General features: G+C 39.2%; 1 protein-coding gene across 1 annotated transcript; it reads left to right on the top strand.

Moving 5' to 3' along the window:
- The first annotated feature begins 67,723 nt into the window (after positions 1–67,723).
- On the top strand, positions 67,724–119,521 carry LOC108706208 (G-protein coupled receptor 54). Its single transcript, XM_018242812.2, has 5 exons — positions 67,724–68,657; positions 97,062–97,186; positions 111,834–111,969; positions 118,097–118,335; positions 118,596–119,521. Exons 1-5 carry the CDS (start codon positions 68,366–68,368, stop codon positions 118,950–118,952), a joined length of 1,149 nt encoding a protein of 382 aa, XP_018098301.2. The 5' UTR covers positions 67,724–68,365; the 3' UTR covers positions 118,953–119,521.
- The last annotated feature ends 24,658 nt before the right edge of the window (positions 119,522–144,179 follow it).

The following is a 144,179-nucleotide window of genomic DNA, read 5'->3' as shown; positions in this document are numbered from 1 at the left end:
GGGGGTCAGAGGCAGACCATAAAAGGGTCCTCTTAGTATAAGAAATCATGGATGTCTGTGTAAAACACAATATATTTATTTATTTCTGGCAACTAATTTGTTTGCCAACTAATGCTTATGCACCTATTTTACATAAGCCCGGCTCAATCAGTTCATGTCAAAAGGGGAGGGGGTAAATTTTTCCTTTAAGTGCCACCATTTCATATGTAGCTTACAAAGTCTGATAAATATAAAACAGGCCTTTCAAGCCCATTAATGTTTTTCATCATACTCTTATAACACCTGAAATGATAATCCACATGCCACCTGTAAAATCATACATCTCAAAATTGTATTTTCCTGCATTAGAAATATTTTTATTACTTTTTGCAATTTACTTTTTAGGAAAAGTTGATTTCTCACAGAGGTCGTCTTCACAAATGTATGGAACTTGCAGTGGCGATTGGAGATTCTGATAGCAGGTTAACATTCTGCACATGAAACAGACATGCTGCTGATTATTTTCAAGTCCTGAAGCATACAAGCTTCTGTACATCTGTGAAGAAGAGCTCTGTGCAAAATAAACTTTTTCATGGTGCACAATTTTTAATCAAATTAATTAGCAAAATGCAAAAATGCTAATGCCAATTTTTATTTTTTGACATGTCCCCTTTAATTCTGTGCATCCCTCTCTGTGAATGAAAATATTAATAGTAAATCATTTTGGGTTTTGGCTGAATTGGAATTTCTTGCAAAACTGTATAAGAATTTTGCCATGCAGTTTGTTTTGCCCTGTGTCAAAATTGACTCACCAGATGGCCCTGCATCATATTAACTAGTTTTCTTATAGTTTCTTTGTTCAGTCAGTCCTAATTGTGTATAGCACAGTCTGTCATGTGACAACCCCTCTGACTATCCACTGGATACCACATCTTTGTGCCTAACCTGTGCATGACCAAACTTGATTGGTACCTCGCTTGTTTCTGTCCTCCCCTTAGAAGTAACAGCATGAATTCACTGATATATCTTCCATTAAAATAGTCTCCTCTGACATCCTCTTGCATCAAGATTGGCTTCTCTTCTCTGATTGGCATGGCAACATTCCTTGCATCAAGATTTTGCTTTCCCTTCGACTTCAAGGTATTTCGACAACATTTTGTGGTATCACTTATTTTTGAGCAGTTTGACAAAATTTTCAGCATGGCAAAATGTGCCAATTTCACTCATCAATATAAATCAGTATTTTTCCTTGTAACTATAATTTTAATACAAAATACATTATTATACATGTATAAATACAATTTGGAGAATGTCCAGATTACTTAGTCTCCAAGCAACAAGCTCCAAGTTCCTCAAGTAGCTAAATTGTAATATACTGATTAGCCATCGAAAGGTCAATCAAGGGCATAAATGCACACGTGATTATTAAAATATGAATCCTCTTTTTGTTTAAAACTAGATTCATACATCTGGATTCTTTAAATCCAAATGAATCTGGTATTTATTGATGCAGTCATTACATTTTATTAGTAGGATTTACTTTATACTAGTTTCTATAAATATTCAGTAAAACATAATGCTTTCTTTATGCAGAGTACTATTATTATTCCCCTATATATCTTTCATGAATTCATCTAAGCATTTCCATACTATTTGTTCTGCCATCTTAAATTAGGTATGTAGAAGTTAGGTCCAACTGTGCATTTAAAATTGTGGAAGAAAAAGAAGAAGATGCAAGTGATATTTTCTAACAAAGGTATGCCTAAACCATTGGTATGAATAATAATGAATCTACTGTTTAATGATTGTATATTCTCTGAAAGCCTCAGCAAGGTCAAGTGTGGAGAATATGTATGTGACATTGCAGTGTCCTATGCACATATATTAAAGTACAGGATCACCCCTTTAAGCATTCTCAGTGGGGAACTATTATGAAAATGAACATTTAATATGAGCTTAATTTCATGGGAATAAGAAATATTCAATTACAAATTCAGTATGGTTTCTGAAATAATCAAGTGAATCTCCTCATTCTCTCTTTTTGCAGGGTTCCAAATTTGATTGAAATATACTAGGTTTGGGCAAGGGCTAGAGCAGCAGTTTGTAAACCAATGTACTGTTCTATGGGCTCTCTTATTGTTCCTTAATAGTTATAAAAAAATTTGTCCTGTTTAGTTTTTTCCAAAAAATTCACAAAATAACATAAAATTTGAGAAAAGCATCACTGTGAAAGGCCAGGAGTGGAAGTAATTGGGGGAACCCTTCCTCTCTCTCCCCAGCTGCAACCTTGTCTCCAACAGCCTCTCCCCCAATAAATGCAGACAACACCAAATTTCTGTTGAATAATGATGGCCGTAGCTTCTTTATTAAATTAAGCATGTTCAAAACATTCAACCAACAAGAATATGTAATAATTATTAACCTTTTTACAACCCACAATTGACATTGTAACATCAATAACATTGCAGGTTATAAGCCTACCTATTCCTAACCTATCCTGATTCCCTTGGGCAAATGGTCCTAGGATTACCATCCTGTGCATTGTACATCCGTACAGCTGCACCCCTCGTGACTTTGTTTACCCATCAGCCGCAGTACACCATTCTACCACCAGGGGACCCCATTCCTGAGCTGGCCCATTATACACTGTTAATCCATCTCTCCGGAGCCCATCATAGTTACCTTAACGTAAATGCCATTGAAGCATGCAAGTTAGGTAGCACCAGAGGACAGGGACTACAGCAGTAATGCATGGGGCTATAACAAAAGAAGAGCCCTACCATTTCAGTAATCCTAAGCTGGAGGCTGCATATGACATAAACCAAGTAGTTCAGTAAATCTGTTCTCTGAAGACTGAAATTTGCAAATCCTTTTACTAGTACCATAACTCTGAAGTCCTGAAAAACACCACTTTGTTAGGTATGAAGTATCCAGTGCTGCTATATCCAAATCACTTGATATGGAGAGTTCAGGGGTCATTTAATGAGCAAAGTGCAATTGTTGAGTACAAATCGCCATGTTTTTTTCCCCATAATGTAGTGTATTTCCCAGATGTCGAGTGGCTGTTGCACTTGATACATTTGTGTTGCACTTTACATAATTGCAGTATTATGTGCAACTGTGCTTGTGGTCTTAAAGGGAATTCCGTCACCCAAAAAAAAATTATACCAAATCCTATTTTATCATGTCAAGCAAAAAGTCAAGCAAAGTAAACTTTATTTACATTGTATAAATTGCATCCATCAGAATCTTGTTTGTGCACCAGAATGGGGGACCTGATGTCCATCCCCACACACTGGCTACAAAATTAAATAGTTACAAGAACTGGGGGAATGTGGGGAGAGCAGTGACATCTGGGAAGTGCTGAATGGAAAGTGAAAGTAATTGCTTGCCCCGCCTCTATGCCTTAGGCATAGAGGGGGGGCAGGCGATATTTAATTGACAGATGAGATTTTTAAATGAGTTTAACAACAGCTATGAATGCTTTCATATAAAAAGAATTTGGATTTCATGTTTAATTTAAAAAGGACTGATTATACAGCTTTTTATGTCTGGATGACAGGTCCACTTTAAATGACCCTTTCATAGTAATGCAAAAAGTGTATAACTGGCATACAGGTGCAGCAGCACAACAAGACTGGATGTAAACACTGGTTGCTGTCTGGGAAATGAAAACCTGCAGCCTATAGCTGATGTTAATGGATAAATGTAATGATCATTTTTAGTGTAAAGACTGCACCTGGCAAATTCTTTGCTGGTTAATTGAGAGAATATGTGAGATACTTTACCTAATTGTGTTGTTTTCATCTGTTAAGAGGCACGGAGTGTATTTACTCATTGGGTTGACTGCAATTTGTATTGTACATAATTCATTATTAATCCTGCCCTTATATAATTAATGTTACCCCTACTTTGTTAACTGTCATGTTGACTTCTGGGGATCAAATGGATAGTGTTTTGTAGATCATTTGATTTTTCAAGGGCATCTCTGTTTATGATTTGTGTGAATGGATCCATTTGCCACTTAGCTACCTTTATTCTTATTATACAGTATTTTCAAAATAGGACAGCTTTAATTGTGCTTCAAGTAGAAAGCCAGTTTTCATACTGTCAGAAAATACTATAGTATTTTAATCTTTGTTCTTGGAGCTATGTCAGTACATTTTAGAATCAACTAAATGCCAGTCGGTTGTGTTCTGTTTCTTGACTGCTAGATAGTTTGTTGTTAATGACTGGTGCACAGAGACAAAAGCTGTCTATTACAATATAGTTAGACTGGGTAAGGGAGGAATTACCCATTACTTCATTTTAAAGCAGGGGTGCCCAAAAGGTAAATCGGGATCTACTAGTAGACCTTTAGCTGGTGACCAGTAGATCTCAAAACACTGTCAACAAACATTTACTAAGGGCTCCATCTTTGAAACAGCTTGTCTAAATCACCCTCCTGTTTCATGCTTCTCATTCAGTTAATTATTTTGTTATGGTTACATAAGAAATAGTTGTTTATTATTATTATAGTCAATGGAATATAATGCTAGCAATGCTTTTATAGATGTAGATAATAATGGGACAACTTCAGTAAAAGTAGACCATGCATTAGGGAAGTATAGCCACCCCTGTTTTAAAGTATTTATTTTAAAACAGAACAGGACCTGCAAATTTGAGATCAAGGTAGATCTTGTGTTTCACTACTATACAATGGTTATTTTATTGGATATTTTGCACTGTTTTCAATTTATATAATATAATGCAGTTGATTACCTCTGCACCAATGCCATATAATATAAAGAATATAGAGCTCCTGGTGAGAGCAGTTTACCCAGGTCATTTTTGGATATTTTCCCTGTGAATAAAGCTTTTTTGACTGTAGAAGAGGCACTAATGTTCATTTTCCCTAATCTTTGAATTGAAATTTGAATAGAAAGTTTTCAATTTGGTAGAGATAATGATGTTCAGCACAACTGGAATATCAAGGTTCAGTGTTGCAAACTTTTAAACTTAACCTATAGGAAAAAGGTCATGTTGATAAAACTTTTTAGGTTAGATGTGTTCTAATTGCCAGACATTTTTTTATGACATGATATGTTGGATTTTGGAAGCAAGGTGAACCCAATCAAAAGAAAGGGGTTACTTTCCTAAAAAGACTATGGTGTAACCATGTTATATCTAATGACTTTCGGGATTTGGCAGAATTCAGAAGAGTCAGACAGGCAGGGATCAAAACCGGTATACACACAGACAAAATCGCACCTAGGAAACTCAGATTAGACCTAACAATGGGCAACGATTTCTAGCCCGAAGCCCCTTTATATACCTTTGATGACGTCACGTGCACGGCGCGTAAAACCGGAAGGGCGCTTCCGCACGTGCCATAGGAGAACCGGCACCAAGGAGAAGAGGATCACCGCAGCGGGCTTACCTGCCAGCTAGACCATCAGAGTGAGTCCTCACACAAGCTTAAAGGGATTCTGTCTTGATTTTTATGGTGTCATTTTTATTTATAAATTACACTGTTAACTGTTTACATCACAAATAATTATCTCTACAATATTAAATTTTATTCCTGAACCAACAAGTGTATTTTTTTAGCTGTAATATTGATGTGTATGCAGCCATCTCAGGTCATTGTGCCTGATCCTGTTCCTTCAAAAGGAGCCAGAACATCACAAAAGATCAGCAGAGAAGCTATTATTTCTACTACTCCGTGTAACTAGAAGAGCCACAGTGGAACTTGAATTTTTACTACTGAATGCTATTCTCATAACTAATAGGGAGCTGTTATCCTGTGTCAGGAAGGCTACTGGGGGAAAGGGAGGGGTGATATTACTCCAACTTTAAGTGCAGCATTAAAGAGTGACTGAAGTATATCAGAGCACAAGTCACATGACTGAGGGCACTGTCTCATGTCAAATTTCAAAATTATATATAAAATAACTGTTTGCCCTTTTGAAAAATGGATTTCTGTACAGAATTCTGCTAGAGCACCACTATTTACTGATGTAGTTTTAAAAAAAAAACAACATGTTTTACCCTTCTTTAAAAAAATAATTCTCTGTTAAAGTAGTGCCAGGTCATGGGTTTATGGCTGGTTGCAAGGTGTTAGGAAAAAGGAGATCCTAGTGCTGGTGGTCTTCTTCTTATATATCTCCTTCTGGCAATTAATATTTTGAGGTTTGTCTTATATCTTTAATAGTGTTGAAAGACTGTCCAGATATTGTCAGGAGGAACATCTCACATACATTTTAATATTTTGTGGCTTTCTTTCCATGGAAAATTATCTTTGCTTAAATGTTAGTTGCAGAGATTTTCTATGGTGGTAAGTGAACAAGAGACTCAGAAACATTTAAAGCACAATATATATATATATATATATATATATATATATATATATATATATATATATATATATATATATATATATATATAAATAAAACATGCAGGCAGAGAGCACAACATAGAACCTGGGTGCTAGTCCGAATATATAAAGATACCAAGGTGAGCACTCCAAGGAAGTTTTGAGGCAAAGGTTTCAGCAAACAAAATGTAGGTTTATTGGTTCCAACGTTTCAGTTCCACACTGGAACTTTAGTCAGGGAAAGTTCCAGTGACGGAACTGAAACGTTGGAACCAATAAACCTACATAGCAGACTTATCTGTACAGAGTATAATAGCAGTGACGTTTCAGAAATACCACGTCCCCTTCCTCAAGCCAATCTCTGTATCAAAACTCGATCCCCACCTCTCTTCGGTGGTGGGATGTGTTTAGATCATCCGAAGATGTGCAGCATCTATACAATGCCTGCATACAGGTAAAGATTTATTTTTTGTGTTAATGGTTGATTTATGTTGGGAAAACCTATCCCTCACCTTTTGGGTGGTCTCCCCAACATAGATCAAACCACATGGATATACCAGCATGTATACCACAGAATTCGTTTCACATGTATGGTAACCCCGTATTTTGTATGTTCTCTTATTTATTGAATCACTGGAGGTGGGGAACGAGTTTTGATACTCAAGAAAACTGAGGTTCAGTGGATAGACAGATTGAACACATTGTACCCCAAAGGGTTAAACCGTGATTTTGATCTACATTTATTCTTATGAAGAAAAACACAATTGCAGCTGTGACTTAATTTGTATATCTACTGATAGGGTTATTTATTTACAAACGTACCTTTTGTATTCCATTTGATTGCATACATATCGTCTTTGACAGTTGCTAGGTAATACTTGGATAGCTATGATGACGCGGATGTACGTGGCTGCTTCCGTGTTTGTGCGTCTCTTTCGGAGACGTGTAACCACGGTGACCAGTTACGTCATTTCCGTCACTTCCTTACGCTCAAACTTGAGCTGGAAAATGGATGCTTGATTGCGGGCTGCAACAGAGATTGGCTTGAGAAAGGGGACGTGATGTTTCTGAAACTTCGCTGCTATAATACTCTGTACAGATAAGTCTGCTATATTGCATAGAATGCAAGATCGCACCTGAACTGTATATATGCTTTTACTGAGTTTGAAATGCATGCTAAGTTTTAACACAAGAGAGTGCGACCCTGTTGGAAGATTTATATATATATATATATATATATATATATATATATATATATATATATATATATATATATATACTGTATATTTTTTTCCCACTTAAATCACACAATGGGGTACAAAACATTTGTACCATTTATATAAGAAACCTTATTTTATACAGTGAAATTCCCCTTTCATTTTCTTGCTATGACTGTTGTGGATAGGAAACTTTAGATGCTCCCTAGCTCTCTGCAGGGAAACAATTGTACTTTCAAATGGCAGGGAAGCAATGTGCAAGGTTATTTTATGTTTTGTTTGTATAACACTGCATTTCACTGCAGACAATTTGTTTTTTTTATGTTTCTTTTTCATTAAAGAGATACTGACACCAAAAAATGAACCTTCTTACATCTACCATAAAATTGACTTAGCATGCTTCTTATAATTTTGCCATAAAGTATATGCCAAATGCTTTTACATTACCTGTCTGGCTCCCTGTGATTGGATATTGGAGGGTAGCCATATTTGTGCAGCAGGAGTCCATTAGCATTAGAAACTTTAACTGACAGATTGAGATGGGACAGTCAGGTTGACAAAACAGGTTTAGAAACTTCAAGTAACATTTACTTACAAAAACAAACCTCTCAGCAAAAAACGATCAACATGACCTATAAGGTAACTTTTAACGTCCATTCATATTTTAAAAAATAGTTTTTTAGTGTCAGTATCACTTTAAAGTAAGTAGAAATTATATTTTACATCCCCTTTAATACTGAACTTACCCTTTAATAATGAAAGAATGAAAGAGTCCCACTCACATGTTTACATACAATTTTTCCCCGAAATGGATTTTCTGTTTGCACAATAGCCTGTTCCCTTATAGTACTTACTCTGTATTTAAAAGAAAATAGAAAATAAATCCTATGTTATCAAGACTTTACCATCTCCTTCTATGCACATCCCTCATCTTGTAAGGCAAGGGAAAGTCCTCTTCAGCTCTTTACAAATCTTCTGAGCAGCAGTATAGTTATGTGTTTCACTTTACAGGCAGTAATAGGTTCCATTTATATTATTTTTAAATGAAATGGTTGATAAAATGAAGTTGTTTCTTGTATTTCACGCTTTATTTGAAAGTCAAAACTTTAAAAAATAGAAGATATAGAAGATGGTAAACATTCTGCAAGAAAAGCTTTTATCCCAGTTTTGTTGCATATATATATATATATATATATATATATATATATATATATATATATATATATATATATATATATATATTTCATAGAATGGGCGGCACTTCGCTTCTGAACATCACCCAGTTGATGGTTAAGATTTGGTATAGTTTCAGAAAGAACACAGGGTTATTTATAATGGTGAAAAAAATATATTTGGTAAGGCATGAATAGCCAACGTTATGTTTCGGCCCCTGCTGGGACCTTTCTCAAGGCAACCACACCCCACACACAATGTGATATTTATAGCCAATGAAACAACATCAATTAAGGAGTGACATCAATGGTGCTTGAGAAAGGGTCCTGCGAGGCCCGAAACGTTGCCACATGTCTGCTTGTATTTGAGCCAATAAAGCACATCTTTATATTTACACAAATTACAGTGTGCTGCAGTATATTGGATTTCTATAATCAGTTTGGATCCGTGGCAGGCGTGATCGAATACTGCTAGAAGCACCTGATCCGAAAGGAAAAGTGTCTGAGGTGAGCACTCCAATTTTGTGTGGAATCAATGGTGCATCAATTATTGTCTGTGCTCCAGTGTGAGCAGTATAGTTCATTATTTAGACAAAAGTTACTTCTTTAAAGTGACGTGCTAATAATTTACTAAAAATTAAATACATACACAGTGCCATTCGCTTAATAAAATCCAATAAAATTGATGCAATATATGACTTGAAATATTTCCTATGGTTGCTATAGCCCTACTGCAGGCAAAAGCAGAAAACTCTTCTATTGTTCACATAACAACACACTGACTCATTTGTACACAGAAGGGAGAACTCAAAGGTGAGCATCAAGACAAAATCAGGTATAATATATTACAAATTAAACATATTTGGGTATGGGAAATGTATGGGATATATGGGATTTTAATAATCAATAGGGATACTGCCACTTGACTGATGGAAGATCAGGAATTCAGGAATTGCTTCACCAAATGTAATTAGCATGGTTTAAGTTTGGAAACAGCAGTGCAAATCAGTGGTGTGACCAGACTGTGGATGTCAGGACTCAACCTGGTGGTCTAGTGGGCTGGAGGGGACGCCCGTCGTGTTCTCGGTTGGGACGCCGGATACGTTGATCCTTTCCTTATGCTGCCGAGTTCTCTATGGCACACGTGGCACGCATCTCCTGGTTTATGCACAAATCATGCTGATGTGATGATGTCATCGCGCATCGGTGAGATTTAAAAGGTATTTAAAGGGACCTTGTAAATTTTTCTCATTGCCCATTGTTGGTTCATCCTCGTGACTTCCTGGGTGCTATTCCTGTATTCTGTTTCCTGTTTTGACTCCTGCCTGCTTGACTTTCCTGACTTCTGTAATCCTGACCTTGGTCTGATATCCGACTACTCTAAACTCTGTAATCCGACCCATGCCTGTTTGACTCTTCTGATTGATCTTCTGGTTTTGACCCTTGCCTGTCTGACTTCACTTGAATTCTACCCGCACCGACTCGGCCTGTTTGACTACGCTTTACGTCTGTTTCTTGAACTGTGATCTTCTTCCCAAAAGACTTTGTTTAATGACTGTGCCCCTCTGCTCGTCCAGAACCCTTTGCTTGGCTCCTCTCTTATTTAGACCTGGCGGCATCCGATTAGCCGAGGGCTCCACCCAAGGTGAAAGGCGGCTGTTAAAGGCTGAAGCAAGAGCCGAGGACAGGGAGCCTAGCATTGGTTCTGGATTCTGGGTGCTGATCGTGACAGTGGCTCTAAGAGGAACAGACTATGGCTCTAAGAGGAACAGAATGTGCAGAGACACAAGTGAGGAGAAGTAGATAGGTGCAGAGGCTTTTCAAAGTAATGAGAAAGAGTTCTTCTTTGCTTAATGGGTACACATCATCAGTGGACACATCAGTGGACACGTGGAGGAGTCTAGCATGAGAAATGGTGGCAGACTGTAGTGAGGAAAGTTAGTGGAAAGTTGCAATAAGTGCATGCATGAGTGAGGAGAAATTTTTCAATATTACATACAAAGTGGTGACAGGTTTTGTCCACTTTGTTGTCTTAATATGATCAGAGATAGAAAGGGAAGAGTAAAAGACTACCCCTAGATTATGTGCTGAGTTGACAGGGATAATAAGCATGCCCTCAGTAGAAACAGTAAATGGTGGAGAAGGACCAGGTTTAGGTGGCAAGATCAACAATTCTGTTTTTGTTAAAGTCTGCATGAGATTGATTCAACTGCTTGGAGGCAATTATAGATATGAGTCTCAAAAGTACATGACTCATGACACATACACCTCAAAGTAATTGCAATATGGAATTAGTCCCATATGTTTAATGTTGAAAAAAAACTTAAAAGGCAATTTTGTTGTTGCCAGGTCAGAATTTACAGCGCCCTCTTATAAAAAAACATGAATTGACTATCTCTGTTTCAAAACTTCAGACAAAATTGTGATTTTGTTACTTTAGGTAGTAAAGACACATTAAAGTTGTACATCAAATAGACTATATGTGAAATGCATAGTCACCTAAAAAAAAAATAGCAAAACAGATCTAACAACATTTAGGCACCTCCCTGAAATATTGTTTGAAATTTTGTGAAACATTAAATTGATTTGATTGCAGTTGATCTGAGTGCTGGACCTTAATTTTCCACTATTGTTAGCATAAGAGACAGAGAAAGATCAGATGAACATGCACAGCACTGGGTAGTTCCATGCTGTTTGTCCCCATTTAGCACAAATATCAGCCTAGAGCAGTGCAAACATACTGTACAGTACTTGATCAGTGGAGCACAATGTTAGCAATATGGGGAAGAAGAACCATATGGTTATGGGCACACAGGCTGAAGGCTCTGTCTGTTGTCTGCCTGCGTATTTTTGCAGGTTGAGAGAAGCAGATCTGCTCATTCCCCCTGCTCCATTGATTTGAATGTTATCAGCTTCACACATTATCAGCTATCACACAGCGGTGTGAAGCTGATTTCAGATGGGAGATGCCTCCTTTTGCATATTTGGGCTGACCTCAGCTTTAGCTTTGTGTGTGAGCGCACACATGCTGATCAAATTCAAATAAATTGAGCATGGACACTGAGCAGATTTGCTTCTCTCAGTCTATGGGCACCCAGACAGTTTGCTCCGGCTTTTGTCAGCCTATGTATTTCTGCAGGCTGAGAAAAGCAGATGCACCTGCTCCACTGATTTGAATCTGATCAGAGGTCAGTCCAAATACTGAACTCAGCTTCAGCTCTGTTGTGTGTGACTGCACACAGGCTGATCAGATTTAAATCAATGGAGATGGGGCAGAGGCACTGAGCAGATCTGCTTCTCTCAGCCTGCAAAAATATGCAGGCTGACAACAGCTGGAGTTTTCAACCTGTATGCCCATAGCCTAAAACCAACTTACCAAAATGCCTCCCTACTTGCAGACAAAGTCAGATTCAGATAAGTTGATCCAAGATGCTGAATGTGGTGTATATGAATCACTTTCCCGCACACTCGATTACAGAACCTTCACCTGCCGCAGTCTACAAACTCGGCTCCAGGTATAATACTGCTGATGATCTCTTTGTGTGAACAAATCTTATCTGGACAGCTTGCTCAGCTACAAAGCACAATAAAAGAAACTATTATACACAGAATTAATTCTGCTGTGACTGCTGCAATCACTGGCTTACAGAGAGGAATCAATGACTTGGGTAAGCATAGTTACAATCTGGAAACAGATTATATACTGTAGCCCAAAGGCTGAAGAACATAGAGGAAGAAAAAGATGAAGTAACTCATTTACCTGACATGTGTGAGGATCTTGGGAAAATAAAATCTAGAAGACAAAATCTTCCGATAAGGGGAGTAAAGCACCACTACAAAAATCCCACATTATTTAAGGGGCTTATTTACATATATATGCCTGGACCTCCCAGCAGAATCTAGATTGAGTGTATCACCCTCTCACTAAGCCTCCTTGAAATATAATCACATCCTTTCACTATTTTTCAACTAAGGAAAAAGTTTAAGCAAAAGTGCTCTTATCTGCCTTTTCATAAACAGATCTATCTCCAATCACGCTGGATAAATGAAGAGATTTAAAACCAATCATTCAAAAGTTCAGGGAACACAATGTTGCACAAATGAAAATGCACATTTTGACAGCTCAACCCACAGTAACGGGTTTGTACTGGGAAGTCCTGATTTTCTCTCCACTGAACAGCAAAAAAAGATACAATGTTTCTAACTTAATTGGCCATGAGTTTTAGATAAGATACTTTGTAAGAATTCTGAGTACATATATAATAAGTAATTGTAACAATACAAGATAACAGGTCCCTTGGGAGAAGTTAGACTCACAGTTTAAAGGCAATTCACCTTCATTAGCAAAACTGTAATAAGTGGAAAAAAAACACACAGTAAAATGTTCAAACTTTCATAACCTGGCAAATGTTGTAAAATGAACATGGTAATTAGGGGGTGTGGCCAAAAATGGGCGTGGTCAAAAAATTGCCACGCTAGTCACGGCAAATTTTTGTCCCTCTTAATTATTTATGAAATGTTGGGAGGTATGCTTTTTGGGTCTTTTCGGCTTCTACCACTGCGTTCTCTCTACTTCCAGTGCGGTGTGTGGATGGGTGGTGCTTTGGCGCATCTCAGCTCAGACCCAAGAAATCTTCTCGCGCTAGAAGTGAGCTGATCTCTCTCTGGATCTGCCAGCAAATTGTCTCTCTCTGTGAAGCCAGGCATTGTTTCTGCTGCAGTTCTGTTAGGAAGAGCTCAGCACTGAGAATAGTGTCGCTGCTGGCTGCTTTTTTTGGAAGATCAACTTTGGCGTGAGTCAAACTTTGAGCAAAACAGGGGGCTAGATTTGTTTGTGGCTTGTTGTCAGTTAATGTAATTTTGAAAGGTAAAAAAAGGGAAATTACTCAACAAAGTTTTATTTTTATCTTTCAAAATAACATTAACTGTTTGCTGACCTTGTTCAGGCCAAAGAAGGGGTGTGAATTGTTTTCTTTCTTGTTCTCAAATGTTGAGAGGTAGGCCTCTTACACTAATATTCCACATTCCAGTGGTATTTCCCTTCTAATTGGTGGTTGTTCAACATGGTCAGACATATACTGTATATATTCTGCAAACTTCACAGAATGGGAATATATTTCTTATACTTACTTCACAGATGAAGGCAATGATTACTGCTTCACATCTATGTCCCCATTGAAACAAGTCGTCAAGGTTAACACTAAGCCCCTCCCCTCCTCTTAGGTTTAGAAAACCGATCTGAGTCACCTATTGCTATAAATATACAGATGTACTTACAAACATTTCTCTATCTTGTCTTTATTGTTATCTATTGTTTTATATCATAATTTTTCCCCTGTTTGCTTTACTTATTTTATTGCAGAAATATTTTGTGGACAAGGGGAGTGAGTGATGAGCGGGGAAAGTGATCACCTGAGCTTTTGTTGCTTGCCAAAAATCCGGGCCTGATTCCAGCACTGCTTTGGTCACCTGAATGTTATTGCCCTGAGCCTGCTCAATCTGGTAGGGCATTTACCTTTTTACTGGCAGCTTTTCTTTTGGTCAATCAACATGGCTAAAGTGGTCTCGTTAAACGTAAAGGTTTAAATAGCATAGCTAAAACATATTTAACCCTTAAGGAACTTAAAAGTTTAAATGCCCACCGTGAATTTTTTCCAAGAAACAAATAAAGAAACAAATAAATGAAATAAATGAATATATATAAGCTTTTTTTTATATAAGCTGCATTGCAGACTAAAGGTGGCCATACACGGGCCGATAAAAGCTGCCGACAGACCGTGTCGGCAGCTTATTGGCCCGTGTATGGGGGCCCCCGACGGGCTTCCCCGATCGAGATCTGGCCGAAAGTCGGCCAGATCTCGATCGGATGGGATTAAAAATCCCGTCGGATCGCGGCCGCATCTGTTCGTTGATGCGGTCCCGCGATCCGACCGCCCGTTTGGTGAACGCTAGGATCCGATCGTTGGGCCCTAGGGCCCACGATCGGATCAGCCGATATTGCCCACCTCAAGGTGGGCATATCGGAGGGAGATCAGCTCGTTTGGCGACATCGCCAAACGAGCGGATCTATCCGTGTATGGCCACCTTTACCCTACATCATATTATAGACTTACAGGGGTAGTATTTTTCATAAGAACTGCCCTCTAACTGTTGATAAAGTCTCCAAAGACTCTACAGTACAGGTATGGGACCTATATTATCCAGATTGCCTGGGATCTGGGGGTTTCCGGATAATCTTTCAGTAATTTCATACCTTAAAGGGATACTGTCATGGGAAAACACGTTTTTTTCAAAACGCATCAGATAACAGTGCTGCCTCAGCAGAATTCTGCACTGAAATCTTTTAAAAGAGCAAACAGATTGTTTTTACATTCAATTTTGAAATCTGACATGGGGCTAGACATATTGTCAGTTTCCCAGCTTCCCCCAGTCATGTGACTTGTGCTCTGATGAACTTCAGTCACACTTTACTGCTGTATTGCAAGTTGTAGTGATATCACCCCCTCCCCTTCCCCCCACCCAGCAGCCTAACAACAGAACAATGGAAAAGTAACCAGATAGCATATCGCTAATACCAGATAACAGCTCCCTGGTAGAAATAAGAACAGCACTCAATAGTAAAAATCCAGGTTCCACTGTGACACATTAATTACATTGAGTAGGAGAAACAACAGCCTGCCAGAAAGCAGTTCCATCCTTTAGTGCTGGCTCTTTCTGAAAGCACATGACCAGGCAAAATGACCTGAGATGGCTGCCTACACACCAATATTACAAAAAAAATACACTTGTATGAATGAAATTTGATATTGTAGAGTGAATAAGTAAGAAATAAAAACTGCACCATAATAATCATGACAGAATACTTTTAAGTCTACTAGAAAATCCTTAAATAAAACTGGTATTACTTCCAATAAGGATTAATTATATCTTGAGTTGAATCTAGCACAAGGTACTGTTTTATTATTAAAGAGAAAAAGGAAATAATTTTGTAAAAAAATAAGAGACCAAGTTTTCGTAATTTGGAGCTTTCTGGATAACTGATCCAATACCTGTACTTAAATGTGCCCATAATGCATAATACTTAATGTGTATTTCCCTAACAGACAACAAGTATGTTTTTCAGGAAAATCATTTACAATATTCAACATACTACCTATAGATATATTGTAGTTGGAGATGATTTTAACCTGAGTCGAACATGTTTTTTTGATGCTTGGTATATAAATCACCTTAGTCATAAGTAATGTACTTTATTCTGCAGTAAATAAAATGTACTTTTGCATTAACTACTTTTGTTTTTATTGCCAACTCTTGTCTTAGTCAACATATAAAACAGACATAATACAAACCTGGTCTGACCATGTTGCAGTAACCCTGATATTAAATCCCACTTGGACCCCATTTAAGGAACCTCACATGAACCTGAACCATAAGTGTGAAACAAAAGTCTTAAAAATTATTTTCAACTGAATGATGGCACTGATCAATCTTTGCCAATAATATGGGAGGTTCATAAGGCACAATTAGAGGCCATCTTATATCTTTACCCTCTCACAGAAATAAAAATAAAATGTGAGAAACTAAGCTCCTCAACCTACATAAGCTGTTAGGAAACCTTGAAATGCAATGAAAGCTTTAACAAAGCTGATTTTACGCTTTACAAATTGCCAAGTTGAAAAAAGAATTAGCCTTTCATACAGTACATAACTACAACACAGTTGAAAAAAAGCTATTCTTTTCAGTTAACAATACTATTCTGAAACATTAAGCAAAAAGATCAAAAGCACAGACTAGGGAGGCATATTGATCAAAAGTGGAGAATTAGAGCTTACCTTAAGCTTTTCTATTTATTGTTATGGGATTTTAAGAAGCGTATTTATCAAATGATGAACTCTAAATATTTTTTTGGCGAGCTTTAATTTCACACTTTGATAAATGTGCCCCCTAGGAGTAATTCTGTTCTTGCTCCCTTTGGACAACTTACATAAGACACTGACCAGGCGGACACACAATTTTATAATTATTTCTAAAACTTTACAACTTCCAAAAGCCAAGGGAAATCACAAGGGCAACTCACACCAACCACTGACTTAAAAAAAGACTTTATTGTGATTGCGTTGGCCCCAAAGTAGAGAAAAAAAGATGTACTGGAAGAAGATCATGGCTCTGTAGTGCTCGCTTAGAATAACCCCAGGCCGGGGCAGTATTCTGCTAACAGGAGCACCACGAAGGTATCAGTATCAAGTAAGTGTGTGTGTGTGTGTGTGTGTGGGGGGGGGGGCTTGCTTCCACCTGCTTTATGCTTCATCTTTGGAATAAACTCAGATACAAATATAATCTTCATAACCATAATTTCAAACCTGGCATCAGTCAGCTACTACTGACTTTTATATAATTGGAGAATCAATTGAGCCACAGGCACACTCTCTTTTCTCATTTGCACCTATACACGTGAAAACTCCTGTGTCTTTCTTTGCAATGGTTTGAATATTTCCAACTATGCAATTTCTTATCACCTCACAGCAAAAACAAACCCCCCACAGCATTTAAAGATTTTTAGCTGCAAACTAAAGGCCTGATTTTTACAATCTATAAAGTGCTCATAAGAACCCCCCCCCCCAATTTGCAGTGCAATCTTTGTGCTTGTACCATTCCTAAAGAAACACCATCCTATCCTTCTGGGAAAACTCTTCAAAATATGCATAAACCAAGTTGAAAACCCCTGAGACACCATCTCTAGCTAAAACTAGCTAATTGAAGCCACATGCACATTATTTCTGCAATTTCCCCTATTGTTCTCTTTATTTGCCAAATGATGCTATAATGCCCATAAAACCTACCCATGTACCTTTGCTATTTGTTAGATTTTCTTTCGCTTTTGTGCTTCTGAATTTGTTTTATGAATCTAAAAACCTCTTTAAATAAAAATATAAATTACATAAATAAAGGTAGGAATAAAGTCAGAATGCAGCCGGTTTACAGATACCAAATGAATGCAGAAGTGGCATAAGCAGGGAGAAGTCAACTACATCAAATGCAGATTATAGATCAAGATGGATAAAAATCAATGTGTGACGTTTGGCTTTGGCAACCTCAAGATCGTCAGTCTCAGTAAACTTACAGGTCGAAAGCCAGATTGCAAAGTCTAAAAGATTATAGGCATGAAGAAAGTTAGTAATACGTTAAAAAAAATAATCCAATAAACTCCAGAATTTAAGAGGCAAGTGGTAGAAGGGAGATGAGACAGGTCAAGCGTGGTCTTTTTAGGAATAGGTTTGAAATAGGCCTGATTTAATTGAGGGGAAAGTTCCAGAAGCCAGTCAAGAGTAATGACTTGCAGAGTTTTGCCAAAAATAAAGTATATGAGAAGGCAAAAATAACAATGCAGTTAAAAGCACTATGTAAACAATTCCCTTTCCCTTTTGACCTGATTCCACCCCCATGTCTCAGCCTCCCTCTTTACTTTTTGTGCTGCTACAGGGGACGGGAGGGGCTGCATCTCTTTAAAAAACAACATTTCAGTGACTGCAAATTAATTAAAAAAATTTAATTACAGCTCTTAAAGTTACCAGGAGTGGGTTTTTATGTCATCAGTGCTCAATCTCTTTTTCTTAATGTCAGTGCAGCAGGATAGAAAGTGTCATACTTCGAAATAAAGTATACTATGAATAAATGTAAAGCAATACATCTTGGATGTAGTACCATAATAGCTACAGGTATGGGATTGCTTATCCAGAAACCTGTTATCCAGTAAGCTCTGAATTATAGAAAGGCCGTCTCCTACAGAGTCCATGTTAAGCAAATAACATGGTATAATTAATCCTTATTGGAGGTAATACAAACCTATTTACTTAAATAAACATTTAAATGCTTTTTAGCATATTTAAGGTATGGAGATCTAAATTACAGAAATATCCCTTATCTGGAAAACCCCAGGCCCCAAGGATTCTGGATAATAGACCCCACACCTATAATAATGGTCTGAATGGTATTACTTTAAGAAAACAATAATCACAAACTGCATAAACCATATGTACTGTATACATGATATTAGGTAAGGGATCAAAACAAAGGGCAATCAAACAATACAAAAAGGATTGACATTGTACAAATACAGGACAATATAAAAATGTGTCTAACATTTCTTCCATGAAACTGAGCCTGTGGCAATAAGACTGGAATTGTTCTACATCTACTAACTAAGGAATGTAATATGTTTCCATAGTGCAAAAAATGGTCACAAAAGATGCTTGCGAACATTAGTGACTATGTTTGCGCCTTTTTTTAAATTCCTTCTTGACTTTCTCGCAAAGTTTGCGACCAAATTGCTTCTGTGAACATTCGCAGTGGATGTAATAAATACTATATAAATACTGTATATAAATACTATAATAATACGCAATTGTAAAACCTTTTTTTTGCGACAAAATATGTAAGAAAACTCCAAGCAGGTGTTAAAGGTTTGCACTGCAATAAAAGCCCCACGAAGAATATTACATTGCGACAGGCGGATTTTTATTTGCAAAGTTTTGCTCTTTGCGAATTTTATTACATTCCCCCCTTAATATTTTTATGTAACAATGCAGAGAAAGATCTACTGATTTGCCTAGATCAACAAATTAGCACAATGTTTGTTTGCTCCATTTCTAACCATTGTGGGGTTTGTGCATGCCTCCAGAGATACAGTATGACTGCATTCATGGCCCAATTCTACCCCGCTTGATGGGATTTTACAGGCTTCCTTACTGACATCTAATGAAGCCCTGTTAAAATATTACATCCGATTGGACATTTAAACTAAGAAGCTGTTAACTAAACCAGGCTTTAGTGCAGCAAGAAATTTCTGTTTTTTGCATACATATATGCATCAAGTATGAATCAAGCATCAAGCATGTACACAAGTTTATCTGATTCTTACTTTGCTTCAGTGCTCCTCAGAACAGCTCTTATTTCCTGCAATGTTTTGATTAAACAAACTGCCAACATGACAAAAGGTTAAAAGAAATGTATTTTCAGCTGAATAAACATGCCACATAAAACCTCCATACCCTCCGTTAAGGATGTAGGAAAATCTCAAACCTATGATATTGGAATCATCATAAAAGCTCAGTGTGTTTCAATGAACCATGTACTTACACAGCATGTTATTTTCTCACACCTTTCTTGTCTAAATATGGTATCCTAAATTAATATAATTAAAGCCACAATTACAACAGCCATTTCACTATAATGTGATGAGCCTTAATTGTGCTGACTTACCTTTTTGGTGTTTCACTGAAAAATTAGCTTTTTAATCCAACTGGTATTTTTTTTTTATTTCTTTTGCTATTTGGTTTGCTATTAACATGCTATTTTGAACCCAATATTTAATAATATTGCCAATTATACTGACTACAAACAGAAACTATCTGCAAAAATTGTTGCCATGTCTACAAAGACAGAAAACAATTAAAGAAGCCCTCTGACTACTCAGTATTCTTTTCAATCCCTGTGGCAGCTTATTGACCCAGTCTGTCTGATATATTGCCTGAATTGTCACATATCTCATGATCAAACTCCCATGGTTATCAAATACACACAGTTTCCAACCTTTAACAGCCTTATGTACTTGGGCCCCCATTCTATTCTATTCTTATTTGGGGACACTACACAAACAAAGGAGTAATACATACTAACACATGTGTGCCCCATTCAAGATGGCAGAAGTAGGTATGCTCATAAGAATAGTAACCACAGGAATCTATTATGCGGTAACTGGACCAAACATGCCCCAAATGAATAGGTCATGGCTTCAAGACATTAATCTATACTGTAGATATAAAGTAATATTTATGTCATTACAAATAGCATAGATATAGTAAATACCAATTATTCTACTAAATTACATTATACAGGTATAGCATGTATTATTCAGAATGCTTGGAACCTGGGAGTTTCCAGGTAAGGATCTTTCCCTAATTTTGATACATTATGTCTGCTAAATATAATTTAAATATTTAATAAAAACAATATGATTATTTTGCCACCAATATGGATTCATGCAGCTAAGTTACCATCAAGTACAAGCCACTGTTTTATTATTACAGAGAAAAAGCAAATAATTCTAAAAAAAAATTAAAATGTTTTATTTTAATGCCTATTTAAATAGCCTAGAAAAGTCCTATAAAAAGTTCACAGATCTACAATAATAGTTTTGGTTAAATTAAATGACAAAGGGTGTTGCTTGAGCACCTCAAGGCTAAGTAAAAATATAAGAAAAGAACAATGGAAGTGGTCACATTTACTACAAAACATTTACTACAAAATTATAAAAGGGATGATTTATCAATGCACATTCCCTGGGGTCATTTCTGTTAGTAATTTGGTTTCCTGAAACAGAAGGTTTTTAGTTACAAGGTTATGATCATAACATTTCTAAGCCACCATACCGTGTTAAGCTAAACCCCATTTTACATTACAGAGAAAATTTGCAAAAACATAAAGCCAGGGCTTTTCAAATGTGTTGAGTATCTATCTGCCATCAGTTTACCCAACAATCTCTTGCCTCTCCTTCTGATCAATCCCACTGCACCATGCTATAGTTTTGGGCAACTACACAGCACCACATTGTGGCAAAACATATTTTCTGCACAAATACTAACTTTCAATCCCTTAAGGATAATTCTTTCATCAAGGTTTCTTTGTAATTAGATATTTTACCGCAAATAATGCAACTCTTCTTTAAGCAAGTTCTCCAACTCAGTCACAAGATCTGTTTGATAAGAAATATTTTCACAGTTACTCATGAGTCATTTTCTCTTTAATTTTTCTCTCATTTCTATTCTTTCATTTTCTATTCAGTGGTTTATCAGTATGTGAAAGCATGCACTTCAAAATAGTGCTCAAGTATTTCCTATAGAACAATAACATTATGTTGGGAAGTTGCTCAATACAAACTAGTATAATATTCTAAGAACATTTTGTTTCAGTAATATTTGTTAAAAAAAAGATTGTCCTTTGATATAATGGGCTACTAATAACCAAGGATCACACAGCAATGTGGAGCAGAGCTGGCAACTTTGCATCTTGTTTGTAATAGGGCAATAAGCTTTGTTCTTGGTTCAATAATGTGACTGACAATATTGTTTCACAGAATGGATATTTTAACAGTTTTGTGAAACTGAGTTTTCATTTTGTTGATAGAATGAATCCTCTGCTATATATCTTACTTTCTGTCACATGAATCAATTTTGCTATTAAAATCTAGCTTGACAAAAGCACAACATGGGAAATGGGAGACTATCTTCAAATGCCTTCATTGGGTAGGAATTGGCCCCACTTTCCTACGATATGTGAAAAGTCTATACGCACAACCACAGGCTCGTATACGTATTAATTGGACATTGTCAGAATCCTTTGAAATCAGCAATGGCACGAGACAGGGGTGCCCTTTGTCCCCCCTATTGTTTATTCTCACGCTGGAACCATTCCTGCAAGATTAGACAGAATCCAAGCATCACGGGAGTAAATATCCATGGCCATCTCCACAAAACAGCAGCATATGCAAATGACGTGCTATTCTTTATCACAAATCTGAGAACTACACTTCCAGCTCTCCTGCATGAATTTGACACATATGGGACCCTCAGTAATTTTAAAAATGAATCAACAGAAATCCAGCCTCCTCAATGTCTCTCTATCGCAACAGGAAGTACAGCATATCCGGCATAACTGCACATTTACAATTGAACCAAAACATCTTACATACCTAGGCCTTAAGATATCGGCAAACACGGCAGATGGGGTGCCTCTGAATATCTATCTGCTTCTCAAAAAAGTGAGATCCGATTTGCAACAGTGGGACAAACCATGGTTTGGATGCATCAGCATCATCAAAATGAATATTCTTCCCCATTTCTTATATCTGTTTCAAATGATCCCGTTCCAGATACCTAGATCGTTTTTTAAAGAGTTACACTCTACCATCTCTCAATACATTTGGAAACATCAGAAAGCTAGACAGAAATTTGATAATATTACGCAGCCAAAGGAAACAGGAGGTCTGGGCTTACCAGACTTGTGGGCATACCACAAAGCCACAATCTTACAAAGAATGATTGATTTAAAGAGGCCTCAGACCCTTAAATTATGGACTGGTGTTATACAAGATATTTATGAGATACCACTAGACACGTATATATGGTTGCCCAAAAGCTGCCGCTATGCACCAAAAACCCCAGAACCGATTGTTCAGGAGATTGTTCGCACTTGGGACGCACTCAAACATAAAAAATGCATTTTGAATGAAAATTCTAGAATTACTCCAATTTTGCACAACAAAGATTTCCCTCCAGGAATGAGATCCATTCACTTTAAAAACTAAACCCAAACAGACACACTATGGGCTTACCAATTGCTTAATGGTAGATCTATTCAGCCCATAGCGGATATATTAACACCAGAAGTTACGACGACGCTTGAGAGACTACGCCTATACCAAATACAGAATTTTTTGCATGCTAAAAAAATTGTCGATGAAACAGGACCGGACGATACCTTGTTTGAGCAAATGTTCACTAAATTAGACCGTATTCCCCACGAAATTGCTAAAATCTATAAATTGCTGATATGTTGCACTCCTACACCAATGAGCAACTTTAAACGGAAATGGGAAATAGAATTGAATCATACCTTTACAGATGAAGAATGGGAGTTTATAGTGACAAAGTCATATACTTCCACCAAATGCGCTAGATTACGAGAAAACAATTGTATAATGCTCCCCCATTGGTACAGAGTACCAAGCATGTTATCCAAGATCTTCCCAAACGTCCCAGACGAATGCAGGAGATGTGGCCAAACCAGTGGCACTCTCACTCATATTATGTGGCATTGCCCCAACATACAACCATTTTGGAACCAAATTAAGCAGCTACTACCCCGATATGACCATACAAGATTCAGCACCTTTTTTTCTACTGCATTGCAATGAGTTGTCCTCCATACAATATAAAAATGCACTTATTTCAACTCTAGTAACTGTTGCAAAGTCGCTGATACCCTTATTCTGGAAATCGAATGTCATCCCAAAACTCAAAGACTGGGCACTCAAGGTGAACGAGATTTAACAGTTTGAACGATACAAGTTAGATGTAAGCAAACCAAAACAGCAGGAGAATCTACTCTAAAATGGTTCCACTGGGTACAGTTTGCTGAATCACCAGAATATCTTGCTCTTACAACATGATCAAATTGGAAGTACACTAGCTGAACCGATGAGACCCCTGGCATTCAATTATCACACATTATTTATACCATTTAACGAACTGCACTCACTTTTCTAACCATTGGTACGTTTTTTTTTCATTATATTGATCATTTAAACCTGATACAGGACATGCATTCTCCAGAAAAGATATATTATGTCTGAAGAATGTTATGTGAGAATTAACAAATTGTAACACTTGCTTTAATTCTTTGCTATGGAGCTGTTTTTTCCAATGCATTTCCTGTGCTCCATATAAAACCAAAATAAAGAATTTATAAAATCTAACTTGACATTCACTAGTTACATCATTATATATTCTGTCCAAGCTTTTTTTCAACATTCAACATTTTTTTGCAACTTTAGACATAACTGCATTTGTTACATGGATGTTATACATGTGTGAGACAGATTGCTTGTTAAAATATACAGAAAGGAGTTTGTAATATAATAAATATAAATTTTGTGCACAAACCACATTTTGTTCTCATTCTTTAATAGAGATTGGCATTTTGTATATTTGTTATCTGTGTATATGGTCACAATTACTTATTCACCCTGAGTGACATTCATTCTGTGTACTAAGGATATTTTTGTATACAGAATGTATTTGGGACAAACTGCACACCATACAGCAGTAGTGCTACAAGCAATTTAATCAGCAGCCTTAGAACCAAAGGAGTTGTAATGAAATAACCAGCATTAGCATCTGTACCCCTATAGATTGTAAGCCTGTAGGCAGGCTCCTCATTAATTAATGTATCCATTTATTATGTACAGCACTGTGGAAAATCAAGCTTTATAAATAAATGTAATAATAATAATACCGAATGGCCTAAAACCTAAAATACCAACAATCCCACACCCTGTGCTTCAACCTCTTCTCCTCTTCGATTGTAAGCTCTTTCCTTTTGTAAACCCGTTTATTGTACAGCGCTGCACAATATGCTGGTGCTTTGTAAATACATGTTTCAAATAATAATAATAATAATAATAATAATGACCAGCTGTTGTGGAACACAGTATTAATTAGAGGACATAGGAATACATACAGTGTTAATCCAGAATGACCTAAAATTCTTAGAGGCCTATTTATCATACAGTCTACCAATTGAAAATGCTATATGAAAGTACAGCGTTCAACAATCAACAAACAGGTTTTTTATGCACTTCTTTCCAAAGCAACTTTTTCTGGAACTTACTTGCCTCTTGAATATTCCCAATTGACTTTATTGGATTAAGTTGTGAAGCCATGCAAAATAATGGCGTCAAATGCAGCAATTTTACATTTATTTTACACAGCTTTTTACAGCTCTTATGTGGTGTTAGCTAATAGGCTCCTTAGGGTCAATACCGTCCAGCCACAATTATACACACAACCTTAATACAATAGATGGCCTTAAACATAAGGGGCAAGTAATGCCTTTCTGCACAGAGGTCAGTAATAAACTGTGCGAGAGGGAGAGAGAGAAAGAGAGAGAGAGAGAAAGAGAGAGAGAGAGAGAGAGAGAGAGAGAGAGAGAGAGAGAAGCAATTGTAAATCATAGCAGTAGCAACATGGATCACAACTGCAATACCTGGAACTGGCTAATTAGTTCACTTGAGGCTAAGCAAGATTCCACATTCTTATCACGTTAATGCGAGAATCAGAAGACAGAATTCCAAACTACTCTGTACATAGAATACAGATCAGCCAATTGTCCTCGACAATGTAAGCATGAATTATAAGAATCCTCGTCATTCACTGGCTTTTTTGTTTGGAACTTGATAACCTCAAATTGAAAAAAAATTCACAGGCAATACAGGTATAAGATCTATTATTCAGAATGCTTGGAACCTGGAGATTTCAGGCCAAAGGGATCTTCTCATAGTTTGGATCACCGTACCTTAAAGGTGATGTCACCTGGGGCGTTTTTACATTGGTTTTTTAAAAGCGCAAATATGCCAATGAAACCACATCTCATGATAATGTGCGTTTTTGAGTCTGGAGTTTTCTTTTCCCAAAATTCATTTGTGGTTTTTCTAGTTCCCCACAATTCCGCTCTGAAGATTTTTATTAAACTTTTGTGAAAAAAAGCCAAGCGGAAAAGCAATTTACATGCAAATTGTAGCCAGACTGATTGTCAATACACAATGTAATTATGTCACCAGCAGACAACGCCGCAAATACGTATATGTGCAATCCATCTCGTAAAAGTTTGGCCGCCATAATGAAAATACTCTGCATATTTTAACAAAATGTATTTTCAAACCTGAGGATCCCATAGAGCTTAATAATATGGCATTTCCTTGAAAAACATCAGACTACAGCATGGAAAGATAAAACCAATATCTTGTGCTACAGTTTGCTTTAGTAAAATTTAGAGTCTTTGTTGGTGCAGTTTTTATAGTATTTGCTACTATTACCCCAGGTTCTAGCACTAGCACAATTGTCATTTTTTCTATAATCACAAGATTTGAAAAATCATCATTTGAGTTTGGCTTCTCAACAATCTGTGACGTGGAATCAGTGTCGGACTGGCCCGGCGGGACACCGGGAAAAAACCCGGTGGGCCCCGACCCTCGTGGGCCCCCGCCGGGCCAGACCCCCTCTAATAGTATAAAAAATGTTAAAAAGTTTTCGGCGATGCGCATCGCATCACCGCTTGCGCGCCGAGAAGTGCGCTCGCGCATGGCGGCGTTCGAGCGGCGCAGTAGGGGGGCGGGGGGCCCTGGACCAGCAGTCCCGGTGGGCCCCGGTCCCCCCAGTCCGACCCTGCGTGGAATTGTGATGCAGCAAATTTACAAGCTTACTTCTATTAAATATAATGGAATTACTGTTGCAGTGGTCAATAAATCCAGTATTGCCACATGCCACCTTTTCTATTTGCAACAGAACTTGAACCTTTGCACTTTATTTGTATCAGGGAGTCTGTAACATACTGCTGCAAATAAATTGCCTGTTACTTTAAACCAATGAATTTGTTTATATTGGGTTTTAAATCATGTTTAACATGCAGACCCCCTTTTTTTAGTAACCTTGTGCTTTTGATTCCTGTCCATATTTATTGTCCAGTTATGTGAATCTTTAACCATGTTTCAGAAATACAGATGACATATCTCATCCATTGTCATTAAACCAAGGTATTTGCCAAATTGTGAATATACATATATATATACATATATTTTTTACTAGCGTTAATTCATCAGCACAAGCATTTCTTAGCGAACTGTTGCTTGCGTTCAATTCTACCTAGCGAAACTTCATTTGTACTTTTCACTTAGGTCAATTTGAATAGGGCATATAGGTTGTATAGACATCTTTATTAAAGATGTTGGTTAAAATGCTTGAAGTGGCTACTTATTATTGCACATGTCCAAGGCAGCAAAATAAAAATTAATACCATAGACATGAGCCCACTATAAAAGGAAATGTGGCATGCCCCTCAAATTGGTTAAATAATCCCACTTTAAAAAATGAAAAGACGCCAGCGTTATTTTACAACTTTTATGACCTTCTGGCATACAGAATAGGAAGTCACTAACATAAGATTGAGGAGGATGTACCTTTCATTATCAATTTGCCTGGTCTAAAGTAGCAAAGGAAACTGTGGCGAAAGGGGTAACATTCTGTAAAATTCTCACTTTAGTGAACAATTGTTCTCCTGAGCGAAAAAACGGCTGGCGATATTGCGTGAAACTGCTCTTTCGTTAGCGAATTGTCCTCTACGATTGTCTGTGAATTGACAGTGTCCCTGCGGATGAGATTTCTGCCAAATTGTTACTAGTGACGGCCACTTCACCTTTAATAAATCTGCCCCCGTGAGGGAGAATTCAGAGTTTCTGGACAATGGATTCTGGATAACAGATCCCATACCTATATATGATTTTCTGGAGTCCACTTTAATCATATGTAGGTAAATGAGGTAGTATATTCTTTATGTGTGCCATAAACTATGTACGTATAATGTACATTTTTGGTATCAACACCAAAACTCCAATGTACATGCCAGATAGTTTTTTTTAACAATACTTTATTTATAATTTAAAGGGGTACAAAAGAAAGAGGGAAGCGGGGGGGGGGGGGGTAAATGGGTTTCCAGGTTTTCCTTTCAAAAAAAAGAAAAAAATATCACACATATTTAATGACAAGTAAACAACAAGTTCTTACCTATGTCATTTTTTCAAATATGCAACATCTTCATTAAAACAAATCAAATCTTCATAGAGTTAGATAGCTGAACTATAGCAGTAACTATGAGATTAATTCAATGTAGGTTAGTGACTATTACAAGCTTTGAGGACACTTTTCAGTAGACCCCTGACATTCGGATGTTTTATTTTGGAACCTCATAACATGTGGGAGAAGATGCTTGCTAGTGAAAGATTTGAGGTGAGTTTCAGATATTTCTTCAAATCCATTAAATTTAGGAAAGGAAGATACAGATATCTATGTTAGATTTGCCTGAATGTGTGCTTCCAAAATATATGGTTTTCTGGGGTAAACCTACTGTTACAGGATTGTTTAGCTTTGAAAAATAAAGCATGTTGATTTATTTTGTAGTGCTTTGAAAATTTGGTAATGTACTGCTGGGAGTTTTTTTAATCTATTGAAGTCAGAAATCTTCATAAAACTATACAAATCTGGTACTGGCATGTTCAAGAGACACAGGGCTTAACTATTAACTCTCTGCAACTTTTGAGATTTAGCAAATCACTTGGAAAAAAATTAAATGAAACAAAACCTGGAGAGCCCTAGCAGTCAATGGGAGGTGTATTTTCAACATTTGAGCAAGTGTTTTTTTAATTTGAAATTGCAGTGTGTGCTTGATTAGGTATGATCTGCTCTCGTCATTGTAATGTCTGTCAGCTCTGCTAACTGCCATCATCCAAACTCACTCCTAGGGGTACTGTATATTTATTAAAGTAAAAATATTTATCAAAGTAAAATTCCACCACTCTCCATTCATTTCTATGGAATTTTTAAAAAGAGTATTTATCAATGGGTGAAAGTTCATCCTTTGATATGCCTTTCACCCATTGATAACTACTCTTTTAAAAATTGCCATAGAAATGAATAGAGAGTGGTGGCATTTCACTCTAGAGGATTGTGGTGATCACCAACTACCCCCTCTAGCAAGTGTGGTTTGTAGATAGAGTTCTAAACATCCATGACCAATAAGGAAATACCAGGGAACATTTAACCTCCAAAGGGAAACAGACCCCTAACCTACAACTGGACTGAACCTGAACACAATGCTGGGCTTAACCCTCAAAGGGCACCCATCATAAAAACAGTTTTCCATATCAGAATCTGCACTCCAGATAGGGGCAGTGACAATGTTGCAGCACAAGTTACCTAGCTTGCTCATTATGTACATATGTGTAAAATAGGATCGGTTGATGCAGTGGTCCTATGTCCAAGCTCCCTCTCAATGTAAGAGGCAGAGTACTTACTAGGGGACATTTAGTGAAAAAATACTATTGTTTTCCACCACCCATACTGCAGGCTCTGTTTGCACTTCCAGTGGAAGAAACAATATTGATATGATAGTTGCCCTTTAAGCAAAGGTAACTTAAAGGGATACTGTCATGGGAAAAACATTTTTTTTTTCAAAATAAATCTGCACTGAAATCCATTTCTCAAAAGAGCAAACAGATTTTCTTATATTCAATTTTGAAATCTGACATGGGGCTAGACATATTGTCAAATTCCCAGCTGCCCCAAGTCATGTGACTTGTGCTCAATCACTCTTCACTCTTTACTGCTGTACTGCAAGTTGGCGTTATATCACCCGCCTCCCTTTCCCCCCCTTTTTTCTCTTTTGAGAAATGGATTTCAGTGCAGAATTCTGCTGGAGTAGCACTATTAACTGATGCGTTTTGGGAAAAAAACATGTTTTCCGATGACAGGATCCCTTTAAGCAAAGATAAGAAAAACTTTTACTCTGCCGCACACCTTTCAGTGCAAATCAAGTTTTTTTAATTGATTTTCCTGGTAAGTCACCTATCCATATTTTATATAAATAATTACAGAGCTTTCCTATTTAAGTTTTTGCAGTGTTAGATATAACATTCATATAGTCATAAATAAACCTGTTATCTGTAATATAAGATGATGACAGTAGATGTTAGCATTAAACATCCAATATCATCATCTTAAATTGCAGATAACAGTTTTATTTATTACCATATGAATGTGTGGCTCATTTTTTGGTGCTCACAAATAAGGCACTGTTCACAGACACACAAACAGCATGGTCAATAGCTTGTATTGTTCACATTTTTTACATTTTGTAATCACATTAGAGCATGTAAATGGAATAGCTGAAAAGGCTACTAAATCATCAGCCAATCTTTTGTGTACTTGTATAATTTAAGGTCTCTTTAAGAGGACTAATCTCTAATATAACAAAAAATCTATACACAAGTAAGGACATTTAATAAATCAGATTCACAAATAGTTTTTGTTTTTTTTCCTAATGGAAAAAAGTATTTAAGGTGGCCAATTGCAAGCTGTGCTTCTGTTTGATTCTCCTCTGAAGAGTGGCAGCATGGGATCCTCAAATCAACTCTCAAAAGATCTGAAAACAAAGATTGTTCAGTATCATGGTTTAGGAGAAGGCTACAAAAAGCTATCTCAGATGTTTAAACTGTCAGTTTCAACTGTAAGGAATGTAATCAGGAAATGGAAGGCCACAGGCACAGTTGCTGTTAAACCCAGGTCTGGCAGGCCAAGAAAAATACAGGAGAGGCATATGCGGAGGATTGTGAGCAGGCCCGGACTTAGAATTAAAATAGGCCCTGGCATTTCAGGTACATAGAGGCCCAATCAGCCCACATAGAGGCCCAAACAGCCCCCATCAGCCCACTAAATACTGACTTTCTATGGGACCTTATAGCAGCCCCTCTGGCATTTGCCAGAACCCACAGATTGCCAGTCCGGGCCTGATTGTGAGAATGGTTACAGACAATCCAAAGATCACCTCCAAAGACCTGCAAGAACATCTTGCTGCAGATGGTGTATCTGTACATTGTTCTACAATTCAGCAGAATTTGCACAAAGAACATCTGTATGGCAGGGTGATGAGAAAGAAGCCCTTTCTGCACTCACGCCACAAACAGAGTCGCTTGTTGTATGCAAAAGCTCATTTAGACAAGCCACAGTCATTTTGGAACAAAGTGATTTGGACTGATGAGACAAAAATTTAGTTATTTGGTCATAACAAAAAGCAATTTGTATGGCAGTAGAAGAACACCTGCTACTTACTGTCAAATTTGGTGCAGGTTCCATCATGCTGTGGGGCTGTGCGGCTAGTTCAGGGTCTGGGGCCCTTGTTAAAGTTGAGGGTCGGATGAATTCAACCCAATATTAACAAATTCTTCAGGATAATGTTCAAGCATCAGTCACAAAGTTGAAGTTACGCAGGGGTTGGATATTCCAACAAGACAATGACCCTAAAACACTTTGAAATCTATAAAGGCATTTATGCAGAAGGAGAAGTACAATATTCTGGAATGGTCATCACAGTCCCCCAACTTGAATATTATGGAAAATCGATGGGATGATTTGAAGCTGTCCATGCTCAGCAGCCATCAAATTTAACTGAACTGGAGAGATTTTGTATGGACGAATGGTCAAAAATACTTCCATCCAGAATCCAGACATTCATCAAAGGCTATAGGAGGTGTCTAGAGGCTGTTACATTTGCTCATTAAGTATTGATGTAATATCTCTGTTGGGGTGCCCACATTTATACACCTGTCTAATTTAGTTATGATGCATATTGCATATTTTCTGTTAATCCAATAATTTTTATGTCACTGCTGAAATACTACTGTTTCTATAAAGCATGTTATGTATTAGAAGGATGTTGCTACTTTAAAAGCTCAGCCAATGGTAAACAAAACTCCAAAGAATTAAGAAGGATTCCCAAACTTTTTCATCTGACTGTATAACACCTGCATGCTGCGAGTGCAGCTAAGGTAGCACAAATAAACTATTTATTGCTCAAAAACTAAAAGGAATACATTTATAGAAATTATAAATCATCCATTACAATTCTGGGTGCAAGTTTTAAAATGTATAAAATTTATAAGTTAGAAAATGTATCCTTTACCATTTTCTCAGGGGACCTAAATTAAGTGTGGGAATCAGTTTTGTGACCAAACACACTCCTTGCACTTCCATAGGCTTGCTCTAAGCACCATTACATCTTGCCTTTTGCACTTGCATGTAGAAGTGTAATTCCAGGTACTGATGTTTCCACTTTCCTTCTAGTAATGCAGGTATGATAAATTAAGATCAGAATGGCTTGTTGTCATTTCCAGCATTAATGGCTGAAGTTGCATCAACTGTATGAAACTGTATGAAGGATGCTAAGGTAGAAAACTAAGCCACTGAACCTTTAAAATACACAATATGAAATAAACCTCCAATATCAAATAAAGCTTACTTGCTCTAAATGCATTTTTCAGGATTTCTGGATCACATTGTGTTTTTTCTATCTTCTTTTAGTCAGGGACTTTTAATTAAAGTACATAGTCTTTTGATATTATTTTACTGTATGAGTTGCCCATATAAAATGTGTTTTTGTTCATATTAATATGAGTTGTTTCTGTTGAGACTGCTGCTTCTTTGAAGGCAATGATATTAACACAGTTTCTTTTTTATTCTAACAAATTAAGTTACATCAACCAGCAAATTATCTTTTTCAAACCTATTTTTGTACATTGTTTGAAGGTTTTACTTTTTCTGCAATGTTTATTAAGGATCAAAGAGCCAAGACTGCAAAGGGATAATATGAAAATATTCTAAAGCAATAAATGTGATTTGCTATGGAAAATATCATAATAAAACAGCCCTCCACGAGATTAGAATTTAAAAAAGCATTTTGCAATGCTGAAAAAAGTTTCTTTCTGTTCACATTCTATTTCCACTGTGTCATATTTAGTGCTGTTTCTTACCATTTACAAATTAGAAAAAATAATTTATTGAGTTGCAAAAAATATCCCACAGTGTCATTGGCTGACTTTTTTCCTTGGTTGTCTGGGTTGGAGCATTGACTGCTCAAAGCTAGGGAACAATTTCTGGAAAAAAATAAGAGCCCTCAGATACTATGTTTATTCTGTAACCCTTATGTTTGTTCAATTATAGCAATACCCATTTATTATAAATTACCATTAATTGCTGTGTAACTTGCTAGCACTTTATGAATAAATAATGATAATAACAACCAAAATGAGAGAAGTGGGGAAATGCATTAATAAATAAGGCCAGAGAGTTCATATTTTTTTCCATTCTGGGATAAAGGGGCAAGGGGATAAGGCGCTGTTGGCAAAAGTAGACATAGAGACGGCATTCATGCTTTTACCTTTGCATCCAGACAGTTTTAAGCTATTTAGATGATTTTCTTATCATAGGGCCCAACCAAACAGAAACGTGCCGGGAAACGTTGTTAATATTTTTGCAGATGCTAAGAGAGTTTGGCGTGCCAGTTGCAGGGGAAAAGACATTGCAGCCAACTACATAGTTGACCTTTTTGGCCATTGCGATAGATACAAAAGCCAGGAATTGTAGGCTGCCCATGGATAAAGAAAACCAAGCAAGCAGGGCATAATGTAGTGACAGCTAGGAAAGCATCATTGAGAGGAATGCAAAAAACTTTGGGTTTAGAATAATTCCAATGGGTCGGATAATCAAGAGAAGGTTGGAAAAATCTACAACAGGGATCAAGAAACCATTTCACAATATAAGGATTACTAAGGAATTAAGGGCAGACCTGAACATTTGGGATAGTTTTTTAACATACTTCAATGGCATAAGGTTATGGTTATCCGAAGCAAAGGATAACAGAGAGTTAGAGTTGCTAACAGATGCGTCAGGCAGTATTGGTTATGGAGCTTATTTTGCAGGAAAGTGGTATGCTGGCAGATGGCCACAAAGGTGGCATGAGTTAGGTTTAACAAAGAACTTGAATTTGCTAGAGTTACTCTCCATGGCGGTAGCACTGGAGCTATGGGCAGGAGATTTTTGGAATAAAGCAATTAAGTTCATATCAGACAATATGGGAGTAGCGTGCGTGGATAATAATTTATCTTTATATTGAGCCCCAGTAATTGATCTGTTGAGGCAAATAGTGTTAACTTGCATGAGGTTTAATATCTTGTTTAGAGTGCAGCACATCCCGGGTATAGAAAACACCATGGCAGATGCCTTGTCTAGTGAAAAATTGTATCTTTTCTTTAAATTGGCACCTAATGCAACAAAAACACCTCATACATGCCCTGATAATTTATGGCAGTTGGGTGAGCATCTCTTAGAAGAGCTGTGTGGAAAATCTGTATCAAAGAGAACTCTTGCCATCTACAAAAAGGCATGGAACAGATGGCTGCTATTCTGCGAAAGTGGTAAGAGGAATTGCAGCATTAAGGATTTGTTGTCAGTTTTGGCAGAAGGAAGGAAAATCAAAAGAATGCACTAGCACCACGCTAGTGGCAATTTCACATTTTTCCATAGCAGAAGGCAGATCTGATATAACACACAACCCAGTAATTAGGAAAATAATTAAAGGATGGGCAAGAGTTGAGGGCCCTAGGATAGATAAGTGAGAGCCAATAGTAGAAAGCAGGCTGAGTGCATTAGAGAAGGTCTGTTTTGACCAGTTGGAATGACTACTGTTCAGGGCGGCATTCACACTAGCATTTGGAGGAGCGTTTCGGATAAGCGAATTGGTGTCTCCATAGAAAAAAAAGGTTTAATGTCCAAACATGCTCTCATAAAGGAAGGGAAGGTTTTGGTTTATATTAACAGATAAAAAAACTGATCAGGCAGGTAAGGGTAGATGGGTAGGCATGGAGGCCATGGGTGAAACAACATGCCCTGTCAGGTCACTAGAGGAATATATGTCAGTACGACCAGAGGGGGGACAGCTTTAATTAATACACAAAGACTCATCCCCCCTTTCCGTTTTCCAGTTTTAAGCAGTTATCGCCAATGGATGGGACCCAAAGAAATTCGGGTCTGATTCATTCAGAATAGGTGCAGCAACAGAGGCAGCAATGGCTTGTTGCCATTTGCAGCATTACTGGCTGAGGATGTCTGTGTACACCAACTGTATGAAACTGTATGAAAGATACTAAGGTAGAACACTAAGCCACTGAACTTTTAAAATACACAATATGAAATAAACCTTGATTATCAAATAAAGCTTATAACAATTGTTCTAAATGCATTTTTTCAGGATTTCTGGGGTACATTGTGTTTTTTCTATCTTCTTTTAGTCTTAGGGACTTTTAATTAAAGTACATAGTTTTTTGATATTATTTTACTGTATAAGCTGCCCATATAAAATGTGTTTCTGTTCATATTAATACGAGTTGTTTCTATTGACACTGCTGCTTCTTTGAAGGAAATGATATGTCATTAATACAGTATCTCTTTTATTCTCACAAATTAAGTTACATCAACCAGCAAATTATCTTTTTCAAACTTATTTTTGTACATTGTTTGAAGGTTTTACTTTTTCTGCAATTTTCTAAATGTATCCAATTATTAAGGATCAAAGAGCAAAGACTGCAAAGGGATAATATGAAAATATTCAAAAGCAATAAATGTGATTTGCTATGGACAATATCATTATAAAATAACCCTCTGCAAGATTAGAATTTGAAAAAGCACTGTGGAATGCTGGAAAAGGTTTCTTTCTTTTCACATTCGATTTCCAGTGTGTCATATTTAGTGCTGTTTTTTACCATTTACAGATTTGAAAACAGTATTTACTGAGTTGCAAAAAATATCCCACAGTGTGAAAAACATTGGCTGACTTTTTTCCTTGGTTGTCTGGGTTGGAGCATTGACTGCTCAAAGCAAGGGAACAATTTCTATAAAAAAAAGAAGGGCCCTCAGATACTATTTTTATTCTGTAACCCTTGTTTGTTCAATTATAGCAAGACCCATTTATGATAAATTACTGTTAATTGCTGTGTAACTTGCTAGCACTGTATGAGTAAATAATGATAATAACAACCAAAATGAGAGAAGTGGGGAAATGCATTAATAAATAAGGCCAGAGTGTTCATATTTTTTTCCGTTCTGGAGCAAAGGCTTGAAAATATTGATAAAAGCTTCTGAAAGATATTTATTAGAATTTGCAACTTGTTTTCCTTTCCATTTTGTTTGTTTAAGCTATTTTGTCATTTTCTTTTGCTATGTTTATAATAATTATTACATTAAAAACAACCAGAGCACAACCAAAAGGAATGTAATCCATATTTTTCTACACAGGTATGGGATCCTTTATCTGGAAACCTGTTATAAAGAAGGATCCAAATTACAGGAAGGCCATGTCCCATAGACTCCATTTTAATAAAACATTTTACATTTTTAAATTTTTCTGTAATCATAAAACATACCTTTAGGATTAATGAATGTTTAAATTATGTAGATCCGAATTACAGAAAGACCCTTTATCCAGAAAACCTCAGGTCCTGAGCATTCTCAATAACATGTCCCATACCTGTACACATTTTTGTAGGACGCTCTCACCATAGTCAGGGTTAGTTTCTACTAATTCAACAAGTACTCCAGCACACAAAGGGTTAACTACTAGCAGACACACAGACTAGCATTTCCATTCAGCATGCAGAGGGTTAAGGCTCACAGTTACACACTTTCAGGGTTGGTTTGTTTAGAGCAGTGATCCCCAACCAGTAGCTCGCGAGCAACATGTTGCTCTCCAACCCCTTGAATGTTGCTCTCTGTGTCCTCAGAGCAGATGCTTATTTTTGAATTCCAGGATTGGAAGCAAGTTTTAATTGCATAAAAACTAAGTATAGTACCAAGTAGAGCCTCTTGTAGGCTTCCTGTCCACATAGGGGCAACCAAATGGCCAATCACAGCCCTTATTTGGCACCCCATGGGACTATTTTATGCTTGTGTTGCTCTCCATCTCTTTTTACATTTGAATGTGGCTCACGGGTAAAAAAAGGTTGGGGACCCCTGGTTTAGAGCATCAAAGACAAACTTATTACATTTTATATTTAATATTATAAAAGGTATAAAAGTGCTTTTATACAAACAGATGATACAAAAAAGGACATACAGTAAAATACAATAAACAGTTTATAAAATAAAATGGAGAAAAAAACCGAAAGTCTATGCTTAGCTCCAAATTTAGAATTTCCTGGTCCTAGAGGCAAGGGTAAACAAATGACATAAACCCCCATGGTAATGAGTCCACCTTAGTAAATCCAAGGGTTTCAGAAGAGTTGACTATTTTTCAATGAGTTCAGGGTATCAGGTAACTGGACACTACCCCTTCCCTCAGGAATGCAAGGGGGCATGGCCTAGCAGGACACAGATTGAGTTTTATGACCTCCTGTAAGTAGGAACTGGACCAAACATACAATAACCATAACTCCTGACAGGAACACTGTAGAGAAATTATATAATATGTAGTGGTCATATTTCTTCCCATACATACATAATAAATATCAATACTGTGTGACATGCCCCTGCCCAAATATTCCCATTGGATAAACCAACTGCACGAATGGTTCAGCTCAATCTAGTCAGTGGCTGACTCAGGATATGATTCAAAAAGCTTTAATACAAATTAATGTAAACAAGGCTCCAGGGCCTGATGGCATACACCCCCTGGTTCTAAGAGAGCTTAGTTCAGTTTTAGACCAGCCCTTATTTCTGATTTTCTCAGATTCACTGTCATCTGGTATGGTGCCTATGGATTGGAGCTGATGTTATTCCAATATTTAAAAAGGGATTACGATCTCAGCCTGGCAATTGTAGGCCAGTAAGCTTGACATCTGTGGTAGGCAAATTATTTGAAGGCTTGTTAAGGGATCACATTCAAAATTTTGTCCTAATGAATGGCATTATGAGCAACAATCAGCATGGCTTTATGAAGGATAGGTCATGTCAGACGAATTTGATTGCTTTTTATGATGTGGTAAGTAAGATTCTGGACAGTGGGGGGGCAGTAGATGTGATCTATTTGGATTTTGCCAAAGCGTGCCCCACAAACGACTGCTTTCTAAACTAAGGTCTGTTGGGCTTAATGAAGGCGTTTGCACGTGGATAGGAAACTGGCTACAGGATCGGGTACAGAGGGTGGTTGTTAATGGGACATTCTCTACTTGGAGTAAGGTTCTTAGTGGGGTCCCCCAGGGCTCAGTATTGGGTCCACTTTTATTTAACTTGTTCATTAATGACTTAGGGGAGGGTGTTGTAAGTAATGTATCAGTGTTTGCAGATGACACAAAATTATCCAGCCCAATTAATTCCATCCAGGATGCGGCATCCTTGCAACATGATCTTGACAAACTGGCAATCTGGGCAGCTAAGTGGCAAATGAGATTCAATGTTGATAAATGTAAAGTCATGCACCTGGGATGTAAAAATATCCAAGCCACTTATACCCTTAATGGGACTGCACTAGGCAAATCCATTATGGAAAAGGACCTTGGAGTCCTTGCAGATGATAAACTTGGCTGTAGCAAGCAATGCCAGTCGGCAGCATCAAGGGCAAATAAGGTCTTGAGCTGTATTAAAAGGGGCATAGAGTCAAGGGAGGAGGGGGTCATTCTTCCACTGTATAGAGCACTTGTAAGGCCCCATCTAGAATATGCCGTACAGTTTTGGTCTCCATCACTCAAACAGGACATTATTGTATTAGAGAGGGTACAGAGAAGGGCAACTAAGCTGGTAAAAGGTATTGAAAATCTTAGCTATGAGGAAAGACTGGCCAAATTGGGGATGTTCACGCTGGAGAAGAGGCGCTTAAGGGGTGATATGATGACTATGTATAAATATATAAGGGGATCATATAATAATCTCTCTAATCACAGTCTGTGACCCCTTTACACATGGCTGATTCCAGACCTTAGTGGAGAGAAGTCTGTTACTTATCTGGTTTTGGTGAAGAAATGGTTTTTCATTATACCTTGGCCTGTTCTATTAACTCTTACAGGCCTGTATCATGAAATACTCATTTTACTCAAAAAAATTTGATGCGGGAAAAAACTCGCTAAAATCGGGAGGAAAATCTGAATCGTATTTTTTTTCTGATTTGACTCCCGAAAACCACAAATAATTCGGATTATTGTACGAAACCCAGCTCAGATCATGATATCTTCCAATTGTAAATTGGACATCTGCCTTTGACTTATACATGACCTTGTCAGGTTTGAGATGGAGTATTTTGTTATTTGGACTTTTAACAAACTGTCATACAGCGTGAGCACTGATGTCACGTAACACAATCAGCGGAAGTGACGTCAAAACACCGTGTGCGTGATGTCACTTCCACAGTTTTTCTCGGACCCCCTACCCCTCACCCACTCAGCTCCGTGGGGGAGGTTTTTTTAAAAACATAGGCACCCCAAGGACCGCCCCCAAAACTGTGCTGCCCTAGGCAAGGCCTTCGGGCCTATATATAAATACTGCCCTGGGTAAGCATACATTTTTTCTTTTCCTTAGTCCTACAGGCAGCACAGAAACCAATTGGATTTAGCAAGCTAGAACAAACAGGGTAGGATTAAGAATCTTAAAGCACTGCCTCCCAAATCTGGCTGCCAAAGGCTGCATCATTTAAGACTACTAAATCAAGGCGGTAGAACTTTGTAAAGATAGAAATACTGCTCCATGTGGCACATATTTCTTCCAAACTCATGGCTGACTTTTCTGCCCAAGTGGTTAAAACTGTTCAAGTAGAATGTGCTCAAAGTTGATCAGGAGGATCTTTCCCCAATGAAGTATAGGCATTCTTCACCCAGGCTGAAATCTTAGATTTTGCAGCTTCGACTTTCCCGCAAAGGAAACAAAGAGATATTCTAAATTCCTAAACTCTTTTGTGTTTTCTTCTCACATCTATCTTATTAAGTTCTTCTTCTACACTGGAAGGAACAGGGAAAAAGATGCAAGTATAAATATAAATATGTCTTGGTCTTAAATATGGTAGCGTTCTGAGAACCACTTCTCTGGATAGAATAAAGTATAAGGTGGATTCGATGCTAATGCATGCTAATACTCCTACCCTTCTAGCTGATGTAATTGTCACTGGAATGCCATCTTCCATGCCAACAGCTTCTGGCTAACAGTTTCCAAGGGTTCAAAAGGATTCTTACATAAGGCTGTTAATACCAAATTGAAATCCCATGTCGCAACAGGAGTTTTTACTGAAGGTCTCAACCTCATCATCCCCTAAATAAAGCGTATGATCAAGGGTTCAGAGGTTAAATCTCTGAACGAAACAGCTAAAATTGCCGCTAAAAGCACTTTTCGAGTAGACGACTTCAGACTGTTATCAAATCCATCCTGTAGAAACTGCAGAATTCCTGCCACAGGACAATCTTTAGACTGAAAAATTTTCTTGAACACCATGAATTAAAGATTCTCCAGATCTTATTGTATACGTGGAATGCTTGCAAGAATGTAAGAGAGTCTGGACATGAGAGAGACCTTGATTAGTCAGGAGGTCCTTATCAAATTCCATGTGAACAGTTCCTTAACTTCAATGGTGGAAGAAACACTCATCTGCAAGGTATCTAACTGTAGACCCAAGAATTTTAGGAACGTGGACTGCTGTAGCTTCAATTTTTCAAAGTTGATTATCCAGGCATGAGATTCTAGAAGCCTCAGTGTTTTCTTCAAGTGATGATTCATCTGTTCAAGACTCTTGTTCTTCAACAGACAATCATCTAAGTAAGGTACTATAAAGACACCTCGTTCTATCAGAGCTGCTGCCAGAACTACAAACACTTTGGGAAAACTCGGGGAGCTGATCTTATTCCAAAGGGCAGGGCCCTTTGTACCAAAACACAATGCTAAGATACTTCCTGCTGAGAGGGTGAATGGGTATATGCAGGTAGGCATCTTTGAGATCTGTTGTAATCAGCAGATCCTCTTATTGCCGATCTGATGGTTTTCCTTCGGAATTTCGTTGTCCTTATAAACTGGTTCAGGAACTTTATATCTACCACTAGTGTGAAGGTGCTGCTCGGCTTGGGAACCAAAAATATAGTTGAAAAAATTCCCATTTATTCTTCTCCTTGAAGAACAGGTTTCAGCACTTTCATGATACACTTAACACCCATGCAGTGGAGGAGTGGCTAACTGCAGTGATAGTGGCTCCCTGCTGTAAGCGCTACAGGAACAAGGAGCGCTGGAACAAGCAACTCTGGAACAAGAAACTCTAGAACAAGGTTGGCAGGTCATGCAGGGGGTACAGGAACACAATGATAAAGGGATGTTTATGAGGAATGGGAAGCACATAAGGGAAATGAGGTGGGAGGAGAACAAGGAGGAGAAAACTATAGACAGGGAGAACACCTGAATATATATAGCATAGGGAAGAGGACCAGCCCTAAGAGCCTTCTGTGGCTCATGGAGTAGGTGCAGCACACATGGAGCGCACCTCCTAGAGTTCAAGTCCTTTGCTAGTTCTGACACTCCTTTAAAGAACTACTATTCCAAACTAAGTATAATTAATCATCATTGAAAGCAAAAACAGCCTTTTGGTTTTATTGTTTAAATTGTTTTCTAGTAGACTTAAGGTAAGGAAAAAAACTGCTTTATTTGTTTACATACAATAAAGGGCTTGTCAGCTATGACTCATCTTTTCTCCATACACAAGCATTTTGGAACAAGTAGCTTCCTCTATAGCTCAACATGTTTTAAATTTACATAATGACAACGACAGGTGTATATCCTTTCAAGGCATAGAACATGTCAGATTGGATAAGAGAAAAGGGGATTTGGAAAAACTTATGAATAAAAGAGAGGCATGGTGGACAGGAAAACCTGTAGGTCTAAACAAAGATTGGGAAATAAAAGTCTATATTGAATAAGAGATATATTGAATGTTTAAAGTGGGGAATTTGTAGAAAGAATATGGTTAATACTACCAGATGACCTCCTAAAATATGATGTAAATAATCCCTGAACTAACTGATCATATGTGGATAAAACTTGCTTGTAGCTATTATTGTTTTTAAGATTTTATAGAATAAATGTATGGAAATAAAAATGTAGGTAATATTCTATGGGAATTTTCTGGATGCTGTAAAGTTGTGTATTGTGGAAAGGAATGTTATACCTGAGGAAGTGCCATAGGGCACGAGACGTGTCAAAAGTTTTATTCATCTTGAAAAACGTGTCAGAAGAAGAAGAAGTCTTTGTGATTGGAAAAGGTTCCGCTGCCCGGAAGCCGGACAATGGACACGTGATCGTCTCTAACCTATCGGAGAGCCCCACTCTGCTGAGAATTTTGTTTAAGGTAAGGAAATCCAAATTACAGAACGATCCATATTTTGAGATAAGCAAATAAGTAATTGTAACAATTTAGATAAGGAGGTCCCTTGGGAAAGGTTAGAGTCACAGCTTAAAGGGCAATCCACCTTCATTAGCAAAACTGTAATAACTGACAAAAAAAACACAGAAATATGTTCAAACTTTCATAACCTGCCAAATTTTGTAAAATGAACATGGCAATCAACATGGTCAACAAAATTTGTTTTGTCCCTCTTTTTATTTCCAAAATGTTGAGAGGTATTACTAATGGATATATCATACAAAGCAGCTGCATCACAAACAATGCTAAATATACTGGAAGTATTGAATATTTGTGTGCTCTGGTTTGCTTGTTAATTTCAGCTAATGTTCTTTTCTGCCTACTTGCCTTTTCATTTCACCAATAAACATTCTAAACTTGTCATATTTTTTCCCACTCTCTAATGCTGTACAACATGGCACTACAACATGGCAGAGAATTTTCTAAATACAGATTTATTGTAAAGGTTAGTAGCCTGCCTATGGAAAATCAAATCAGCAGAATACTCGACAAAAGAAACTGACGAGTATAAGAAACTTGCCAAGCTTTGCCAGATAATTAATTCATGATTTTGTCAAAAGTTAATTGCCGATATTAGAACTGTTTTCAAACAGGAATTTAATAAGGTTTAATCAACAAAGGAATCTAATGCATCTCCATAAGACATATAGGTGTCACGTTGTTGTATTTTGATCTTCTACAGTTTACTGTTGATTATGAAATACCAAGAAAATCTCATACCCCAAGACAGAATACTAATTTCAGTCTATGAAGTATACTTTCGATTTCTATATATTTGAAAGCTATTCAACAGGCACCATAGATCAATTAGGTACATTTCCTCCAATTTAATTTTTAGCTTCTGCCTGGTTAAAAAACACACATACATGATGATTTACCCTTATATAGGATGTAAGAATTGTACCACTTTCACAGCAAAACGAAATAAGAAATTCCAGTAAGTATTAAAGTTTTCTTGATACTCTTGATATTATTGGTGCACAGTGTGGTTATTGATGAATCCATCAACCCACTTAGGATCTCAATATTAGGCCATATGACCTTGCTGATTTTCTGTATGGATGCCATGTAGTGCAAGAAAACACTGGATGGAAACACTGCAGAGACAACCAAACAGCTTAAGAATTTGTTAACTAAAAAAGAAAGAGAAACACAGAGAATACCGAAATGGTTACCGACTGTCAGACAACAAACATAATAAAAAACTTAAGCCACACTTCGTATATAAGAATTTAATTTAATTTTAAAAAACCTGAAAAAATAAAAATGCTATACAGTGGCAATATGAATATGAAATCTCATTAGAAAAATATACATTTGGCAGAAATCATACACAGAAATAACCATATTCACCAGTGCTAAAGACCAAGAGTTAATAATGAGAAAACTGGGAGTGTATTCTAGAAATAGGAAACATTATGCACAGTGATGTACTTAAAAGTTTATGGTCTGGAGTACTCAAATTGTCTGAACAGAATAATGAATGAGAGTTTTGCAACGAATTCTATTACATGCAGATAGAATACAAACACCTAAACTTTGGAAATCTTCTAGACCAGGGGTGTCCAACCTGCTGCCCGAGGGCCGCATACGGCCCAGGATGGATATGAATGTGGCCCAGCTTGAAATGCTTAGTTCCCAAGGAAACGTCATAATAATAAGTCTATTTAATATCCAGGGGTCCCATATTCCAGTGTATAGCTCCATCTGGTTATCCAACTGGTACTGTAGTTCTTTTATGTATATTTTCTTGACTTCTACAAATCAAAAGTGTATGTGTATTTCATGTGTGGCCCCAGACAATTTTTCTTTTTCCAATGTGGCCCAGGGAAGCCAAAAGGTGGGACAACCCTGTTCTAGACCCTGATGTTGAGACGACTTTGTTGAAAAAAAAAAAAAAAAAAAAAGATACTTTTTCTTTCTTCTTTTTCTTTTAAGAATGTCTATGCGTCCACTGGCTTAGTTAGTGATAGTTAGTTTTAGTTAGTTTCTATTTTACATATTACTTCATTGTAAGTTATATATTCTGTATAATATGTCATTGTATTAATCTTCTTATTCTGCATACTATTTGTTATCATATTGATTTTTATGGCTTATTGTGAAAACCAAATAAAATATTTAAAAAAAAAAGATAAAAACAGAGAGACTATGTAATAGCAATGAGAAACTAGTAGATCAATATGTTGGCTTCTTCAAAGTCAACATAATTATAAGTCAACAAATATTGGAAACATGAACCCCACGTTATATCAATTCATCTCAAGTACTCCATATAATGGTTAAATTGTAGTTATCAAGGATCTATGCTGTGTGCAACCATAAGATCCATTTCTTCGAGGCCTGTTGCACAAAAGTCTCTGGGACAGTCCATGGTTGTACTTGTTAATATGTATACCGGTGTGTGTATGGTTTTTAGGGTTTTTATCTCTCTGCTTTTTTTTTTGTGGAGTTGGGGTATGATGCTCCAGGTTAAGGAGGGATCCCTTGTCTTGGGCATTCTTGGCATGTTTAAATAATCCAAAATGCCAAGAATCCGACAACCAGTCATTTTAAAGGTAAGGAATCTACAATTATGACATTTGGACTTGAAGAGATTTAAAACTAAATCATTTGAGACACAAAACATAGAGAGATAGACTTTAAAAGACATAAGCAATACCACCCAAAAATATGCCCCTCTACCTATTTACCTATGTACATTGATCGTTCCACCTTTTTTTTGTATGTTTGAAACAAATTTGGACATTTGGAACAGATCAATCACATTTTGATTATATTTTACCTTTACTTCAATTAGCCTTGCAGTGCTCAGTCATCTCCTTTGTATTTCTTCTATTATGATGGTGTGCGCATGTTCATGATTCAAAGGGAATCTCCACCCTTTAACTATTTTTTGTGTAGTAGGCAAAAATAAATTTCTAAGAAACTTCCCAACATGGTCCAGATATATTTCCACATTTTCACTATTTTTAAAGTTCTAGACCCAAGTGCTATTAAAATGAGTAGGTCTGTCATTTCTTGCATTTCTGATACAATGTGCAAGCCAGCTGATAAACGTTCAATAAAAGAACTGGAAGAAACCTGGCGCCTGTTAAATTTTTTAAGCGTTAAACCCTGAGAACTGGATTAACAAACATGGTATTCACTACAACTGCAATTACAAATAGTTTTTAAACCACTGGAAATATTTGTAATGGGTTACATTTTCCTTCATTATGCAAAAATCAATTTTGGGGTGAAGGACCCCATTAAAGAAAACTTTCCCTCTGTATAACACCCTCAGGAATTAATAACAATCACTTGCTTGTTAGTTAACTATGCTCTTTCATTGAGTTTTTTAGTCTTGTATCATTGTTGTTGTCAGATGTCAGTTACTGGGTACCAATATCGATTCTGAGCTCTTTTTTCTGTTCTTTTAGTACACCATAAGGCTACTTTTCTAAAGCCTTAAAAGAAAATCTCATTTTTTGTATTGTCCAGTTATAACAATTTCAGTGAATGTTGATGTTTTTTTTAGCTCCCCTGCCGTTCTCTCTGATGTTGATGTACTTTTATAAACTCACTCCACAGGGGAACAGCTTCTGATTCAACATCAGTTACAAATGCCTAAACAGTCTTTCTCAAAGACAAGCCTGAGGAGCTTTGCTGACCATGAAGAAAATAAATGAAGACAAGTATGACATTTTAGAAAAAGTGATTGTACTCAAGAAAAAGTACAAAATGGTTGTTGGAAGTTTTCGATAAGAAAACATTATCAGTCATCTGAAGTGTGAAGACCTGAAACCTTACTGGAGCAAGTAATAAAACATAAAATGGGTTGACGATTTAAAAAAAAAAAAAAAAAAAAAAAAAAAGAAAACATTATCAGAAACAGTGATAAACTAAATGTTTTGCAATCATTAATGAATGTTTACATTATGTGCAGGGTTATCTATTCAAGGAAAACTATACCCCAGAACAATAAAGGTCTGTAGAAAAATATATTGCATAAAACAGCTCATATGTAAAAATGTAAATAAAGTATTTAAAAATATTTTAAGAAATAAGAGCCACCCCTTGGTTTCCCAAAATTCAAGGTATAAACAAAACACACGTTAGGTCACATGAGACAATTAACACACAGTTCTGTCACAGCAGACACTATTTCCTATTACAGTTAGACCTGCATTATTTCTGGTCAGGTGATCTCTGAGGCAGCACATAGAATATCACAAAATGGTGGCTCAAGGAAAAAGATATAAAAGGGCAATATTTACTTAAATATATATTCCAGTTTGGTAAGATTATATAATATGCTATTTAATATTGTAAGGGAAACAACTCACCGACGCCATTCCTTGATCAAAGATGGCAGCTCCCTGTCCTCCCACATGGTTCTTCCTGGTCGCAGCGCTGTGATGCCAGCACCTTCTCGCCAAGCGATTGGACGCCAGCGTAAACACGCCAGTGTCTACGTCATGACATCATCGCGTCAATTTTGGCGCCAAAAGAGGCCTATTTAAAAGGGGCCTGAAGACTGTAACATTACCCAAATATAGGTTTCACTTTGTGCATTACTGGGTGTGACTCTTGTATTGTTTTATCGATTCCTGTGTACTGACCTTTGCCTGATTTACCGTTTAGACCCTATCCTGCCTGGATTGACCCCTTTGCCTGGACTTTGACCATTCTTTTGCCGAACCCTCTTGTACCTTGAACTTTGCTTGCCTGAACTGCTTCATCTTTGGTCCGCACCAATACTGAACCTTCAGGCCCTTACAGTATATTTGGGCCATGGACCCTTCCGAGGAAGCCCAACCTGATTTTGGCCGGGCCAACCGTCCCACTTCAGACAAGTACTGGAGGCTATACTCGACAAGCTGTCAGCTCTCATGCCAGCAACACCAGCTCCAGTCGCAGTCTCCGTTCCTGTAGTTCCTGCCCATGCTTCGGAACCACGTATTCCGGCACCTCCCCTCTATGGTGGTGATCCCCAGGCATGCAGAGGATCCATCAACCAGTGCCAAATCCAGTTTATGCTGCCTAATCAGTATGTCTCGGAGCACGCCAAGGTGGGCTTTATCATCACCCAAACAGTGTGTGGATTCACACACCCTCCTTTCCAAAGGATATAGATATGCCTGGTGCACGTGGGTGGAGGCTCGGCAACCTCCCAGTACAATAGTGTAGAAAAACCTCACGGCACTCAGGTCTCACGGAGTGCAATGCAACATTTCGGGGTAACCCCCTTTGTCAAGCATGCTTGACAAATGGGGTTACCCAGAAATGATGTATTGCACTCCGCTTCAATAAATGATTGAAATTCTCATGCAGACCTGAGTGCCGTGAGGTTTTTTCTACACTATATCATCACCCACCTGACTGGGAAGGCTCTTGAGTGGGCGCCTCCGCTGTGGGAAAAGGAATCGCCTCTAATAGATGATGCCAAGGCTTTCATACAGGAGTCCAAGACCATCTTTGATGCATCTGGACGGGTTGCTTCCGCCTCTTCTCGTTTATTGCAGATACGCCAAGGGAGTCACAGTGCTTCCGAATACACAATAGAGTTCCGCACGCTCGCTGCTGAAACTGGCTGGAACAATGAAGCCACCTTCTACAACGGGTTCTCCATCCGCCTTAAAGATGACCTGGTCTCCCATGATCTACCCCCACTGCTGGAAGACCTTTTTGCATTGGCCATCAAGGTGGACACTTGGTTGAGAGAGCATCAGGCTGATAAGGAGAGGAGTAGAAAATTTCAACCCTTGCTGGCTCCACGGTTCCAGAAACCCTTTCTCCCCAACCCGCCTGCGTCTTCATCTGCGGCTTCTTCCCCAGCCACCGAAGAACCCGTGCAGATTGGACGAGCCCGGCTATCCGTGCAGGAAAAACTGTGGAGGCAAGCAACAGGACTCTGCCTTTACTCTGGGGGCAAATACCATTTTGCCCATAAGTGTCCAGTGAAGCCGGGAAACTCCAACGCCTAGGTAAGTTTGGGAAAACTTACCTGGGCGGAATTGATCCTCTTCCCCTCTACAACTCATCGATTCCTTCTTCCCATAAATATCCAGCTTGCTTCCAAGACCATTCATGCACAAGCATTCCTTGACTCTGGTGCAGCTGGGAATTTCTTGGATAAAGCCTTTGCGGAACTTCACTCCATACCGCTGCAATCCTTGGCTGTACCTTTCCGAGTCCTAACCATTGATGACCGTCCACTTTCATCTACTGTCATCTCCAAGTCGTCCCTGGAGCTACCCTTCAAAGTGGGCACTTTACACACTCTTGCCTCCTCATAGACTCATTTCAGCACTGAAAGCCATGTAACATGGAACCCTTAAAACCCATATGCATGAGCAACTAGACTTATATCTGACTTTAAGTCAGTCTAATACCTAAATTGGTAACCACCACAGTCAAATTGCCAGCTTAGGTAACTTTGACATTCAGTTAATTCAGGGTTTAATGTATATAACTATATTGTATGTACATTAAATGTATATAATGTATATAAATGCAGATTTACATTTAAATTTACACAAAACATTCAAAACATGAAATGCCTCAGGTCAGATCAACTGCCCATTTGGGTATTGGGTGTAAAAATAAATGCCTCAGAATTGACTGCCCACTGGGGTAATACAGAAAATCCCAATGGACCATGGTCTCGTCCAATGTAGTTATGCTTATATAAAACCTGTCTTTTCTTCTGGCTGTGTGCTTCTCAAAATATAGTTTTGCACTGAAGGCTGGAGTGTCTGCAGAAATTTAGGACAGTCCAATCACACTGCAAAGTTGAAATTATAATTTAGAGAAGCTGTCAGTCAGAAGCAGATGCTCCACAAATTTTTTAATAGCAAAAAGTGCAGGTGAGCAGGAGCATGGCAGCCACAGGGAGGAGGTCAAAAGATGCAGCAGTATGTCGGGCAGTGGTTAGGGGCACCAGAAACAATTTGTAATGGGGGCATAAAGAATGTCAAGGAGGAGCTGAGGCTGGATAGCAGAAGTATAATAACTAGAATTTATTGTGCCCAAGATCTGTTAAGGCTCCAAGTTCCACTAACCTTGGAAACATGATCTGTTTTGCATAGATATAATGACATTTCATTACAATCAGGAATAGGGATGTAGCGAACGTCGGAAAAAAAGTTCGCGAACATATTCGCGAACTTGCGCAAAAATGCGAGCGGTTCGCGAACGGTTCGCGAACCCCATAGACTTCAATGGGAAGGCGAACTTTAACATCTAGAAAAGACATTTCTGGCCAGAAAAATGATTTTAAAGTTGTTTAAAGGGTGCAACGACCTGGACAGTGGCATGCCAGAGGGGGATCAAGGGCAAAAATGTATCTGAAAAATCTGCCTGTGTGTGCTTGGAAGAGATAGTGTAGGGGGAGAGCTGTTAGTGATTTCAGGGACAGATGATAGTAAGTTTGCTGGCTAGTAATCTGCTTGATACTGCTCTGTATTGGAGGGACAGAAGTCTGCAGGGATTTGAGGGACATTTTAGCTTAGGTAGCTTTGCTGGCTAGTAATCTACTGTTCTCTTTAAACAACTGCCATACGTTGACCTTGTAGGCATTGTTTGCCCAGTTTTTTTGGACGCAGCCACTGAAGCACAGTTGCCATAAAAAATATGCCATATAAATGCTGAAAATAGTAATTTTTCGCCATACGTTGACCTTGTAGACATTGTTTGCCCAGTTTTTTTGGTTGCAGCCACTGAAGCACAGTTGCCAGAAAAAATATGCCATATAAATGCTGAAAATAGTCATTTTTTGCCATACGTTGACCTTGTAGGCATTGTTTGCCCAGTTTTTTTGGTCGCAGCCACTGAAGCACAGTTGCCAGAAAAAATATGCCATATAAATGCTGAAAATAGTCATTTTTTGCCATATACGTTGAGTCAACGTATGGCAAAAAATGACTATTTTCAGCATTTATATGGCATATTTTTTCTGGCCTCTGTGCTTCAGTGGCTGCGGCCAAAAAAACTGGGCAAACAATGCCTACAAGGTCAACGTATACACTACTACAGCGGTGGATACGGATTACGTAAAATATATTATGGCTGCTTGAAAAAAGTCACTCCGGTGTTTTTTCTGGAGACGGTAATATTATGGATATTTAGACAGAATGTGAACAAGGTCACACAGCTAGATGGCGGGTTGAAGAAAACAGTGTGCAAATAATGCCTACAGGGCAAATAATGCCTAAAAGGTCAACTTATACACTACTACAGCGGTAGTAAAATAAAAAAAAGTAAAATAAAAAAAAAATGAATATTAAAAAAAAAAATTAAAGTTGGTGCTGCTGAACTACTAGGAGCAGCAGATTAGCACACCAGTCCCACTCCCCAACACTGCTAGACTAATAGCACTGGGCTCTTATAGTAGTAGTAGTAGTAGTAGTAAAACAACAAAAAAATAAATAAAAGCAGTCCTTACAAGGACTACTGTTATTGCAGCAGTCAGCAGATGAGATCAGAAGCAGGACAGCTGCCCACTGCAGCTACATACAGAGCACTGCAGTAGAAGGTAGATTACTAGCCAGCAAAGCTACCTAAGCTTAAATGTCCCTCAAACCCCTGCAGACTTCTGTCCCTCCAATAACAGAGCAGTATCAAAACGATTACTAGCCAGCAAACTTTCAACTGTCCCTGAAATCACTAACAGGCAGCAGCTCTCTCCCTACACTATCTCTTCAGCACACACAGGCAGAGTGAAAAAATGCTGCAGGGCTTCGGTTTTTATAGGGAAGGGGAGTGGTCCAGGGGAGAGCTTCCTGATTGGCTGCCATGTACCTGCTGGTCTGGGGTGAGAGGGCAAAAAAAAGCGCCAACAATGGCGAACCCAAAATGGCGAACGTCGCGCGACGTTCGCTAACTTCCGGCGAGCACGAACACCCGATGTTCGCGCGAACAAGTTCGCCGGCGAACAGTTCGCGACATCTCTAATCAGGAACACCCTACATGAATGTCTATTTTCTTAGGCAGTTTAGCCTCAGATTCAGGGCCAAATCACTTAAGGTGGCCATAGACGCACAGAAAATATCATACGAAACTAATTTTCGTACGATATTCGGTGCATTTATGGTGTTAAAAGAGCCGATCGATATACACAGATGTGTATTGAACCAAACGATCTTTCTTGGAAAGATCTTTTCCAATTAAGATCGTAATTGTTACGTCTATGGCCACCTTAAAGGTCGATAAAGTGAGTGTTATTTATAGCATGGCATAAAAATTCTATCACTTCTTATATTTTTAGAATTAACGATCAATTCACTAAAAGTTTACTTGTCTAACTTAAGAAGTTAAATTTTTACGTTCATTTCAGCTGAATTGTGTTAGCAGAGAGCTGATGTGAACTGCATGTGCAGCTTCTCTGTAAGTGCGGACAGACACACCAACTTCTGTGTGAACAGTAACTTGGTTGCTTTATAGAACTCAGCATAAACACTTCAGCATAACATGTCTGCAACAGGAACTTTTCATAGAGAGCATACACAGGAGATGAACAGTTATTAATTATTGAAAAATTCTTAAAAACCAGGGGATAATTGTGTGAAAATAGCATTTGCAGAGTTTCCTAGTAAGTACAATTGTCAAAAGCATGATTTAAAGTGAACCATTTTAAAGAATGCATTAAAGCTGGTACAATGTTATGTTTTGTTATATATAATAATAATATAAACAAAGAAAGCTAAAAGGTACACATTTACGGACAACATCAAAATAAAAGCAAAGAAAAACATTTGTAACACATTAGTCAACCCTTTCTTTAACTTCCAACAACGTATTACAGAAGCATATTATAAAATGAAAAGCACAGTGATAGACACTGAGGATGCTGATAGTTGTGATCAGGGCCTTCGCTAAGTGGAAGTTTCCCAAAAGGGTGTAGTGGAACTACCACACTCAGGCTACTGTACATAAAAATATGAATGATTGGATGCCAGGAGGTTCTTAGGGTGAAACAAAAAAGGATGATTTATTAGTCCAAGACAATAACCCGAGGTTTACTCACATAGATTTGAGATATTAGCAGATGAATTTCAGTCAAACAGGTAAGAGATGACACAGCTGAGGAATAGACTCCATTAGGCATTGTAGTCAAGCAGTATGACAATCCCCGGCAGATATAACCTGCAGTGGTCCGGATCCCACCCAGCTGAATGGTCAGGGAGAAGAAGTCTAAGCATGATCCATATCCACTGTGGTCCCTTCACTAAAGGCAATCAAGAAGCCTGGGAAGCTACTCCCTGCTCCAGATCCTCGTTGGAGCTGAAGCTGCTCTTTCTATATACACTCTCTGCCTTACTCTCCTAGAGAGTCTATTATAGATCTAATCTTTTCTAGCTAACCTCATTCACAGGGTTTCCCTATGGGTCCCTACATAGGCTTTTGCCATCCAAAGACTAGTTGCTGCCTCGTGTCTACAAAAGAATATTATTATTACTTAAAGATCTAGGATGTAAACATGTTAGCAATGTGATCCATAATCTTCCCGTGAATTCCTGTTTTGTATAGTTGCCACCTCAAACCTGTTGAGATGCCAAAGAAGTCAATAAGAAGTGTATTTTCAGTACACAATCTAGGTTGGGTGTTTTTCCACTATCATGCGTGATAGCAGGGGTTTTCCCCCCATTTCAATTATCACAATTTGAGTTTAAATAAATTGCATAAATATGATTATTGGAAAATGTAAGCTCAGGTGAAGGGATTTTTTTTTGCCTTGCTGAAATTTTTCATAAATTTGCTCTAGAATTTTAACATGTTTTGTTTCAGCAGAACAATAATATCAAATAATTGCATTTAGTGGCTATAATTAGTTTTTTAAACTTCATAACTAGAATTTTAATAATCAAGTCCCTTATTATTTTAAGGACCTTAGATTCCAGCCTATGCACAGCCAACCAAATTATCCACATCCACATATTGTACCTCATGCGCATATATGGATACAGCTACTCACAGAAAGATCATTGGGCACCCTCTGCAACATATACAGGTATGGAATCCGTTATTCAGAAACCTGTTATCCAGAAAACTCTGAATTATGGATAGGTTATCTCCCATAGACTCCATTTTATATCAATATTTAAAAAAAAAAAACCATACAGTTTTTCCTTTTTCTCTTTAATAATAAAACAGTACTTGATCCAATCTAAGATGTCATTAATCCTTACTGGAAGCAACCCATCTATTGGATTTATTTAATGTTAACATGGTTTTCTAACAGACTTAAGGTATGAAGATCCAAATTATGGAAAGATCCATTATCTGAAAAACCCCAGGTCCCAAGCACTATTGATAACAGGTTCCATACATGAAATAAATAAGTGACCTGCTACAATGTTACCTTTTAAACAACACAAGTAAAATGTATATCATATTTCTGTTAAAAATTGTATTAAATTAATTAAAGGATAAAAAATTGCATTTAAATATGAGTACTTCAACTGCATTTAATTCATTTAGCAGACAGGATTCACTCTTTATATAAAGAATGCATACTACAATACTTGAAAACACTACTGTCTTCATTCAGGGCGTAGTTCATGATGAAGCCATTTGTAATATAGTATATCAAGACACATTGCTATTTCACCACAGTTAGCCCATAGGTTAGGTATGTCGTTGCTTAGACACAAACAGAAAATATTTCAAAAATAAAGTCATAACAACCCAGTAATCACATAGTAGTTGCACTCACAGGTTAATGGAATACAATTATTATATCTTTGGCTAAACCCCCAAACACCACACCCATTTTACCAAAACATAACCCAGATGTGCCAATATAATTAATGAAGAAAATGTATAATGAGCATATTAACCAACAGATGTGCCAATATAATCCCCAAGTAATATGGATAACAGGTATATAAACCCTAGCTATGCCAGTATAATCACTGCAGAATAATCAGCATATTAACCCCAAAAATACCAGTATAATTACTACAGAAAATAGATAATCAGTATATTAACCGCAGCTGTGCATAACTTCAAATAAGGAGAGACATAGAAAAACACAACATTTTGGACCCAGAAATGACGTAGGCAGAAGCACAAGCACAACTGAAGCCACTGACAACTCACCACTCATGCCACATAGCTCAAATGACATTATTGAATGATATTGCACATGTGCACATTCAATAGAAAAACTGGGGGACTTACAATTAGTGACAGGAGACCAGGGGAGGTCAAAATCAGGTAATTCCAGGGAAAATATAGCAAATTAAAAGGTATGGCTGTGTCAGTATAATCACTGCAGAAATGGCCAATGAGCACTCCATTAATCCCAGGCATGTCAGTTAGACCACTGAATAATTACCAATAAGCACACAATTAACTCCATACTTACCAGTGAGATTACTGGAAAATTGCAGCAGGAGTGTAGAGTGCAGCAGGAGCATCAGTGGCGATGGTGGTAAGGGCAGTAGGAGGGGAAAAATAAATTGTGGCACAGTGGGCCCCTAAATCGGTAGGCCCTGGGCAGATGCCCTTTTGCCCATTTACAAAAGCAGCCCCGGCCTTATGACTCCCTTGTGAAATAAATGCTGGAAGGTGCTATTACAATTGACAAAACAAATTAGTAGACAAAAACATTTGGCATGTATTCATGCATAAAAGACTTTAATATGCATGGAAGATCTGTTGCAATTTATCATGGTCATTATTACATTATTACATTATAGAACATTTATTGAATGAATATTTCTATATATAGTACTTAATATACAAAAAGCATGTATGCTTTTGGTGGGTTAAAAAATTCAAAATTGTGCTCTCAGGCACACCATATATCTTGTGTCTTGTGTCACTTGTGTCTACCATTGGTAACAGGTAGGGTAAGAATTGGAGAGAATGAGCATTGACTTTCCTAGTTAAAGGTCGTAGAGATTTGGAGTAATTGTATTTTCTATTCTAGATATTCTTGAAGCAATGCATGAATGGCAGAAATATCCATATTTTGCAATACCTGTGTTCATTTCATGAGCTATGGGGGGGGGGGGGGACCTGACCAAGGGCCAAAGGTTTATGAGGTGAATAAATCGAAACCGTTTGAAACTATCTGCTCTAGAGCCTGTGAAATGGAACTCTCAGAACAGACCACAGACTTTTCTCTGTTATGAATAAAATGTTTGTAGCAGGATAGTTGCAGAGGATAAAAGGTCAAAATGAGGTTAATGCACTGAAGAGATGGCACTGTTTATTTTTTTACTGATTTTTTAAAAGACAAACTATGGAGATCCAAATTACAGTGCTCCAAGTGCCATCCCGCCGACGATTTAGAAGGTAGGAAGGCATTGCGGGGAGATTAGTCACCCGAATAAGAGGCGATTGGGCAATTAATCTTCCCCAAATAGCATGGTGTGCCTCTACTCTAAAGCCTGGGTTGCAAACACACAAATACCAGTTACTGTTAGAGAACTGCATACATCCCCTGGGGGTAAACAGTCATCTCATTTAGGGCAAAGCTTCCCATGAATCTCACATATATGAGGCCTCACCAAGGACCTATAAAGAGGCATAATTATGTTTTCATCCCTTGAGTTAATGCCCTTTTTTATGCAAGACAGAACTTTATTTGCTTTAGTAGTCACAGAATGACACTGCCCAGAATTAGACAACGTGTTATCTACAAAGACCACTAGATCCTTTTCATTTAAGGAAACTCCCAACACACTGCCATTTAGTGTATAACTAAACCAAGCACAACTGAAGCCACTGACAACTCACCACTCATGCCACATAGCTCAAATGACATTATTGAATGATATTGCACATGTGCACATTCAATAGAAAAACTGGGGGACTTACAATTAGTGACAGGAGACCAGGGGAGGTCAAAATCAGGTAATTCCAGGGAAAATATAGCAAATTAAAAGGTATGGCTGTGTCAGTATAATCACTGCAGAAATGGCCAATGAGCACTCCATTAATCCCAGGCATGTCAGTTAGACCACTGAATAATTACCAATAAGCACACAATTAACTCCATACTTACCAGTGAGATTACTGGAAAATTGCAGCAGGAGTGTAGAGTGCAGCAGGAGCATCAGTGGCGATGGTGGTAAGGGCAGTAGGAGGGGAAAAATAAATTGTGGCACAGTGGGCCCCTAAATCGGTAGGCCCTGGGCAGATGCCCTTTTGCCCATTTACAAAAGCAGCCCCGGCCTTATGACTCCCTTGTGAAATAAATGCTGGAAGGTGCTATTACAATTGACAAAACAAATTAGTAGACAAAAACATTTGGCATGTATTCATGCATAAAAGACTTTAATATGCATGGAAGATCTGTTGCAATTTATCATGGTCATTATTACATTATTACATTATAGAACATTTATTGAATGAATATTTCTATATATAGTACTTAATATACAAAAAGCATGTATGCTTTTGGTGGGTTAAAAAATTCAAAATTGTGCTCTCAGGCACACCATATATCTTGTGTCTTGTGTCACTTGTGTCTACCATTGGTAACAGGTAGGGTAAGAATTGGAGAGAATGAGCATTGACTTTCCTAGTTAAAGGTCGTAGAGATTTGGAGTAATTGTATTTTCTATTCTAGATATTCTTGAAGCAATGCATGAATGGCAGAAATATCCATATTTTGCAATACCTGTGTTCATTTCATGAGCTATGGGGGGGGGGGGGACCTGACCAAGGGCCAAAGGTTTATGAGGTGAATAAATCGAAACCGTTTGAAACTATCTGCTCTAGAGCCTGTGAAATGGAACTCTCAGAACAGACCACAGACTTTTCTCTGTTATGAATAAAATGTTTGTAGCAGGATAGTTGCAGAGGATAAAAGGTCAAAATGAGGTTAATGCACTGAAGAGATGGCACTGTTTATTTTTTTACTGATTTTTTAAAAGACAAACTATGGAGATCCAAATTACAGTGCTCCAAGTGCCATCCCGCCGACGATTTAGAAGGTAGGAAGGCATTGCGGGGAGATTAGTCACCCGAATAAGAGGCGATTGGGCAATTAATCTTCCCCAAATAGCATGGTGTGCCTCTACTCTAAAGCCTGGGTTGCAAACACACAAATACCAGTTACTGTTAGAGAACTGCATACATCCCCTGGGGGTAAACAGTCATCTCATTTAGGGCAAAGCTTCCCATGAATCTCACATATATAAAAAACGAAACTGACAAGTTCCAAGAAAAATAAATAATGGTTTCCACAGGGAACTTATGACATAAGTAAGAAAGAGTTATTATTTTCAGTACAGCTGAAAATGCAGTAATTATTCCCGTCTTTGGTTCTGGTACTTTAAGCCCAGAAATCAGGTCAAGAAGGAGATGCGTTTGATAAGAACCTAATCATTTACTTTAGTATCTGCTGATCCGTATCATTGCCAGGAAAGCAAACAGCATGCTTATTAGTATTTCAGAGAATACATTTCAGTACTAAGTACTATCCATTGGTGCCTGGCTCCAGGCCAAGGAGAAACACTTCCAGCAATTTGATTCAGGTAATGAGGTAGAAATGATTTCAAAGTTGCATTTTCTGTGAAGAATGAAACATTTAATTTGGGCCATGTTACATAGTTACATAGTTACATAGTTAAATTGGGTTGAAAAAAGACAAAGTCCATCAAGTTCAACCCCTCCAAATGAAAACCCATCATCCATACACACACCCCTCCCTACTTTTAATTAAAATTCTATATACCCATACATATACTAACTATAGAGTTTAGTATCACAATAGCCTTGGATATTATGTCTGTCCAAAAAATCATCCAAGCCATTCTTAAAGGCATTAACTGAATCAGCCATCACAACATCACCCGGCAGTGCATTCCACAACCTCACTGTCCTGACTGTGAAGAACCCTCTACGTTGCTTCAAATGAAAGTTCTTTTCTTCTAGTCTAAAGGGGTGGCCTCTGGTACGGTGATCCACTTTATGGGTAAAAAGGTCCCCTGCCATTTGTCTATAATGTCCTCTAATGTACTTGTAAAGTGTAATCATGTCCCCTCGCAAGCGCCTTTTTTCCAGAGAAAACAACCCCAACCTTGACAGTCTACCCTCATAATTTAAGTCTTCCGTCCATCTAACCAATTTAGTTGCACGTCTCTGCACTCTCTCCAGCTCATTTATATCCCTCTTAAGGACTGGAGTCCAAAACTGAACTGCATACTCCAGATGAGGCCTCACCAAGGACCTATAAAGAGGCATAATTATGTTTTCATCCCTTGAGTTAATGCCCTTTTTTATGCAAGACAGAACTTTATTTGCTTTAGTAGTCACAGAATGACACTGCCCAGAATTAGACAACGTGTTATCTACAAAGACCACTAGATCCTTTTCATTTAAGGAAACTCCCAACACACTGCCATTTAGTGTATAACTTGCATTTATATTATTTTTGCCAAAGTGCATAACCTTGCATTTATCAACGTTGAACCTCATTTTCCAGTTTGCTGCCCAGTTTTCCAGTTTAGACAGATCACTTTGCAAAGTGGCAGCATCCTGCATGGAACCTATAGTTCTGCACAATTTAGTATCATCTGCAAAAATAGAAACAGTACTTTCAATGCCCACCTCCAGGTCATTAATAAACAAGTTGAAAAGCAAGGGACCTAGTACAGAGCCCTGCGGTACTCCACTAACAACACTGGTCCAATTAGAAAATGTTCCATTTACCATCACTCTTTGTAGTCTATCTTTTAGCCAGTTCTCTATCCAGGTACAAATACTATGTTCCAGGCCAACATTCCTTAATTTAACCAGTAACCTTTTGTGTGTATCAAATGCTTTAGCAAAGTCTAAGTAAATCACATCCACTGCCATCCCAGAATCGAGGTCTCTACTTACATTCTCGTAAAAAGAAATTAAGTTAGTCTGGCAAGATCTATTACGCATAAAACCATGCTGGCACAAACTCATAGTATTATGATTTGCTATGAAGTCCAGTATCTTATCCTTTATTAACCCTTCGAAAAGCTTTCCTAATACTGACGTCAGACTAACTGGCCTATAGTTTTGAGGCTGAGAACGGGATCCTTTTTTGAATAGAGGCACCACATTAGCAATTCGCCAGTCTCTCGGCACAATGCCAGATCTCAATGAATCCTGAAAAATTAAGTAAAGAGGTTTGGCAATCACAGAGCTAAGCTCGCTAATTACCCTGGGATGAATACCATCTGGCCCTGGACCTTTGTTAATCTTAACATGTTCAAGTCTCTTTTGAATTTCTTCATGTGTGAACCATGCATCATTAGTTGTATTACTAGAATTGGGAGTGTTAAGAAGGAAACCTTCACTTACTGGTTCTTCATTTGTGTACACAGATGAAAAATACGAGTTCAGAATCTGCGCTTTTATTTTGTTTTCATCAACCAGCTGACCCCCCTCTGATAGTAAGGGTCCCACCCCTTCCTGCTTCATTTTTTTACTATTGACATATTTAAAAAATAATTTTGGATTTTTTTTACTGCTTGCTGCAATATCCTTTTCTATAGCAATTTTAGCTTGCCTTATAGCTTCTTTGCATGATTTATTGGCCTCCTTGTACCTTATAAATGTTTCGGCTGTACCAGCTAACTTGAAAGCCTTAAAAGCACGTCTTTTCTTACCCACCTCAACACCAACGCTTCTATTGAACCAAAAAGGTTTTGCTTTGCAACGACGTTCCTTGCTTACAAGTGGAATATACTGACAAGTATATTTATTAAGCAGCATTTTAAAGACTTCCCATTTTTGTTCTGTGTTTAACCCTGTGAAAAGCATTTCCCACTTAATATGTTGCAGAGATGCCCTTATACTGTCAAAGTTTGCACGTCTGAAATTTAGTGTTTTAGTTACTCCCTTATAGAATTGCTTCTGCAACAGAATCTCAAAGGAGACCATGTTATGATCACTATTCCCTAAATGCTCACCCACACAAATGTTAGAGATGAGTTCAGTATTGTTAGTTATTACAAGGTCCAAAAGAGAGTTATTCCTAGTAGGTTCTTGAACGAGCTGGAATAAAAAGTTGTCATTCAGCATATGTGATATTATCCATTACATCCCTTACAATATATTGTCCATTCCCATTGTTGCATCAAAATTCTATCTCATCAGGTTAGGGTTGTACTTGGTCCATTCATCTCCCCTTCCCCCTTGTCCACATGCTGGTGTGCACACTGAAATCTGTCCTGTGTGTGCCAATAGGATGATCCTGTTCCTGTCAATGCAAAATAGGATGGATGGGAGCAGTACCATATCACACACCAATTTAGCATGTTACAAAGACCTAAGGTTTTTATTCTTAAATTACCTTTAGCTAATCCCTTATTATATAGGAAATAACATAATCTCCATTCTTAATGCACAGATACAAACATAATCTAACCGTGCAGCTATAAGAGTAGCTTTCAGTCTTATAAATATTTAATGTCAGTTTCAATCTGTCTTACTATACAAATATCAGTTGAATTTCCATTTTTACAGAATGACAACATACCTCCCAACCGTCCCGTTTTCTGTGGGACAGTCCTGATTTTGACAGCTCAGCCCGCAGTCCCGGGTTTCTTACTGAAATGTCCCAACTTTCTCTTTGATCTCCTGCACTGAAAAAAGATACGTTTCTGAAAAAATTAAGAGTTTTTTTGGCAGAGAGACCAGGACAGTTAGCAGCTGTACTTGGATACTTTTGTAACAATTTAAGATAAACGAAGAGACAATTGTAACTATTAAAGATAAGCAGGTCTTTTGGAAGAACTAAGACTCAAAGCTTAAAGAGCAATTTACTTTCATAAGCAAAACTGTTATACTAATTAAAACATTGCACTAAAACTCCAATGTGTTCAAACTTTCATAACCTGCCAAATTTGTAAAATGGACATGGTAATTGGGGGTGTGGCCAAAAATTTAGTATGCCCTAAAAAAGTTTTGCTGCAATACGCGCGCCATACATTTTAGTCCCTCTTTTCATTTTTCAAATGTTGGGAGGTATGCAACAATATTGTTGCTTATATCTGAATTACAATACAGATAATAACGTTGATTTCTTGACTCAAAGTACAAATGCCTTCTGCAGCCTCACTGTACATGTATTAATAATGCTTCCTTGACTCAGTGACGTAACTATAAAGGAAGCAGACCATGGACTATGGGGTCTGCTTCCTCTATAACTAATTAAAAAAACCCTCCTCCCCAGCCACTCTCTTACCTGCAGCGAGGAAGTGGGATGCAAGTTGGGCGAGAGTGGGTGGAGTTGGGGCAGAGGCGGGATGCAGGCGGGCGGAGGCAGGAGGATGGTGATCGGAGTGCACCGGCCCCTCTGAAGATTTTTTTGCAGGGGGGCCAGGTGCAATCTAGTTACGCCACTGCCTTGACTCCTTCAGAATCCCTGAAAATCTGCTTAAAGACCTTAAATCTAATGTATGCCTGCAAGTGCAGTTGCAGTCCCTGCACTTTGCTCTCTTTTTCATTAAAAGCTATTTATATAAAATGTGGTCCTTGCACTTTGATATAGTTGTGCTCGCCCTGCTCAGTGCTTCCTGCCCAGGGCCCTGCATAATTCATTGCAGTTTAGTTGTGAAAGAATGCACTTTGATCACTGCAGGGCCGGAACTAGGGGTAGGCAGAAGAGGCACTTGCCTAGGGCGCAAAGGCACAGGGGCGCCAGGCACGTACCTCTTCTGACGCCTTCCCCTAGCTTGGACCACTATGTTTAGAAGCTGTGGCTGAAGTTCTACGTAGTGTACGGTCTTCTGCTCATGCGCACGCTCGCAGTTTCTGCGCATGCGCACTCGCGCTTATTTTCCGCTCACACACTTCTGCGCATGCGCGAGCGGCGCAGTAGTTGGCCGGGTTGCCTAGGGCGCCCGACCGAGTAGGCCCGGCACTGGTTCACTGCACTATTGGATGTACATGTACCCTCTAGACAGGGCCGCTTCTGCCATAGAACCTTGGCTCAGATGGCAGTGAGCGACCAGTTACAAGGGACAACAGACAGCAGCAGCCCCAGGACCGCCCCTGCCTCTAGAGTCTTCTGGGGAGAACAATATCTGTTAACTGGCATCTTTAATATGTAATTTAAATATGCACACTGTACAGAAAACAATTTTCCTGAAGCCTTTTTGTGGGCCCTGATTTAGAAGTGCAGTTCATATATTCATATTAGTCCTGACTCCTTAACCAAAGAAGCTTACAGTCTTAGTTACAGAGAAGCCAACCTGGAGCGAAAGTTATTTGAGTGTGTCTGGCCTGCCCTGTCCTTGATCTGTCCAATCCCACCCCTACTCCACCAATGAAGATTTTGCTTCCTGCTCTGACTGCTTCTGAGGATATCAGGTGCAGCTTTTATGCTTTGTAAGCAAAGGGTTTGGGTGCAAATTGCAAACTGACATAGAATGAATGGGCTGTAGGTGACTGCCTGGGGTGATTGAGATAAAGTCCATGTGACTCCCACACATTCCAGGTGAGTTAAAGGGGTGGTTCATCTTTAAATTAACATTTAGTATGTTATAGAATGGCTAATTGTAAGCAACTTTTCTACTGGCTATTATTATTTATTTTTTATAGTTTTTAAATGATTTGCCTTTTTCTTCTGACTCATTCCAGCTTTCAAATTGGGGACACTGACCCCATCTAAAAACAAATTCTCTGTAAGGCTACACATATATTGTCATTGCTACTTTTTATTACTCATATTTCTATTAAGGGTTCTCCTATTCCTATTTCAGTCTCTTATTCAAATCAATGCATGGCTTCTAGGGTAATTTGGACCCTAGCAACCATATTGCTGAAATTGCAGTCTCTAGCAAATAAAACAAAAAAAAAATAAACAAAAAAAAATATTTTACCGAGTGACAGTTACTCTGGCTGAGCTTATTCAGGATGGGGTTCAGAAAGTATACAATGACAGCTATGTATTATTTGGAGCAAAATTGATGTGTGCGATGGCATTGTTGTGAAATGCAAAAAAATTACTGAACGCTGTTTTTTTTACATAACAGTTTCAAGCATCTGCTTCCTTTTACACTGGATCTTTATACTGAGGTACAGGATCAATATGCAATTTAATCAGTACTTTTTATGCTGTGATGCCTGGTGATATGTGGTGTATTTGGTTGCATTTTTATACAGCATGATACATAGGCCTACAGTGCAAACTTGGGTCTTGCCAAACATTTCTTGCCAAACATTTATTTTATAAACATTTATGCGATTTATGTGATATAATTTTATTTTTTTAAGGGCAATGACAGTAATCACCTTCACAGCATTGAAAGTCAGGTTAGGCTGTTAATCAAAATGTTACAGCTTATAAATAATTAATCTGCCATGATTTGGCTCAATTTAACACATACTGTATGTACCATACAACAATGAAAAAATGTTTGCAATAAACTTGGTAAGGGTAACAGAAGACTTTAAAGGTGGCAAAGGGGTTAATTTTAAGGCTCACTGCATATAAATTACTTCTTTTAAACCATGTACCGATTCTACTGTTTTATCCAGGCTTAATGCAATGCACATTATACATTTTAAGAAAAGATTTTATTGGCATGTATGGGGTTATTGCAATGCTCTGCACCTATTTTGTCCATGACCGTACCCTCTATGGTCAATGCAGTGTTCATTAACCATATGATACAGTGATCGTACTGGAAAGTAAAATCTCCACCCCATGTAAGCAGTGACAGATCAATCACAATGTTTTTAGTGCCACAGAGTCATAATGATAGGGGGTCAAACCAACTATTTCTCTGCTGGTGGCCATCAGAGAAACCACTATATATGACATTGGCCGTAGACTTTCAAATTAAATATTCACCCTCAGCCGATGGATAAGGCATAGGCAGGAAAAGATGGTTTTGCCTTAGGGAGTCAGGGAAAGAGGCTTTGTGGTGTGATATGCTCAGGTAGCTGACAGCAACTCAAGGCATGTGCTGGGAATCCCAACACAAAGGGGCTGTCATAAATCATCAAGCAGAAAATGAGGTTTGTCCGTTATATGAGCTGATGCTACAGGGCTGATTATTAAATTCTAATGCTAATTGTACTGGGTTCTGAGCAAACATGTAATGAATCTGAAGTTATTACTAACTAATTACTAATCATGACTTCTCTATTCTATATTTATTTGCTATTGAGCTATAGTTTAGTCTGGTAATGAATCTGTAATAAAGGTTGTTATATAAGTGCTATTAGAGGTTTATATTGAAAGGGTTCCCTTGTGCTTACTGGAATAATTATTCAGTTATTTGGTTTGGGTCTTTTTGACCAAGTCATTTATTGGTTTTTACCATAACCCAAGTGATTTGACCTATGATAGAAAATGCAAGGATGTACTGCTACTGAATTTGGTGCCTTAAAGGAAAATTAACCCCCAAAATGAATACTTAAGTAACATACACCTTATATCAAATGAAGTGACAAACTGGTATATATGTATTTAAGTAAATATTGCCCTTTTACATCTCTTGCCTTGAACCACCATTTTGTGATAGTCTGTGTGCTGCCTCAGACCAGAAATACTCCAGCTCTAACTGTAACAAGAAGAAGAGTGGAAACAAAAGACAGAACTCTGTCGGTTAATTGGCTCATGTGACCTAACATGTATGGTTTATTTGTGCGCACTGTGAATCCTAGGATCCAAGAGGGCGGCCTTTATTTTTTAAAATGTCAATTTTCTATTTTGGATTGCCCAATGGCACATACTACTAGAAAAGTATATTATTATGAAAATGGTTTATTTACATGAAGCAGGGTTTTACATATGAGCTGTTTGATGCAATATATTTTTATAGAGACCTACATTGTTTGGGGGTTTAGTTTTCCTTTAATGACAGGCGGTACGGGGGCAGTGAAGACAGACAAGGCTTATTAACAAGGCATCAAGTTTCATGACATACATAGTATTTTCTTTCATCCTGTGTGAGAAGCAGCCTGCCTTCTTATTTAGCAGTATGCCTGCCGCCCTGCCTGCCTTCTGATTGGGTGTGCTGCTTGGCCCTGTGTGAGTGGCATGCTGCACACTGGTTCTCTTCAGGCTGAATGAAACTGCATGCTCCCCCTCCCATTTCCATCAGAAAAGGTATGCTTATTTTTATCTTCTGCAGTCACAGTGGAAATATGGAATTCTGTTGGTTGTGTGCACACATTTAGAGGCATTTTGAAACCCCTGGTGCAGAATAGGGAATTCAAATTTTTCGTAACATTACAATTATAAAGTGGCTATATGTTAAAAGTATGTTTTTGAAATGTGCATACTGTATGCGTTGTTTCAATTTTGCTTTAATTCATATGCAGTGAGTCTTTAAAATGAATCCCTTTACCAACTTGGAAGCCTCATGTTTCCCTTTAAGTTTATTGCACGTGTTCAAATCGTCTAATCTTGTGGAAAATCATCAGAAATCAGGGGAATGTTGAATAGAGAGATAGGAGACTGGGAGACGGAGTCCACCATCTGGAGGTTGACAGCTTTGCAAACAGTAGGTGCAAAGGAGCAGATCCGTTCTTTCCCCATATTCACTAACAGGCACAGCTTCTGCCTGAGTGCAGGTACAGGATCAGCCTAACAACACCTGCTTTTGCGGTCTTCGGGCCAATCTTCCCTACTCCACTCAACATAAGACAAAAGCTGCAGAAGAGAGCAGATCCACTTCTCTCTATAAAATGCAAGTAAAGAGAAGCAGAGCCAAAGCTCAGGGTCTAAAGATGAAATAGATCACACATCAATATAACTTTTGCCTTGGCTCCAGTTTAAACTCTGGGGCTATTTATAATGCTGGGTAAAAAAATGTGACCAAATATACGACATACCAGTACTTATCAAAATGTGTATTGTATTGTAAAAATACAGTGTAAGGGATCTTTTCCTGCATTTTTTATCCATTTCACTCGTGTTAAAACACAGGTTTGAGCTCAAAAAAACACATTCACTAATTGATTCCCTTATATTTTGCCAGACTGTCCTCATGAGTTTAGTTTCACTCCATTAGCGTTTGAGAAGGTTGTGCTTCGAATGGAAAAAAACTGCGGCAAAAAAATGTTTAAACTATATGTGCTTTTTTGCGATCAGCTTGTATTTGAAAAATGCAGAAGCGAACGCCCAAAAAGGAAGCAGATTCTTGAAAATGCTATGTGAAAAATACAGTGTTTATTCATCATTTTTTTCTCAGTGTTTTTATTGTGTCTCTTTGCATATTTTTAAAAGAGTGACTTTTGCCAAAACTTACTTGCCATGTCATTTTTTTCCCATTGACTTTAATGGATTATGTGGGGTCTAAAATAATGGCATCAAATCTAAATATCAGGCAGCACCTTGATAAATTCTCCATTTATTTTTTACACATTCTTATACCATTTTTCTGGAGTTAATCAGTGTACATAGCATGATAAATAGACCCCTCTATGTGCAACCATCCTTCCTGTCATTAACCTTCTAACAAAGCTGCTTCTTTGCCCTGTTTTGTCTTTGCTATTTGCCGGCAGCAGAATACAGGAGTGAAATATTTGCAGTGTGTGTTGGGAGAAAGACCCAGCAGAAGATATGAGAAGTACTAATGCTTGCTGATAAAGGAATTTCTAAAATGTTTGAGCTCGATGGCACATAGTAAGTTTTGTTGCCTGCAGTTAAATCTGCGATACTGTGAGCATCAAATGTCCCAAAAAAGACTTTCCACAGTATAACATTACGCTGCAGATAAAACCTACTACTTGCGGCGATCTGGCTTTACCACAGAAAAATGTGATTAAGTCGGATTCCTGTGAGTAAAAGCTTTTACTTGCGCCAATCTTAATGGAAAGTCTTTTTTTGGGAAATTTGATGCTCCCTATTGTGAAGATTTGACTGCAAACCACAAATCTCATTGTGTGCCATGGCCCTAAGGTGGGCACTGCCAGAAGACTGGACAGGCAGCAACAGTATACCTGGAGAAGTGGGCAAGAGGAGTAAGGAGAATTCTGAATGAAGCAAAGTGAGGGAGGCACAGTGAAGTTATAGTGCTCACTGTGCAGTAAGCATCATTACAGCAAACTAGTTATAAAAAAAAAACTGAGCTTGGAGGCATAATGATGACAGCACACGCTTCAGTTTTGCTCCAAATGCACAGCTACTTTTGGACATTTGCAGCCCCCCTCTGCCCCCAAGCAGCTAAGCTATTGCAACTGTCACTCAGTAAAGCTTTTTGTTTTGTTTACATATTTTAATCTTTTTTGGTTAGGCAGGTTTGGAAAGCCTTAGCCTCCCCAAGCCTTAATGAATATGCTGAAGAGCTATATATTAACCCATACACAGCCAGCAGAGTACCAGTGCATAAACCCCTTCAGAGCACACACTATGCCAGAAGACGTCTTTTAACAACAGCCAGCACAAGGGTCTTTATCTTAAGCTGTGACGCCCATTCTTCTGCATGGTGGGTAGAGGTAGTGGGCGGGAGGGAACTTTCCTTATAGGGAACTACAATCTGCATTCTGAGTCACTTTGGTGCGAAAGGACCAAGGTCTTGTTTCTCTGCATCCCATGCATTGAAATGTTGCTCATAGTGCCAGGCTAGAGCATTGCCTCCACCTTGCAGAATCCACATGAGCAATAACTGTACACTCTCTATTCCTTAAGTTCTTCGTTTCCAGATGATGCTTATATGAATGGTGCTCACTGCTGTCGGAAGCAGCAGAAGTTGGCAAGTTCCTGGACGTAAGTAACACTGTAGCACTGGAGGGAGCAGCTCGTCTCTGACTCGTTTTATTTCTGTGGATAGATGTCTCACTAAATCCTATCAGTGTTTTAACTGCCCTTGCAGGAAGAAATGTTGGATACCTGATGATTATTAGTCATTCACTAAGCCAGTCTGAATGGAACCTTATACTAAGCCAGTTTGATTGGACCCTTTTACTAAGCCAGTTTGAATGGACCTTTACCATCACCTTCATCTGAATTCTTCAGTGTAATGCCAGTGTGAATTTCAGTAAGGCGAGCCATAATCTGGCAGCACTGTTAATACTTGGCCAGGTAGTCATATTATATCTCTGTTTTTGCTGGGCTCTGAACCTGCTGCATGATCACTCCCACGTTTCTTCACAAGTAGACCTCTGGAGTTGCAATGACTGCCTTTTTGGGGGTTATGTCTGAATCTTCATCTGGTCCAGAGATGGATAATGAGTCTATATTTGCCTTTAATGATTCCTGTCTTGGGGGAATGCTGTATCCATGTACCAATATGTCAGACCTGGAAGAGTATGAAGACCCCCCACGACCACCTCAGCTGGTGGATGCATGGCTAGTGCCATTATTTTTTGCCATGCTGATGTTAGTAGGACTGTCTGGAAATTCTCTGGTCATTTACGTAATCTCCAAGCACAAGCAAATGAGAACCGTCACCAACTTCTATATAGGTAAGTGAGCAGGAAGCTAACATGCCACCCAGGTAAGGGGAGACAGTTGCAAAGTATCCCCTCAGTGGAAGTTAATGCATAGCAGACCAATTTCACTTGCCAGGAATTCAATCCGACTAGTTGTGGTTTGACTGGTGGGTCCAACATCTGCCAAGATGCAGCTTTCCAACTCTAGCCATAGCAGGACAGGACATTCTAATTTGGTATGTATTGGGTTTCTCTGTGTTTTTTTCCTTTTTATTTTATTTACTTTTTTCCCCCTTTTATTTTAATAATCTTTTTGTAATATATTTTTGTGTATGTGTATATATACAGTATATAAATATAAATATATATGCACTGTTTGTAATAGTAAATATAAAATAAATTTCTAAATCTATTGATATGCTAATTAACTCACCAACAGTTATCAGACTAGAGCAAGAGTGCCCATACTTGAGTAATGCAGGGTCTACTTTTAGTGATCTTGTCCCATTATGAGCTACATCCATAAAATCACTGATAGCATTCTTCCATGGAAAATATTACTTAAATATATTGATTTATATTGTTTTTTAACCCTTTAAGTGCCAGCAGAATTGACCAATTTGGTTACGCGAAATGCCAGACGTTTTTGAAACATTCTGTGCTCTCTCACTTTAGGGGCATTTTCTGAGGGGAAACCTATAGTTCAGCTAGGAAAACTATACATTGTTTTTTTCGGGAGAAACTGAGCTTTCTAAATCTGCCTGAGTTTTCTTGTATTTCCACCTCTGCAAAAAGATTTATAGTGCTAAATACAAAAAAAAAAATGAAAAATTCCTATTTTTCACAATATATGAACTTATACCTGAAAAATATTTCATTTTACGCATGAAAATCCAACTGATTTGGAAAGCCTCATGTCTCTTGAACATGCCAATACCAAATATGTATAGTTTTAGGAAGATTTAGGACATCTGTACAGCAAAAACTACCGGCAGTATATTACCGAATTTTGAAAGCAGAAGGCAGAAAACGGCATACTTTTGATTCCAAGGCCACAAAATCCTGAAACAGTATGTTTACCCCAGAAGACCATATATTTTTGGAAAGTACACATTCTGCCGATTCCAAAATGGGTAACTGTGTCTCTCTACTCCTAACTACCAAACATCAAAGCTTGTCTGAACGTAGCGTTTTTTATCAAAATGTATCAAAATTTTGAAAAATCACTTCAAAGGTTTTATTTTGCTGCTCCGCATATCACACACTATATTAGATACCAAGAAAAAACACCCTGAATATGATTGCCAGGGGTCCACTGAACAGTTTGATCCCCATTGTGCATAGGATTACCAAAGTACCTGGCATTTAGAGACCCCAATATGAAGTTAGCACATCCAAATTGTCCAGGACTTTACTTCAGCTACTGAAAAATCAACACACTGACTGCATTTTTTGTGGGGTAAAAACACCGAAATATACGTTTACCCCCCAAAACCATATATTTTTGGAAAGTACACATTCTACCGAATCTAAAATGAGTACCCATGCCTTTCTGCTCCAAACTACTGAGTCGCAAGGCTTTCCCAAAATTGTCAGTTTTGGTGAAATATCTGAAAATTTCCTAAAAGCTTCAACTTCCCAGCACCATATCACCCATGTATCATTACATACCAAGAAAAAGCACCCTAAATATGATTGCCAGGGTTCCTCCAAACAGTTTGGTAGCCATTGTTCATAGGTTTACCAAAGTATCTGGCATTTAGAGGCCCCAAAATGAAGTTAGCACATACAAATAGTCCTGTGAGTAACTTGAGCTAATGAAAAATCAACACATTGACTGCATTTTTTGTGGGGTAAAAACACAGAAATATACGTTTACCCCCCAAAACCATATATTTTTAGAAAGTAAACATTCTACCGAATCTAAAATGGGTACCCATGCCTTTCTGCTCCAAACTACTGAGTCGCAAGGCTTTCCCAAAATTGTCAGTTTTGGTGAAATATCTGAAAATTTCCTAAAAGCTTCAACTTCCCAGCACCATATCACCCATGTATCATTACGTACCAAGAAAAAGCACCCTAAATATGATTGCCAGGGTTCCTCCAAACAGTTTGGTGGCCATTGTTCATAGGTTTACCAAAGTATCTGGCATTTAGAGGCCCCAAAATGAAGTTAGCGCATACAAATAGTCCTGTGGGTAACTTCAGCTAATAAAAATAAACACATTGACTGCATTTTTTGTGGGGTAAAAACACAGAAATATACGTTTACACCCCAAAACCATATATTTTTGGAAAGGACACATTCTACCGAATCTAAAATGAGTACCCATGCCTTTCTGCTCCAAACTACTGAGTCGCAAGGCCTTCCCAAAATTGTCGGTTTTGGTGAAATATCTGAAAATTGCATCAAAGCTTCAACTTCCTAGCACCATATCACCCATGTATCATTACGTATCAAGAAAAAGCACCCTAAATATGATTGTCAGGGTTCCTCCAAACAGTTTGGTGGCCATTGTTCATAGGTTTACCAAAGTATCTGGCATTTAGAGGCCCCCAAATGAAGTTAGTGCATACAAATAGTCCTGTGGGTAACTTCAGCTAATGAAAATTCAACACATTGACTGCATTTTTTGTGGGGTAAAAACACTGAAATATATGTTTACCCCCCAAAACCATATATTTTTGGAAAGGACACATTCTACCGAATCTAAAATGGGTACCCATGCCTTTCTGCTCCAAACTACTGAGTCGCAAGACCTTCCCAAAATTGTCGGTTTTGGTGAAATATCTGAAAATTGCCTCAAAGCTTCAACTTCCTAGCACCATATCACCCATGTATCATTACGTATCAAGAAAAAGCACCCTAAATATGATTGTCAGGGTTCCTCCAAACAGTTTGGTGTCCATTGTTCATAGGTTTACCAAAGTATCTGGCATTTAGAGGCCCCAAAATCAAGTTAGTGCATACAAATAGTCCTGTAGGTAACTTCAGCTAATGAAAAATCAACACATTGACCACATTTTTGTGGGGTAAAAACACAGAAATATATGTTTACCCCCCAAAACCATATATTTTTGGAAAGTACACATTCTACCGAATCTAAAATGAGTACCCATGCCTTTCTGCTCCAAACTACTGAGTCGCAAGGCCTTCCCAAAATCGATGGTTTTGGTGAAATATCTGAAAATTGCCTCAAAGCTTCAACTTCCCAGCACCATATCACCCATGTATCATTACGTACCAAGAAAAAACACCCTAAATATGATTGCCAGGGTTCCTCCAAACAGTTTGGTGGCCATTGTTCATAGGTTTACCAAAGTATCTGGCATTTAGAGGCCCCAAAATGAAGTTAGCACATATAAATAGTCCTGTATGTAACTTCAGCTAATGAAAATCAACACATTGACTGCATTTTTTGTGGGGTAAAAACACAGAAATATATGTTTACCCCCCAAAACCATATATTTTTGGAAAGTACACATTCTACCGAATCTAAAATGAGTACCCATGCCTTTCTGCTCCAAACTACTGAGTCGCAAGGCCTTCCCAAAATCGACGGTTTTGGTGAAATATCTGAAAATTGTCTCAAAGCTTCAACTTCCCAGCACCATATCACCCATGTATCATTACGTACCAAGAAAAAGCACCCTAAATATGATTGCCAGGGTTCCTCCAAACAGTTTGGTGGCCATTGTTCATAGGTTCACCAAAGTATCTTGCATTTAGAGGCCCCAAAATGAAGTTAGCGCATATAAATAGTCCTGTATGTAACTTCAGCTAATGAAAAATCAACACATTGACTGCATTTTTTTGTGGGGTAAAAACACAGAAATATATGTTTACCCCCCAAAACCATATATTTTTGGAAAGTACACATTCTACCGAATCTAAAATGAGTACCCATGCCTTTCTGCTCCAAACTACTGAGTCGCAAGGCCTTCCCAAAATCGACGGTTTTGGTGAAATATCTGAAAATTGTCTCAAAGCTTCAACTTCCCAGCACCATATCACCCATGTATCATTACGTACCAAGAAAAAGCACCCTAAATATGATTGCCAGGGTTCCTCCAAACAGTTTGGTGGCCATTGTTCATAGGTTTACCAAAGAATCTGGCATTTAGAGTCCCCGAAATGAAGTTATTAGCTGAAGTTACCCACAGGACTATTTATATGCACTAACTTCATTTTGGGGCCTCTAAATGCCAGATTCTTTGGTAAACCTATGAACAATGGCCACCAAACTGTTTGGAGGAACCCTGGCAATCATATTTAGGGTGCTTTTTCTTGGTACGTAATGATACATGGGTGATATGGTGCTGGGAATTTGAAGCTTTGAGGCAATTTTTAGATATTTCACCAAAACCGACAATTTTGGGAAGGCCTTGCGACTCAGTAGTTTGGAGCAGAAAGGCATGGGTACCCATTTTAGATTCGGTAGGATGTGTACTTTCCAAAAATATATGGTTTTGGGGGGTAAACATATATTTCTGTGTTTTTACCCCACAAAAAATGCAGTCAATGTGTTGATTTTTCATTAGCTGAAGTTACCTACAGGACTATTTATATGCGCTAACTTCATTTTGGGGCCTCTAAATGCAAGATACTTTGGTAAACCTATGAACAATGGCCACCAAACTGTTTGGAGGAACCCTGGCAATCATATTTAGGGTGCTTTTTCTTGGTACGTAATGATACATGGGTGATATGGTGCTGGGAATTTGAAGCTTTGAGGCAATTTTTAGATATTTCACCAAAACCGACAATTTTGGGAAGGCCTTGCGACTCAGTAGTTTGGAGCAGAAAGGCATGGGTACCCATTTTAGATTCGGTAGAATGTGTACTTTCCAAAAATATATGGTTTTGGGGGGTAAACATATATTTCTGTGTTTTTACCCCACAAAAAATGCAGTCAATGTGTTGATTTAGCTGAAGTTACCTACAGGACTATTTATATGCGCTAACTTCATTTTGGGGCCTCTAAATGCAAGATACTTTGGTAAACCTATGAACAATGGCCACCAAACTGTTTGGAGGAACCCTGGCAATCATATTTAGGGTGCTTTTTCTTGGTACGTAATGATACATGGGTAATATGGTGCTGGGAAGTCGAAGCTTTGAGGCAATTTTCAGATATTTCACCAAAACCGTCAATTTTGGGAAGGCCTTGCGACTCAGTAGTTTGGAGCAGAAAGGCATGGGTACTCATTTTAGATTCGGTAGAATGTGTACTTTCCAAAAAATATATGGTTTTGGGGGGTAAATATATATTTCTGTGTTTTTACCCCACAAAAATCTCCCAAATGAAAATAGTACATATGAATTTTCACATATGACACTCTGACTGCTACAATACAAGCACCTGGTATGTGCATTATGCACCATAAGACCCCCTAACAGTATAGAGACCCTAGAAAACCATATATTTTCTGAAAGCACACATTCAGACGAATCTAAAGCAAGTAATTACATCTTTCTACTGCAAACTACAAAACCACAAAGCAATGCTAAACATAACGCTTTTTATGGAATTTCTGAAAATAGTCACAAAGCTTGCATTTTACCCCATTATATACCCCACATTTTGTAACGTACCAGCAAAAGTCATCCTCAATATGAAAGCCAGGAGTGTACTGAACAGTGTGATGCCTGATATGAAAAGATTTACCAAACTAGGTGGCATACAGAGACGCCCAAATGAAAATAGTACATATGAATTTTCACATATGACACTCTGACTGCTACAATACAAGCACCTGGTATGTGCATTATGCACCATAAGACCCCCTAACAGTATAGAGACCCTAGAAAACCATATATTTTCTGAAAGCACACATTCAGACGAATCTAAAGCAAGTAATTACATCTTTCTACTGCAAACTACAAAACCACAAAGCAATGCTAAACATAACGCTTTTTATGGAATTTCTGAAAATAGTCACAAAGCTTGCATTTTACCCCATTATATACCCCACATTTTGTAACGTACCAGCAAAAGTCATCCTCAATATGAAAGCCAGGAGTGTACTGAACAGTGTGATGCCTGATATGAAAAGATTTACCAAACTACTTTGTACACAGAGACCTCCAAATGGTTATATAGCAGACAAAATTTCCAAGGTCAAAATGAAGTAACAAAAATCCCTAAAATCCAACAAAACCGCAAAAATCAATGCTTTTTTTTTTTTCGCCTACTGTAATCAGCAGTCAGAATCAATTTTTGATAATTTTAGCATGGCCAAATAGGTTTTACAGACAGAAAAAGGGGAACAACACCTTTGCAAAGCTGAAAATGTAATAAAATGGCAAAACATGCAATAAAATGTCTAAAAATGCACCAAAATCACCCAAATTGCAGTATAATCACCAAAATAACATACAAAAGGTATTGCGCAGTGCAATTAGCGAATACGCTATTCGCAATGGCAATAAAACAGTTTTTTCAGCAAAAAAAACAGACGATGCGATAAGAAAAAAAAAAAAAAAATACACAACAGTGCAAGTGTGTATGTGTGTGTGTACAACTGACCAATTGCATGTTGTGTGTGTGTGCAAGCGTGTGGGGGTGCTGTGAATGTGTGTGACCCCCCTGATCCCCCAAAAATGTATGTGATTGTGTGTAAGTGTGAATGTAAGTGTGTAATGGGAAAATAAGTGTGTGTTTGTGTGTTTGTGTGTGTTTCTGTGTGTGGATGGGCACTAACCTGGGGGAAGCAGGTCCAGATCGTTGTGCAGGGCTGGAGGAAGAAAATGCTGCATCACCCAGGAAGATCCGTTGAGAGGGGGCGGAGCTTCGGCTCAGGAAGTGAAAGCAGCAGCAGGACACGCAGTGTGCACGTGTCTGCTGCTGCATTTAGGGCCCCTGGGCGATCGCGCCTCAGGGGCCACTCGTTCCCGGCCCCTGCTCGTTGCCTGGGGGCTGGGGAACGAAGAGGAACGGAGCAAGCGGCTTGAAAAGCCGCTCCTCCGTTCCCTAACCCTGAAATGCTGCAGAACGTAGAATCTACGTTCTGTGGCATTTCAAGTGCCATCCCCACAGAACGTAGATTCTACGTGGGGTGGCACTTAAAGGGTTAAATATATTACTATATTTAACAACTATTTCTTATGTAACCATAACATAATAAATATCTGAATGAAAGGAATAAAACAGAAGGGTGATCTACTGATCACCAACTAAAGGTCTACTGGTAGATCCTGATCTACCTTTTGGGCACCCCTGGACTAGAGTGTCTGAATTCAGCGTCACCCTTTGTCTGCCAAAATGCTTGTTGGGTTACTAAAAATTAACCCTAATTTTGGTGAGTGAGAGTGTTTGGTACATTTGTGTACCATGAATTACCTGGTATAGAGAGTAGGGAGATGATCGTATTAGGTCTCTATCTACCTATTTTGTTGAAGCAATACTGATACAAAAAACTCTTCAAAATATTAATATACATTAAAAGTTACCTATAGGTCATATTGATTATGTTTTGCTGATAGATTTGTAATAGTAATTGTTATTTGAAGTTCCTCTACCTGACTGTTTTGCCAAACTGACTGTCCCTTCTATTTATATTGCTAATGGACTACTGCTGCACAAATATGGCAGTCCCCTCATAGAGGAACATGGGGGGTCAGATAGGTAATGTAAAAGCATCAAGCAAATACTTTTATGGCAAAATTGTAAATAGCATGCAAAGATAATGTTATGAGAGATGTACCTATTAAAGGCACTAATGGAACCTGCAATCACAACATCACCCAGTAGGGCATTGTACGGCATCATTGCCTTCACTGTGAAGAATCTTTTGCCTTGCTTCAAGTGGAAATTCTGTTCTTCAATCTAAAGAGGTAGCCTTTTGTTCTTTGTGCTTTCCTATATGAAAAAGCATCCCCCGCTATCGTTTTTAATGTTCTGTTTTGTACTTGTAAAGAGTAATCATATCACCTTGCAAATGCCTTTTCTCCAGAGAAAACAAATTTATAAGTACATGAGAAGATATTATAAATAGATGGTGGGAAATCTTTTTTCACAAATAAAAGAACCATAGGCCACCCCTTTAGAACTGATGAACTGAATTTTAATTTGAAGCAGCAAAATTGGTTCTTCACACTAAAGGCAGTGAAGTAATGAAATGCCCTGCCAGGTGATTTTGTGATGGAAGATTCCATAATATTTTAAAGGAATTGTTCAATGTAAGAATAAAAACTGGGTAAATAGATAGGCTGTGCAAAATGAAAAATGTTTATAATATAGTTAGTTATGCAGAAATGTAATGTATAAAGGCTGGTGTTCAGCTCTCTTGGTTTCCACTGATTGGCAATGACTTGAGGGGGGGGGCACATGAGTCATAACTGTTGCTTTTGAATCTGAGCTGCATGCTAAGGATCAATTGCAAACTCACTGAACAGTTATGTCCCATGTGGTTCCCCCTTCAAGTCACTGACTAACTCAGAGTTATAGAGTTGAAAAGCAGGAAGTAGTGTTCTGGCTATTATGTTAGACATCCAGTCACTCCAGCCTTTATATATTACATTTTTGGCTAACTAACTAAACATTTTTTATTTTGCACATTCCCTGGTCCCCTGTCATATCAGTAATCTAAGCAGATGCATGTATTTACAAAGACAGGGGTTTTTTAGTTACAAAATTATCATAGTTACAAAATTATCATAAGACTGATAAACCACCATACCACGTCAAGGTAAAACCCATAATGCGGTCCCTAACTATTTACCTCTGGTCATAATTTCAAATGCTAAAGCCTCCCGGCATAAGAGCATTACCTGAAATAAAAGGTCTCCCGACCTGGGCATTGGTTTTCATCATAGGGCTTAGTCCTCCCCCGCCATTAGCTTTCAAAGGGGAGACATAACCTAGACCCCAGCATTGGTTCCATGAGATTAATCCTACCCCGCTTGCGGGTTTTAAGAGAGAAACTGCCCAGACGAACACCCATTTCCAAAGGCATTGTTCCACCATTTAAAGAGACAGGTGTGGGGGTGCTACAACCACATGGAAGCCTGGCCTGCAGCATAGCTGCTGAACTTCCGAACAGAATAAATCTGCTACAATACAAAATACAAAAAGGAAAGGTTGTGGGAGCACTCCATGGCTTAATAAAAATGTACTAAAATACAATGGAAGTGCTACTGATCTGGCCAAATTAACTACAGACATAGAAAAAAGAAGAAAAAAGGATCAATGCACATTCCCTGGTCCCCTGTCATATCAGTAATCTATGCAGATGCATGTATTTACAAAGACAGGGATTTTTTAATTACAAAATTATGATCATAAGATTGATAAGCCACCATACCACGTCAAGGAAAAACCCATATGGCGGTCCCTAACTATTTACCTCTGGTCATAATTTCAAATGCTAAAGCCTCCTGGCATAAAAGCATTACCTGAAATAAAAGGGCTCCCGACCTGGGCATTGGTTTTCATCATAGGGCTTAGTCCTCCCCCGCCATTAGCTTTTTTCTATGTCTGTAGTTAATTTGGCCAGATCAGTAGCACTTCCATTGTATTTTAGTACATTTTTATTAAGCCATGGAGGGCTCCCACAACCTTTCCTTTTTGCATTTTTTATTTTGCACAGCCTATCTATTTACCCAGTTTTTATTTTAACACTGAACTGTTCCTTTAATAGGGGTTTGGATTGATCTTAAAGGGGCTGTTCACCTTCCAAACACTTTTTTCAGTTAAATTGTTTTCAGTTAGTTCCCCAGAAATAAAGACTTTTTTTTCAATTACGTTAAAGAGAAAATAGGTAGCACCATCCATTGATAGAAATTTAATACAAATTGGTAGTGTGCAAGGTCACTGTTATATATAGTTGCACAAAATAGGAAAAAAGTATGACCCGTATTATTGCACCTTCCCACTGTTTTCATCTGAGTTCCCAGGGATATAAATAAAACATAACTTTTATTGATCACCTCCTAAAATAAATGTGAGACGAAATTAGTATATAATGTATGTTAAAAACAAGGTTAAGTGAGGAAGCTGGATAGACTCAAGGTCAACAGCTAATAAGCGGTACTGGACAGTTGAAATAATGATATGGGTTTTTTAGCCACAGTTGTAGCACTTTCCCCACATCTATCTCAACAGTAGTGGAGTGCTGGTGACCCACAGTGTATGAACGAGACAGGTGGAATATTGGCTCAGATTGGTACTATGTATTGTACCCAGTGTGGTTGAAATTAGACCCGAGTCCCGCACCACGCACCTTCGTCTAACAATATGCCAGTGCTTGGATACAAGTACGTATAGGTATAGTAGGCATCAGCATAAATTTGAGTAGATTTGCAGCAAAAGAGGGATTTATCGTACCCTGACGAATCTCATATACCTACCCATCTCATATACCCTCCTTAATAACCGTCTCAGCGCTAATAGGAGGCAAGCGGACTTCCCGGTATTGTATAATTTGCCTGCTTACTCCCGTCCTAAATAACTTTCTCAGCGCTAATGGGAGGCGAGCGGACCTGCCGGTATTGAGTAAGCTGCCTGCTTTCTCCCGTTCTTCATAACCGTCTCAGCGCTAGTAGAGAAGGAACGGACGGTTATTAAGGATGGTGTGGGAGGGTATATGAGATTCGTCAGGGTACGATAAATCCCTCTTTTGCTGCAAATCTACTCAAATTTACGCTGATGCCTACTATACCTATACGTACTTGTATCCAAGCACTGGCATATTGTTAGACGAAGGTGCGTGGTGCGGGACTCGGGTCTAATTTCAACCACACTGGGTACAATATATAGTACCAATCTGACCCAATATTCCACCCGTCTCGTTCATACACTGTGGGTCACCAGCACTCCACTACTGTTGAGATAGATGTGGGTAAATTGCTACCACTGTGGCTAAAAAACCCATATTATTATTTCAACTGTCCAGTACCGTTTATTAGCTGTTGACCTTGAGTCTATCCAGCTTCCTCACCTAACCTTGTTTTTAACATACATTATATACTAATTTCGTCTCACATTAATTTTAGGAGGTGATCAATAAAAGTTATGTTTTATTTATATCCCTGGGAACTCAGATGAAAAAAGAGTGGGAAGGTGCAATAATACGGGTCATACTTTTTTCCCTTTTTTCAATTACTTTCCATTATTTATTTTTTACTGTTTTTCCAAAATCTAAGTTTAAAGTTGAATGTTCGTGTCTCTGATGTCTCAGTCTGGCAGCTCAGTAATTCAGGTGCAGACTCTAAACTATTACAAATTTGCAACATTTAGTTGATACATTTCTCAGCAGCATCTCCAGAATATTAGCAACTATTGTATCAATTCTAACAGCTGCCTGTAATGAAACCAAGGAAATCTGCTCAGCAGGGACAAAGATAAGTAATGTATCAACTTAATGTATCAATTAACAGTTTACAGGATCGGCGACCCCCCCCTCCCAGAGCTACTTTAGAAGGTGAAAAATGACACTTTACACTTCAATATTAGAAAAGCTATCACACATAGAAAATAGAAAGTAATTGGAAAACGTCATTATTTCTGGTGATCTATCTGAAAGCAACTAGGTGATCAACCCCTTTAAAGGGGTAATTTATGTTTAATATTTAGGGAGTTATTTGTACTAATGTACTTTTTTCTCATATTTTAGCGAGACAAACTCGACCATACACCCATAAATTAATTTGGCTTACTTAAAATAATTTGAGTAGAAAATAATTTTTTTTCATTGAGTTTTAATCTGAATCGTACAATTTTATTGCATTGCCAACCAAAAAAACAACTTTTTTGGGTTTTTGAGTGAAACCCTGCGTCAAACACCCCAAAATTCACGAAGGTTAAAAGTATCTTCAAATGGTTAAAAGGACAGCTGCCATTGACTTACATGAATTTGACAGGTTTTAGACTGAGTATTTTCAGATTCTGACTTTTAGCAGCTTCGAGGCATAATTAAAAAAAATTCAATGTTTTTTTCTATAAAAATTTGAGTTTTTTTAGTGGAAAAAACTCACATTTTTAGAGAAAAAATTACGTTTTACGAACTAACCCCCTTAATGTTTCATGTTCATGTTTTTTTATTGTGACTTTTAATTATTTAGCTCTGTGTTCAGCAGGCCTGTGGTTCTACTTATATACCCACGCTAGATCTACTCCTACTTTAAATGGGGTCAGTGACTCCATTTAAATACTAGAAAGAAGCAGAAAAAGAAGGCAAATTATGCATAATCTATATGAAAAAATGAACAATAATTGAAAAGTTGTTAAAAATAGGATATTCTATCATATCCCAAAGGTTAAAGGCGTACTAACCTTTTAAGATCTACAGTTAGTTTATTATGGGAATGTGTATATATATTTATACAAAACACAGGTTCCATACATTTTTGGTAAATTATATATAGTGGATAATGTACCCCCTACTGTAATTTATAAAGATATTATTAGTCACCGAGGAGTTATGTGACCATTATGCATTATAATCTACATTTTGTGGGGGGTTGGGAGGTGGGTTTGGAGTCGAAATTCTGGTTGCCGGCGTCAAATTCTGGTCACCGACTTCAAATTTGGGCGCACCAGCATCCGTTTCGGACGCGCGCCATCAAATTCAGACGTGCAGCGTCAAATACAAACACGCTGCATCAGATTCGGCAACCTGGGGCCCCTGTTGTAAACATCGCGTTCTGACGTCAGAACGCGCCGTTTATAAGGAAATCATTTAAAGTCTGGTCCCATAGGGAAATGACCAGACTGTAGATTATATAGTGAATAAAGTACTCCCTCTTGTAAAATATAAGGATATTATAAGTTACCCAGGAGTTTCATGACCATATAAAAACACGAGGCTGAAGGCTGAGTGTTTTTATACAGGTCATGGAACTCCAAGGTAACGTCTAATATCCTCATATTTTGCAACCGGGGGTACTTTATTTATTATAATACACAAGTTTCAGTGAGTCATATGACAGAAATGACATCAGAACCATTTATAACAGATGACATCACTAGTCACCGTTTAAGGATATAATTTACAAGATATTCATGGCTTTTGTGTATTATATACTTATAAACAGTACTTTCATCAATTATAATGGGTGCTTAGTGATGTCATTTCTGTAGTAAAATATGAGGATATTGAAAGTTACCTTGGACTTCCATAAAAGCATTCTGCCTTTCCGCCTTGTGCCTGTAATAGCTACTCACCCTGGTGGTCTAGCGGTTCAGTGGGGATGCCCGCTGGGTCATCACCGGAGACGCCCACCACGCCGTTCCTCAGCCTCCTGTGCACCAGTTCCTTAGGGCGCACGCGGCACGCATCTTCCTTATTTATAGGCGCCTTTTGTATTTTTTCATTATACATATCCGTTATAGGTTCAACTTGTGAGTTCCTGGGTGCTATCCTGTGTTCTGATACCTATTTTGACCCTGCCTGTCTGACTTTTCTTGACTTCTGTGATCCTGACCTCTGCCTGGTAAACCGACTATTCTGATATCTGTATTCCGACCCGTGCCCGTCTCGACCATTCTTGATTGATCTCCCGGCTTTGACCCCTGCCTGTATGACTCCACTTGTTTTCTGCCTGCACAGACCCAGCCTGATTTTGACTACGCTTTCTGTCTGTGACCAAAAGACTTTGCTAACAATCGTGCCCCTCTGCTCGCCCAGAACCTTTAGCTTGGCTCCTCTCTTAATAAGACCTGGCGGCATCCAATTAGCCGAGGGCTCCTCCCGAGGTGAAAGGCAGCTGTTAAAGACGGAAGTAAGAGCCGAGACCAGGGAGCCTAGCATTGGTTCTGGATTTTGGGTGTCGATCGTGACAGTATCTTTATATGGTCATGGAATACCTTATATTTTACAATTGGGGAATTTTATTCACTATATATTATATTACTATATGTGAGTGTATTGATTTACAGCTGTTATAGTGTTCTCCCTGTCTGTTTGGGCCAGGGGCATCACTGCCCTGCTCCTCTCTGTCCTTGCTCTGCCCCCACATCGTTAATAAATAGATGTTTTCAAACTAAATAGCACTTCACTTTACACAGCATTTGTAAACACAGTTACTTTAGTGCAGGGGAGGGAATGGGGAGGCACCTTTTTTCTGGCGCCCAGTGGTTTTATATTTCTTTGCCGAAGCCTGTATATAAGTGTGTGTTATCATTGCTTATTAGACCGACCGGCATGTACAGTAAGACAGCAACAAAAAAATATCCAGAACTCAATCTATACAGCACAGATGCTATTACATTATGTGTTTAAACAGCACTTGGTGTACCTGGGGAAATGTGTCACTATAGCAGCTACATTGTACTACGGAGGAAGCATGCCCCGCCGGGCCCCCTGTACCCCCGGGCCCCCCTGCGACTGTGGGGTCTGCTTCCACGGTAGTTACGCTACTGTCCACATTTGTCTGGCATTATAGTATTGAAATGTATGCCACTATCTTATCTCTTATAAAGAACAGAGATTGGGGAGCACCGACCATCAGATGTAGGAGATGGTGTGCAGGGTCAGGTATAGTAAGTATATATCAGACAAAAGAAGAAGAAAGTACTGGCCCATATGACTGCACCTTCCCATCTATAACGTCCAAACACTCATGTGTATTGGTTACATAAAACTTAACTTTTAATAACTTTGTCAAAACAGATGTCCAGTATTACAATTTTAGGTTAGTAACAGGACGGCGTATCGACAAGAGGCAACGTGGTTGATACTGTGGGGTATTCAGATTTGCATTTATCACAAGTCACTAAGCCAATGTCCTGCCTAACCAAAACTAAAAGTGCGCACTTTTAGTTTTCGGTCAGGCAGGACATCGGATGGGGACCATTCTATAAGGGGATTCGATTAATCTACAGATCGGGAGGGTATTAACTGAGGGTGAAGGGGTTGGAGACATGATCCAAGGTTCAGCAACAGCATTAATTGTATCTATCTAGGGGTGCCTGAGGCACAATATAATTCATGCATTAGGCAGGCTTAATAACAGCACTGGGTCACCGATACGTCACTTGTGGTGCATTACTCAACCACACTGCGTTAGGGACCTCTGAGGGGGTGAAGGGGTTGGCGTCGGTATGAATGGGTGATTTGCCGGTTTGGATGATTTATACTTGAGCATACTGAGTATGTGATAAGGCTAATGGCAATTACATCTGGCACATTCACTTAACCACTTTAGGGGTGGTTTCTCCAAGTGGGTGAAGGGGTGGGCATCGGAACTATATGGTGAACTGGCTAGCGTTAGTAATTTTTAGGGATGCACCGAATCCACTATCTTGGATTCAGCCAAACCCCCGAATCCTTTGTGAAAGATGTGGCCGAATACCAAACCGAATCAGAATACTAATTTGCCTTAAGTGCAAATTAGGGGTGGGAATGGGAAAAACATTTTTACTTCCTTGTTTTGTGTCAAAAAGTCATGCGATTTCTCTCCTCGTCCCTAATTTGCATATGCAAATAAGGATTCAGTTTGGTCGGGCAGTAGGATTCGGCCGAATCCGAATCCTGCTGAAAAAGACTGAATCCTGGCCGAATCCCGAACCGAATCCTGGATTCAGAGCATCCCTAGTAATTTTTACCAAGGCATACTGAGTATGCAATTGATCAGCCTCGACAGATGGCTTAGTGACTCGTCTTTGTAATAAATGCATATCTGAATACCCGACAGTATTAACCACGTTGCCTCTTGTCGATCAGCCGTCCTGTTACTAACCTATTTTTTAAATTGTAATACTGGACATTTGTTTTAACAACTGTGACATGCCACTGGCCTGCACATGCACTTTTATGGGGGAATTAGCATTTGGTAGGCAGGTAGCGTAGGATTTTGGAGCTTAGAGACAGGGACACCAAGGTTTAGGACAAAAACACAGGTTTATTAAGCACTGGACATTCCCAACAAAAAGGCAACAGAAAAATGTTCAGGTTTCAGTTCAACTTCACTGTAGAACATGCAGGGTACAGTTAAGTAAATACACTGCAAAACATTCAGGGTTTTCCCCCCTCTGGTCGCTCACCATCAAGGGAAACTCTCACCTTCTTGCACCTTGAAGTATTTGGGCTTCACACTCAGCCCTGCTGGCTTACCCTCCTGGGACTCAGACTCACTAGCCTCTGCCAGTCCTTTCCTCTTTCATTCCCCACAAGGGATTTAGGCTCCAAGCTCTGGAACTCTCTTGCTGGCAGAAAAGCTCCTTCTGCCCAGCTCTGTCTCTCACAGCCCCTCACTTCCCTGGAGAGCCTTGAACTGTGCTCACCCAGCCCTTTTACATTCTCAGGTAGATCCTCTCTCAGCTGCCACTTAATTACCTGGCTGATAGGGAATATTAACCCTACCTGAGCCAAGTATCCCTCTGCAACACCTACAGTATCTTGCAGTTTAAATGTACTCTTTTCCATGTACTTTCCTGCACGACAGTGGTGTTTTCCAAACACTCTGTCACACAACGTTATTAAAAGTTAAGTTTTATGTAACCAATACACTTGAGTGTTCGGACGTTATAGATCGGAAGGTGCAGTCATATTGGCCAGTTCTTTCTTATTTTTTTGTCTGATATATCTTATCTCTTATTATCTGCTCAAAGAGAGCACCATGCCAAAGGAGAACTAAACCATAAAAATTAATGGGGCTAAAAATTTCATATTTTATATACTGAACCTATTGCACCAGCCTAATGTTTCAGCTTCTCAATAGCAGAAATGATCCGGGAAATCAAACTTGTTACAGGGGGTCACCATCTTGGAAAGTGTCTGTGACACTCACATTCTCAGTGGGCTCTGAGCAGTTGTTGAAAAACTGAGCTTAGGGATCATCACAAATTATCAAGCAGAAAATGAGGTTGGTCTGTAATATAAGACGATGCTACAAGATTGATTATTAAATTCTGATGCTAGATGCACTGGTTTCTGTGCTACCTTGTAGTAATTATCTATATTAATTACTAATCAGCCTTATGTTGTAACATTAATATTCTATGTGTACTGTATTTGGGAGTTGGTCCCTGAGCTCAGTAAGTGACGAGGCCAATATAATGGCTTAATTTGGCACAGACTCACAATATACAGTACACAGAGCATGTGCAGTGAATCAGTAGAAAAGAAGATAGGGAGCTACTGGGGCATCTTTGGAGACACAGATCTTTACTGCTAAAGAGTTGTGGTTACCTTGGGCTGGTACATAAGTTCAAAACATTATGTACAATATTTCTAGCCAACTTCTTTAGTTAAGATTTATTTAACCTTTAATGTATCCTGGAAATTTAAGTAAAGTTGTTTTGCAATCACAGCGCTGAGCTATGTTTTTACACTGGAGTAAATTCCATCAGGTCCTGAAGCTTTTATCATTTTTAGATGTTCTAGTTTCTTTTGCTAAAGGGGAGCTTTCATGAAAAAGAACAAATGTAATCTAAATTTTATGTATTGAAAATAAATCTTCCCTCTCTAAGCGATCTGTCTATCTTTATTCTCTTCATGTGGGAATCAGCCCTGGTACTTCAATGGCGTGTGCTCTGTTTGCCTAGACAATGAATTCAAGATAACTGCATTTCAGTTAGAGATCAATCAGAATCTGGCTCTGAAATGAAAAGAAAATAAACCAATATCTTGATTTTTTCAGGAACGGAATAGAATATTGAATTGATTATATGTAGAAATTTTTAAGTTTCATGATAGTTCTCCTTCAATAATTTTTAATCTTAGTTATCTCTCTATTTCATGGGATTTGTATATACACGGGAAATTTGTTTAGTAGTACAATGTTGGTCTGCTTATGCACTTTTTAGCCAAATTTTTGGGCTCTGTTAGGAATTGCAGTATTTGAAAACCTCGATTTCACCATATATGTTGGTACTGGGGACCATGCCCCACACTCCAGCCCAATTTGCATTCCCCACTCTGCTACAGGGGTTTCAGTCTGGCCAGTCAGAGAAATAAGTACATTTCAGTGGCAGGCACAGCAGGTATACAAGTTCGAACCTCTCTGAATGCAGCTATGGATAATGGCAGCGAGATGAATCTCCGCCAAACTTTCCAATATCGTATCGTAGCCAAGGCTGCATTCAAAGTGCTAACCTCTAAACTATGGGGTGCCGTTTGTCCCAAATCCATTCTGCATACAAAATTATCCCTAGCACAGAGAATGAATGTCTCTCATGATATATAAGTATTTGTGACCGTATACAAAGATAAAAAATATACAAAAGAATTATTTCTATAAAAGAATGAGAACAAAATCTGGTTAGTGCACAAAAGGATGTCATTATAATATAAACCCCATTCTGTACATTTTAACAATCAATCTGTCTCACAAATGTATAACCTCCATGTAACAGACACACTTAAGTGTAGAGTTACTTACAGAATGAATTATGTAAAAAAAAGTTGGACAGAATATATAATAGTGTAACTAACTAGTGCATGCCAAGCTAGATTTAAATAACAAAATAGATTTGTGACAGAAAGCAAGATTTTATAGTACAGGATTCGTTCTTTACACAAAATGAAAGCCCAGTTTCAGTTTCACTAAACAGTTAAAGGGGTCCTGTCACCCCAAGAAATAATTCCAAATTATTTTTTATCATGTTAGTTGAGCAAAATAAAACTTACTTACACTACATTTATTATTTAAATTTTGTTTCCTTCAGTCTTGGAATTACCCAATCCCAGCACACAGGCAGGAGCCATTTTGTGAAAGCTGTTATTAAGACAAGTTGTGCATCACCCCAAAATCTTGTGTATGCGCCTGAATAGGGGACCTAATGCCCATACACATTGCCCTACACAATTATAGAGTGTGAGACGGAAAAGGGAATGTGGGGAGAGCAGTGACATCTAGGAAGTGCTGAATAGAAAGTGAAGGTAATTGACTGCCCCACCTCTATGCCTCAGGCATAGAGGCGTGGGCAGGTAATAAGATATTTATATGCCTTTATAACAGGTATGGATGCTTTAATGAAAAAAACTATTTGGGTTCCATGTTTAATTTGCTAACAACTTTTGTAATAGAGATTTTTATGCGAAGGTGACAGGTCCACTTTAAAATATCCATTCTGTGAAGCAATACTGTCAGTCACATTCCTGAACCAATAAGAACAAAGCTTATTGCCGTATAACAAACAAGATGAAAAGTTGCCAGCTCTGCTGTATCTTAATAGAAGAAAAGCTTCTGTGCACAGAGCTGCTGTGCAGCATGCTGAAAGCAGGGGGCCCGGATAATCAAGTAAGTGAAGCATGGCCGGGCCCCCCCTTAGACACAAAACCCTGGCAAGCTATTTTTTAAAAAATTTGGGGTGATCTGGCCAATTTTTTTTTACTTGCAGGGGGGCCCCTGATCACCAATGGCTTTTTATAACTTGTGGGGGGGGGGGCCCTGGACATCTATTTTTCTTACTTGAAGTGGGCCCTGCCACCAATGTTTTTTTAAAAAAAAACTTTTATGGGGGGCCCTGGCGCTAATGTTTTTTTTTTTAACTTATAGGAGGGCCCTGATCACCAATTTTTTTAAAAAAATGTTATGGGGGGCCCTGGCACCACAGTTTTTTTAACTTATAAGGGGGCCTGACCATCAATAGCTTTTTATAACTTGTGTGTGTGGGGGGGGGGTGAGTGAGTAAGTGAAGAATGGCCAGGCCCCCCCCCCTTAGACACAAAACCCTGCGGGCCCGGGACAACTATCCCCGCTGTGACCCCCTGATGGTGGCCCTGGCTGCCTGGGTGAAAAGTTCAGATTTCCAAATAAGGAAATCCAACGCTGAAGTAAATGACAATCGCTGATTGCTACATAATAAGTCCTGCCCCTGATGTCACCTGCACTGCCCCCTACATTACCGGGCCGTCCCCTGTCCATTTATGCTGAAAAAAAGGTGGCAACCCTAGACTGATCATAGACACATATTCTGTATAGTATAATGAGTGGGTCTTATGAGGCATCTCATAGTTAGCTGTAGTTTAACTACTACATAATAGTTTTAGACACAGATGTGGGACTGATCATGTGCACACCTATTCTATATAGTATAATGTGTAAGTCTTATAAGCAGCCACTCATAAAACATATATAGTATTTTCCTTAGTGTGAGTTCACATTTTTGCAACAAGACTGCTGCTGAACTCCATCCACCAGTGGATCACTCAGCTGCATTACTGAGCCACATATACCAGATTAATCCATATGGAAAACATTCACCCATGGGTAGGTCCTGCTCACTCATAAACTGTTTCACTGCTTTTGACAAAGCTGCCATAGTGATGAAATGGAAGTTGTGTAGTAGTTAAACTATAGCTAACTATGTGACTAAGAAACTGCTTATAAGGCCCACACATTGCACTATTCAGACTGTGTGTAAGTTCCCATTGTCTGGAGTGGCTCACTAAAGGTGGACATACCCGGGCCGAAAAAAGCTGCCAAAAGACCAAGTGGTCCCTTGGGCCCACGATCGGATCAGACAAACATCACCCAGTGGGCATACTGGGGCAAGATCTGCTCATTTGGCAACCTCACCACTCCAGACAATGGGGATTCACACACAGTCTGTATAGTATGAGTATAAGCAATTTCTTGGTTTACATAACTTCCATTTCATCACTATGGCAGCTTTGTCAAAAGCAGTGTAACAGTTTCTGAGTGAGCAGAGCCTAACCATGGATGAAGTTTTCCCGTATGGATTAATCTGGTATATGTGGCTCAGTATGACAGCTGAATGACCCACTGGCGGATGGAGTTCAGCATTTAGCATAATTAGTGATGGGGGAATCTGTGCCGAGAAATTCACGAAACACAATGGGCGTCTAAATAATTTCGATGCGTGTAAATTTTGACCAAGCTACAATCTTTATGCGTGCAACTATTTGGTCCAAATGCATTAAAGTCAATGGGCATCTGAATAATTTTGACGCGCAACAATTTTTATGTGCTCGACAATTTCGAGGCGCCCCAATTTTTTTATGCATCAGATTTTTTGCGGGCAAATCGCAATAATTTGCAGCAAATTAGTGTCTGGTGAATTTATTCGCCTATAACTATCCCTAATCACCAAGGCTACACATTGTACTACATAGACTTTAGGGGTCATTTATGAACACACTTGCCATGTTTTTTTTTTAACCACAATGTAGTATGCAGGTGAGATGTCTGACACAATTGCATCCAATGCATTACAATTTGCACAATTATAGTTGTGCTCTGACACTAATCAGACCCAACTGCTCTTTTCTAATTCTGGGCGTCGTCATTACTGATGTGAGTTGCGTGTGACATGTCGCGGTTGTGCTCTCTGCACTAGTGTTGTGCCCCCCCTCGATCCGCTCTGATGTGAAAGGGCTAAGCACTGGGCAAGTAAGGGGACAGCATCATAAGACCCCTGTTATAAATAAATGTAAGCATTGTGCAGCTTGTTGCTTCCTTATATATAAATGAATATCCCCTAAAATTGTCCCTGCCTGGCAGAATTAACGGCACCCCATACTAAACCTGCTGCTGTTGAAAACTTCTTGCTCAGATAGGATGGATGAAGAGTGCATAGCACAAATAAGAGTAAAGGGTGCCCTTAAGGAGCCAAAAAGTTAAAAGGGGACAAAAGTTGCAGCACAAAAAGGGCAGGGGCAGAATAAATAGGTTATGCAGCTATGAGAAATAGTCGGTGGCAGAAGGGGTAAATATCAGTAAAAGAGGAGCATGGAAAAGAGAAGATATAAAATTGTGAAGAAAAAAGGGATAGGAAAGAAGTAGGAAGGTGAGCAAGAGAGTTTTTTTTAAAGAAGGTATGACAAAAAATAATTAAATTTAAAAAATGTAATTAAAATAAAACAGGGTTATAAAAGAGAAGTTATCAGGAAATTACAGAAAAAGGACAAGAAAACAGAAGGAAAAGGCAAACACCATGAAACACCAAAAGGCAAGGTGAGTAGGGTGCTGCAATTTTTCATATCTGTAATATCATTTTGGGCCTGTGCATGGTAATGGTACAGCAGTGCCATGGTTGTCAAATTGTACCTCACTGAGCTGTCTATTTGGCAGGAAGGGTAAGGTGTGCAGTGAATAATAACCATTGGTGCCCACATTTTTTGGATATGTCATGTACTTAGGCAACACTTCCTGCTTGCCATATACGTGTGCAGTTCAACTCAATGTTGGGATTGTGGTAGTTGCTGCAATTTGTTCCAGGTCTGCAAACTCAATAAAAAGAATTTGAAAAGCAGTTTGTTCCAGGTCTAATACCCCATACCAGTCTTCTTACGTATGTAACTATTGCTGTGGCTTTAGAAATGGGTGCATATAAATCCTAAAAACTAGTTCTCAGCATATACAACTGAAGAACACATTGGAAAATAAGAGAAGCAGAGCTAAATATCTTGGTAATGCTTGTGGCACAGTCAGTAATGTAACTAGAGGGGGACGGTTTTTCTATCGGAAACAGTGGTGTGTGAGCTGCCATGGTGCCCTGCTGGCCCTGGCCCAATCTCACCCCCTGCCCCCCGGGTAGTTCCGCCACTGGGCACAGTATCTGGGAAAACACTAGAGGGAAGGTTAATACCTCCCAGAATGCTCTATGAGACCCAAAATATGGGAAGGATAACAGAAGCTGGGTGCAATTGGTATGTGGCACAGAGTGTGGAAAAAAACTCTGAGGCACAGAGTGTGGAAAAAAACTCTGGAAGAGAACCAATGCAGTTAAAAATGGATACATATGGACAAACTGCCTTAAGTGCTAGATATAGATATTCAAATCAATTTATTAACCACATGCAGGCTATTAAATTAATTTCAAGGTACATTTCCAACAATTAATGCAGTAAATGACATCCTGAGCATTCTGTTTTTCTTTGGGTAAATTCATTTTTTTAATGTGAATGAATAATGTATTTCTGTGTTATGATTAATGTATGTGTGGCTCATAAGCTATATGTGAAACTCTCAATCATCTATGATTATAAAGTAATAGATGAGCCAACTACAACTTCCGGCTGATCTTAATAAATGTAATAGATGTAATAAAAGACACTAAATTTGCCCAGAAGCATATGTCATAGCAAATATCTAAGGACAAACTGAATAATCCTTGAAAATGTGTCTGTGGATCTATACCTCCAGCAATCTGACAATCCAGAAGTTTGCTAAAGCTCTCTAGGGTATATTATATACCCTAGTCTACACTACTTGATACCTGTGATAACTCAAACATACATGTAGAGTTGCCTTACCAGAAGACTTTGTCCCATCGAGTCCATTTTAAGCCATTTTAATTAATAATTCTAATTTTCTTTTTTCTCTGTATTGATTAAACAGTGTACCTGATGGCAACTAATTGGCATATTAGGTTTACTTAATAGTTACACGTAATTTTTTTTTAAAAGACTTAGGGGCAAATTCACTAAAGCGCGAAGCGCCGAACGCTAGCGTTAATTCGCTAGCGTTGGCCATTTTCGCTACTGCGCAAATTGACTAACGAACGCTGGCGTAGTTTCGCTAGTGTTACTTCGCAACCTTACGCCAGGCGAATCTTCGCTAGCGACGAAACTACGCAAATTCACTAACTTGCGCAGTGTAGCGAACGCTACCTTTTACGCTAGACTTCCTTCGCAACCTCAGACCTGGCGAAGCGCAATAGAGTAGATAGGGATTGTTTCAAAAAAAGTCAAAATTTTTTCTAAGTCCCAAAAAACGCTGGCGTGTTTTCTACATGGCGGGTGATAGACTGAAAAAAATTTTTTGGGGCTCCCCTTCCTCCCCCCTACATTTCCTGACTCATGGCAACTTACCTAGACAGTGGGCACATGTGTAGGGCAAAATAAAATTTTTATTGGCTGATTTGAAGGTTTTCTAGGCATTTGTAGTGCAGATACGTGTTCCTCCATTGAAATTTGAATTTTGCGCCGTATGCAAATTAGCCTTCGCTAGCGCAACTTCGCTTTATATAGCGAAACAACGCTAGCGCAACTCCGCAACCTTTCGCTACCCCTGTGCGCAACTTCGCATTTTAGTGAATTTGCGTAGCGCTGGCGAAAATTCGCCTGGCGAAGTGCGGCGAAGAGCGGCGAAGTTGCGCCTGGCACAACTTCGATTCTTAGTGAATTTGCCCCTTAGGGGGTGATTTATCAACATTCAAATTTGAATACAGGTATGGAACCCATTATCCGTAAACCCATTATCCAGAAAGCTCATTACCCGGAAAAGTCATCTCCCATAGACTATATTTCATCCAAATAATCCAAATTTTAAAAATTATTTCCCTTTTCTCTGTAATAATAAAACAGCACCTTGTACTTGATTTATATTAAAATATAATTAATCTTTATTGTAGGCAGAACCAGCCTATTTGATTTATTTAATGTTTAAATTGTTTTCTAGTAGATTTAGGGGCCCATTCATTAAGTTCGAGTGAAGGAATAGAAGAAAAAAAACTTCGAATTTCGAAGTGTTTTTTTGGCTACTTCGGCCATCGAATGGGCTACTTCGACCTTCGACTACGACTTCGACTTCGAATCGAACGTTTCGAACTAAAAATCGTTCGACTATTCGACCATTCGATAGTCAAAGTACTGTCTCTTCGACCCCCTAGTTCGCCACCTAAAAGCTACCGAACTCCCGAAGGTCCCCATAGGCTTGGCTAACTTTTTTTGGTTGAAGGATAATCCTTTGATCGTTGGATTAAAATCCTTAGAATCGTTCGAAACGAAGGATTATATTGTTCGATCAAACGATTATTCCTTCGATCGTTCGATCGAAGTATTTGCGCAAAATACTTCAAATTAATTAACCCTCGATATTCGACCCTTGATGCATTTGCCCCTTAAGGTATAAAGAGCCAAATTACAGAAATATCTGTTATCCGGAAAGTCCTAGGGCCAGAGCATTCTGCATAACAGATCCCATACCTGTATATGCAACCATTCGAATTTTTGGGCACAAAAACTCACAAATTCAAATTCTATTTTCAAAAACTCAAATGTTTGGTATTTATTAAGCACAAAAAATTTGAAAAACTCAAATGTAAAACTTTGGCATCTAAACGCTTGTTCATGTAGAAGTCAATGAGAGTTGTCCTCTGCAAAATTCAAGATATTTTTTCATTCAAGCGTTTCGAGTTTTTGAGCTTGAAAACTTTCGAGTTTTTCTGAGCTTGTATACTTAACACTTTTCACAATTTTATTTAATTGATGTTTTTATATTCAGATTTTTTAAAACAAACAGACGTTTCAGTTTTTTTAAATTGTGAGTTTATTCAAAGAAAAAAACTCTAAAACCGTAAGGTTTGAAGATGCAAATTACAGAAATACAGTAGATCCCAAGGATTCCAGATAATAGAGTTAATGCAGTTAGCTCCTCCTCAGCTTATTCCAGAGCCAGGCCAAGTACCATTGCTGCCCAAGACTAATTGGTCCCTGGTGCCTCGCCAGCCCATCTGTCCCCTTGTAATCTGTATCTCTATTTCCCATTTTGATAAAAATACCCCTAAATTGTAGGATATTCCCTAAACATGTTTTAGAGTTTGCAGGATATTTTATAATTAGCAAAAATAATAATTTGCTAAATTATTTCTAAAGGCATTTACAAAAAAATATTGAACTTAGTGGAGTAAACTGCTTCCAGTACAGTGTATGTTGGGGAAATAATAGTTTGGAAAAACTGCTAACCATTTGCCATTTCCTGGGCTACACTTTTTTTTCTTTAACAATTTATCTTAAACTGTAACCTAGAGAAGTGCATCAGCTCTTTGATTGGATTATATAGTTGCTTCAGGTACTATGTTGTACTATGTTGTACAAAATGACCCTTTTTTCTAAATTCATATGTAATATCTTTGAACAGAGATAATGAAGATCTTTTTTCTCATTTCAAACACAATGAGGATTAATATTTTAAAGATTCTGCATTCTGTCATAATGTAAATGGAGTATTCTAAACTGCTGTCACTGGATGTCTGTTATAAAGATAACATATCTGTATGTTTATGTTAAGAAAGATAGTAGAAGCATACAAATACAGGTATGGGACCTGTTATCTAGGGTGTTCTGGATAAGGGATTTTTCTCTGTACTAAAAATGTATTTAAATATTAAATAAATTCAAAAGGATTGTTTTGCCTTTAATAAAAGTTAATTTTATCAAAGTTGGGATCAATTACAAGGTTTTTTTATTACAGAGAAAGTTATTTTTAAAAATGTATTTAAAGTTAAAAATGTATAAAAGATATTTGACTTCTATGGGAGATAACCTACCCCTAATTTGGAGCTTTCTGGATAAAGTGTTTCCAGATAATGGATCCCATAGCTGTACAAATATAAAATTGCAAGCGTAACCATTAAACATACAAATTATATATAAATACTGACCAATACATCATAAAGATCACCCAGCTCTTTAAAGCTTACAATGTAAATGGTATCATTGCTGTTATCGACTAGCATTCAAAACTGTAGAGCATTGCCTGTTGAACTGGCAAACTACTCAGCATTCATTTACTGTATACAGAAAAATGATTAAGTTCAATTATTTATTAGGTTTCCTGCCCAGTTGTTCCTATAAAGTTGGTTTCAAAGTAATATGCTTTGTCTAGTTAACCTAGTATGGTTTCAAATCCACCTTTCAGTAAATGTTTTCCTTCACATATACTTATTATTGTAATGATGTTGTAACTTTAAAGGAACAGTAACACCAAAAAATATAATTGTTTTAAAGTAATCAAAATATCATGTACTGTTGCCCTGCACTGGTAAAACTGATCTGTTTGCTTCAGAAACACTACTATAGTTCAAATAAACTGCTGTGGAGCAATGGCGGAAATTGAAAAACAGCTATATGGCACAGGTTAACTAATGGATGAAAGATAACACCATTAGACAGACAGAGCTTATTTGCTATCTGCTGTGTAACCTGAGCCTTTTCTCCTTTGAATGGCTGCCCCCATTGCTGCACAGCAGCTTATTTATATAAACAATAGTAGTGTTTCTTAAGCAAGCACAGCAGTTTTACCAGTGCAGGGCAACACTGCATTATATTTTCATTACTTTAAAACACTTTCATTTTTTGACGTTACTGTTCCTTTAACATTTGCACAATTATACAGAAATGTTTGCAGCTGTCAGTGTCACTTTGATAAAGTATGGTCTGTGCGAAATAAAACATGATGCTATGAACTTGCGTGTCTGGCAGAAAAGATGCGAATAAAAATCTCAAAACTCGTGTTTAACAGTTATCAACATGAGTTAATATTCCTCTATACAGAGTATAGAATATCTAAATTGTTCCTGAGTAATTATAGAACCACAGTTATGGTTTCTATAAACTTACCATAGCAACAATGTTCAAGTGATAGAGAGAAAAAGAACTAGATTAGATGTCACACAGTGCACTTGTACTAATGGTTTCACCCCCTGCTTCTTTACTACTAATAATCACTTTAGTTGGTGAGTAGGCCATGGGGAAGGGCAAAGAATCCAAAAGTCATCTGTATACACCTTTTTCTCTTATGCAAAAGGGAATATGCAGTTGTTGTTCAAGAGATCCTTGAGCGAATATTACCCCCACCCTTTTTTTTCAAGCTGTTCAGTTAAGTATTGGGTTGAAAAGCTGAATAGTTATGAATATGTAATTCTGTCGGTGGGAGGGCAAGATCAACACAGCTTGAATATTGTCACATGAAATCTATTTAATAATCTATTTGTTCATTTTGAAGCATTGTAATTGTTTGTAAATATTATTCAATATCATGAGCTGCTTGCAAGTAGAATGTGAGCATCCCCGTGTATTCCTCTTTAGCTTGTCAGCTTGTCATTATCCCCATTCTATGCTTCAGTGGAAGCTTCAATGCATGCAATGAGTAACTGATCCCTTTACTATCCCAAGCTTTTTTACTGAAATCCTGGACAAAAGTGCAAGTGCACTTAGTGGTATCAAATCACACCTTGAAGTGCAGTTTTAGAGCACTTGCATCCATGGCATAGCTGCAAAGATGCAGGGTGCAGGACTGTGAAAATAACAGATCCCTGTACTTAACGCCTGCCACAGGCTTATTGCATTCATCTGCATTCCCAAGCTTATACAATAGGTCTTAATGAAGCAAAAGCCAGTCCCAGCTAGTCACTCATTAATACAAGGATGCCAAATGGAATTAGAGTCCCTTAGACCAAATAGTTTCATCTGTCAACCTTATTAGTTGACTTGGTCTGACTAATCAGATATTCTTCCTGCCAAGTGTGCCTGCAAAAATGATTTTTGTTATGAGTGTAAGACTACAAGACAGTATGTACATGGGGCAACTGTGTGGGCCCACACAGTGGATCTAATGCTTGAACTATAGTGGTCTCTAGACTGACAACTTACATAGGCTGCATATTATCATGGCATGTTGGTTCAGTGGCATAGCTAAATGTTACTGAGGCCACCTGTAAAATAATTTGAGGTTCTTACTTTGGGTATGAGAAATCTGTGTCTACCAATTGTCTAACTTTACTAACTTTCTTTTCCCCACAGCTAATCTAGCTGCAACGGATATAATTTTCCTTGTTTCCTGTGTGCCTTTCACAGCTGCGCTTTATCCCCTACCTGGCTGGATATTTGGGGAATTTATGTGCAAGTTTGTCAACTACATCCAGCAGGTTAGTAAGCAGTATATTCAGTCTTCTTTTGCTGCCATTGTTTCTCATTTACCAATAAAATAAGAATTACACAATGCACAGTTTTGCCAAAATATTACTGTAGCTATGCTTATAGCATGTGAATATTGAGTAAATTTATACTTAACTTAATTTACTTTTCCCTTAGTCCCTTCGGCAGCACCATGAGATCTATTTTAGCCTTCCTGCCGTGTACGACAAGTGGATAAAGAAGTAAAATGTTAACAGCCTGTAAACCCCACCTATAAGTAGGAGTAACTTGCTATGTACACTAGTGTTTTTTTAAAAAGTAACCATACAAATACATGCTTCAAATTTTAATAGGGAGGGAGTATTGCTGCCGAAGGGACTAAGGGAAAAGTAACTTACAGTAAGTATAAATTTACTCATTCCCTTACGTCCCATACGGCAGCACCATGAGACTTAGTGAGTAATATAGGGCGGGTATCCGTCACATCGGCTTCTGGAGCACCTTACTACCAAAAGAAGCTTCCTGAGAGGCTAGAATCTTCATTCTATAGTGCTGAATAAAGGTGTTTGGATTACTCCAGGTGCCATTCTACATATATGATCCATGGAAACATCAGCTGCCTCAGCCCATGAAGTAGACAATTTCCTTGTCGAATGCGCTTTGATCCCCAGAGGAGGAATAAGGACTCCTTTTATATATGCCATGTGAATAATATTCTTAATCCATCTTGCCAACGGAGATTTGGAAGCTTTGAGACCTTTATTTTTGAGAAATAAAGATGTTTCCTGGATTCCTCAGTGCGAGTAATGTAAATTTTTAGAACTCGTCCCACATCCAAAAGTTGTAGACGTGTAAAATTCTCTTGTGGTTCCTGATAATATGGAAGAACCAATTCCTGATTCTGGTAGGAAAAAGACCCTATCTTAGGTCTAAAAGATGGCAATGGTCTCAATATCACCCTGTCCGGTAGGCTTTGAAGGATAGAATGATAGACACTTTATAGCACATTCCTGAAGAGGTTCAAAAGGACTCTCGCATGACTTCTACAGCACCAATGGAAGATTCCATCTAGGAAAGGGACGATAGACTCTAGGTCTGAGCTTAGAAATGGCTCTGATGAACCTCTTGAATAAAGGAGATGATAAAAGACTTCTGTTCAGGAGGGCAGACAGTGCCGAAATCTGGACTTTAAGGGTGTTAAACCCTTCTCAAATCCTTCCTGTAAAAACTTTAGCAAGGAAGCATCAGAAGGCTGGTCTCGATACACCAAAGGCGAAAAATTCTCCAAACTCTGGAATATGCTTTGTTTGTGGATTTCTTTCTTGAACACAAGAGAATATCGATAACCTCTGGTGACAAATCTAAAAAGGACCTGTCAATCTCCAAGTTGTCAATTGGAGTCTGTGGAAATCTTGGCACATAAACTTCCCTTGAGTCAGAAGTGTTGGGATCTGAGGTAGCACTCAATACTAGCATCTGGACATTTTCATCAGAAGTGAAAACCAGGCCCTCTTGGGCTAATAGGGAGCTATTAGGATGGTATTCACCTGTTCCATCCTGATTTTCTGCAGAACTCTGGGTAACATTGGGCTTTGTGGGTAGATATAAACCAGGGTGTAATCCCAGTCTATCGAAATGGCATCAAAGTGGTTCGGCTGATCCCCCCTGTTGAGGGAACATAATAACCTGAGCTTGCGGTTCTGTCTGGTTGCCATCAGGTCTATGTGAGGAAGCCCCCACCTCTCCGCTATGGACTCGAATATTTGTTGATCGAGTGACCATTCTCCTGGAATCACCCTTTTCCAGCTCAGGAGATCTGCTAATACATTGTCGCTCCCCCTTATATGAACAGCCATTATACAGGGAACATAAGCTTCTGCCCAGGACAGAATCTGTTTTGTGTCCAGACTCAAAATTCGGGATCTGGTTCCCCCTTGTTTGTTTAAATATGACACTGTCGTAGAGTTGTCCGACAAAATCTTTAGATGTCTGCCTTTTAACAGGTGTTGAAACTTCAGGATTGCCATGTGGACCGCTCTCAATTCCCTGTAGTTGGAAGACATGCCCCCTGTGCTGTAAAACTTCCTGTGTGGGCACCCCAACCTTTCTGTGTAGCATCTGGCGTCAACAACATCCACTCCACCTGCTGAAAGGACAGACCCTTGGGGGCAGATTCACTAAAGGGCGAAGTGACTAACGCTGGCGAAAATTCACCAGGGTGGCGTCATTTCGGCACTTTGCCAATTTACTAACGGTAGCTGGCGTAAATTCGATGGTGTAATTTTGCCAGGCGAATTTACGGTATGGCGAAAGAGCGTTACTACGCAAATTCACTAAGTTTTTGATTTTACTGACCCTTACCTCTATCGCCAGACTTGCCTTCGCCACCTCAGACCAGGTGAAGTGCAATAGAGTAGATAGGAGTTCCTCCGCTGACGTCTTTTCCTATTTAAAGGGTGATAGACTGAAAAAGATCGTAAATTTTTTTTTTCAGGTATCCTCCTTCCCCCCTACATTTGCTAACATATGGCACCTAAACTACTACTACTATGGGCACATGTGTAGGGCATTATAAGAACTTTTATATAATTTTATTAAGGTTCCCTGGCCTTGTAATGTAATGTATTTGCTGCAGCATATACGGCCATTGTACTTTAACTGCACGCTGTATGCTAATTAGCCAACACTAGCGTAACTTCGAACTGCTGAGCGTAATTTAGCTGGCGTAATTTCGGATCTTCGTGAATTAGCGTTGTCCAGGTGAATTTACGCTTGGCGAAGTGTTGCGATGTGCACGAAACCATCGCTGGCGAATTTTCACCTGTTAGTGAATTTGCCCCTTGGAGAGATTCTTCTCTTGAATCCACCAGGCCAGACGGGACCTCGTCTCCTGACTGAGACATATCACAGTACTGAAGGACTGTAATTTCCGGTCCCATCTGGACAGAATCTCCGACTGCAATGGTCTTAAGTGAAGTCTTTCCCAAGGAACAGGCATCTATGGAAGCAGTCATCATGCCTACAACTCTCATTAAGTCTCTGACTGATGAGACAGGATTACGAATTGTCTTCTGAACTTCCTCCACCAGACTGACAATTTTGTCCTGGCATAAGAAGACTTTTGACTACAAATCTGTAAATCTGATAGAAACTGAATCATGATGCATGTAGTGTGCATGGGTACTCACAAGAGGCATATGCTGTAGGTACACAGTAGATCACTGAAGTCTTACTTTTACCACTTGGTTCACTGTAATACATACAGTAGTTCTGAATAAACAAAAGAAGCAAGACATAGTGTAGAGCATATTACATAGTGCAGAGTGTATTACATAGTGTAGAGTATATTACATAGTGCAGAGTGTATTATATGGTGCAGAGTGTATTTATTAGCTCAAAGGGGATCTAGTCGTTTATCAACTATAGCATATGCAGTATGCCCACTCTTTGCCTGTGTCCATTTTTCTGACTATTTATCTTTCATATCTTCTACAACAGAGATAATTAAATCCTGCCCTGAATACAAAGCTGTCCTTTCACCTCTGTTTTACTGCTGCTCATTACAACTCATTCTCGCATCAGAGAGCACATCTCCTACTGAATGCCAAGCTTTTTAATTAGTACCCTGTCACTTAGCCGCTATTTTCAGTTTTTCACCACAATTTCTCTCTCTTTCCCATATTGAATGTAATATTCCCTCCTGTTGTGTACTAGAAGCAAACTTGGAAAAGCACTGACTGTATATTTTATTTGTTTTTTTTTATCTATTGCATCAGTTCAAGATTGTAGGGCCTCACCAGTATTTTACTTTCTATTTTCTTCTTAATTAATTTTTTACTTTCACTTATCTGTTTTTCAACATATATTTTTCTGGTCTTCATACTTTCCTTCCTCTTGTGCCCCTGTCATGACAGTGACATTTTCATCGCCTAGCACCTTATACTTATTGCTCTCTTCTTCAGGACATTGTTCTGATTAAATGAATGCACTGCAATGAATTTCATTTTAGGAAATTTTAAATATTGTGGTGTTTATACAAATGGCCCATAGATGTCACTGTGCTCAAGACTTATACTGTGCATACTTCATGGCAGCTTAAAAGTGAAAGTTACTGTTGTGTAATGGATGCATGAATCTGCTAATAAAGCACTTATACTCTGCTCATCCTCGGCTACCCAAAACATAACAGATTGGCGACAGGATGGCTCTTCTACCTCTGCAGTAGCCTGCACCTTTTCTTCCAAACCCTGATGAGCCTACCATACCTTTTACTGCTTGGATCCATATGTTTGAAAATAACATTATTGCTGCTGATCAAGGGAGATTTCTGCTGCTAGAAAGTTTGCTTTAATTATTCACTGCCTGGGAGCGGAGGGACAGCGTATATTCTATACATTACCATTACCTGATGATACTTATGAAACTGCACATACTGCTATAAAGAACTTTTTTGTGCCAAGAGTAAATGTGGTTGTTGAAAGATATAAATTCTGCCAACGTGAACAACGTAATAGCGTATTCACAGAACAATTTGTAGCAGCTTTGAGAGAGCTGGTTGTTACCTGTGAGTTTGGGAATCTAACAGATGAAATGCTAAGAGACCAAATAGTGGAAAAAACAAACTCACCTCGCATTAGAGAGAGACTGCTCCTAGAGCGGGATTTAACCCTTCAGTCCAAATTATAGTCCTAGGTTTGGTTGTGTTCGCAATCCCCTGCCGGCTCTCACTTGTAACCCTTGCAAAGGCTATTACAGTTGCTAGCCAAATTGAAACAGCAGTGGCAGAGGCTAAAACTCTCAGTCAGGGAACTGCTGGGAATGTACAGATTGTGAATTCAGCACTGTGGCTAATAATGCACAGTCACAGGCAAAATACAGTGCTAAGGAAAGGGATTCACCTACACTGCAAAACCATACAGCAAATACAAATAGAAAATACTGCTTTCGCTGTGGTTCAACACAACACACTGCAAATCATGTTACATGTCCTGCAAAAGCTAAACGGTGCCGCAAATGCACAAAAGTAGGACATTTTGCTAAGATCTGCCGTAGTTCTGCTAAAGATGTTCATGAAGTCACTACTACAAATGTTACAGTATTAAGTGTTGATAAAGCTGGTACATTTATTCCAGACAAGTTTATATGCACTGTCAGTGTCAGTACTGCTTCTGCTGACAACAGACACTCCATTAACCTGATGCTTGATACAGGTTCAGCTGTTTCTATACTACCAAAGGATATTTTCTTGAAATACTTTGCAAAAGATCCGCTTGTTGCACCTGCCCTGAAACTGGTCAGTTACTTAAAGAATCCAATCACTGTGCATGGTTGCTTGCCAGTGACTGTACACTTTGAATCAAACACTGCAAAATCTGACTTTTACATTGTGAATAAGGGTACTGCTATACTTGGAAGGGATCTCTTTGCTGCATTAAACCTACAATTAGTTGATGGTCTCATTACTACAGTACCAGTGCCTGCCACACAGCCGGTGTCTAAAATTTCACCACAAAGCAACACTTCACTGGGTTGTGCAAAGAACTCTGTACACAAAGTTAAGTTGAGACCAGATGTAACTACATAACTACAGAGCAACGCGCCATGCAACAAACCTATCATCTCCAGCTGAATTATTATATTGCAGACAAGTTACATGTTGCAGACATCAAACTTCCACAAAATACTGTGTTTACAAAGTCATCTACTGCTGACATTGTGAAAAGTCACCAAGCCAAATGTAAGGCTTATACGGACAGAAAACGTGGTGCAAGAGAAGTACACTTTCAACCTGGATCTTTAGTCAGAATTAAGAAACCAGGAATACTGAAACAAGGACAATCTAAATTTATTACACCACTTAAAGTGAGATGCCAGCGAGGACCATACACATATGAACTCTGATGGACGCATATGGAATGCAAGTTGTCTTGCTCCTGTTAGATATGACTTTGGAGAAGCTCCATTTGATGAAGGACATTTTCCTAATCCTGATGTCAACTGCAATAGGCCTGAAGAAAGTGAACCTATAAGGCATACTGAGAGAATCAGAAAACTACCTGCATGGACCCAGGACTATGTGATGTGAATAATGTATATTATTGCTTTAAGATGCATTGTTGTTGTTTATTACATTTGCCCAAATGCTTTCCTACTATAGGGGGAATAGGTGGTGTTTATACAAATAGCCTGTAGATGTCACTGTGCTCAAGACTCATACTGTGCATACTTCCTGGAAGCTTAAAAGTGAAAGTTACTGTTGTACATGAATCTGCTAATAAAGCACTTATACTCTACTAATCCTCGGCTACCCAAAACATAACAAATATAACTATGTGCTGCCTCAGAAGGGAAAAAAATACTATTGTAGATGAAAGCTCTATAGAAGTCTCAAAAGAGAGTGCTTAATCTGTAAACTGTGTGACCTGCATACAATGCTTAAAATCCCTGCTGCTTGTTTGCACCATAGAGAGATACCTGCAGTTTCACCAATGAAATTCTCAAAAGCGAGTTCTTAAGCTTTAAACTGTGTGGCCTTCTTGTCATGCTCTTCAGCCCTACTGCTTGTACTCTAGATAGACACCTGCAGTCTAACCAAGATCAGAATTCGTAATCTGTTAACCGGGGGCCTGCAATAAATTGCCAATGTATGTACCATTAGGGGTGAAATAGGATTCCTTAGTGACTAGCCCTATATTTGAAATTGGAAATAATGGTAATCTTAACAAAAATTGTTTTCGCTTAATGAAAAAAATGTCACTCTAAGCAAATTACAATATGCATTAGTTGAACATTTTCAGCAACTTGTAATTACAGTTGAAATATTATTTGTTTATACCTTTTTGTTTTCTAACAGATGCTGCATTCAAGTGCAAGTACTGTACATCAACAAATGACTTTGAAACCACTGAATATTTTTAATTAATATATTTAGAAGCGTTTCTTACAATTACATTCTGATTCATTGTGCAAAAACAGTTTTTCATGGCGTTATATAAAATACACCACGGGACCTGTTACTAGAAGTTGCAACAAACAACATGAACTTTCCAAATAATCTAGATAAGAATAAGAAATTTAGGGGCTCTCCTTGTAATGCTAATACTAAAAAGGAAATTTAGCTGTAATTTACTGGGGGGTGGGTGGGATTTACAATCTATGACCTGGGCCAGACAGCAGAGACTTCTCAGGATACATTTTGTGATATTAACAGTGTAAGAATTGTTAATATCTTGTTAATATAGGCAGCTTAACTCAGCTGTAAGGACGTTAATAGAGGATAAGAGAAGTATTTAAAAAAAACAACTAGTCAGAGGGAACAGATACTACAGGTGTTCTAAAGCAGCAATCAAGAAGGCAAAATTAGTAAATGGAAAAGCGATTGCTTCATTTGCAAAGATTAATTTCCCTAAAAATATTTAATTATAGCAGTAGTAAATAGATGGAATTAAAGACATCTTTGCCACACTTCGCACCCCTTTGCCAGGCGCAAATTAGCTACTACTACAATAATTCACTAGAATTGTGTAAAGTTGTGTCTCTGCAGCCGAACGCTGGCGAAGTTTTGCTAGCGTTAATTCGTCACTGTGAGCATTTCATAGTGAACTTCCGCTAATGTTCATTTCTGCCTAGCGAAACTTTGCTAGTACACTTACGTCAATTTGAATAGGGCGTGTACATATAAGTCGTTTAGACATCTTTATTAGAGATGGTGCAAATGCTTGAAGTGGCCACTTATTATTACAAATGTCCAAGGAAGCAAAATAAAGACAAAAGAGATCCTCTAATGCCCTAGATATGAGCCCACCTTAAAACAAATGTGGCATGCCCCTCAAATGGTTGGGAAAAAATGTTAACACAAAAATCTTTAATAGTTAGAACTTTTGAAGGCAATTCCGATTCAAAATATGAAAAAACGCCATCATTTTGTACAGTGGCATAACTAGATGTTATTGTACCCCACAGCAAATTCATTTTAGTGCCCCCTAAATATCCAGAGGTTGTATTGCTTTACCAGTATATATTTAAATGGCTCATTATTTAGGGCCTTATGGGGCCTCCTATACATCCTGGGCCCCCTGCAGCTGTAGTTACACCCCAAGTTTTTTTAGAGCTTTTATGACTTCCCAGCATACAGGATATGATGTCACTGACATAAGATTGAGGAGGTTGTAGATTCAGGTCAAAGGTAACATTCTGTAAAATTCACACTTTAGTGAAGTTGCAGAGTAACGATTGCTCACCTGAGCGAAAATTCGTCTTGCGATATGGCTCAAGACTACCATAGCGACGGTCTCTTTCGCTAGCAAATTGTCCTCTAAGCCTGTTGGTTGGTGATGTCCTTGCTGATAGGACTTCTGGTGAATTTTCGTTAGCGACTTCACTTTGCCCTTTAGTAAATCTGCCCCTTTGACTTTGTGTGACAAAAAGTCACGTGATTCGGTTTGGCCAAGCACTTGAATCCTGCTGCAAAAAGACGAATGTTGACTGAATCCCAAACCCAATCCTGGAGTCGGTGCATCCCTACTACTTAAAAAAGCAACTACATTTTTTTTTATGTGAGCTATACTCTATAAATCCATTGTAATTACTACTTATTTTAGAACATTGCCATTTTCTAGAACATACTCTTACTATTATCCTTAATATTGATAAACTAGCCTGGCTGAAAATGTTAATAACTGAATAATGGCACTTTTACCTTAGGTGGTAATTAGAAAGTGGAGTTGTACTTAATTAATGAACTGATAAAGAAGGTTCAGAGGGCTAAAGCAGACCAACGCAAAGAAACAGCTGATTAGTACATGGATTTTAATAAAGGCAGTGTCCTAGTTAAAATTACAAAGAAAAACTGCAAATAAAGGCCACTGTAAAAAAAAAGTTGATAAAACAGCACTATGCACAACACATACAATTATTTTATTTTAATGGCACATTTCAAAGTTAGATTGGAATACCGTTAATATTCCCTCCACGGTAATTACAGAGATAATGCCAGTATACATAGAATTGTACTCAGGATACATATATGTAATGCATTATAAATATGGGCAGTGCATTCCAAATTCTGCACTCTCTAATGAAAAAATATCTTTAATAAAAAAAAAAGTCTGCAAGTATTGAAATAACATGGCCAACCTTTGCTTGACTGACTTTGATATAAATCACTTCATACAGTAGTAATTGAACAAAATAAACCAACCCAAGAGGACCTATGGAGTATACTGTTATTTGAAAGGCCCGTTACAATTATAAATAAAAAGAAATATACTTAGGTACAAAAAATCTAATTTCCCACATTAAGTAGCACAGCTAGCACTTTCTATGTTAACTTTGCAATTATCAAGCCTCCCATTAATGATTAGTTAAGGTTTTTATTCCAGAAATGTTTCAGGCTTTCTATGCCTTTAATATTTGTAGTTACCCCATCCATTTCAGTAACTAGGACAAATAGTTGTACTTGACCCTTATTGTCTTTTTTAATTGCTTTTTGTTTTTTTACTTTTTTTCTAAGACATGCTGTAGATTTAAACTTTCACCTACATGTTACAATTTGACAAATTAGCAGCCACATATCTTCAATACAGCCCTACAAAACATACCCACTGAGCTTTGTTAAATGCAGCTGGTACAACTGATACATTAGATGCTAATATTAAAATAATAAAAAATAAAATGCTCTAAAAAAATCATTATTGCTGGTGTACTACCTGAAAACAATTGAACTGAAATACAAATGTGTCTATAGAAAACAGGTACAGGTATGGGACCTGTTATCCAGAATGCTTGGGACCTGGGGTTTTCTGAATAAAGGATCTTTCTGTAATTTGGATTTTCATACCTTAAATCAAATAAACTTTATATAAACCCAATAAGATGATTTTTACTTACAATAAGAATTCATTATATCTTAGTTTGGATTAAGTACAAGATACTGTTTTATTATTACAGAGAAAAAGGATTTTTTTTAAAAAGAATGTGGATGATTTGTTTATAATCTAGTCTATGGGAAGCAGCCTTTCCATAATTCAGAGCTTTCTGGACAACAGGTTTCCAGATAACAGATAATACCTGTATGTTAGCAGTGGACTAAGCTTAACATTTCTACTATAAAGAAAACATAATGGGTCATTTACATAAGTGCAAGAGCACACAGCTTAGTGCTCACTCATCAAGCACTTGTGCCCAGTGTGGGACTGGGACACCAGGGGCCCACCAATAAACCTCAGACCAGGGGCCCACCAAAAGTTTTTAGACCAGGGGCCCACCCTCAGTACTATTTTCTTCCTCTCCTCACTCAACCTCTGTTCTCCTACTCTCTTTTCTTTACATACTATAATTATTATTACTATTTACCCACTATTTACCCACTTTGTTCTCATAGAAATAGAGAATGGCCGTGAAATAGGCCAAAAGTTTAGCAGCATGAGGGCCCACTGACACCTGGGCCCACCGGGAGTTTTCCTGGTATCCCGGTGGGCCAGTCCGACACTGCTTGTGCCCCACGTCTGCCTGTGCTCTGCACCTTGTGAATAGAAAATGTAAGCAGAGTTCAATTTGGTCAGGCATAGGCCAGCCATGTACTTGTCGCTTGCTATAGGGACAGGCTGTAAGCCCTGGGCTCCACTAAAGTCTGCTCCCTTTGCTGCGCCATAAGTTAAGGGGCATGGGGGGGGGTTCCAGTGTTCCTACTCTCTTCTGCCCCCTCATGAGTGCAGCACTGATGAAGGCCAACGGGTTTGTTTACTTTAAGACAGACACAGGTCTCTGTGCTTTGAGTAACAAGGAATTCAGTGTTCAAATAGCAAAAAAAATTCCAATAGCACCTGTTTTTGCATTTTACACACTGCCTTCTCTTACATAAATGACCATTATACATATGTGAACAAATAATTAAAAGAAGCAAATATATTTTAAGCAAATATAAATAAGACAGACAGTGTCTGACAAACATTTCATATAATTTAGACCTTTCCAATTTGTCTGGATTTTTATCTCTGTAGATATTGCAGAAATTCAGTAATGTAATGTAAATGTTTGAAATTAAATGGGCAGGGAGGAGGCAATAGAGGAAGGGGAGGACCCAGGGGCATAACTACAGAGGAAGCAGACCCTGCGGCTGCAGGGGGGCCCAGGAGGTACAGGGGGCCCCATGAGGTTCTCATTGATGAGCAATTTGAACATATATTGGTAAAACAGGACAAACAATGGATATGTTGGGGGCCCTAAAATTAATTTGCTGTGGGGCCCAGCAACATCTAGTTACGCCACTGGGAGGACCTTGTCCAATATTGTGCAGATATCCCAATATCTATGATATCTAAAAGCATCATGGGGTGACATTAAGATTGTGCTTCACTCACACTTTAGATTTTCCTTGTGCTTGTTCAGCAGACTCTGTGCCTTTGTGAATGTACATCCATACTTCTCTTCTACAAAATCATCTTCCTCTATGAATCTATTTTGTTCCTATTCCTTTCTGCATGTTGATTTTTTTCCTTTTATACCTCCCTCCCCCACACTTTCTTCATCTAACAGAATATGTTATTGCCATGGACACATGGCTTACTAAAAGGAGAAATTATTCCGACCTTCTGCATGAAGTGGTTCTTTGATACATGTCTGGATTCTAAATGGCACACAAATGACACATATAGGGATACTCAAAAGTATCCAAATGTATATTTACATTCACTGGCACAGCAGTTTATCAACTGTATACAGTCTGCCAAATCTTTTGTGGAGTTCTCAGTATTTGGACAAATCCCAAAAAAAATTTATTATTTGCATCCCTACTTTCTACCTACATTTTTCATGTTTTAGAAGTAACACTTAAATACAGTAAGTCTAACACAATAGCTTAAGAAAAAATAGATTAAATAAATGTCAAATACCAAAGCCGTGCAGGGTAAGATTTTTATGTTCTTATGGGCAGACAAACACCTTAGGGTTCCTTGGAAAACTATGCGTACCACTAAACAAGATTATTTAATGGTATGCATCTCCCCTTGTTCTCTTATATGGACTCCTAATCTTTCACGTCCTAACACTATCAATCCTTTCCATGCTCACTCCATTTCAATATAGAACAAATATAAATACCCTGCCAAATTCTACTCACACAGCTTAGTTTTTTCTTTTATTTTTACAGGAGAATTTACAGGAGAACTTGCCACTAAAATAACTATTGTGAAATATTGGAACAGTACAACCATTCCTATATCTAACTAAGTTGGATCGTGGTCAGTGAAAATGATCTAGCATTCTACAGGAAAAACTCAATAAATTCCTAATTGTTTGGGAGCCCTGCTATCCCTACGCTTTTCTGAAAGATAGAAACTCATTCTCCCAGTCGATTTAAAAATATTTGCTATGTTTTTAGACTTTGTTTAAATGATGCAGCTGACATTTTGTACTTCTAAAAATGTTAATAAAATCTATTTAAAAGATAAGAATGTCAAATACCACATTCAGAAATCACTACTTGGAGAACAGGCCTCATCTAAATTCATAGAAAAAAATCTTTTAGCCAACTAGAAGTAATTTCATGGCATAGTTCCAAATCTTTTCATTCCAGTGTGAATTTGTTCAGAGTCTCTGCATCATTTTTGTAAATGAGCATCAGGGTACCCTATTGATTGCTTGCTCTGCTTAGGGATGCTCGCTTTGAACAGAAATTGAAGCAACTATAGCCCTATGGAGTTCTCAATCTACTCCCTGAATTTAAATTTAGAGAATTAAGTATGATTGAGGACATGGACAAATAAATTTGAATTTCCAGTTAAGAACATTGGCAGTTGAGCGCATTATGAGCGCATTATTATTCTAAACTGCCTCAGATTTTATCAAGAGTATTAATTTACACAGGAACACAAGGGAATCAGTAATAAGATGGCCCATGGACCGAAGCACCTCTGTACACACTGGTGTACCATTTTTCAAGCTTGTATGTAGGGTACCCACTCGTGAAGCAGGTGAATTCAAGGTCTATATCAATAAGGGGGGAATATACTGTTATTAAAGCATACATGTTGGTATCTTCATACAATGCAGTCACATTCAGCAACCTTGTATGCTCATTATTTCTAAAGGCTCTGCTGGTGGGTGTAAATTAAATCACAGCAGAATGCTCTGCAACATAAGCATGCCTTTAGCAGTGGGGAGAAATTGATATAGAAAAAAATAAATCCAGTAAAGCCCTAGTAAACCAATTGTACTGCAATATCCACATAGACCATACAAAGCCACCTTTCTCCTGTGTCTCTTAATATGTGGCACCATGGGGTAGATTCAGGACCGCAATCAGAAATCGCAGGGCCCCATACGACAAAGTTTCCTGGGCCCCCTGGGCTGCACCCACCGCAAGCCCCACCTACAGGTCAGCCCTCCCCACCACACAGTAAAAAAACAAAAAAAAATATTGGTGGCTAGGGTTCCCACATGTTAATAAAAAATAAAAAGATATTGGTGGTCAGGGCCCCCCATAAAAAAACATTTGTGGCCAGGGCCCCCCATTAAAAAATATTGGTGGCTAGGACTCCACATGAGAAAAAAAAATTGGTGGCCAGGCCCCCCCCTCCCACATTATAAGAAAATTGGTGGCCAGGGCCCCTTAAACGTCCATGCCTTCCCGAAGTCAGCAGCTCTCAGAAAGATGGGGGGCCCGGATAATCAAGTAAGTGTGGCGTCGCCGAGGCCCCCTTACCCTCGGGCCCCCTACAACTCTCCCCCCTGTCCCCCCCTGATGGCTGCCCTGGGTAGATTTGTTAAAATGCAAACATGGCATAGGTTCCCAACAATTTGAATTTTATCTAAGTACCTTGTACATTGACCTAACTATTTGTTAGTGCTGGTTGGGTGCAATGTTCCCTCTAAGCACACAAATTTTGAGGCTAGCGTACACAAGTTGTGGTGCGCACAAAAAAGTGAAAAAAAATCGTGAAAAAAATCAGAATCTTACCAATTTTTTGGATTTTCTGACGAAAACTTTTTAAAATTTGATACCCAAAACCTGAGACTTTTTCAGATTTGATGCCCAAAACCTGAGACTTTTTCGGATTTGATGCCCAAAACCTGAGACTTTTTCGGATTTGATGCCCAAAACCTGAGACTTTTTCGGATTTGATGCCCAAAACCTGAGACTTTTTCGGATTTGATGCCCGAAACCTGAGACTTTTTCGGATTTGATGCCCGAAACCTGAGACTTTTTCGGATTTGATGCTTTTTTATTCAAGCTTTTAACACCAACTGGGTTTAATAAATCATGAAAAATGTGACCTGGAGATATATGGAGCCATGTTGCATAGAAGCCTCTCAGGAAATCAGGGATTACAGTGCCATGGAACCAGGTTCTGTGGCTTTGAGTTCTAACAGTGACTTTTAGTTCTAAGTCTAACTTCACTGTGTGAAGGGATAGATCCGTTGCCGTTGATAAAAGTCTAGTAAATGACTGGGGTTATTGTAAGGGTGCCAGCAATGTAGAGTTTTGATCTTCACTAAACCAAACAATGAGTTACCGTTGGGAGCATATTGACATTATAAAGATGTGGCTTTAGAACAGGAAATCTCTGAAACTTCTATCATAATAAAACAAATTGTAATTGTTTCAACTGGGCAACACATTTATCTTTAATTGAATGCATACCTATTGTACCTTCTTAGGTGTCAGTACAAGCCACCTGTGTCACTCTGACAGCTATGAGTGTGGATCGTTGGTATGTCACTGTGTATCCATTGCAGTCTCTGCGTCAAAGAACACCACGTGTAGCTGCAGCAGTTAGTATGGGAATCTGGATTGGTAAGTGACTCGATATAATACTTTAGATGTTATATAATCAAACGCATTAACAGAATCTAAAATAAGAGAATAACAAAATCTCATTTCACAATGTAATCATATTAAATAATTTACCGCCTTGCAATTTTAATTGTAAATCACACATTTATTAAGACCTGCTTCATGGGAGTAGAATTTTTTGGGAAGAAAACAACCTATTTAATTACATACACTGGTTTGCCAAAACATACAAGGCTTTTTGATTTGCATTGACTATGGGGCACATTTACTTAGCTCGAGTGAAGGTTTAGAAGGAAAAAAACTTGGAATGGTTTTTTTTGGCTACTTCGTCCATCGAATTGGCTACTTCGACCTTCGACTACGACTTTGAATCAAACGATTCGAACTAAAAATCATTTGACTATTCGACCATTCGATAGCTCGACCACCTACTTCTCCACCTAAAACCTACCGACGTACAATGTTAGCCTATGGGGATCTAACGATTTTTCCTACGATCGTTCGAATGAACGAATTGCGGTAAATCCTTCGACTTCGAATATCTTCGGATTTTACTTCGACGGCCGAATATCAAGGGTTAATTATCCCTCAATATTCGACCCATAGTAAATATGCCCCTATAGTTGTTAAAAGCAGTATCTCTCTACATTTTCTTAGTCTTATGAGAAATGAATGTAAATGAAATATGCTATAATTAAGTGTCTTCACTTCAATAAAATAATTAGTCATGTCATGCAGACATTCATTTTATGGAAATATTTTGTTTCTTTTTTTTTTTGCATTTGGCAATTGACTGTTAATCTCTGTGATGTGAACATTCTGCTGCTCTAATTGGCTACAGGTTCATTCTAATTCTGCCAACAATAAAGTACCTGTAGAAAAATACATAATTGAACAGATTAAGAAAGTGTTTACAATTCCTTCTCAAACACCAGTGAAATAGACATGGAAAGGAAAACCAGCCAGTACTTTGAAAGGTAGAGGAGAGACTAACCTAGTCTGAGCTCCGCATTCCAGAATTTCCTATTAATTGTATATTATGTTAATATTTGGTTATTGTGATTCAAAGGATGTTGCCACTTTGAATGCAAATAACCAGAAGTACATTATGCAGATTATCTATGTGCTGGTAATCTAATTCTCTTCAATTTCCATGTTTGCCTTGTTAAGTAACAAAAATATAGATTTTTCATCATTAAAACAATAGTAAAAAAAAGTATGTTCAGCATGCAGTCTGCTATATTTATTACCCATAATGCAATTTACTTCCCAGAATTCCAGCATAGTTGTGGATGCCTACAAAGTAGTATTTAGAGGTATTGTATACAAAGTACATGGTGGATGGATGCATGGGAGCCCTGGCTTGAGAAGATATTGAGGTAATTTATGAAATCACTTACCATAGGTGGTAGAGCACTTAGGGATGCAAACTCTTTTATCTCTGAGACTGTTGAAGAATTGCAAATAATTATGGAGGCCACAACTGAATGTCTCTAATTCACCATTATTCACAGTCCAACAATAGACTAGTCTCTTGGTCAATCTTTGGTGGTGGGGGGAATTTAGTGTCAGCATGATTGTAAAGTGGTGTCCTGTACCTTCCTGGGATAATTGGCTGAGTATCAACCACCAGTACAGGGGACTTTCACTACACACTTTAGCTGTAAATAAACTGGAGGTTCACATAACACTGCTGTTGAATTCAGTTCCAACTTATTACATTCCATACAGATTTCCCCAAAAATATACTTACAATTTCCCAGGCCCATGGCCCCAGCCTACTGCCTACCTTCCCTGCTTCCTCCTTCAAGTTAAGGACAATATAACTTCAAAGACTTTCAGCACCATGGTCAGCCTTGCATCTGAGACACTAGTTCCTATCCCACCTAGCTCCTCTTCCAGTGGGTCCCTAACTGGGTGAAGTACCGTCAGGACACTTGTCCCTCTCTATCTCTCCCCGTTGAAGTCTCAACTGCTCGACTACTTAACTTACCACTAACACTCACCTCCTGCAGTGAGCTCCAGTAATCTACCCTAATACTACCTAATCTAAATAATTATTCTGGGTACTTAGACAGACAGCTGCCTGGGTGGTTGTTAAAGAAACTGGTACCATGTAGGAAAAATGGGGATGGAATAGGGTTCAGTGCACAGATATATATATAAAAAGATACACATGCTGATACCAACCTAAATATATATAGATTTTGGTATCACAACAGTAGATAGTGTCCAGTACTAAATACTGTAAAACAAACCAAAAATACAACAAATGCATCACAAACAAATATTTTTTTCAAAAGAACATATTTTATGGGCTCTCAGATCTGCTGAATATTAATATTTCTATTACTTGAAATGCATATTTGGATGACTGGGCTAAAATGCCTATTTGAACACACTTGCGGGTCCATCCAGGCAGAATATAATAGAGTAAATTAGCTCATGAACAGAAGATATTTACATGCCTCATTTGGCCAGGTGCACTCAATATTTTTTCCCAAGCGTGTTTCAAATATGCAAAAAAAAACCCACCCATAATTGAGATTATAATAATACTGGACAAATCTACCATAAAAGCTTATATTGTTTACAACTTCTAAATATGGTACAGGTATGGGATCTGTTATTCAGAATGCTTGGAACCTGGGGTTTTCTGGATAATTGATCTTTCCATAATTTGGATCTTCATACCTTGTCTTTTAGAAAATCAGGTAAACATTAAATAAATTCAATAGGCCATTTCTGCTTAGTTTGGATCATGTAAAAGGTACTGTTTTATTGTTACAAAGAAAAAGGAAATCATGTTTTAAATTTATATTATTTGGACAAAATGGAGTAGATGGGAGATATATTTTCCATAATTCAAATCTTTCTGGATAACGGGTTTCCAGATAACATATCCCATACCTGTAATGATATATTCAAAACACGTTATTAAAAACTTTAAAACAAAATAGTTGTAAACCCTCTTTTCTCATACAGTATGTTGTCCATTAATTCTTCTAATTAATTAATGGCACTGACTAAAAAACAGAAATTAGAGACCTTAATCCTCATCTAAGGAGTTATGATCAGAAACATGCAATTTTAAAGGCAATGCTTTGTGTGTAGCATGAGGCACATATGCAAATTTCCAGCTGTTACTAATATGCAGCAGTTGCAAATACTGTACAAGAGTTGCATTGTTTCAGCGGTGGGTTAAAGGAACTGTAATGCCAAAAAATGAAAGTGTTTTAAAGGAATTACAATATAATGTACTGTTGTCCTGCACTGGTAAAACTGTTGTGATTGCTTCAGAAAAACTACAATAGTTTATTTAAACAAGCTGCTGTGCAACTATGGGGGCAGCCATTCAAGCACAAGATACACAATGGATCACATTCAGCTTTGAATGGAGGCCAGTTGTACAAGTCCAGCACAATTAGTACATTATATTTTCATTACTTTAATACACTTTCATTTTCTGGTGTTACTTTTCCTTTAAGTGTTTGTTGGGTGCTGGTTTTGAAGACACAAGCTAGCTCTACCAATACCATTCACAAGGTCTATTGTCCATGTGTGCATTTTTTAGCCAGTGAAAAGCCCCTGAAAGCACTCATTCAGCCAGAATCCTAATGTCACTAGCAGGTGGTTTTGGTTTAAAAACACTTATCTGAACATTCTCTGGCAAAAATCCAATATTGACTGGTGGATTATATTTAACTAAACGTACAATGCACATGTGCTTCTCCAGTGGTGTTTTGCAGCCCCTTTTGCCTTTGGCTTAGAGATAACGTTGATTGGTCCCAGTCATGCAATCCATATTAATTAGTAATAGTAGCTCGCTCAAGCCAATCTCACTCATTCCTGGATTCTGGAGGTAGAATGTCTGTGGAGCACTGATATTTCCCTTCCATGCATCCCATAATTAGATCACAAATTAATTTTTCTTTTTTCAGAACAACAGTGCACTGACTAGGAGCAGGGCTTATATTCTTCTCAACAGTGGGGGTAAATATTTGTAACCAAAATTCTACCCCTCACTACTACAACCACCTTTTTTGTTGATGGTTCTAGGTATATCATTTTGTACTTCCCGATACAAATCCTCTTATTAGCCTCCTTTCCTTTATGTTCTATCTTGTCGTTGCTTCATTTAATTCACAGAATTTCAAGGACACTTAGTTTAACTGATAATGATACCATGGGGTTATGGAGGAGAAGGTCCTGTAGAGATATGTGAATGAGAAACTGATGAGCAACAACAATCCTTAATCAGGAAACAGGATATGACATTGTTCACATCAGTACTTCAATTACTGCTATGTGATTGGATTTAATGAAAGCCCTATGCCAACAACCTATTTTAAATCGTTATAAAACAACGAATTAAAAGTGAAGTCAGCTTTAGTTAATTACTGTATGATGAGTGCTCCTCATCATTGTGTTTTGGCATAGACAAAATACTTTCTTCTGCTTGTTAACACTGTCTACTGAGGTGTTATCATGCTATCTTATTTGGAAAGGCTGGGAGAGAATACTAGATTGTAGACTGCATTTGTTTATTCAGTAACCTAGCATTTGCCAGGATCCACATGCGAAAGACAGCCAGCAGATAAATACATGGTGGGCTAAATATTCCTATATTTATTCTTGAGCAGGTGTTAAGTACAGGGCTCCTACTGCACACTGCAAATTTGTAGAAGTGCAACAAACAATTTGGACATTGTGTTGTTCTTAAGGCTATAGCGTAATTAAAGTTAATTTGAGTTTTATTGCTATGAGTTTCTGAAAAGACACATACTGCTTCTATAGAATTTCATATTTCAAATACAAAAGGGGGGTTGTGGGAGCACTCCCAAGGCTGAGTAAAAATGTTTTAAAGTATAATGAAAGTGCTACTGACTTGGCCAAATTAATCAGTGCACATTCCCTGGGCCCCTGTCTAAGTAATTCAGTATATATGCAAGTGCATGTGTTCACAAAGACAGGGGTTTTTAGTTGCAAAGTTATGATCATAAAGTTGATAAGCCACCATACCTTGTATTCTACAGAATGTGATTTGTAGACAACATCCATGCCTAAATAATATAGCTGTTGCTATTCTGATCTCAAAGCAATATGCCCATAGCCTCTGTCCATATAACCGATAAGACAAGTAGCCAAACAGTAGTGATGAACACATTTTTTCGCCAGGCATGGATTTGCAGTGAAATTCCACATTTCTCCATCTGCAAATTATTTCATGCAACTGCGGCAAAAATCTGCCATAAGAAAAAATGCGATGGCTATGGCATGATGGCATGACGGGTTTAGCATTCACTAGTTTTGTTTTGTATTAGAAAGAAAGGGAAGAAAAGATAAAAAGAAACATCCCAGGTTTAGCAATATAATTTTTTTTTTTTTTTTTTATCAAAAAGGTCTCACACCATTCCTCCCCCCACAACATTTAGATGGAACCAGGAATCATAAAATCTTCACATCTTAATTTAATGCATCCGTGTTGAACAGGGTATGTCCAAAATATTACATTCATAAGTAGTGTCTAATCGTAGGCCAAGGTATAACAAGCATCAGACATACCATGATTTCAACAGATGGACTAACTAAATCTGTCAAGGTTTCATGATTGCTGGTACCATCTCTGTAGGAATAGTGGGCATCCCTTATGTTTACATTGAGAAGGGCAAGTTTATTAACCAAAACCACTGACACCCAACAGCCTAGAGCACAGCTGACGGGGGTGGGTGGGACACAACACCCTCCCCCCAAATGATGGTATAATAGAGTCCACTCCTGCCTGTTTTGGCATTATTTAAATTTCAGAAAGGGCAGGGGTTGCTGCTGTAGCAAATGGTGGTGCAAGGGGCCCCCAGGACAAAAGGTACTTGCCTTGATCACCAGTACCTCTTGGACTGGCAATGCCCAACAGGCATGATGGAGGGATAAATCCAGTCCCTTATTGTGTTTACAGATTTTGTCTAACAGCAATACAAATATAAAAGTAAAGGCCATAAGCACACTTCTGCCCTCCATGTACAATATGAAAGTTCATTGTAATCCACTCAAATAACTAGAACAGCATTCAGACTGACTTGCTATGCCATGTAAATCATATATAACAATTCTTTTTTTATATTCACAGGTTCCTTCATTGTTTCTATCCCAGTTCCTATCTATAATCAACTTGTAGAAGGTTATTGGTTTGGACCACAGATATACTGCAGTGAATCATTCCCATCGGTATCACATGAGAAAGCTTTCATCCTCTACAACTTTCTGGTGGTCTACTTGCTGCCATTGATCACGATCTGTGTCTGTTACTCTGCCATGGTATACCAGATGGGTCGTCCGTCTGTGGAGCCAATCGATAATAGCTACCAGGTAAAAAATTCCCTGTTTGAAAGATAGGCTTTGAACTCAAAAGATAATCTCCAATAATATGTTGTGTATAGTTCATACATATTCTATCAGCTACATTATATATCATTAGGATGGTAAGTCTATGTTATGTACATTTGTTAGAGGACCAAATAGTTGGAATGCAAAAGGGGGCCATAATACGTATTCATGTTTAAAGTAGAGACTTGTATCACAATTACAGAATGCTACCACAAGTGTGCAATTAATTAATTTTCTCACAGGTGCAGCTACTAGCTGAGAGATCTGAAATGATGCGTACAAAGATATCACGTATGGTGGCTGTAATCGTCCTGCTGTTCACAATCTGTTGGGGACCCATCCAGCTATACATACTATTTCAAGCTTTTAGTCCCAGCTTTAAACGGGACTACTACACCTACAAAGTGAAGATTTGGGCAAACTGCATGTCTTACACCAACTCATCAATCAACCCTATTGTATATGCTTTCATGGGAGCTAACTTCCGCAAGGCCTTCAATAAGGTCTTCCCCTTCCTTTTCAAGCAACGAGTGGGGAGTACTGGAGTGGCTAATGCCAACGTGAATACGGAAATGCAATTTGTGTCCTCAGGCACATAAAATTCAAATGGACTCATATTGGACCAGCAAACATGGAACAACTGTATTATATTGTCATATCAGGCATTGTTTACACGAGGAAGCAACCATGAAATCAGGTCTACAAACCACATCTGCCTCATAATTTTATTATATTATATACATATGTGAGACTTATGAAGTAATTTCCCTGACTATGAACCCTTTCTGAAAGGTTTATTTTACTTGACTACCATGACAACCAATAATACATTCCTAAAAGATGGGCAGGTATATTAAGTTGCTGCATTGGAATGAAATAGAACAATGAATCATCTTAACTGGTATAAGATGAATTATCTAAATGCCAAATAAGTATTGGGGGATTTTGACTATTGTCTAAAAATACTGTATAATATCAACTTTTTGATGGAATTGTATAACTAATGATAAATTGTAAATATGTTTTTTCTCCATCGAGCCCAGTCACTGAGCTAAGACAGACCACGGGTTAGCATAGAAATTGAACTTAGCACCTGATTGTTTGAAAACAGGCAAAATTACACTTTAAGGGGCAGATTTATTAAGGGTTGAATTTAAAATTCGAATTATAATTTTCACATTTTTTTATAGTAAAAACTGTCAAATTCAAAATTGTTAATTATCCAAACTCGATTCAATTTGGAGATATTTCAAACTCTGGCCCTTTAAGTCAATGGGAGAGGTCCAGGGACCAATATATATGTGTAAACCTTTAGAATTGTGCAAATAAATTAACATTTCACAACGTTAAGTTCACAATTCAGGTGTGTCTGGAATGTAGTGGGAGGGCAGGTAGTGAGTTGAGGAGTCTGATCCCTTGTGGAAAAAAGCTTTCATGCAGCCTCTTTGTTCGGGCTTTAATGCTGCAAAAGTGTCTGCCGGATGGGAGCAGCATGAACAGTCCGTGTGAGGGGTGTGTGGAGTCCAGTGCAATGCAGGAGGCCTATCTTACACAGCGCTTGTTGGAAGATGTCCTGCAGTGATGGTAGAGCCGCTCCAATGATGTTGCCAGCTGCTTTAACAGTCCGCTGTAGACTTTTCCGTTCAGCAGCGCTAGCACTACTGTAACAGACGGAGATGCAGCTCATCAGGACGCTCTCTTTGGTGCCCCTGTAAAACACTGTGAGGGTGGGAGGCATAAGGCTGGCTGGTTTCAGTCGTCTTAGGAAGTGAAGACGCTGCTGAGCCGTTTGGTGATGGAGGCGGTGCTGGTGGTCCAGGTGAGGTCATCAGAGATGTGGACTCCCAGGAATTTGGTGTTCTTTACTGTCTCTACCATGGAGCCGTTGATGTTGAGTGGTGTGTGAGCAGGGCGAGTTCTCCTGAAGTTGACGATCATCTCTTTTATTTTTTTATCCACATTCAGTAACAGATTGTTCTCACTGCACCAGACCGCCAGCTGCTAAACCCCATCTCTGTACGCCGACTCATCGTTGTGGCTGATGAGCCCCACCACAGTCGTGTCATTGGCAAACTTGATGATGTGGTTTGAGCTGTGTCTAGCTGTGCAGTCATGTGTCAGCAATGTGTACAACAACGGGCTAAGAACACATCCTTGAGGAGCTCCTGTTCTCAATCTGATGGTGCTGGAAGCCGATATGAACAGACTAAGGCCTCTCTGACAGAAAGTCCAAGATCCAATTGCACAAAGAGGTGCTCAATCCCAGTTTGTTTAGTTTCACGCTCAGCTTTTGAGGGATTATGGTATTGAATGCTGAGCTAAAGCCTATAAACAGCATTCTCACATAACTGTCTTTTTTGTCCAGATGAGTTAGTGAGAGGTGGAGAGCAGAAGATATGGCATCCTCAGTTGACCTGTTTGGCCAATATGCAGATTGTAGTGAGTCCAGTGAGCGGGGGAGGGTACTCTTGATGTGTGGCAAGTCTCTTGAAGCCTTTCATGATGACTGGGATTAGTGCAACAGAGCAGTAGCCATTCAGGCAGGTTACTGAAGATTTCTTTGGCACTGGTACAATGGTGGTGGACTTGAAGCATGTGGGGATGATCATCTGGTTTAGCAATGTGTTGAAAATGTCTAACTTATGCCTAACATACGTGACATTTTCGTGTGTGTTGCACTCAAACCAAGGCAACACCCTGTAGGTATGATTTTTAAATGTAGATATTGATTTTAGTGGTACTTGCAAATCCAACATTTTGAATTGGAAAACTAAGTCTAGGTCAAGGTTACCTGCCCTTGGGGTTTTACACCCAGGGAAAGACCACAGTGGGTCAGCACAATTTTGTGTTGATTCCATTTATTATAGAGTTTCAAACATATTGAAAGGGATAGCAACACCACCTCTTTACATATTACTTCCCTACAGTGCATATTTTGTTTATAGTTACATAGTTAGTTACATAGTTAAATTGAGTTGAAAAAAGAAAGTCCATCAAGTTCAACCCTTCCAAATGAAAACCCAGCATCCATACACACACCCCTCTCTACTTTTAATTAAATTCTATATACCCATACCTATACTAACTATAGAGCTTAGTATCACAATAGCCTTTGATATTATGTCTGTCCAAAAAATCATCCAAGCCATTCTTAAAGGCATTAACTGAATCTGCCATCACAACATCACCCGGCAGTGCATTCCACAACCTCACTGTCCTGACTGTGAAGAACCTCCTACGTTACTTCAAATTAAAGTTCTTTTCTTCTAGTCTAAAGGGGTGGCCTCTGGTCCGATGATCCACTTTATGGGTAAAAAGGTCCCCTGCTATTTGTCTATAATGTCCTCTAATGTACTTGTAAAGTGTAATCATGTCCCCTCGCAAGAGCCTTTTTTTCCAGAGAAAACAACCCCAACCTTAACAGTAATTTAAGTCTTCTAAGTCTTCTGCATACTCCAGATGAGGCCTTACCATGGACCTATAAAAAAGCACGTCTTTTCTTACCCACCTCAACACCAACGCTTCTATTGAACCAAAAAGGTTTTGCTTTGCCACGACGTTCCTTGCTTACAAGTGGAATATACTGACAAGTATATTTATTAAGCAGCATTTTAAAGACTTCCCATTGTTGTTCTGTGTTTAACCCTGTGAAAAGCATTTCCCACTTAATATGTTGCAGAGATGCCCTTATACTGTCAAAGTTTGCACGTCTGAAATTTAGTGTTTTAGTTACTCCCTTATAGAATTGCTTCTGCAACAGAATCTCAAAGGAGACCATGTTATGATCACTATTCCCTAAATGCTCCCCCACACAAATGTAAGAGATGAGTTCAGTATTGTTAGTTATTACAAGGTCCAAAAGAGAGTTATTCCTAGTAGGTTCTTGAATGAGCTGGAAAAAAAAGTTGTCATTCAGCATATTTACAAACCTACTAGCTTTTTCTGTCTTAGCAACCCCATTACCCCAGTCAATGTCTGGATAATTGAAGTCACCCATAGCAACAACTTGACCCAGCTGTGAAGCCACTTGTATCTGCAAGAGTAGCTGGGCTTCATACTCGACACTTATACGAGGTGGTTTATAGCATACACCAATGGGAATTCTTTTTGTTACCTTTTGTCCAGTCAAAATCTCTACCCAGAGTGATTCTACACCCTCACCAGTGCCAGCTATTGTTATTTCTTTAGCGCATGGCTTTAATTCAGGCTTTACATACAAACACACTCCTCCACCCTTTTTAATCCCTCTGTCCCTCCTAAAAAGGGTGTAACCATTTAAACTCACAATCCAGTCACATGTTTCATCCCACCAGGTCTCAGTGATACCAGTTATATCATAATTTTTAGAGCATGCAATTAATACTACGTCTCCCATTTTACCTGACAAACTCCGTGCATTTGCCAGCATACAGCGGAGATTACTACTTTTACTTTTGAAATTTGCATTACTTAGTGGAGAATTATACGTTAAGTTAGTATTACTCTGTTTCCCTTGTCACAGAGGGACCTCCTTAGCTGGTAAACTGTATGCCCCCCTCACTCCTCCCCCATGACCACTTACTAACCCCACTGCCCCGTCTACCCTAGCTTCCCCATAATTCTTTATCTCACCCCCCCACCTTGCCTAGTTTAAACACTCCTCCAGTCTCTTAGCCATTCTTTCCCCTAGCACCGCGGACCCCCTTCCATTGAGGTGCAAACCGTCACGACTGTATAAGTTGTACCCCAAGGAAAAATCAGCCCAGTGCTCTAGGAACCCAAACCCTTCCTTCCTGCACCAAGACTTGAGCCACGCATTTAGCTCCCTAAACTCCCGTTGTTTTCCTAAACTTGCACGTGGCACAGGCAAAATTTCAGAAAAGATGACATTGGAAGACCTTTCCTTGATCTTAGAGCCTAGATCCCTGAAATCATTCTTTAAGGTCTTCCATCTACCATTTATTTTGTCATTAGTACCGATATGCACTAAGACAGCTGGGTCATGCCCAGCCCCACCCAATAATTTGTCTATCCGATCAACCACATGCGGAACCCTAGCACCAGGTAGACAGCAAACTAAAAAGTATAGAGACTCAAAAGTATAGACACTCCTGTAAGGATGTTTGCAAAACTGTCTTCACTAGTGGGAAATTTCAGTATGGTTACAAATATCATTGGCATCATTGGTAAAATGAAACCAGAATAAATGTGTATGTTCCCAACTCATGTTTTCTGCATGCTTTTGGTTTTTTTTTGATTCTGCTTAAAGAGAAATTTCAAACTAACTGGTCTAGGATTGGGAACAAACGAAACCAGTGGATTGGAGAAAAATCAAGTGAGTTCAGGATTATTTTTAGATAAATTGCAATCATCCGTCTTAAGGGTGCCCTTTAAACTAGTAGAGACCAACCCCAGAAATATAAAATCTTCTCCCCCCCATTTTTTTATGAAGTGCAAAATGTTTATATTAACAGGTTCCATGGAATAGGAAGTGCAATGAAAATAAATGTTTAATATTTTGAATAATAGACCTTCATGCACACATTTATTCTAAAACTGTGTTAAACCGTTTGATAGTCTAAAATATGAACTGTCCTTGTGCACTTGGGTTTAGACACCTGAAATGTATTCAGTTTTCTCAGTGTCTTTATTATAGATGCTGAAATACCATTTTTTAAGATATCCAGAAGTGCCCTGCAGAATGCAATAATCTTGTTAGTGGAGCCATAATCTTGTTAGTGGATTGTCAGGAAGAGGGTATAAGGATATCATAGTGAAAGTGAAATATGATGAGGCATTTAAAGATCAATGACACCTCCTTTCTATTTGCCATTAAATACCATGGATATAACATCAAATATTATTGATTGTTTACTATAGAGCATTTGCAGGATGAAGGCTCATGTGCCATCCTGTTTCTCCTTGTCGTTTAATCACTGCTGGAAAACTGTCTATTGTGATTTCACCCTTAAGCATGTCACTAAAAGTAATCATAGTCATAAATAAAAGCTGTCTAGTGGCAGGAGCCCATCATATAGACAAAACTGCATTTTCTTCTCAGATTGCTTCCTATGGATGATATATGGTGCCAGTGAATAACAAAATTACAGACCATGTTATAAAACCATTTCCTCTGCTATATCTCCATTATCCAGAATCATTTGCTGTTATTTTGTTGTTGAATCCAATTTTCTTTTCAAATGCAAAATATTTGTTTTCCACGGTTCAGTTATTTAATTACTCAATGACTTAAAGGGATTCTGACACTGGAAAACATGTTTTTTTCAAAACACATCATTTCATAGTGCTGCTACAGCAGAATTCTGCACCGAAATCCATTTTTTACAGAACAATGGGAAGGTAACAGCTCCCTGACACAAAATAACAGCTTCCTGGTAGATCTAAGAACAGCGCTCAATAGTAAAAAATAGGAAAGTCCCTCTGTGACTTCTCCAGTTACTTTGAGTAGGAGGAACGATAGCCTGCCTGAAAGCAGTTCCACCATGAAGTGCTGGCTCTTTCTGAAAGCACAGGATCAGGCAAAATGACCTGAGATAGCTGCCAACACATGAATATTACAAGTAAAAAATATATACTTCTTGGTTCAGGAATTAGATTTTATATGGTAGAGTGTATTATTTGCAGTGTACCATATAAATCACGGCAGTATCCCTTTAAAATCATCATATTGGAAAATTCATAATTGATTTTATTTGGAGCTTTCATATAGAATAATGTCTTTATCTAGTAACAACAAAACTAACTTTACATTTGGCCCTTGAAGTTGACAGGATTAATATTTGATTGTCCAACTGAGCATTTGCATAAGGTACCATGGCAGCAACAGCATACATCGGTTTTCAGGAGAAATGAGACTGTAGTACTTCACTAAAGATATTTTTTATAGCTGTTCCATCAGTCTGCTTAATGGGAGCACAGCTGGAACTTTAGAAATTACGTGCCCCTTGAACTCTAGAGAAAATAGACCTCGAAAATTACATTTCCATCTCCTTTTACTTGAAACTTACTCATGCACATGGCGCTGTTTGTTTTTTAAGAAATATGAGAGTCAGCTGTAGGACAAGTGATTATCAGTTCTGCCACATTCAAATTCACCTTTGCTTTTAGTGGCGGAAAAATTCCAAATATGCCATTACCTTAAATAAAATTAGAGCTTATTTTAATGTGATGTATTACACATATACTCATATCAGCTAATATGTGTCTTGTATTCATTTTTTTCTCATTTGCAGCGGTGTATTGTACTTCTGCCCCATGTTACAGTTGAATATGTAGTGATGTTACCTCTGTCTTCTTAACAGAATAGAACTGATGTTTTCACTTTCAGTAAATTTCATTATTTGAACCTTTTAGAGAATAAACATACTGTATGGCAACTGTATGCATCACTGTTAAGTCCTCAGCTGGAATATTGTGCTGTACTGAAGCAACTCAAATACTAAAATGGTGCAGGATTTAATAGCAAAATGTCAAGGAAACAGTACAATGGCTTACATTGTTACAAAAAAGAGCGACGTTTCAAGTGGTCTGATGGAAACCTTAACTTTTCAGCAAGGGAATGATGAAAAATAACTTTAAAAAGTATTAAGATGAAGGTTTTTAGAGCAGTGAATCAGACAATGCAGTTTCTTCTCATGTTATGTTATATAATCTGCTGGATCTGCTAGAAATTACGAGCACTGTAGGGTTGTAGTTTCCAATTACAAAATGTTGCTGATTTCCAAAGGTTCAGTAATTTCTACTGAGCAGTTACTATCATTAGTACTGAAAGAAGGCGCTTAGCAATAAATTTATTGAATCTGTCAATAAATGAGGAAATCATTTTAGAGTAATAGTAGGTCATACAGTATGTGAGTCATAGCTACTGTCTTTAATTGCTATATTCTGATCTTTGCCATTTTACCCATGCCCTTCATGTTTACCAGTGTACAATCACAAAGTTAAGCTCATTTAGTACCCTGGGTTGAATGCCATCCGACCATTTAAAGTTGTGATCAGAATAATAGCAGTCTGACATCACTAACCTGACCATCATTATATTTCTACATGGCAAATAATTTACTAGCAGTTGTAGTAGAGTAATAGAAAACCAACAGACCCAATAGTAATGACATGCATGCTGCTGATTCTGTGTAATTGAATCATTAATTGCAGTGCTCAAAATAATAATAGCTTATTCCAAATAATAGCAGTGTGGAGTTCAATTAGTGATGTCATTCAAGAAAAAACAGGTGTCAATTACGGCCCTTGTTTAATGAAGGAAGGCAGCAAATGTTGTGCATGTGGTTATAGCGCATTTCTCTCTGAAAATCTGAGTAAAATGGGTTGTTCCAGACATTGTTCAGAAGAATAGCGTACTTTGATTAAAACGTTGATTGGAGAGGGTAAACATATAAAGAAGTGCATAAAATTATAGGCTGCTCAGCTAAAATGATCTCAAATGCTTTAAAATGCAACCAAAACCTAAAAGATGGGGAAGAAAACGGAAAACAGTATGTGTTAAAGGGATCCGCTAAAATGTTTATTTATAAGACATAGGTATATGTATTGGTTGGTTTAAGCACAAAGCAAAACATTAAATCAGCATTGTACGTAAGCTCTATTAACTGCAGTCACTCTTAGTACAAAAGGGACTTCAAATTTAAAGTTTTTCCTTAATATTCTTGTAACCAAAAGAACGGGAATAATTATGACAGATGGAAGGTAGTTCTTATAATTGTGGCATTATATAGAACTAGTTGGATCAAATATAAACCTCTGCTTATGTGAATCAGAAACTTTCCTATAATTCATTTATATTTACTAATAATAAATGAAAGGAAGAAATATGTGATTTTAAAGGGGTAAAAGTGAGCTAATTTGGAAAAACCTACTGAAAGAAATGTTTCTGTATCAACTAATATATGCAGTATTCAACACTGGTTGAAATAGAAAGACATATGCCTACTGTCTATAAAAGCCTCATTAATCAAACTGAAACATAACAACCCATCATTTTATGTCTTGTACCTCATTAAAAAGCTTCCTCAAACACCTACAAATACAGAGGAATCACTAATAAGCATGTTTTATTCTTGTACTGCCATACAGCTACTATGTCCCTGGTTTGTACTAGGCGGTACACACTATTCACATAATTATTTTCCTCCTACGTGTTTTATACATTGGTACAGAATGTTTTATTTTTCTCTCTATGGTCTGGAGAGATCAATCATAATGCACAAACCTTTACCATACTATTATCAAGTATGACTTTTCAAACTATTCATTTTTGAAATAGAAAATTATACCGTGAACATGATAAAAATATGTTCCTCTATTGTTAAGCATTGATCTCTGATCTACCAATAGTTGCACACTATTAATCGTTGTAGGGGCCATGAAGTCAAGAAACAAATACTGAGCCAATGATTCATAGAGTTGTTACATCAGGCTTCACATTTATTAGGCCCAGGCAGGACACAAAGGTGTAACGGGCCCGAAGGCACAGTAATAGTGTAGACCAAAGAGGAGACCAGACCAGGTTCGAGGTACAAGAGGGTTTTATCCAAAGAATCGTCAGAATACAGGCAAAAAGGTCAGACCAGGCAGAAGACAAGCGGAATCGTAAGACAGGCAGGAATCGGTACACAAGTAATCAATATAGTAAATAACACCCAGGAACACAGTAACAGGAACCTATAGTTGGGCAAGGAGTGGAAGGGGAAGTGAGTTTAAGTAGTCCCAGGGTTGGCGCCAATTTTTGACGCGCTTGCGTCAGACGCAGACGCCAGCGTCCCCACGCTGACGCCTTGACGCCGGCGCCCGATTCTGACGCCGGCGTCCGTTCCGTCGCCGACAACCAATCCCGGAATGGGAGGGAGGTGAGGTCATAGACCTGTGTCCAGCAAGAGCCATGTGGTGAGGTAGGCGGTCGCCATCTTGGACGCCATCTTGAGAAGCCGAGGTAGATTCCATTACAGTACCCCCCTCCTTAGGGGGGGCCTCAGGACCACCAAGACTAGGGGAGAGAGGGAATAATTTATGGAATCTACGAACCAAGATGGGCGCATGGACATCTGAGCTCCTGACCCAGGAGCACTCCTCGGGACCGAACCCCTTCCATTCGATGAGATATTGAAGAGTGCCCCTGGAAAGACGAGAGTCCAAAATCTTCTTCACCTCGAATTCCTGGTGACCATCAAGCAGGACTGGAGCTGGGGGAGAAGGAGAAGAGGAAGAAGATACAGCAGGTTTGAGAAGAGAAACATGGAAAGCATTTGGGATCCGCATCTCAGGAGGGAGTTGAAGACGAACCGCCACCGGATTGATGACTTCAATGACAGGAAAGGGACCGATGAATCTGGGACCAAGCTTGGGGGTCGGAATCTTCAGGCGGATGTTACGGGTGGAAAGCCAAACTTTGTCCCCAGGAGCATAGGGTGGAGCGGAAATCCTCTTCTTGTCAGCAGACCTCTTCTGGACCTGGGAGCTCTTCAGCAGATTGGAAGAAACAGCAGCCCAAATAGCCATCATGTGGGCAGCCTGATCGTTGGCGGCAGGGACATTGGTGAGGAGAAGATCCTGAGGGAATGCCAATGGATTCTGACCGTATACACAGAAAAAAGGGGATTGATGTGAGGAAGAATGGAAGGCGTTGTTATGGGCAAACTCAGCCCAGGGAAGGAGATCCGACCAATCGTCCTGGCACAGGGAGACATGGCAGCGAAGAAACTGTTCTAATGCCTGGTTCACTCTTTCAACGGCTCCATTCGACTGTGGGTGATAAGCAGAAGAAAATTGCAAGGAAATGTTGAGAGCTTTGCACAGGGATCTCCAGAATCTAGAGACGAATTGTGAACCTCGGTCAGAGACGATCTCGGCAGGAAAGCCATGGAGACGAAAAATGTGTTGGATGAACAGCTTGGAAAGTTCAGGAGCAGAGGGGAGTTTATGGAGGGGAATGAAATGAGCCATCTTGCTGAACCTGTCAACGACAACCCATATGACAGTGTGACCGGAGGAAACGGGCAGATCCACAATAAAATCCATGGCAAGATGAGTCCAGGGACGAGATGGAATGGGTAAAGGAAGAAGAAGTCCTTTGGGGGGAGAATGTCCAGATTTGGAAGTGGCACAGATGGTACAAGAAGAAATGAAGTTTTTGACGTCCTTTCTCATGGATGGCCACCACACCAGGCGAGAAAGGAGTTCGGTAGTTTTTTCCACTCCGGGATGGCCGGCCTGTTTAGAACTGTGAGCCTGAGAAAGAAGAGACTGACGACAATCAGGAGGAACAAATGCAACCCCAGGAGGAATATAGTCAGGAGCCGAAATTTGAGCGGAAAGGATCTGTGAAGCCAAGGAGGGAAATAGAGCAGCGACGATCTTGGAGGGAGGTACAATGGGTTCAGGATCTTCGGAACAGGGAACTTCAGGAACAAAACTTCTTGACAAGGCATCAGCTTTTCTATTTCTAGAGCCAGGACGAAAAGTGATAATGAAGTTAAAACGGGAAAAGAACAATGACCATCTGGCTTGTCGGGGATTCAGGCGTTTGAGGGATTGGATAAATTCAAGGTTTTTATGGTCTGTAAAGATGGTCACGGGGATGGAGGATCCTTCCAATAAATGTCTCCACTCCTCCAGGGCGAGCTTCACTGCCAATAACTCACGATTCCCCACATCGTAGTTCTGCTCGGGGGAAGAAAATTTCTTAGAGAAGAATGCACAGGGGTGTAACTTCCCATCCGAGGATGATCTCTGTGATAAGACAGCTCCAGCTCCCACATCTGAGGCGTCGACTTCGAGGAAAAAAGGAAGAAGAAGCTCGGGGTGTCTGAGAATAGGTGCAGAAGAAAAGGCAGATTTCAAGGATTCAAAGGCGTCCAAGGCTGGAGGAGGCCAGTGCTGTGGTTTACCCCCCTTGCGGATAAGGGCCAGGATGGGAGAGATCTTGGAAGAAAAACCTTTAATAAATTGTCTGTAGTAATTGGCAAAGCCAATAAACCTCTGGATAGCCTTAACACTTGTGGGGAGGGGCCAATCAAGAATTGCCGAGACCTTGGCTGGATCCATCTTGAAACCCTGCTGGGAGATGATGTACCCGAGAAAAGGGATGGAGGATACTTCAAAGGAGCACTTTTCAAATTTGGCGAAGAGACTTTTCTTAGGCGAAGAAGAACTTCCTTCACTTGGGAGCGATGCTCGTGGAGATCTTTGGAAAAGATAAGAATGTCATCCAGATAGACGACAACGCTTTGTCCCAACAAGTCTCTGAATATATCATTAACGAACTCCTGGAAGACCGCTGGGGCGTTACAGAGTCCAAAGGGCATGACTAGGTATTCGTAATGCCCGTCTCGGGTATTGAAGGCGGTCTTCCATTCATCCCCCTTACGAATTCTAATGAGGTTATAGGCACCCCGAAGATCCAGCTTGGTGAAGATCTTGGCCCCTCTTAGCTGATCGAAGAGTTCGGAGATTAGGGGGAGAGGGTAGCGGTTTTTAATGGTGATCTTGTTTAACCCCCTATAATCGATGCATGGTCTCAGACCTCCGTCTTTTTTTTCAACAAAGAAAAATCCGGCACCAGCAGGAGAAGAAGAAGGGCGAATGAAGCCTCTTTGGAGATTCTCCTGAATGTAGGTCTTCATGGCGGCCGTCTCAGAGGGGGAGAGAGGATAGGTGCGACCCCGGGGAGGTATGGAACCAGGAAGAAGTTCGATCGGACAGTCATAGGGTCGGTGAGGAGGAAGAGTCTCTGCAGAGCCCTTATTGAAGACATCGGTAAAATCTTGATAGGCAGATGGAAGGGAAAAATTGGAAGACACAGAAGACACTTTGATAAGAGGTACGGCAGGCAAACAGTTCTGAAGGCAATAGGAACTCCAGCGGGAGATTTGCATGGATGACCAGTCAATGACTGGGTTATGAGTGCACAGCCAGGGAAGCCCCAGAACGAGTGGAGTTGAAGGGCAGTCAATGAGTAGAAAGGCCAATCTCTCCAGATGCATGGTGCCCACTCTTAGAGAAAGTTCAGCGGTGGTTTGAGAGATAATGGCCGAAGACAGAGGGCGGTCATCAATAGCCAATACTCGCAGAGGAGAAGCCAAGGGTTGTAGGGGAACCGCATGACGAACAGCAAATCCTCTGTCCATAAAATTTCCAGCAGCACCAGAGTCCAGGAACGCTTGCACTGGGATCTTCTGGGAACCGAATTGGATCTGTGCCGGAAGAAGAAAGCGTTGAATAGAAGGTTGGGGAGGATAACAAACACCACCCAGATAGGTCTCCCCAAACCTACCTAGGTGCTGGCGTTTCCCGGCTTCACCGGACACTCATGGGCGAAGTGCGATTTACCCCCACAATACAGGCATAGACCAGCAGCCCTTCTCCGTAGCTTCTCCTGTTCAGAGAGACGAGCCCGTCCTATCTGCATGGGTTCCTCAGAAGATGGAGCAGAGGAAGCAGAAGCCGCAGGAGTAGGAGAGGGAGAAGCAGTAGCCGGGTTGAAGAGTAGGGGTCTCTGGAAGCGGGGAGCCAGTGTGGATTGGAACCGGGGATACTTCTTCGAACGCTCTCTGTTGAGCTCGACTTGAAATTCCCTCTGTCGGGTGTCAACCTTTACGGCCAGCGCCACCAGATCCTCCCACCGAGAAGGAATTTCCCGGGAGACCAGGTCGTTTTTGATACGCATGGCTAGGCCGTTGTAGAAGGCGGCATGGTATCCATCATTGTTCCAGGTGGTCTCCGCCACTAGTGTGCGGAACTCGATTGCGTACTCAGGAACAGAGCGAGTGCCTTGCTGGATCTGGAACAAGCGAGCCGAGGATGACATAGCTCGACCAGGGGCATCGAAAACGACCCGTAGTTCACGGATGAAGGCCCTGGCGTCGTCAATCAAAGGGTCCCTCTTCTCCCACAAAGGTGATGCCCACTCCAAAGCCTTCCCCTGCAGGCGAGCAATGATGTACCCCACTTTAGCCTGTTCGGATGCAAACTGACCTGGCAGCAGGGCGAACTGGATCTCGCACTGGTTGACGAAACCTCTGCATGCATCAGGGTCGCCGCTGTAGAGGGGAGGCGCAGGAATGCGAGGCTCCGAGGGTTGGAGTGGGCTTGCAGGAACGGCCACAGGGACCGGGGCCACAGGTGATAATGCCGACAGCTTGTCCAGGATAGCTTCTAGAGCCTGACCGAAGTGCGACTGCTGGGCTTCGTATGACTGCATGCGGGAAGCCAAACCGCGGATGGCGCCACCGACATCAGGTGGAGCTGGAGTCTCCTCCGAAGGGTCCATGGCCCAACTATACTGTAACGGGCCCGAAGGCACAGTAATAGTGTAGACCAAAGAGGAGACCAGACCAGGTTCGAGGTACAAGAGGGTTTTATCCAAAGAATCGTCAGAATACAGGCAAAAAGGTCAGACCAGGCAGAAGACAAGCGGAATCGTAAGACAGGCAGGAATCGGTACACAAGTAATCAATATAGTAAATAACACCCAGGAACACAGTAACAGGAACCTATAGTTGGGCAAGGAGTGGAAGGGGAAGTGAGTTTAAGTAGTCCCAGGGTTGGCGCCAATTTTTGACGCGCTTGCGTCAGACGCAGACGCCAGCGTCCCCACGCTGACGCCTTGACGCCGGCGCCCGATTCTGACGCCGGCGTCCGTTCCGTCGCCGACAACCAATCCCGGAATGGGAGGGAGGTGAGGTCATAGACCTGTGTCCAGCAAGAGCCATGTGGTGAGGTAGGCGGTCGCCATCTTGGACGCCATCTTGAGAAGCCGAGGTAGATTCCATTACAAAAGGTAAAAACAGAAATCATGAACTAGAACAGGCTCAGAAGGCAAAGTATTATTAACTACACAGACAGGGCTGGCAATGTATATTCAGTAACACAGTAGAAAGAGACTGTTCCTAGGATAGTGCTCTAGCCACATATGGGTCCAGAGGCATTATCACCCAGAGTTACCAACTGACAAAAGGACCCTCCTCAATAAACACTAAATGTAGCAAAGTCGTTCTCCTGTTTTCAACTTGACTTTGTTTACTATATACAAGTAAGGCCATAATCAATAATCATACGTCCCTATACTAGTAGTTAGCGGGGCCCTGACAACAAGTATACTGTACATGGATGATTTTGCCTTGCATATACCACTATCTTGAGTCAGCAGGATATTTAACAGCCAATTTAAAATTAATATTTTCATGTGAAAGATAAAATCATACATATACTGTTTCAGGCATGTATGTCTTGGTTAAATGAAAACCTATATATTTAGGTATGTAGAAATATATTGCATAAAACATGTAAATAAATCATTTTCATAATAATACAGGTATGTAGCCTGTTATCCAGAACGATCGGACCTGAGGTTTTCTGGATAATGGATCTTTCTGAAATTTGGATCTTTATGCCTTAAAGGAGAAGGAAACCCCCAGGGCGCTAAACCCCTCCCCCCCTCCCCTGTGCTGCCCCCCCTCCCTCCTCCCCCCTGGCCTACCTGTCCCCCTGGGCAAATGCCCCTAACTTTTTACTCACCCCTCTGCGCAGGTCCTGTCCACGGAGTACGCAGTCGCCATCTTCTCCCACGCGCGTCTTCTTAATGCTCTGATCGGCGTTTTCTGGCGCATGCGCAGTAGGAACAGGTACCGGTACGGCTCTACTGCGCATGCGCCGAATGTCACGAAGTTTTCCGATTTCATTCGTGACATTCGGCGCATGCGCAGTAGAGCCGTACCGGTACCTGTTCCTACTGCGCATGCGCCAGAAAACGCCGATCAGAGCAGGAAGAAGACGCGCGTGGGAGAAGATGGCGACTGCGTACTCCGTGGACAGGACCTGCGCAGAGGGGTGAGTAAAAAGTTAGGGGCATTTGCCCAGGGGGACAGGTAGGCCAGGGGGGAGGAGGGAGGGGGGCAGCACAGGGGAGGGGGGGAGGGGTTTAGCGCCCTGGGGGTTTCCTTCTCCTTTAAGTCTACTAGAAGTCATGTAAACATTAAATCAACCCAAAAAACTTCCCCCCCCCAATAAGTATAAATTATATCTTGGTTTGGTTCAAGTACAAGGTACTATTTTATCATTACACAGAATAAGGAAATCATTTTTAAAAAATTGTATTATTTTGATAAAATGGAGTCTATGGGAGACAGCCTTTCCGTAATTTGGAGCTTTCTGGATAATGGGTTTCCGGATAACGGATCACATAATTATATACTTTTTTATTAGTATGTGCTATCGGGTAATCTCACATAGAAAACTACCATTTTACGAACTAAGGGCCGCCCCCTGGAATCCTATGATTCTTGGTGCACACAAACAAACAATGTATATTAGGTTGGATTAGTCAATTAACAAAGTTCTTTTACTTCCACACTTCTTCCTGTTACAGTTAGAGCTGCAGTATTTTTGCTCAGATTATCTCTGAGGCAGCACACAGAACATTAGAAAATGGGGGCTCAAGGGAAAAGATCTAAAAGGGCAATATTTACTTAAATGTATAATCCAGTTTCGTAAGATTCTTTAATATGCCATTGTTTTCCTTAATGTGAATATTACCCATTTTCTGAACAGATCTTACTGGCTGGTCTGTGGTTAGTATGCTTATTATCCTTTTTCTGCAGTGATTCTATTGGCATGTCTGTAATTTACAGCCATGGGTAGTGGCAAATGTTTTGGAATTGCGCTATGGTCTTCAGGTTTCCCTTTTGCCATAGGCCCCATATTTTTTAAGATTTCATGTTCATCTGTGTACATAATGGGCAGCTAGTGGGAGCACTAATGTGTATGCCATGTTTTTTTAACCCATAATGCTGCACATTTCCCCCATAATTCCCCAATACATACAGTACACAGATGCAAATGATGTTGCCTATTGACATCAATCAGTTGTGGGGGTTTATTCATTTCCAGAGCATGTGCTCAAAACATCATCTACTTCAGTTGTGGTGTCTTCTGCAACCAGGGCCGGGTCCCTCACTCCCTCACCCCCCCCCTCCCCTGTGCACATGCGCACGCGACCGCCTGACCACGACTGTTTGTGCATGCGCCTAGCAGGACTGGGAGAGAGGGAAGAGTGACAGAGGGGACAGAGGGAAAAATTTGAGTGTGACAAATACAGACCACAGAAGACAATTTAAGAGGTACCTGCCAAACGCCCCCCCCCCCCCTTCATTGCACCTTAGGCAGGTGCTTCTTCTACATACCCCTAGTCCAAGTTCTGGCTACAGCTATTAATGCAAAGTGCTGTGGGAACTCCAAAGCTTCCATCAAGTTCAGGGTAATGGTAGCTTCAGGGTTTCCTAATGTCAGTAGGAACAGATACACAGGAGGAGCAGGATGGATGCATGGCAACCATGGGGAAGTGCAGGATCATGTCTGACCACAAGTACCTTAATGGCTTGCATTCCATTGCTTACATGTTAAAGCACCCCCACTTGTTAATGCATTGGTAAATGACCCCTTATGAGTCCTCTATACCCCTTTGGTAAGTAGCTCAATTTTAGCTTGTCGTTTTCAGAGATATTTAAATGAGACTTGATTGCAAGGAACATTTAAAAAAGCAGAGCGTTGTATAGAGGACTCTTTGGAAAATAATGATGCAGGAGTGTCAGTAATTATATCAATAATAATAAATAACAATATCTGTCATTTATTGATACTTTACAATTAAACTGGCTTAGTTATAAATTAACAACGTTTTTATTTCATAAAGGCAGAGAAAAACCACCTCTAAATCAGAGACAACACACTGTTTGTTCCCTTGGATGAATGAAGCACACACAGTATATTAGCCAGAATTAACAGTTATTGTACTCACACTGCCTATACAGTGTTTAGATGAAGCTAAGTTTTCATACAGCATGGCTGAAATTTAAAAAAAAAAAAAAAAAAAAGTTAACATAGCATAAAAACCATCCTGTCTCATTCTCCACTTTAAATAAAACTTAAAACCACTTAGTCTTCCTGATTTATGTCAGAGATAACATACTTAATGGATTCCATCCAGAAACCGAGTTATAATGGTAAAAGGGTATGATCCTTATGACCAGCTAAATTTAATAAATACATGCAACCACACAACCTACAATCCACACACTCCTGTGGTGGTGGTGCACACTCCACTAGACAGTGGGAATACGTCATACACTGCAGCACAAAATGTATAAAATATATAAATGCTCTATAAAACATTAAACAGATGGGGAGCTTACCCCATTTTACTCCATATATTTAAAGGGGACCTATAACCCTACGAAATAATATCAAATCTTATTTTATCATGTCAAGCAAAATAAACTTAACTTAGACTATATTAATTATTTAATTCTAGTTTCCTATAGTCTGGGGATTCAAAATCACAGCAATTGGCAGATGCCATTTTGTAAACACTATTGTTAAGCCAAACTTTGCATTAACCTAATTTTGTTTATGCACCAGAATGGGGGACATGATGAACATGCCCATGTAGTGGTTTCAAAGTTCGATGGTAAGGAGCGAAGGGGAATGTGTGGAGTGAAGTGATATCTAGGATGTCCAGACTGGAAAGTGGAAGTAATTGTCTGTCCCGCCTCTATGCCTCATATGATTAAGTACCAGTGGGTATGAAACGCATAAGGCAGAGCATCAATGGGTCTGTATGCCTACTTTTTTAAATTTTGTATTCAATAAATATTGACTTTTAACATTGAATAGAACATTTTGGAGTATAATTTTTGAAACTTGATATTTGGGCCCTTGTGGACTGATGGCTATATTCCAAGAGACTTTGGCCCTTGAGACTGGCCTTATAGGGGCAAATTCACTAAGATGCGAAGTTGCGCCAGGCGCAACTTCGCTGCACTTCGCCGCACTTCGCCAGGCGTAGTTTCGCCAGGGCTCCGCAAATTCACTAAAATCCGAAGTTGCGCACAGGGGTAGCGTAAGGTTGCGAAGTTGCGCTAGCGTTGATTCGCTATATAAAGCGAAGTTACGCTAGCGAAGGCTAATTTGCATACGGCGCGAAATTCAAATTTCAATGGAGGAACACGTATCTGCACTACAAATGCCTAGAAAACCTTCAAATCAGCAAATAAAAATTTTATTTTGCCCTACACATGTGCTAGGTAAGTTGCCATGAGTCAGGAAATGTAGGGGGGAGGAAGAGGAGCCCCAAAAAATTTTCGATCTTTTCCAGCCTATCAGCCATCATGTAGAAAACACGCCAGCGTTTTTTGGGACTTAGAAAAAAAATGGACTTTTTTTAAACAATCCCTATCTACTCTATTGCGCTTCGCCAGGTCTGAGGTGGCGAAGGAAGTCTAGCGTAAAAGGTAGCGTTCAGTACACTGCGCAAGTTAGTGAATTTGCGTAGTTTCGTCGCTAGCGAAACTTCGCCTGGCGTAAGGTTGCGAAGTAACACTAGCGAAACTACGCCAGCGTTCGTTAGTGAATTTGCGCAGTAGCGAAAATGCCAAACGCTAGCGAATTAACGCTAGCGTTCGGCGCTTCGCGGCTTAGTGAATTTGCCCCATAGACTGCAGCTTTTGAGCGTTATTAGTATTGGATAAAGTACCTAATGGCACGTTTATGTTCATTGAGTCTTTTACATTAATATACAGTATAAAGGGAAGACCAGTTGAACTATGTTGACCTACATGCCTACTGTCTATAACAGCCTCATAAATCAAATATTCAAATCATTCTAATTGAATATAAAAACTTTTGCTGGGGTGATTACACACCTTCCCTTTTATTATGCCAGAACATGCCAAAATTATGGGAAAAGTTTCTATTTTGGTAGATACAAGTTCCCATTGGAGTGGCCCATTTATGAACATTGTAGTTTTAGTGTATTTAGATGCACTCTCATTGGACAGTCAGACTCACATTTACCTTTATTAAATGAAAGTAGTGTTTGTTCCATAAACATCTTACTACAGTATATACAATATGTTATCATTCTGCAATATGGGCCAGTGTCTGGAGATTACCTTCTTAATAAAAGCAATAAGGTGACTGTAAGAGAAGGTGATGCAGGGAATACCATTTTTCTTTGTCTTTCAACCAGCTCTGATATATTCATACCCACGTTTGTACAAATGTATTTATCAAGTTATCCACCTGTTTGTTAAATAATTTATTGGCTGGTGTTATTCTTCTGGCCCTTCTAACTGGCTCTTGGGGAGTCCTCTCACAACCCTGCTGGATGAAAGCTGCCTTATCATATTATTTCTGTTTGTTGTTTTTTTTTGTTCAGATCACTGACAAATTGACCAATATTATAGGTAACTTAAACTTCAAGATAAATGACACTTAAGGGAGATGAGTTTGACTTCTGTACACATTATTAAGGTACACAAAAATTCAGACAATAATTCATACCTGTTCAAATAAGAAACAAGTAATCAATATAGTGTTTCCACAATGCTATGTTCTGCCTATAACTGGATGTTTTAAGATACATTTATATTCAAGCCTTGCACATAAAAGATGTTAGCAAATGCTGGTGCCATATTGGCACCCATTTGGATGCCTTGGATTTGGTTAAAACAAAAATAATTACATTTAATTACAAAATCCAGGCAATCACATAAGAAACCTTTTTCATGTGTGGGTAATCCACCAGATAATGTACATGCAGTCCCTTCCTCAGATGGCATTGATTTGTACAAATCTTTTACATCACTAGTGCACAGTATGGGAGATTCGATCATGCTTTCAAACCTTCCAATTAGTTACAAATATTGTGTGGTATTCCTTGGACATGTATTAAGTCTAGATATAATTTCCTGCAGGTAAGTATCCACATAAACAGATAATAGCTGAAGTAATGATTCTACATCAGAAATAACAGGTCTTCCTGGGGAATTAGTTAAGAATTTTATAGACCTCTAAATTCCCCCATCATGGTCAAGCATTTAAAACACAATATAATGTTTGCTGCAATCAGACATGTAAGAAAACAATATCCTAATCCTAAACTGAAATAATATCTCAAGTTATTTGTTCTTTAGCCAGCTGGTATTCTGCAGTAATTGCTTCGGGAATGACAAATAAATGTGATTTGCGATACAACTCAAACCTGATTTATCCAAACTGCAGTGGACAAATATCTACGATTACCTTTCCCTGCAGGGACAAGAAAGGTCCTAATATTCCCCACTCCCCATCTGGAATCATGCTTTAAAGGAAAATTATACCCCCAACAATGTAGGTCTTACATTATATAAAATATATTGCATAAAACAGCTCATATGTAGTGATGGGTGAATTTATTTGGCAGGCATGGATTTGTGTTCAGCAAAAAAAAATTGGTCAAAATTGGCGTAAGCATAAAAATTGTCCAGCGTGAAAATTATTTGGACGCCCATTGACTTTGATGCATTTGGACAAAATAGTCATGCGTATAAAAATTGTCGCATCAAAATAATTTTTCGCCATTTTGCAATTTTTTTTTAGTGTACAGTGCTTCATGTAAATAAACCATTTTCATAATAATAAACCTTTTTAGTAGTATGTACCATTGGGTAATCATAAATAGAAAATTGCCATTTTAAAAAGTAAGGGCCGCCCCCCTGAGATCCTAGGATTCACAGTGCACACAAACGAACCAAACAAACCATACATGTTGAGTCACATGAGCCAATTAACAGACAGAGTTTTGACTTTTTCTTCAACACTTCTTCCTGTTACAGTTAGAGTTGTAGTATTTCTGGTCAGGTGATCTCTAAGGTAGCACAGTGACCATCACGAAATGGTGATTCAAGGCAAGAGGTGTAAAAGGACAATATTTACTTAAATATCTATTCCAGTTTGTTAAGATTCTTTAATATGCCACTTAATTCGATATAAATCTGTTTCTTAAAAATGAACCAAACCCTTGTAAATAAAAACCCTATCCCCCCACCAAAGCAAAGAACAACTGTGCATGCACTGTTACGCCGCTCTTTTCCTGAAGATTACAGACGAGTAGAAGATGGCGTCTGTGAACTGTGATGTCCTGAATCTGCACCGAGGGGTAAGTAAAGAGTTAGGGGCATTTAGCAAAGCTACCACCTAGGCTGTGGGGGAGTAGGGAGGGGGGTCTATGTAGGGTAGGGGTTTTTATTAGCAAGGGTTTGGTTCTCCTTTAAGTATTCATTTTGGGTGTATAGTTTTCCCTAAAAAATAAATTGTTCTCAGTCAACAGGATCAGTCTCTACACTGCAATCTGTCCCTTACCTTGCCTGCACCGGGAATCATTGCATCAAAATGTGAACTCTCACGTTTTGAAATGCACCACTTGTGTCTGCACCCAAGCTGACGCACTGGTTCCGTGTGCAGGGAAGGTAAGGGGCAAATTGCACCATAATGGCTGATTCTTGGCCCTTTCACCAAGGTAACTTTCCCTAATCCTCTCCATGTCAATACTTACGGGAATGGCCCCTCCCTCTCCAATGTAGAACTCACCCACCAAATTAATAAATTCTAGGTACCTACCCCTCTTCCGGCGTCTTTTTTTGGGTTCTTTCTCTCCATTCACAGCTCTTGAGGAGCATGTCATTTCTTTTACCAGGGTGTAGCAGGGGCTGCTGTCAGCGTCCCAGAGACAGAGTTTTTTTGGCAAAATAATAGCCTTTTTCTCCTACAGCTATCCTCGATATGCAGGTAACGAACGGAGGTGTTTTGCTGTGATCTCCCTGCTCTCCAGCCTTACCCGGCCCATGTGAGTGTCCGGCGGCGTGGGTCTCCTTCGCCCGATATAATTTTGAGAGCAGGCGGGGATGGCGGAAGCTAGTAGCGGAGTCACCGCTTCTGTTAGGGGGAAGATTAGTGCAGGCGCGACGGAGCTCCTACTTCCGGGTTCGGCCACGTGGTCTAGGACGCCGGGGCCGCATCATACACGGAACAGAGGTTTTCCGTGCCTGCGTGCTAACTCTTCCCGGGGGCAGGGCACAGCACAAACAGGAGTCTGTGATTGGCTCCCGTCGAGGGCGGGAGCATCAAGACTATTAAAGCAGAAGTGAGGGGGCTCGTTTCCTCCATTGATCTTCTAGCTGCACGCTGCCTCGGCCCTCTGGTGCTTGTGCTCCTGGTAGGTAGAGGGACTTATTTGAAGGAGACTGCAATTGAGATTCTGCTCATGGTGACCTTATTGGTGTATCCTTTTTTTTGGCAGATCTTACCAGTCCCTGGGTTGTCCCAGCCGCCATCCCCAAAAACTCTACACCCCTGGTTGAGGTAAAAAAAAAAACGGTCAGAGGGCTAGAAGGCTAAGTCTATGGTGGGATGCTGGCTATTCCCAAGGACTTCTAATGAGGTTTCCTTTTTTTCCGACAGTGTTATGAAACCGTCCAGATCAAGAGAGAGATCTAAGGAACACTCTATGTCAAGGGAAGAGAATGTTCAAGTCACGGAACCTCGTTGCTTGGGTTGCTCTGAAGCGCCTCTTCCGGAGAAGAAGCTCTGTCAGTCATGCCTAAATGCTGCTGCTGGTCAATCCACTAGTCCTAGTGCTGACATCATAGCATGGATTAAGGAGGCAGTAGCTAAGGAAGTTCAGGCTGTTTCGGGTGAAAGGAGGCTTCCTCCAGTAATATCTATGGAGCCAGAGGATGAACACGAATCATTAGCAACCTCGGTTCTACAGTCTTCAGACTCGGAAGAGGAGGACGCTCAACATTCCTCTTTTGACTTCACCCTAGTTCAGCCTTTTTATAAAAGCAGTAAGAGCCCCCTTGACCCTGCAGCAGGAGGAGCCTTCCACTTCATCATCTTTCTTGCCTAAATCCAAGGGGAAGTTACAATCCTTTCCACTACATCAGGAGGTGGGGGACCTGATTAAGATGGAGTGGGAAACAGTGTCCAAACGCAGCTCTAACCATGTTAGGTTTAGTAAGCTATATCCATTCAAAGAGGAGGATATGAAAGATGTATCGACGCTTCCCAAAGTTGATGCCCCAGTCCTCAACCTATCCAAGAATACGGTGCTACCAATCGAGGACCAGGCAACATTGAAGGAACCAATGGATAAACGCTTGGACACTGATCTCAAAAGAGCATTTTTGGTTGCGGGAGAATCTCTCAGACCAGCAATTGCGAGTCTCTCAGTGGTTAAGGCCTTCGAGGTCTGGCTTTCAAATGTGGATTCCGCATTGAAGGAAGGCCGAGATAGATCTGAAATTATTAATGGTCTAAAGGAGCTGAAGCTTGGTTCAGCTTTCCTTATGAATGCCTTAATAGATCAGATTCGACTGGCATCTAGATCTCTCTCCTTATCCGTTTCTGCAAGGAGGGCACTATGGCTTAGGTCTTGGGAGGCGGACGCAGCATCCAAGTTTGCCTTATGTTCGTTACCCTTCCAAGGACAAGTCTTGTTTGGGAAGAAATTGGAAGAGCTTATATCTAAAGCTTCCGGAGGCAAAAGTCAGTTACTACCGCAAAAGAGGAAACGTAGATATCCAAACAAGCAGTCTCCTAAAGGAAATAGAGCATTCAATACTAGATCCTCTTCGTATGATCAGCGTCCTTTTCGTCCCAAAACGGAGACGGCAAGATCTAGCAACTGGAGAGGGGGACAGTCGGGCTTCTTCCGTGTGGCCAGAGGGAAGTCTTCCAATAACACCAGGAAGCAGTTCTGAAGGTGGTGCTCCCCAGGGGCAAGCAGTGGGAGCAAGACTGAAACTGTTTCGAACCGCCTGGGAAAAATGAATAGACGACAAGTGGATCCTGAGTATCATAAGGGAAGGCTACAGACTGGAGTTCAAGTATCATCCAAATCCTTCCTTCTGCCCATCTCCCCTTCCATCATGTCCAGTAAAGAGGCTGGCTCTTCAGTAATGCCTAGCTTTAATGTTGACACAGAAAGTAATTACTCAGGTACCAAGGAACGAGAGAGGTCGAGGGAATTACTCAATATTCTTTATAGTACAGAAGGCATCAAAAGCCTGGCGTCCAATCCTAGACTTAACAGCGGTCAATCGGGCCTTGAGAGTCCAGCGTTTCAGAATGGAATCCCTAGAGTCAGTCAAGGCAGCTGTTGCTCCAGGGGATTGGATGTGTTCCTTGGACATTAAGGATGCATACCACCATGTGCCAGTCTTCAAAGAAGATCAAAGATTCCTGCGATTCAAGGTGGACAACCATCACTTTCAGTTCAGGTGTCTGCCCTTCGGTCTATCCACAGCACCAAGGGTCTTCTCGAAAGTACTGGTGACCCTGGTTGCCTATCTTCGTTGGAAAGGAATTCGAATTTTCCACTATTTGGACGACCTGATAATCCTGGCATCATTTCAAGATCAAGCAATTGAACACAGGAATCAAGTAATGGAGTTCCTGGAGTCCCATGGCTGGACTCTGAATCTTCAGAAGAGTCAAATGACACCAACCCAGACTCTACAGTACTTAGGGGCAGTTTTAGACTCAAAAAAGGGAATAATTTTTCTGTCAACAGCAAGACAGAAGACCCTCAGGGAATCAATCAGGTCTTTGCTTCCCTCTCTCAATATTCCAGCAAGCTTGTGCCTAAAGATATTAGGAATGATGTCATCCACCATCGGGCTAGTCCCTTGGGCACATTGGAGGATGAGGCAACTACAGGTTGCGTTCCTTCAACAATGGGACAGCTAAGACAAAAATCAATTGATCAAGCTTCCCCCCTCACTGATTCCAGATCTGCAATGGTGGCTGATGCCTCTAAATCTCTCTCGAGGTTCCGATCTTTTTCCGAGCGATTGGCTGATAATGTCTACAGACGCCTCAGGAATAGGTTGGGGAGCACAGCTAGGTTCTCAAGTGGCTCAAGGCTCATGGCCAGGTCCCTGGTCAGACGCGCCATCAAACGTATTAGAACTAAGGGCTATCCTCCAGGCTTGTATGTT

Source organism: Xenopus laevis, chromosome 1S (assembly GCF_017654675.1).
Source record: "Xenopus laevis strain J_2021 chromosome 1S, Xenopus_laevis_v10.1, whole genome shotgun sequence".
Lineage (NCBI taxonomy): Eukaryota > Metazoa > Chordata > Amphibia > Anura > Pipidae > Xenopus > Xenopus laevis.
Note: the sequence above shows the minus strand (reverse complement) of the source record. Positions and strands in the feature narration are given on the sequence as shown.

What these genes read in the sequence shown, in the direction of transcription:
- LOC108706208 (XM_018242812.2), top strand. Translation starts at nt 68,366, where the DNA reads ATGACTGCCTTTTTGGGGGTTATGTCTGAATCTTCATCTGGTCCAGAG. An exon ending in TTGTCAACTACATCCAGCAG is followed by an intron (nt 97,187 to 111,833) that starts GTTAGTAAGCAG and finishes GTACCTTCTTAG; the next exon opens with GTGTCAGTACAAGCCACCTG. An exon ending in CAATCGATAATAGCTACCAG is followed by an intron (nt 118,336 to 118,595) that starts GTAAAAAATTCC and finishes ATTTTCTCACAG; the next exon opens with GTGCAGCTACTAGCTGAGAG.